Source organism: Castor canadensis, chromosome 9 (assembly GCF_047511655.1).
Source record: "Castor canadensis chromosome 9, mCasCan1.hap1v2, whole genome shotgun sequence".
Taxonomy (NCBI): Eukaryota; Metazoa; Chordata; class Mammalia; order Rodentia; family Castoridae; genus Castor; species Castor canadensis.
The window spans coordinates 155,130,555-155,252,497 of NC_133394.1; the positions used below are offsets into that span (position 1 = coordinate 155,130,555).

Consider the following 121,943-nt stretch of genomic DNA (forward strand, 5'->3'; position numbering starts at 1 on the left):
ATCATGTCTATAAAACTGTCACTGATTACCTGTAGGATTTCTTCTTTTAGATTATTCTTGTGGGCTCCATTGGGTTCTTTGTCATAGTTTATCTTCATTTTGTTGGAGTCAGGATCTGAGTATCTGTTTTCTTCTTTTCCCTCTGGTTCCTGTACTAATATTTTGCTGTGGGGAAACTGGTTTCCCTGTTTTTTTTCTGTCTTCCCATCATTGCCCTTTGTGTTGATATTGTCCCTGTACTGTGTGCAATTAAGTTTTTGCTAGCTTGTAATAATAACAATGGTGATATTTAGAAGGGAAGGGTGAGAGGAGAGGGAAAGCAAAGAAGTTAAAGAAAAAGGGAAAAACAAATAAACAAGCAAGTAAAAAAACCAAAACAAACAAACACACAAAAAAGTTTCAAAGATATAAACAGGGAGAGATAGTGTAATCAACAGTAAGCTAAACAGGCATTAGAGACACAGAGAGAGGATTGAAAAAAAAATCTCCAAGTTCAAATGCAGTAAAGTTTCAGTCTTAATAATTTTGGTGTTAGTCCCTCAGCCTTCAATCCTGGAGATGGTGTCTCAGAAGTAGTTCTGTCATTGTCTCATCAAAGGGGAAAAAAACCAACAAAACAAAACAAAAAACCCCACAAAGTGTCCCAAGTTCAAATGCAATACAGTTTCAGTAAGTTTTTCAGCATGCAGGTGTAGTTCAGTTGTTGTCTCATCAAAGGAAGAGAGGAAAAAAAAAGAGTCTGGAGATGGTTCTGTGAATGGCTATCTGAGGCTGTGGCTCACCTGCCGCTACTGTCAGCCTGCTGTGGCTGGAGGATTTATTTATGCAGATCTCGGGGGTGAGTTTAGCACTCACCTGGCCCTCAGGCTTTGTTTACTTAGAGTTCTCCTGGGTGCGACCGACGGCCACTGCTACAAGCTTTCCCCTTTCCAAGCACACTGGGGGAGGTGACACCGCACTCGCTTTCTCAGGCTGGCATGTTTATTCACAGTTCACATGGGAAGTGGGCCTTCCCCCCTTCCCTTGGAGTTTTCCTCCCACTGCCACTTTTACAAACTTTCCCGCTCCTGGTTGCTGGGCATGTGCCACTGCTCCTGCCTTCTCTGGCCTGGCTTGTTTATTTACAATTTCGTGAGAGATTGTCCCTTCCCCCCTTTGGCACTCAGGGTGTCCGGCCCTCTTTGCTATGTGTCTGTTTTGTTGTTATTGCTTATTATTCAGTTTTTTCTCTTTTTCCCCTGAGTGGGGGTCGGTTGTCCAGGGGACTATGCTGATCTGGCCCAGGGTTTTCTGTGTGAGTACCGCATGCTGCTTAGCTCACCTTGTGGTCTGCATCTTCCCAAGTGGTCTGGGAGCTGCCATCTGGTGGTGGCCCAGGAAACCCTCCTGGTTTCTCCATTTAACGTGGAGTGGGGATGCTATGCGTGGGCTGGAGGTGTGGAGGAGTCAAAGTTTTGCCTCTTCTTGGTGGTTTTTCTTGTAAGGTGTATCTCCAGCATCTCGCCAAGATTTTACTTTAGGAGGCACGCTTTCTGCTTCCTCCCTCTAGTTGCCATCTTGGAATCCTCCTAACAATTTTCTAAATTATAATTATCAAAACACAGAAATGAAAAATAAAAAATATAGGAGATATTATCTCCTCTATTATGAAATGCTGGATCAGAGCAGGCAAAAATTAGCTAAGTATATTGAAATGAGTAATGAAAGACCTTTATCCACTGGGTAATACAAAATCCTGCAGGAAGCAGAATATATATGGTATATGTGAACGCTATTTATAGTCCATATATGTTTTCAAGTGCATAGGGAACCTGAACATTGACCAAGTATTCAACCATAAAGAAAACCTCAGCCAATTTGAAAGAAATTATACAAATTACATTTTTTTACTTCTTTGCAAGTAAATTAGAATCCAACAATAGAAAAAATTTAAGTCATGTTTGAAAAAGTAGGCATATATTATTAAATAACTTGTGACATATGTATAGAATCTATATGGAAAACTATACAACTCTGTTGAAAGAAATCAAAAGACTAGATAAATGTAGGTTTTCTATGTTTATGGACATGAAGGCTCAATATTGCAAGGGTGTTAGTGCTTCCCAGCCTATCTATAGCTTAAAGAAATCCCCAAAAAAGTCCCAGAAGATACTTTGTGGCTATTGACAACCGATTCTAACGGTTATATAGAGTGCAACCCTGAAGAAAAAGAACAAGGTTGAAGAGAGACATTGTCCCAGTGGAGACTTACTGTAAAGCTGCAGTGATTAAGGCAGGGTGGAACTGGGAAGAAAAGACACACAGGTCAGTAGAAAAGAACTGATCCAGAAAAAACAGACCTGCAGAAATTTGGCCAGCTGATCTTTAACAAAGGAGCAAAGGCAATTCACAAACAAAAGATGATCTTTTCAATGAAGGGTGTTGGAACAAATGACACACATGGAAAAAGAAGAATCTAGACACAGACCTTACAACTTTTAAAAAAATTAACTCAGAATGGATCACAGACCTAAGTGTCAAACACAAACCTATAAAACTCCTAAAAGACAACACCAGAGAAAGTCTAGGTGGCCTGGACTTGGGCAATGATACAACACCAGAAGCACAGCCCATGGAAGACTAAAATTTATATGTTGGACTTAATTAAAGCTAAAATTTTCTGTTCTATGATAGACAGGGTTTAAAAAAATGAAAAGACAAGCCACAGACTAGGAGAAAATATTTGCAAGTCACATATCTGGTAAGGGACTGGTATCCAAAATATACAAAGAACTTTTAAGATTGAAATAATAAGAAAGCAAACAAGCCAGGTGCAGATGACTCACACCTGTAATCCTTGCTACTTGGGAGGTACAGATCAGTAAGATCACAATTAAAAACCAGCCTGGGCAAAAATCCCCTATCTCAAAAATACCCAACACAAAAAATGGCTGGCAGAATGGCTCAAGTAGTAAACACATGCCTAGAAAGCATGAGACTCTGAGTTCAAACCCCAGTACTGCAAAAGAAAGAAAGAAAAGAAAAGAACTGAATTGAAAACTGTGTGAACGTTCTGAACAGACACTTCACCAGAGAAGAGGTACAGATGGCAAACGAGGATGTGAAAAGATACTCAAAAACATATCACTAGCGACTTGCAAATTGAACAAAAATAAAGCACTACTACATACCTGGTAGAGTGCATAAAACCGAGAATACTGACAACACTAAATGCTACAACACTAAATGCTGCTGACGATGTGCAGAGACTTTCACTCACTGCCTGTGGGAATGCAAACTGCTAAGCCGCTTTGGAAGACAGGTTGGTGTTTTCTTATAAAACTAGACATATGACCCAGCATTTGTGGTCCCTGCTATATGCCCATATGAGCTAAAGATGTAGAGCCCCACAAAAACCTGCACACAAATGTTCACAGCACACCTATTCATAATTGCCAAAACTTGGAAGCACAAGATGGCCTTCAGTAGGCAGTGGGTAAACGACCTGTGGTACATCCAGGCAGTGGAACAATACTCAGTAGTAGAAAGAAAGGAGCTATCAAGCCATGAAAAGACATGGAGGAAATCCACGTGCATACCGCTAAGTGAAAGAAGCCACTCCTCAAAGGTTACACCCTGTATGATTCCCACTTTATGACATTTTGGAAAAGGGAAAACTGTGGAGACAGTAAGAAGTTCATTGGTTGACAGGTGCTGGGGAGAGGGAGGGATGAATGGGTGGAGCACAGAGGATTTGGGGGGTGTTGACATTACTCTGTGTGATACTGTAATGATGGATATATGTCATTGCACATTTGTCCAAACAGAACTACAACTCAAAGAGCCATTGCAATGTGAACTTTAGTTAATAACAATGTCTCAAAATCAGCTCATCAATTGTAACAAATGTACCACATTAATACAAAATAGGTAATAGGGAAAAGGGTATGTAGGGATTGGGGGAGAGGCTGTATATAGGAACTCTCTGATCAATTTTTCTGTAAACCTAAAATTGTCCTAAAACAGAAGTCTATTAATTTTAAAAAGCAAAATACTAATAAACATAAGAGTGCAAAACTTATATTCTGAAAATATTACTAAAAGAAATAAAAGTAGACCTAAATAAACAAAGACTTCCATGTTTGTGGGTGGGAAGACCTCGTGGTTAAGATATCAGTATCCCCCAAAGTGATCATTCGGCATGATCTGCACCAAGTCCCAGCTGGCTTTTTTGCAGAAATTGACAAGAAAGCAAGATTTGATTCTAAAATTCACATGGCAATTCAAGGGACGTAGAAGAGCCAGGTGATGTTCAAAAAAACAAAATTGGCAGACTCCCACTTCTTGAGTTAAAAATGCACTGCAAAGCTACAGTAATCAACAGTGTGGTAAATGGATAGAAACTGACAACAGAACAGAGCTGAAAGTTCAGAAATAACTCATCACATTCATGATCAACGTATTTTCTAGAAGGGAACCAAGATGATTCAGTGGTGAAAAACACAGGTTTCTCAATAAATGTTGATGTAAAACTGAATATTCATGTGCAAAAGAAGAATTAGACTCCTACCACACACATATACAAGGATATAAAAGCCTAAGGAAGCAAAACTGTTAAAAAAAACTTGTAGAAGAAAATGTGGGCATAAATCTTGGCCTTGAAACAGTTGATGGTTTGTTAGACATGATACCAAAGACACAAATAACAATAGGAAAAATAGGTAAATTGAATATTGTCAAAATTAGAAAATTTTGTGTTTCAAAAACACCATCAGTAAAGGGCAAAGACAATCTATATTTTGGGGGCAAAGTTTTGCAAATCACATGTCTGATAAAGGACTTATACTGAGAATATATAAGACTGCATAAGAATATAAAGAAGCAAACACTTTTGTAACCCAACAATGAATTGGATGAATATCCACTTAAAAATGAACAAATAATCTGAATAGATAATTTTCTAAAGAAAATATACAAATAGTCAATAAGCACACAAAAAGAAGTTCTACACTATTAGTCACTGGGGAAATATAAACCAGAAACACTGGAAGACTCTCTTCAGACCCACTAGGATGGTTACTACTAAGAAGGAAGGCAGAAAAAAGTTTTGGCAAGAATGTAGAAAAATTGGAGCCCTCATACATAGTTGGTGGAAACACAAAATGGTGCAACTCTTTGGAAAACAGTCTGGAGCTCCTCAAAAGATTAGACATAGAGTTAGCATATGACTGTACTACCATGCTCCTAGGATACCATGAGGAACAAAAACAAAAGCTGGGACGTAAGTGATCAGAGTAGCAATACTCATAATAGCCCCAAAGTGGAAACATCCCAAATGCCATTCGACTAATGAATGAACAAATGAAATGTGGCATATCCATAAAGTGAAATATTTAGCAATAAATGGAAGTACTAATACATGCTACAGCATGGAGCCTTGAAAACACTATAGTAAGTGAAAGAATCCAGTCACAGAGGGTCATACATTATATGTTTCTATTTATGTGAAATGTCCAGGTAAATAGGTTTTAAAAAAAGGAAATTCATGGAGACAGAAGGCAGATTAGTAGTTGTGGGGAGCTGAGGGCTGGGGGTGAGGAGGGACTGCCAGTGAGTGCAGGTTTCTTTGGGGTGATGAGATGTTATAGAACTAGTTTCAGTGATGGGTGCACTAAAACCTGTTGACCTGTACACTTTAAATGGGTGAATTATATTTCAATAAAACTGCTACTTAAAAAGAAAATTACAAAGGAAATGACAAAATGTTTAGGACTGATAAAAATGAAAGTGCTGCATGTTTATCTCCATGGGAACAAATAAGTAAAGTTAAGTAAACTCACCCTAAACACACATACAGGTGCACAGTAACTAAATAACCATCTTGCACCATATGCAAAGCAGATATCCATCTCAAATAACACACATTTGAAAAATACGATACCTGATGCCCATCATACACATCAAAAAGTGAGATGTACATTGCATACCATAAACAAACTATTAGTTATCTAATTTACAGCACACCCACCCCTCCACACAAGTGAATACACATCACTCCATACACACAAAAATACCCACTCCCAATATATTACAGAAAATTTTGGTAAATATCCTTACATCACATATGTGCACAAAACCATTTACCATACCATACACAAAAATTAGATATCAATTTCACATCTGATAGAGAAAATAAATTAGACACCTGTCTCACACCTCATACAACTAATTTAGATTCCTGGGTCACACCTCACACACAAATAGACACTTATGTTCCATTTAGCACATGGCTAACAGATACCACGCTATTCCCACACACAGAGTAAAAAACCCAGCTCAAATGAGATCCTGTTGGGAGCCATTCTCCATGAGGTCAACACCTCATGTTTCTGTGTGATCCAGCTCCTTAGAGCAGGACAGTTTCAGGCAGGCTAGCGATGTTCATCTAGGAGGCACAGTGAGCTGAGAGGCAGCCCTCTCAGAGACCCCAAGGCCAAAAAGAAAGATGTCCTTCTCTGGCCTGGAGAAGAGTAACATACAGTTCAGAGCAGACATCAGGCTTCTCTCTGGAAGGGAGATAAGGTCACCAGCAGCCCTAGGATGAAAAGACTTTCCTGACTTCAGAGCCGTCCTGAAACCTACCCCACGGTATGCGTAGAGACCTTCTACATCACCCCATAGAGACAGCTGAGGAGCCGGTACAAGATGGACTGCTTCTGCCCTGGGAGCAAATGCTTTGTTTCTTCTACCCAGGCTGTCATGTCCCCTGGTAAGCACACAAGCACACATGTGAAACTATGGCAGAGTAGCTGAACTTGTGAGCCCAGGCCTTTCAGGTTTCTGACTTCACATGTAGTCATTTTACATACACACACACACACACACACACACACACACACACACACTCTCATAAACACACAGGCATTACTGTATCTCCAAGTTCACAAAAATTAGAGTCTGCTAATCTCATCACAGACACAGGCACAACATGGGTGAACATCAGACCTCACACAAAAACATTAGATATGGGGGTTGGGTGTTGCTCAGACATAGAGCACCTGCCTAGCATGCACAAGGCCCTGGGTTCAATCTCCAGCACACACAATACAGAAATAGAAAATTGCCCATCTCACACTACACACACACACACACACACACACACACACACACACACACACACACACTCAGGGACAGACAGGGCCATGGAGTCCTAGAAGGGGGCAGTAAGCTGGACTACAGACACTTGTTGCCTCCACTTTGATGTTTATGTAAGCCCTGGGGTGGACAGGGAGGGCAGGAGACAGACACTTGAGGGCCCTCTCTATAGGACCAACTAGAGCCCAGACAACAGGGACCAGAGCCCTCCCTTGTTAAGTAAATAAACAGGCTCACATTCCAGCAAAGGTTTGTGAACTGCTTTGTGCTAGATCCTTTTTGCATCCATGAGGATGAAGTCAGATGGTCATTTTTGAGGCAGCCCAAGAGTCTAGGTCCTGATGTCCTGGTAAGCCATCCTGCTTGGGGGTTGATCTCCTGAGTGGGCTTCCAGCAGCTAGGCCCTGGAAGGACAGATGAGTCATCAGGCAGATACTGGAAGGAGGTGTGCTATTGGAACCAGATTGGTCTGCGAGACTCCACACAGCTGTGCAGGAGGTGTGGGCACCCACAGAGGAAATGCCTGGAGAGGCTCTTCTCCCCATCACCTTTGTTTTTCTAGGGCACGTGCTGGCTAGTTCTTATACCAGGCATGTGGGTTGGATTCAGGATGGATACACCAGCTTCTGCCCTCACATCCCTGACTTTCTGTGGGAAGAACAGATTAAAAACCAAGCAAATAAACAGGATGGGCCCCTGACAATCCTGTGGAAGGAACTACCCAGCATCATCACAGAAAAGGGGACCTCAACTTTCACTCCTGTCAAAAGCAGCTCTCAATAACTTGATTTTGAACTGTGTACTGTTTCAGGAAGACATAGTATCTTAAGAAGCTTTGCTTAATGTTAGTTTGGAATGCTGGTAGAAGTGTGTGTTTGGTTTCAAAGGAAGATAAATCACAGATTTAGCCATAACTGGCTGTTGGATATCAAACGAGCCCCTGAAGGTGATTTCCAAGAAAACAGCAGGTCACCTCATGTGATCACCAAGGACGTCTCCAAGATGTGGCTGTCTCAGAGGTGTGTATGCATCTGGCTGAGGAGGACACATCTGTGCATGATGCCATACCTGGTTTCCAGCAGTAACAGCTTGTGTCGAAGACACTGGCTGAGATTTAAACAAAACTGCTACATTGAACAGGAGAGTGGAAAAGTCATTGTTTCCAATAAACCAATGGATGTTAGTTATGGGATTCTCAGAATTAAACTCCTTGCTTTGTGGTAGTTGTGGACTCACTAGTCATTGTAGGAAATAACACAGAGAGGTCCTTTGTATCCTTTGCTAGTGTCCCCAGGAGCAGCATTCCACAGAACAGTGTGGAGCACCATAGCACTGAATGGTGTGGTGCCATTCATCCATCCCACTTGGCTTCTCCAGGTATCCCATATATCCCATGTGTAGGCTGGCATGTCCACTGCCATGGCCAAGGTGCAAGATACCTCCAACACTATGAAGACTCTTCTGTTGCCCCTTCATAACCCACTTCCCACCCCCCTCTGGAAACCTTTAATTTGTTTTCTAGCTCTAAAACATTTTCTTTCTAAAAAGTCCACATAAATGCTATGTTAGTCCATTTTAGATTACTATGATGAAATGCCTGTGGCTAGGTAACTTTATAAGAAAAGGGGTTTATTTGGCTTGGCACCGATATCAGCTCAATTCTGGTGAGGGCCTCCTGACAGATGGCATTATGGTGGTGGGAGTGTATGCTACAGCGAGAGGTCATGCAAACAGGAAGCCAGGGTGAGGGAAAGGGACAGTCTTGCTCTTTTTAAAAACAGTCCTCTCTTCAGAACTAACTAAGGGGTCCCACAAGAATTAGAGAACTACATTTATCTCTTCCAATGGCAGTGCCCCAAATGACCTAAGTAATTCTAGGCCCCACCTCCAAAAGGTCCCTGTACCTCAATATTGCCACACTGTCCATGAACTCTGGGGAATACTCAAGCCTATCCAACTGGGACTGCCTTTTTTCTTCACTTGGCATAGTGACTTGGAGAGTAATCTGGGCTTGTTTGTGTATGACCTGCTCCTTCCTACTGAGTAATATTCCATGGTGCAGTTGTACTGCAGTTGGCTTAACCATTCACTGATGAAAGGACATCTGGGGTATTTCCAGTTGGGGTTTTGTGTGTCTCGGGCCGGGGTGGGGGGAGGTGGTACTGGGTTTGAACTCAGGCCCCATGCTTTCTAGGCAGCTGCTCTACCACTTCAGACACAACACCAGTCCTTTTCGATTGCCTTGGATAATGTTCCTCCTACTTGTGGCCTCTTGCTCACATAGCTGGCATGACAGGCATATACCATCATGTCTGGTTTATTGTTTGAGGTTGGGGTCTCACTAACCTTTTTCTGGGTTGGTTTTGAACCTCCATCTTCCCAATCTCCACCTCCTGAGTAGCCAGAATTACAAGTGTAAGCCATCATGCCCAATCTGTTTCCAGTTTTTGACGATCATACATAAAGCTGCTACAAGTTTTTATGTGAATATGTTTTTATTTCTCAAGGAAAAATGCCCAAAACTGCAGGCACTGTATTATATGATAACTACATGCCTAGTTTTACAAGAAACTGCCAACTTGTTTTTCATAACCTCAACTGTACTTGCTGATATCACTGTTTTTATTTTGGCCATTCTGAAAACTGTATGGTGACATCTCATTGTGGTTTTAATTTGCGTTTTCCTACTAGTTGATGAAGTTAATTCTTCATTCCTATTTGCCATCTGTTTATCCTCTTCTCTGAATTGCCTTCCCATGTCATGTCCATTTCCTAATTGGATTTTTTTTTATGGTAGTACTGGTATTTAAACTCAGGGCCTCACTCTGCTAGCCAGGCGCAGCCCTCTAATTGTATTTTTTTAGACTGTTGAGTTATGCATCCAAGATAGCAGTCCAGTTCATGAACATGGTATATCTCGCCATTTATTTAGGTTTCTTGATTTCTTTCATTTGTATTCATTTTTGCATACAACTGCTACACATTTTTTGCTAAGGTTATATCTCAGTATTTAATTTTCTTTGAAGTGATTGTAAATATAGTGTGTCTTTTATTTGAACTGTTACATGTTCCTTGTTGGTATAGTTTATAGAAATGCAGTTGGTTGTTTTTGTGACCTGCAACCTTGTTGAACTTACCTACTCAGCCCAAGAGCCCTGAGAAGGTGGAAGGAGGAAGGTTGGAAGGGGGAGCTCAACAAGGATGTGACCATGTAGGATGGGTTGGAAGGGTGTGGGGGTGGGAGGGATGTTCAAGTTTGAAACCCAAAGGAAGCACCAGGCATGGAGGAAAGCTGTGAGGGGCCAGTTCCTGGGGGAAAAGGCTGTGAATGGTGAGGTAGAAGCAAGCAAAGGGTGGGGAGGAAGAGAACAAAGGAGATGGAAGGCACAGAAGGGAGGAGGGAGGACAGACAAGGTGAAGCAGAACACCTTAGGGCCCTATCAGTGGTCTCATAGAGTGCAATTTCCCTTTTCAGGGAACCTCTTGAATGACATTCATTTTCTCTGTTATTGGACAGAACCTCACCCCAGAATGTGTGACTCTATCTGACATGCACACACACGCCGAGAACACACCAAAGGCTAGAACTATACAATGAGCTTGCTCAGGTGTGGACGATAGGTGGGATCATCCAAGGTTGACAACAGAGTTAAAGAGTATTGTTGAGCCAGACCACAGGGGTATGTTTGAGGGACAAGAGGCCTGTTTGTTGGGGGAAATGTGGCTCTTACCTCTGACCAGATCAGACTCCATCCCACCCTATACTGGCCTGGGCCGGGCTTTGGATTCCCTGGGCTCCTCCAGAGCTAGCTAGATGCAAGCCCCAGGGTCAATGTGACTCCCAACTTCCTGGCTTCTCCCTCCTACACAAACAAAAACCGGTCCACCTGCTCTCCAGCTGTTCCTCAGATGCAAACAGCAATAGCAGCCCCCAGTTGGGGGTGGGAGGCTGCTTACCCTCTGCACAGGGCAAACAGGCTCCCCAGCCAGCCATGTCTCTGCACCCCAGCTCCTGCCTCCCCTAGAGGCAAGTCTAATGACTCCTTGCAATCTGACCCCGCCTGCTCTTCCAGGTTGGCCTGTGGTTTCTTCCTACCTCAGGAATTTGCCATACCTTTCAGGAAATGCAGACTTTACTAGGGTGGAGTGACTTCAGGCCCTCTTTCTTGCACCCGCCCCCGGGGGCGTGTCCACGGTGGGGGCTATAAAAAACAAGGTGCGACAAAAGTGGCCCCGGGAGTGGACTTTATCCCTTCGTGGCGGGGACTTCCACCCCGGCCTCTGACAAGGGAGGCTTCAACTCCAGCCGTTGGCCCCTCCCACCCGACGCGTCGCTTCACCCCCAGTCCTCGGGGCGGGAGCTGACCCCAGTCGCCGCCTGGCCCTGCTCCGTGGGTGTTTGGCCCAAGCGTGCTGAGTGCTGAAGTCTGCGAGGGACTGGCAGCCCGTGGGCGATGGGGGACGCGCCGGGGACGACGGAGGATGGGCCGCGGGGTCCCCGCGTCTACGCGCGCCGCTGGGTCTTCCTGCTGGTGGTCAGCCTGCTGAGCTGCTCCAACGCCATGGTACGGCGGGCGGCCGTGGGGCGCGGGGCCAGTCCACGTGGAGCGATCCCGCTCCACTTCCCGCAGCGCCAGCGCCGCTGGTGTCCCGTGCCCAGTCCTCGTCCCCTGTGCCTTCTCCTGGACGGGGCTGGACGCCAGGAGGAGAGGGAAAATGTCTGTTCTGGCTTCAGGACACAGGTCAGCCCGGGAGAGGAGCCTTTCTCCAAGGGGCTTCAGCAACAAAGCCAGGCCACCCCTTGTACCTTAGCCAGATCCAGGCACCTGAGCACACCTGAGTGGAGGGAGGGCTTGAAGCCACCTTTTACCATCCGACTCTCCGAGTGACTGTGCAGCCAGTCAGTGGAGATACTGCCTGCTGCCCTTGTACTGAAAACGCCTACAGGCTGAGTCCCAGGGCCCAGACAGATTCCGGTGGGTCTTCTGAGGACTCACACAGGGATCTCCTTTGGCCTGGAGCTGTTCCATGGATCTGGGAAGTTCCTGGGACACTCTGGTGATGTCTTATTGTCATAATGGAGCAATTTACCCTGACACCAGGGATTGTGATCCCTGGCACTGGGCTCCATATTTAATATGTCTAGGTGGGTTCCCTGGAGAACCCACTCAACTCATCTGCAGTTGTAGCCCTGGCTCCTGGGTTCTGAGAGGGCAGCATGAGGGTAGGCACAGTGAAGTTTGGGATGAGGCTGGGAGACAGCTCTGTGTTCTGTCAGGTAGTCCATGGAGCGGCCACCACACACCCAGACAGACAAGAAGGGGTGAGCTGGGGCAAGGCTGGGCACTGGCTGAAGGTGTTCATGTTCAGTGGGTGAGCTGGACAAATCGTCCTCCCCACATCCATTGTCTTGCACATGCTAGACACATTTGTGCTCTGTCTGGCCATGGGAGGGGCCAGGGCTGAGCTTCAAGGCTGGAGAGGGATGTGCTCTGTAAACAGATGTCTTGTCTCCTTCCTGTTGAGTGAGGGCAGGCCAGAGGCAGCTGCACGCACTTACATGAGACACTTTTTGAGCCTGAGGGCTTTGTCCCTTGAAAGAAAAGGAACAAAAAGTAGTCATTGCCAGGCTTGCTGTCACGTGAGGTTTTGTGGTCAAGAAGCCTGGATTTTGCTGCTCAGTCACCAAGGGTGTGACCTGGAGCTCTGTCATCATCAGAGTTTGGTTAATCAGGAAGTTTGAATTTTGACACACCCTTGCTGTTGGTCCATCACCACCACCCTCCTCCCTCCTGTGCTAACCCTTAGTGACTCTTCCTCTCCTCTTGGCTCTCCTTATCTCTTCCAGAAAGCCAGTGTGTGCTGTGTTGTTTGCTGAGTGTGGGGCAGGGGTAGGGGCTGGGTCCCAGCATTTGATAATGCTTAAGGCTGGAGAATATTGCCTGCCCAGGGATGTCCTCAGCTGCCCAAACCTGGGTCTCCTGTAGGGTGGGGACACCACACAATTCAGGTGTTTCCACTGAGACTCAATCCACCAAGTTTACAGACAAACAGAGGTGCCATTGACCCCCTCCCCAACTCCCCAGGCTCTGAGCTCTGCTGTACCTTCAACTCTGTCCTCATCCCAGCTCAGCCCCTCCTTGGCTCTCTGCTTATGCTGCTTACTGCACCACTCATGCTTTGGCTCCTACGCCTCTTGTCCTTGTCCACTTCTCGCTTGAGGTTTCCACCACACACTAAAACTCACAGTGTTTCCCTATCTGGCTGTCTCAGCTCATTACTTCTCCGTGGGATTGGGGACCAGGGCTATCATCTTCTTTTACCCTGATATCTCTTCTTCCACCTTCCATGCTCCAGTGCTACATCCAGGTGACTCCACCCTCTGAGGTTCTGGCCTCAAAGTCGCTCCCTGTCCACAGACAAACTGCCTACCTCCCCCCTTTCTGTCCACCTTTCATACAGCACCTCCTAGATGGTGGGTGCTCCCCTGCTGATAGCCTTTAGCCACCTTGGCAGGAAAGGTCAATCCCGGTGGGGCTTGTAGGCAGGCTTACAAGCTCTGGCCAGATTGTTTGCCTCTGTGTGTGCCCCTCAGGCTGGTCCACTGTTGGGCAGGCTGTGCAGGCACCTGCTGCCCAGGTGCCCTCCTGAGAGATGACAGGGTGAGGTCATCTCTAGCAGGAGGATCCAGAGTTCATGTTAGGCTGTGTCCCCAAGGACACAATACTCCTACTCCTTCCTTGGGCTGGCCATGAGGGGGGACACAGGGAAATGTCTGTGGCCCCTGGACTGACTCCCATGTGTCCCACAGCTGTGGCTGAGCTTTGCACCTGTGGCAGACACCATCGCCCAACACTTCTTCCTGTCCATGGACCAGATCAACTGGCTGTCGCTGATCTACCTTGTGGTGTCCATTCCATTCGGCATTGTAGCCATCTGGGTTCTGGACTCTGTGGGACTCCGAGGGGCTGTGAGTCAAACCCCACACCATGCCTGTTCTAGGGCGGGTGGGTCCCTGCTTTTGGGTGTGGCTGCCTCTCAGACCAGAGTCCATCAGCTCTACCAGCTGACACTCCCAAGCAGAGCTGCCAGGGCAGTGGGGTGGCTGGAAGTTGGTTGTCCATGTGGGCTGAGGATGGGCATCTGTCCCTGCAGACCATCCTGGGTGCATGGCTGAACTTCGCTGGGAGTATGCTGCGCTTCCTGCCCTGTGTGGTTGTCAGGGTTCCTGACCCATTTGCCTTCTTCATGAGCGGCCAGAGCCTCTGTGCTCTGGCTCAGACCCTGGTAGTCTTCTCTCCAGCCAAGCTGGCTGCCTTGTGGTTTCCAGAGCACCAGCGAGCCACAGCCAACATGATCGGCACCATGTGTGAGTTTTGGGATGAGGCCTCAGCTGCCTGGGCTTAGCCCTTGGCCCCTGGCTGGGTGTGCAGGTCCTCTATCCCTGCACTCTGGCTGAGGCCAAAGCACTGAACCAAGGAAAGCTAAAGGTGAAGCCTGCCACAGATGAGCTTAACAAGGCCCTTCTTTGTCTGCCTGTCCACCTAGCAAACCCTTTGGGAATCCTTGTGACCAATGTGCTCTCACCTGCCCTGGTCAAGAAGGCAGAGGACATCCCAATGATGGTGAGGGGCTTGTAAGGTGCATGTGTGCTGTGTGTGCTTGTGTATGTATGTGGTGTCTGTTGTATGTATGTATGGGGTGTGTACCTGTGTGTCGTGGGATATGTGGTATATCTGTGTACCCACATCTGTCAGTATGATACTACTGGTATGTCAGCATAACTTGTTTCTTACATTGGTGTGAAGTTGGCCATTAGGGGCTGAGTCTGAACTCTGGGAGATCAGGCTTCCCTTATCAAGGCAGAGTTGTCCTTGAGTGGTATTCTGAAAGCTGGGCTCCACATAAAGCCCACTGGAGCAGGTGATGGTGGAGAGGGCAGCCTACCACAGGACATGGGATCAATGACTCTGGAGACTAAAGGTGAGTGATGGCCAGCAAGAGGGCAAGAGGACCTGGGCCCAGAGCAAGCCTAGGCATGTGGGGTACATGCATCTGCATAGCATCTTTGTGACACACATCCTCTCCCTAGCTTGGTATCTACATTGCACCTGCAGCTCTTGCCTGCCTGCTAGCCACCACCTGCCTCTGGGAGAGTGTGCCTCCTACCCCACCCTCTGCAGGAGCCATCAGCTCCACCTCGGAGAATTTCCTGCATGGGCTCAAGCTGGTGGGTACTACAGACCAAGGGACGGGAAGGCCATGGTCAGAAGCCTGCTGGCACTCCTGGGCTGAGAGGTGCCTTCCCTTCCAGCTGGTACGGAACAAGGCCTACGTCATCCTGGCCGTGTGCTTTGGGGGCGGCATTGGGATCTTCTCCAGCTTTTCGGCTCTCTTGGAGCAGATCCTCTGTGCCAATGGCTACTCCAATGTGAGCACCCAGCCCTGCATGGAGGGAGAGGGGTTCTGCCTCTGCAGGGGTCACCCACTGCCCTCCAAGCACTCAGCGTCCATCTCTGATGGGGATGAGATTGACATCCTCCTGGTCAAAGTGGCAGTCATAGCTGTCACGCATCCCTGAGTCATGCCCTCTGCTCTTTGGTTTTGTGCTGGGGGTGGGTTTGGGGATATGTTTCTACCTCTGCCCAGGGTTCCTGGACACTGATGTCCAGTGAAGTATCTGTGGTGACAGGACCTTCTCTGTAGTGGATGCACAGTGTAGGAAACCCACCTGTCAGGCAGCCAACAGTGTTGTCCAGCCTGGGCCTCTGGTTCCACCCTGGTTATAGTTTAGGTTCTGAGAAGCCCTGTAAGCTCCCTCCCTGGTGAAAGTGCCAAGTTTCTCCTCTCCCTCCTTCTCATCTCCCTCTCTGCTCTTCCTCTAGGAGTTTTCTGGTCTCTGTGGGGCTCTCTTCATCATGTTTGGGATCCTGGGTGCACTGGCTCTTGGCCTGTATGTGGATCGAACTAAACACTTCACCGAGGCCACCAAGATAGGCCTCTGCCTGACCTCCCTGGCATGTGTGTCCTTTGCCCTGGTGAGAATCCCCTGGAGCTGAGGCCGCCCTGCAAGGGGCAGAGGATGCCCTGGGCAGGCAGATGTGGTGAAGGCTAGATGGGACAGAAGTGGCATGGCCAGAGCAGGTGCCTTGACTCTGGTCTGTCCTCTGCCTGCCGGGTGGCCCTGGGTGGGCTGGGGCTTCCTTGCCCACACCCCAACCCAGTTCAGGAGCTTGTTGGGGTGGTGGCTCGACTGACTGCTCCCCACAAATCCCTCCCTCTGCCATCTTCCTTCTCCCAGGTGTCCCGGCTACAAGGACAGACCCTTGCGCTGGCTGCTATCTGCTCCCTTCTTGGGCTCTTTGGCTTCTCAGTGGCACCGGTGGCCATGGAGCTGGCCATTGAGTGCTCATTTCCTGTTGGTGAGGGTGCAGCAGCAGGCCTGGTCTTTGTCCTGGGGTGAGTATCCTTTCATCCTGACTCCTTCCCCTGAGGCCCAGAGGCCCTCCCCTTGCCCTGCCCAAGCTGTTCTACAAAGCAAGTAATCTGCCTGCTTTGGCCAAGGCTGTGCATGTATTGAGCACCTGCTGTGTGCAGGCCTGGGCCAGCTTCTCAGGCACATGTGAATTTGGGATTGAAGGTAGCACACTGGTCAGCATAGATGCTGGCCCTTTCCTAAGTGGCATTCAGCTTTGCTGGGTGGGCAGTGCAGCTGTCCAGGCTGAGGGCCTTGTGTATCCATATTCAGGCAGGCCGAGGGTGTACTCATTATGGTGCTGCTGACGGCATTGGCCGTGCGACAGACAGAACCGTCCTTTTCCACCTGCCGGCAGGGTGAGGATCCATTGGACTGGACAGGTGAGTGTCTACACCCAGGTCTTTGGCGGCTGAGAGTGGAGGACAAGAGGCTAGGAGACCTGGGCTGGAGGGATGGCTCTGGAATCTCTCCTCCACAACCCTAACTCTTTTTGCCCTTCACTGTCCTTGGGGGGTGAGTGTGGGTCCCAGAGGTGCTGTGGAGTGGGGTCAAAGACATTTAGCTGGTGGGTGTGGCTCAAATACCCCGACAGAAACTCAGCCTCAGTACCCCCTTATGAGCTATTTCAAAACCCGGGGAAAGAGAAAAACAGGGATAGAGACAGAGAGACAAGAGACAGGGTCAGAGAGAGAAAGTTAGAGATGGGAGTGAGCAGAGACCAGGGTGGTGTTGCACACTCATGTCACCATTCCTCATGCTGATGACTTCAAGAGCATGGCTCTTGGAACCTGTGTCTGTGAACAGTGAACACTCTCAGGCTGCCAGGGGCTGCGCACAGGGCTGTTTCCAGGCTGCTCATGTGGCCTGTGGGTCAACTAGGTTAGGACGGCCTAGGGCTTTGCCCATAGCCACCCAGGCTGGGCTGTGTCTGGGGCTGTAGCTGGTAGGGCTGCTGTGAGACATGGATGTACTTGTGTCCCTAGTGTCCCTGCTGCTGCTGGCTGGCTTGTGCACCTTCTTCACCTGTGTACTGGTGCTCTTTTTCCACACTCCGTACCGGCGCCTGCAGGCTGAATCTGAAGGGCCCCCTCTATCCAAGACATGCACTGGGGAGCTGAATACCACAAGCCCCACTCCAGTCACCCCTGGAGTCTCCCAGCTTGGCACCCCCAGCTGAGACCCTGCAGGAAGCTCCTGGCCCTCCCCCAACTCTCAGAACTAGTAGACTATAACAGCAGACATGTCCTGAAGGGGAGGTGAGACTGGCAGCTTGGATCACCCTGGCTGGGCCAACCATGCTGTCAGCCCCGACAGGGACTCAGGTTCCTTGGCACATCCAGAGCATGGCAAGATACCCCTTTGGCCACCAAGGCCAGACCGTGTGGCTGGAGCAAGAGAAGCTGCTGCTATGTGGACAATGACCAGGAAAGATGGACCTTGGCCAGACCAGACCCAGGGTGGCCACTGCAGGGAGGGCCCATGCAGGGGCAGCTTGATGAGCAGGGGCAACCTGAAATGAGGAGGAGGGGCTGAAGGGGAAACTGCACAGGCTGGAAGTCCTGAGGGCCACAGCATGGCCAGTATGAGGTGGACAGGTGTGGGAGGACCTTGCCAGGAACCTGTCCTAGAGTTTCTCCACTCTGCTCACTATGGAGTGACCAGACCTAGAGCCTGGTTCGAGGGCAATGCTGAAGGCAGCGGGCCAGGATGGGCTGCAGGGGAGCAGAAGGGCCCGAGGCGGATGCATGAATTCCCCCAGCGGACACTTGGAGGCAGGTTTGTGGGTTCATGTTTATTGAACTGGCCGTAGCCCAAGGGGCAGGAGGCTCACTCCTTTTCTTCTCCATGGGTTAGCACATAGCTCAGTACATGTTGCCCGCTCGTCGTCGATGGAGGTGATCTCCAGCGTCTGGTTCACCTAAAAGCAAGTGGATTGGTCGGGTATTTGGGAGTGAAGTTAGGCGGGAGGGGGAAGTGAAAAGGTCCCTGGGTCTCCAAGGCCGTCTTGTCTCTGCGCAGGGGAGGGAGCGGGGCCGCAGAGCTGGGGCATCCACAGAGGGGCAGGGCCGGGGAGGGATGAGGGCGAGGGGCTGGTGCGGCTTTGCGGTGTGCACAGACTTGCTGAGCTCTAGGGCTGACCCTGTCCCTAATCTGCCCCTGAATTATGAGCTGGTCATCAGTGCGCTGGTGTTCAGCTCATGCCTTTGGGAACCAAGGAGGAGGGCCATGTAGAATATGCGGGAGAGGAGTAGGGGTTCCAGGAGGCGGGGCGGGGGTGGGGAGGGAACAGGGAGGTTGTGGGACTGGTGGAAGGGGCACGTGTTTCGCAGGTCAGGAGAGACTTCTCTGGCTTGAGTGGCCTCCAAACCTGACTTGCCTACTGAGTCAGTTCAACCTCCTTCAGGAGATTCATCCCAAGGGCCACTGTGTCAGACCCTAGGCCTGTTCTGTGACCCCTCCCCCAAGTATGGGGTTTGAACTCAGAGCCTCATGCTTGAACCACTCTGCCAGCCCCCAGGGGCCTGTTCTGAGTGTCCTCTCAGCCTGCCCCCACTTCCCTCAGCTGCCCTTCTGCCATGCTTGGGCCTGCAGAGATTTGGAAAGAGAGGCTGTGGCTGGGCTGCACTAACCTCACATGTTGTCATCTTGTCAGCCTGAGACATCATCATCAGGTGTTTGATGCTGAGAAGGGGAACCGGCTGAATTAGGGTGCCTTAGGAGGGGTGGTGAGTTCACAACTGCAGCTTGTCGGGTGGGAGGCTTGAGGGAGGGGCCTGCTCTGTCTGCACTCCTCTTTGGTGGTCATCAGAGACCGTCCTGACTTTGGTTACTCCTGGGGTCTTGTCTGGGGGTATCTGATGGGGCAGACGGAAGTGTCTGGGACACCATAATATTCTCTTTCTCCAGTGCCCTGCGCAAGATAACTTTCTATAAAAGGGACTAAAGACAGAGCAATGGTTCTAGAGACAATGACTGCCTAGGTCATGAGTGCCCCAAATGGGTACTAGACTCTGGTCTGGAGGTCATCCAAGGCCCTAGAGTGAAGCCCTGGAAGCGGGCTTGGGGTCCAGGAGCTGCAGACCCTCAACAGGGCAGACTCTTCCCAAACCTGCACTCCCTACTCCCTGTGGATGCTGCCTTTGCCTTTGAACATCTTAAAGGCATTAAGGATGGTCTGTCCACAAAGAGGCCTTTAGTGTCCTGTCCTGCTCCAGGGCTTCAAGCACTCTGCCTGGAAGGCCTTCCTGCTCCTGAGATCCAGGGAGGCCCTGTCAATTCCCACCTTGGCGTAACTACTCTTAGGGTCTCAAGGGGGCAGGCCAGCACTGCAATTGAGAGCTAGGGCTCCATGAACGAAGGACAGAGGCCTCCAACAGCTTGGCTGTTGGAGGCTGAGTGTGCCTCTGGGTCACGGATAAGCTTCTTGAGAGATGGGAAAAGTACGGCTTTCTAAGTGTTAGGAACTGACTTCCAGGACTACCACTCCTGCCGAAGGGCCAGGAGCTCACCAGTCTCTCCCCAAACAGGTTCAGGAACATGGTGAAGTTAATGGGCCCTGAGGCCTCCTTAAGCATGACCTCCAGCTTGTCATCCTCCACATTAATTTTGCCTGTTGTAGACATGAGAGTAGAGGGGAAAAGGTTGCTGGGGCAGGAAAGTCACCCTCAGCCCCTCTGTCCTTGTTGACACTGACAAGTGACCCTACTGAGCTGCCCACCTGTCATTCTCCAGGGTGACCAAGAACAGTGCTCAGCACATGGAGACAAAGAGGGGAGATGGGGAGGGGAACCTCAGCCCAAGTGTGTGGGGTATGGGCTGGGGTGATCAACTGCCCTCAAACCCTGAACTAGGGACATCAGCTACTATGGAGGACAGGAGGGGGCACAGAGCTGGGACATCTTGAGGACTTGTTTTCTGTCCTCATGTATAAGAGGGCTTAGAGGGAGGACTAGTTGTCCTGGAAACCCCCTGCCACCCACCCAAGGAGAAACCAGGTTGCCTTTCCTAGCTACCAAGGCAGGACTGGAAGCCCTCTGCCTTTCTGCCTCAGGCTGCACCAGGCTAAGAACAGCATCCCATGGTAGGTATGGAGGCAGGGCTGGCTGTGGCATCTATTAGGGGATTGGCACCTCCCTGAAGCCTCTACCCAAGTCCATTCCAGGTTGCCCTGTCCACCTTCTATACCACCTGCTGCTCTGAACATGCCAAGAAGCCATTCCCACTCCCTGAGGAGGCCACAGATGTCCCCCAACCCCCTCTAGTGAACAGAACATTGGGTTAGCCTTTAGGGCTGGTGCTCTTCCTTCACTAGAGCAGCACCAGAGGTGTCCAGGGCCATGCTCCCCTTCCACCTGCACCTACCCAGGAGGCATAGGTGTCCTTCAGGTCCTCCTTGTCAATGAAGCCATCTTGGTTCTGATCCATGAGTGTGAATGCCTCGGAATCAAGGCCAGGCCTGTTGCACTGCTGGCAGCCTGGCTCTGCTCGTCTTAGCCGCTCACACCTGGCTCCTCAGCCCCATGAAGGGGATAGGCAGGCTATCCCCTGTACCAGGTCCTCCTGCACCAGATGGAGCTCTCTGAGGAAGAGCAAAGTCTCATCTCTTTGAACACTTGGATCTGGGTCTGCTTGAAGTTGGAGAAGACATTGGAGGATGCCCTTTGGACACACAGGACACCACTTTCCTTTTTCTTTGTCTTCCTGCTGGCCTGAGGTGGGAGAACCATGGCTGAGCATCTCTGGGCAACTGAGGGAATCCTCAGGGGCACCCCATGATTTTGAAGACTTAACTGAGAGGATGGGTGACAAGAGGAGGCTGGAGAGGCCTGGGGAGCCTGCTGTCCAATGCCTAGGTGTTGGGAGGGAGGACAGGGACTCCTGGAAGCTCTGGCAGAGCACAGGGTTCACAACAATCTTGTGTTCAGTCTCAGGCAATTCCAGGGTAAATGGACTCCAGGGGTCCATGGTTGTTCTGGGGATCTGGGGTTCCTGAAGGCCAAATGATGTTTCCTTCATCCTGCCCAGACCATGGCAGCTGTAGGGCATGTACTTCTCATACCTATGTGTGTATATTCACGAGCACACACACACATGTACAAACACACCCATGCACATGTGCACACACTGTCACATGGCCCTGCCCAGTGGTCTGCCTGGCTGTCCACTTACCATGCCTGGGTCCTCTCTGCCCAGAGCCAGGTCCCACCTGTATAAAGTGCCTGCCTGGTTCCTCAGGAAAGCTCAGACTTCAGCTGTCATTTCCTACAAGGACAGGCTTAGGGCCACCCCACAGGACTGGACAACTGCAGAGTGAGCTCAAAAAGTCAGGTGGTGACTCAGACACCCACCCCTGGCCTCCCAGCCCTCCCAGGCATGAGGAGGCTTTGTTCTGCTGAGGCTGCTGTATCTCCAGGGCCAAGAACTATGCTGTTGGCCAGAGCTTGGGTGCCTGGGCACTGTTGGAACTAGGGGTCTGAACCTGCCTGGGTTCTGCAGACGGGAACTGTAGATGCCAGAAGAAGGAGCACCTTTTCCAGATCTGTCCAAAGGTACTGTGGGTAGTCCAAGTTTTCACCCAGCATTTCGTGTTAGGGCTCCGATAGCACCTCCTTACCTCCCAGCCTCATTGGCAGTGAAGTCAACAGGACCCATGACGCTGGCCCCCTTGTGACCTTGTGGCTGGACCACAGGGGATAATGTTTCTGGGATGGAAGAGCCTTGGAGATGGTCAGGCCCAGAATATTGTGACTCTGCCTGGCCCCCAGGTTTTCCCCCAACTCCCTGGTCTCATAGGTAGCATGCGGGAGAGATGGGGTGGGCTGCAGGCCACACAGGATGATGGGGGTTGGTAGGTAGGGACCCTGACTGTGCCTGGAGAGCAAGCCCCTAGAGAGTGAGATCTGAGCTGGGTGAGAACAGTGAGAAGTCAGACAAGTAGCCCCAGCCCTCAGTACCACGGTGAATGGACATGGGAGAGTGTGTGGTTTTGAGAGCTGGGTGGCCCCTATGTCTGGCACATCTTATCTCTGATTCATGGCATGTCTGCCAGTGTCCACTGTGAGAGGTCCTGCCCCCCCACCGGGTTTCAGGTGGTCACAGAACCTTCCTCCCAGGTACTGCTGACTGAGACCCCAACAGCCAATGGAGTCTTCAAGCAGGATCCTGGGGAAACATCACTGGCTTGGGAGGGTCTGGAGGAGATGGCCAGGAGGGAGCACATGGTCAGGTGTGGGGACGGGAGGTGGAGAGAGGGCCAGGAGTGGGTTTGGGTATGACAATGCAAGTGTGGGCTGCAGGAGTGAACTCTGAATGTGAGAAGGGCCACAGAGCCCCCAGGGAGGGTCCCGGCCAAGCCTGAGCTCAGTACTAAAGATAGCAGCACAGCCAGGAGAATAGGGATTCTGTACACCACTGACCCTAACAGGAGCAGGGGTTTCCCACTGTTGTCTTGAGCCAGGTGGGTCCCTCTGCCCCATGAAGGATCTTGAGCCAAGGCAGGCACCAGGAGTCTTCCTTGAGGTGTCACGTGTTTATGTGTGCACATTGTGCCTTCACATGTGTGTCCTTGCTCCCCACAACAGAGATCAGGATGATCGAGGTTTGAAGCCAGCCCGGGCAAAGAGTTTGCAAGACCTTATCTCGAAAATAACTAATACAAAAAGGGCTGGTGGAGTGACTCAAGGTGTAGACTGAGTTCAAGCCCTGGTACTGAAAAAAAAAAAAAGTGTAAAATCCAGCAAAGGGAAAACTACTTGGTCACCTGAGGTCACCTGATCAGCTGCAGGAATGTGAGGGGCTGAGTATGCAGATGGCCTTGTGGGTGAACGGTCTGTTTTGTGCCTTCTGGGGTCAGTGTCTCTTTGTAGTTTCCCTAGGGGATAAAAGGGTTAGGATAGGATGGGATCTGCCTCTGATCCACAGGACCAGGCAGCCTGGGTATCATGGTCCCTAAACCAGGGACATCCCAGTTTCTCAGTCCAGGAGGCCCAGGGCCTGGACTTCAGAGCAAGTCGGAGAGGCAAGGCAAGTTCAGCGAGATCTCTGGAGGGCAAAAGCACCTTTCCTAGGTGTCCAGGTCAGCTCAGCACCTAACGTCTCCTCCACACCCCAAGAACACTGAGCATGAGCCCTGGAGTTTTCATTGCTGTATTTTATTCACTTTAGATTGAGTTATATTCTCTTTGGAAATGTGGATTCCATGAACAGTAAGGAAAATGGGCTTCCCCCACTCCTGTAGAGGATTAACCTTCCTGGGACCCAGTCCCTGTTCTGGAGAACCTCCTGTCCAGCAGTGCAGGCCTGAGGCATTGTAACAGTACTTAAAAGCTGCTTTTGCTGAAAAACACTAACTCCTGACTACTTTCCATCAGAAAATTCTCCTAATATCACCCAATCTCAGGAGGAAGTAGCCTTTTCTGCAGAAGTGGAAGGCAAAAACTGATAATGGGGAAAACGTAATAAGCATACAACTAAATATGCTTATTGTCACAATTTTAGTAACTAAACCACTTTATAGCTAGCCTCAATTGCCCAAATGTTCAAGTCTAACCTTCTTTTTCTCCTTTCTGTTACTCTCCTTCCCCTCTCTCTTTTTTTTTTTTTTGGTGAGTCTGGTGTTTGAACTCATGGCTTTGCGCTTGCAAAGCAGGTGCTTTACAGCTTGAGTCACTTCTCCCGTTTATTTTACTCTGGATATTTTGGAGATGGGGTCTTGAGAACTATTTGCCCAGGCTGACCTCATCCAATGATTCTCCCTATCTCAGCCTCCTAAGTAGCTAGGATTATAGGCATGAGCCACCTGCACCTGGCTCCCCTCTCAATACTTTATGTCAGGGAATACAAGATTAATATTTTTAATCACCTACTGAGCCATCACCTGCTGGGCCAATGGCAATTTCCCATGAGGAAATATTTTGTTAGCAAGACTCAACCTTAGAATGTTGGCCTTAACAGGAGGGAGATGGATGTTGACATTAAAGGGAGATATCCTTAGGATGGGTCTACAGTCTTTGGGATGTTACATATCTTAATTTGCTGGCAAATTAATAAACCTTAATTTCATTTTCTCCAAAACCCTGCTTTTATTGACACTGAGCTCAGGTAACCGAAGTTTCAGTAACAGCAAACTTCTGGGCATTGGAGCAAAGTGATCTGATGAGTGGTAGACTACCCTGCTGTGCCTGACTTTCATAGGGGCTGTGTTGCTGGCATTAGGCATAGCCAGGAGAGTGCTCATCTACTGTTGGTTGTCTCTCTGGGTAGTGCCTGACCAGGTTATAGGAAACAGGCAGCCATTCTAAGGGGCAGAGACCTACTGGCAGTCTGGGATGTTACAAGGTCTGGATCAAGGGGGCCTTTGGACTCCAGATGGTGAGGTTCTGAGGGCCTGGGCTGGGAGACCCAGGGGGCAGCCCTGCTTGGGATGGCCTTCCAAGGAAGGCCCCAGCCCCTCCAGGTAATTGGTAGCAGTTAGCCATGAGTGATGGGGATATGCAAAGGGAACCAGAAATGGAGGAAGAGATCACAAGGTATCTGAGAGAAAACACTGTAATTAAAAACTGTTCAGCTCACTGGTGTCTAGTCTCTGTTAAGATCAAAATAGTGGGCTGGAGGTATGGCTCAAGTGGTAGCCTGTCTGGCAAGAGCCTGGACTTGGAGTTCAAACCCCTGTGGGGGATACCTAGGTCTATAAACCATACCACATGGGTCAAATGGACCCAGTAATCATTTGTCTACTGTTGGGAGCCATGAGCTGCAATCTGACACAAATGGGGAAGTTTGAACATCTACCTCCCACTTTGAGATCTCAGCTTTAGGTGAGGAAATAGTTGTGACCTCACGATGTGGATCAAGAGAATCCCTAATTAAATTCCATGAGGAAAAAGCATCTACTGGGACACAGGTAGGTCCTTCACTAGTATAATGGTCTTTTAATCTTTGACCAACCTTTTCCCAAGTTTTTAAATGGATGGTTTCCTTATCAGGAAACGACGGACACACCTTTTGGACATGAGACAAAAGTTCAAGCTGACTTTTAGACACTTTACATCCTCCACCACGCAACATTGAACACAAAATTTCTGTAAAGAGAGCCTGCTCTTTACTTTCTTGCTGCCCTATTTCTCTCAATGTTGCTCGGTAACCTGAAACTGAAGCTAAAACATATGCACCAGCCATCTGTGCCTTCCTTACCTTAAGCCTCTGTCTGGGTCCCTGTTTGGGGTGCCACTTGCCGGGATCGCAGAGGTTCTTGACCCGAAAGGGCTCAGGAAAGGAATGAACAGACGAAACATAAATGGAGAGGACCAGAAGGCTGATGACCAAACTGGCAAATGTTTTATTTTTGCATTAGGCTTATAAGCAGGACAAAGCAGGAAGTTATACAAGCAAGGAGAATTTCTGTGCCTGGGAAACAATGCTCTCTACCTGAAAAACAATGTCTTCCCTCCAAAACTCCCTGATTTCATTAAGGAAACTCGGATTCTCCTAGTTTCACATATACAAAACCCGGGCCAAGGACATACCGCCCTGTTCCTCACCTTTCATAAACAAGTACCTTAATGTTAATGTTTTTCTCCAGACAAAGGGAGCCTCTCCATGTTTCCTCAAAACCCCAGTGAGAGACGTGGTGCACCTGCAGTCTCCGACCTTGTCAGATTGTGGCTCATGGCTCCCGACAGTCTACCCTAGTCTTGACCTCACCCCTGCAGGCTGGACCTTGGATAGCAATTTCTTATGGGCAATCTCAACAAGTACTCAAACCCTAGTTAGTGTTGTTCTCACCCTAGAGACTGCCCACTTTCCGTCTACCGAAAGCTTATTCCTTTCCTAATAAACTTGTTATCACTTTCACCACGTTTTCCATCTTGCCCGAGTGCTCTCTGCCGATGCAAAAACCGGGACGGGTGTCGACATCTCGGCATCACGGGGAGGTAAGTGATGAGGGCTGCGGGCGAGGGAGCCTTGCCGCGCCGCCAGGTGTAGCGGGTGCGCCAGGGGCGGGCAGTCCCAGGAAGGGCCCAGAAGGTCGCTGCCCTGCGGCTACCTCCACGGGCTCAGGAGCGCTCAGTACAGTCCGCAACCCCGGCCCCGTCCACCGGCCGCGCCCTCCCGGCTGGAAGGTGGGTCGCTTTGCCCCAGCCCTCCCCGGGAAGGAATTCCGCCGCCGCCTTCCATGCCCAGCCAGCTCAGGATGCCACTGAGCAGACGCAGTAGACCTTGTGCGCGCGCACGCCCCGATACGTCACCACCGAGCGGGGGCGCGCGGCCCCGTTCCCGTTCGCCAACGCATGCGCACGCCCCACTGTGCGAGTGCCTCTCGGGCCTTCCGGAACCCGCGGTTGTGCTTCCGGTGCGAAGGTCAGGGACAAGATGGTGCCCCCGGTGCAAGTCTCTCCGCTTATCAAGGTGAACCTGGCTTCGCGGCCGCCGCGCGATGCTCGAGACCCCCGCGTGTCCCGCCCCACGCCCTCGACTCCGCGACCCCCGCCTGTGTAGGCCGCGCCCCTGTGTCCCCACGATCCCTCGCCCCGCGCCCCTCGGTCACACGATCTCTCGCCCCGCGCCCCTCGGTCCCACGATCCCTCGCCCCTCGGTCCCACGATCCCTCGCCCCTCGGTCCCACGATCCCCGCCTCGCGCCCCTCTGTCCCCACGATCCCTCGCCCCGCGCCCCTCTGTCCCCACGATCCCTCGCCCCACGCCCCTCGGTCCCACGATCCCTCGCCCCGCGCCCCTCGGTGCCCACGATCCCCGCCCCGCGCCCCTGGGCGCTTCGCGACTCCGCCCCGCGCCCGTCGCCCCCACACCCCGGTAGCCCCGCTCTGACGCCCTGTCCTGCAGCTCGGCCGCTACTCCGCCCTGGTCCTCGGCATGGCCTACGGAGCCAAGCGCTACAGTGAGTGTGGGGGCCTGGGGCGCGGGGCTGGCCGTGGGGGTTCAGGGCGAAAGCCAGGGTGCTGGGCAGGTCCAGTCTGCAGCGAGGGCGAACATCGGGCCTTGGCCCGCAGTGAGGTGAAGGGAGCTGAGGTGAGACCTGGCTCCTTGAGCGGAAGGAAGAAGTTAATCGACTGCCCCCAGGTTACCTCAAACCTCGGGCAGAGGAGGAGAGGAGGATAGCAGCAGAGGAGAAGAAGAGGCAGGATGAGCTGAAGCGGATTGAGAAGGAGCTGGCCGAAGGTATGGAGTCTAATCTCCAGCAGTCCTCCACCCAGGTTTCTCGCAAGGCCTACTGCTGCCCAGTGGAGGGAAGGGCCGGCGCTCCCCACGGTCGGTCCTCCGGGAGCCTTCTTGGGAGGGGGTTGGGACTTGGCAGTTTGCTCTGGGTGGGGGCCCACCCCACCACCCCACCACCCCACCACCCTCAAGAGAAGCACCGCGGAGCAGGCTTCTCGCTGACCCTGGGCAGGTTCAAGTCACGGCACCTGGAGGGAGAGCCAGGGTCGGGTTTTAGCGACGCACAGTCAGGTTCCCTTGGAATTACTTCTGGATTGTTTAAAAACTGAAACTTGAAGTCCTCATAGGTGGCCTGAGAGTGTATAATGTGTCGAATTGTCTCTTCTGACCTTTCAGCTCGAGAAGACAGCATCTTAAAGTGAGAAGCGCCAGCAAGCGTGTTTCCCAGCCCCATTGGATGAGTAAAGCTTTGTTGTGTGATTCTCTGCCTTCCTCTCCTTATTGCCTTAGTTGTGCCTGCCTGGGCTCCTGCTCACGAGTTGCATTCTGTTCTCCTCAGGGTGGGGGCTGAAGGGGGTTTCAGAGGAACTAAAGAGTTGTCACCTGACACCTACCCAAAGCACAGCGCACAGACATGGCAGAAAGTACCCAAAAGTGCAGTGTCTTTTCCATCTGGGGCATGTTGGTCTGCCCCCTCCACCCCCACCCCCCCAAGGTGCCAAAATAAAGTGATCCCCCTCTTGGGTGCAGTTTGCTCTGCTCTGGCCTCTCCTGCTTCTGTCAGCAGCCCAGGCCCCTGCACAGGCAGAGGAGGAAAGGTGGGGAGATTGGTGCCCTTACCATTGGGACACTGGATCCTCTACCCCAGTTAGCCCTACCCTAGATGGAGGTGCTGGGTTGGCCTTGAGATTGAAGCCTAGGGAGATGACTCATGCAGGAGTTTGTGACATCCCAGCTGGACTTCTGGGTTCCTACTTGCTGAGAGCTGGCCTGGTGATTTTTTTGGTGGTACTGTGGTTTGAACTCAGGGCCTCACACATGCTAGGTAGGTGCTGTGCCACTTGAACCACTCTGTTAGCATGGCCTAGTGGTTTGGAGTGGACTGTGGGTGTTGCTGTTTCCCAGCTCCAAGTCTTGAGCAAATTTTCTAGGCTTGGAGATCCATTTTTTTAAAATTTGTTTGTAAAGTGAGTTCATTTGCAAATGTAAAGAGATACAGCATACAGTCATTTCAAAGCCCTGTTTGGTTTCTGAGGGTGAAGGAGGGGCCCTGGACAGTTCCCAGTAGCCTCCTGGTGTTCCCAGCACATGGTTCTCTGGTGGTTGCCTGGAGCCCTTGGCTCCTTCACAGTCTCTTGTCACCAGTGGTCACAGAGGTAAGATGAAAATTAAACTGGTTCCCCCTTATAGAGAGATCGATGTGCAGAATGTGTCAACCCCTTTCCTCCTGCCACCCAGGAGTGACTCCGTCCAGTTGAGTATAGGGAGCAAATGCTGTAGGCTGACCATGAGTTAATCCTTGTTTTCTCGCAAGTCCCATCCCGGTGTTTTATTACAGGTTACCCCACTCCCACTCCTGCCCCCACCCCCAGGCCACTCTCATTTGATCACTATTCATGGCCTGGCCTCCACGGCAGAATTTTCTGAGGATGTCAGATATGACTCATCCTCCACAATGATTCCACCATGTAAAAAGTGGGCAAGTTGATTTTTCTTTATTTTATTCTGCCCTCCTGGGCACGTTTCTACAAAAGCAGATGAGATGCATGGATGCTATTTACCTATCTACACATATATCATATGCAGTTCTGAATGTCCCACTGTGGTTTCAGACAGTTCACAGACCCTTGTCAAAGATCTCCCTGTGGGAACTGTAATTCAAAATGGATGAGTGGTGGCTGCACTGTTTCAGTTATTCACAGTTGGCTTTAGCTTATAAAAAATGTTCAATCATTTTCTCTGCTTCCTAACTTCTTATACCAAGCTGCCAGAGGTAGAGTCCACATCCAGTGTGTAGTGGCAGGAGGTACTGGTAGTCCCAGGACAGGACTCACAGGATACAGCAGGTTGAGGACTTGGGTGCTGGGCCACCATTGCAAATCTCCATGCCTCCTGCAAGAGATATACAGTGAGTAAGGACCTTTTCTGCCTTCCATGCTGCATGTCCTTTACTAGAGCCTTGCAGGAGAAAGGGCTGAGCTGGATCTGTGGCCAGCCCAAGCCAATTACCTGCTGAGCCTTGCTTAGTGCTTTAGCTCTGCTGACACCATGCCCTGATTACTCTCAGTCCTGGCCTGCTGTGACCCTGAAGCTGCCTCATTCATGTTGGTCTCCCACCTAATTGTACAGGAGACCAGGAATAACAAGAAAATCCCAGGGTTAGGCTAGCCAAACACCAGCAAAGTCAAAGCCATTAGACTTCTGATTTGGGGTGCATGAACTTGTTCAGCTAAGTCTTATCCCATGACCCAGGGTACAAGAAATGAATGCTCTGGACACTGCAAGACTTACTCTTGTTGAGCTCACTGTTTTCTGTTTCTGTGTCTTGTTTTGTTTTGTTTTAGGTTTACTGTTGATGGTGGCATCCCGGATACAAGAGTAGATTCCCCTCACATAAGGAACTGATTTTGATTTTGATTTTGATTTTTTTTTTTTAGATAGGGTTCTTCTGTGTAGACCAAGCTGGCCTCAAATTTATGATCCTCCTGCCTTCCCCTCTTAAAGGCTGGAATTACCATTGTAGGCCACCACCCACACCCGACTAGGGCACCTCACTTGATGGCAGGACAAAAGGGCTGTTTGGAGTTTAGGGAACTGACCTCCCCTTTACAGAACATGAGTGTTTCTGGCTGGGAGTGAGAGGAGACTCTTTCAGTCTGGGTCTGCTAGCTGCATGGCTTGACCAGCTGTGTCTGTGGAAGGGGTACTCCTATCTGAGGCAGTGTCAGTTATAAGGCTGTCTGAAGTGTGCTCTGCCCGTCCCAAGGAGGTTCTCTGCCACCTGACAGCTCTGACATGGGGGACTGACTAAGTGCCAGCCCCAGGCTATGGTGAGGGGCCCAGACCTTTCTTGGCTGCCACTCTCTCTTCCTTCTCCTTCTCTTCCTCCAGAGCCTTGACTTTGGCCTCATACTGGTCAGCCAGTGCTTTCCACTCCTTCCTGTTGTTCTGCAGTCTGTCAAACATTGGCAGAATCTCTTCATGGAAACGGGAAAACTCCTGGAGGGAACTACCAGAAGTCACTGTCCTGTCCTGCTGTTACTGGCAAGCTTTGATGATGACCTTCCCACCCAGGGCCCTTGCTGGTCCTAGCCTTCTCTCCCACTTGACTATGATACAGGGGAGAGCCACTGAGGTGTTCCTTTCCCAGCAAAGTCCTAAAGGGGGGACAGGCTTGGGACTTGGGCAAGGGTGAGCTTCAGGGTGTGAATGCTCATGACATAGTCTTAGCAGGGAGAAGGTCCCAGGAATAGAGAAGAAAATGTTGACTGCAGCACAAGGTGACCCTGCCAGAGGAGGAGGGGATACATGTGCACACATCGCAGGTGTACAAACTGCATGTGTGCAACCACATGCACACATCACATACACACATCCAGATCACAATGCACACACTACATGTGCATATGCATGTCACACAGTGTGGATGGGCTAGGAAGGCAGCAGATGCCCACCAAGGGGCTATGGCCTGTGGCCACTTAAAGGAGAGTCCTTGGTCCTGCTTGCCCAGCTGGTCAGGGCTGACTTCACTTGGAATTGGACAACATCTTCCTTACAGTGTGGGGTTTGTTACACCAAGTGCAACAGAATGGTGTGAAGCTGAGGTATCACACGAGCATCATGCAAGGGCTCTGTAGTCAAATGGTAGAGCTCAGAGGCTTGGCAGGGCATTGGGTCCCTGACCAGCTTCAGGAATGTGGTTTTTCTTAAGTTCTGCAGGTTGTACCAGGCAGGGGACACCAGCAGGGACAGGCAGATGCAGGCCCATCCTTGAGGGTTCAAAGACACCCAGAAAAGGGTTCTGCAACAGGCTGCAGTCATTGCCCTGAAAACAGTGTACTAGCTTGGGTTGGAGGGGTCCATTAAGGCAGGAATGTTTGAGGTGAGACTGTGAGGTGAGTTGGGATGCTTCAGAGGGGCAGAAGCAGGTTTGGGGACAGGCTTTGTGCACTGGGATTGGTGCTGGGTGTGATAGTTTCCCCTGTCTGCCTTATCAGATATGGGTGAAGCCCACACAGCATCCCTTCTGTGAGGGCACTTCTGGGTTTAGTTCCTGCCCCTGCTTGCTCCTGGCCACTCTGCCCTAGCCAACAGAGAGTGCCTCTGACTGCGCACCTTGTACACGAACGTGCACACGAAGTCAATGAAGCCGACTTGCAGCTTGGGGAGCTCAGCTGCCTTGTTCCGGTCCATCATGGGCTTGTAAGGAAAACAGAGGCAGCTGAGACAGGTGCCATAACTTCAGGTTCGTCAGGCCCTCACCCAGCCCCCAGCTCTATTCCTTTGATGAAGGCAGAGGCAAAGATGGAGCCTATCTGGGGGAACCACACCTAGCCCACAGGTGCTGGTCCTGGAAGCAGAGTCAAGAGGTCCTACCCCTTGTCGGCTGTCAAGAAGCCCTGTCCACATTCTGAGCCCAGACCCCCTGCCCTAGACTCCAGTTTGTGAATCCCCAGCAGTCTCCAGCTCCATGAGGCGCTGTCCCTGGTGCTGATCCCAGGCTACAGCAGTTGGTCTGTCACTCAGCTGACCAGTACCCAGATGTGTTCTATTGGGCTATTTTTGGTGTTGCCAGACTGGGCACCTTGAGTGACCCTCCTGTCTCAGTCACCCTTCTCCTGGGGCTTTACATGACAAGAATGAAGCACACAGGACTGAGATGAGGTCCTAGAGGGACCAGCTCTGCTGCCTGTCCTCCCCATGAGACATTGCTAGTTGGCTAAGACCCTCTTTTCTGCAAAACCTGTACCTGTTCCAGACAGCTGTTCACATTGGCCAGAGCTGACTTTCAAGACAAAACTTTCTAACTTTTCCCTACAGATTTGGAGCAGCCCTATGTATACTTTTCCTCAGTTTCTATCCTGGTGTCATCGGGATAGCAGCTGGTCCTGACTCCACACTATCTTGGCATCTACCTTGCCATGGACTTCTACCTGTAGCTTTCCCTGCACTCTCCCCTAGGGCTGTCTTGCCTGGATGGCTTATCCCACTCCAGTTTCCATGACTTCCACCTCCATGTGTCTGTCGTTGCCCACATCCTGCATCTTCTACAAGATGCAGAGCCACCCACACTCACTCTATAGGACCTTACAAAGCCACGTTAAGACTAAAGGACTCCAGAGCCCTGGGGTCCTCAGCACCACAGTAGGGGTTGATCTCCTGTCAGGGCAGGGGTTTCTGGAAGCAACACTCACAATAGGCTGTTGATCCAACACTGTCCTCTCCAAATCACCTTGTTCCCAGAACTCAGCAGCCACCAGAAGAGCAACCTGGGGACACACAAAGATCATGGTGGGTCTCTGTGCTCAGAAGTAGCAAGCCTCTTCTCAAGGGTCTACCCAGTTCCAGGCCCACTCAGATTCTGCTGGGCCAGCTTGCCCACATGGCACTCCCATGGCTGTGCTCTGATAGACCCAGTCTCCCATGGCTTGCAATGGTTGCAAACCAATGACCGTCCCCCTGCACAGCTCCCAGGTGCAGACTCAGGGAGCTCTGGGAAGGGACATTCTGGGTTCAGATGGCTGCCTGACCTTGCTCTGGACTTCCCAGGGTTTGGTGATGGCAGACAGGTCACATGCAGTCATCATCATGGCCCTGCAGGCAGAGCAGAGTCACACATTTTTACTGGGCACCATCTGAGTGCAGGATGAACACATTTTCCCAATGGCCCCATAAGACAGGCCCAGGAAAGGTGCTGGTCCTCAATCACCATCTTGCAGTTGAAGAAAGGGAGCTGACTGCTAAGGCCATAAACCAGGCTGCCTGTCTGACCCTGAATCCTGTGCTGCCTCCCCTGAAACTCGGGACAGATAGGGATGGAGGCATTGATAAGCCATTGAGAGAGTAATCTTTCTGTAGTCTCCTATCCATGGTGTCAGAGAGGTCTGCAGGGTTAAGTGGCTGACAGTGGACCCGCCTCCCATGCCTGCAGCTCACATGACAATCTCCTTTCGTGTTGTCTCCAAGGACAGGTACTCTACCCAGCTCTTCTTGTCCTCATAGTTCTTGGACTCATCCACAATCTTCTGGAACATTGCCCTCTTCCTGGACCCCAAGAAGAAGAAGGATCAGGTGGTAGACTGGTCATCCCTGCCCAGGTCTGCCAAGACCCCGCCCCACTCCCTGCCTCTGCGCATCACACACTTGAAGTAAAGGGCCAGGTCAGTGGCAATGATGGCAATGTCCATGAGGTGGATCACATGCTCGTGCTGGCGCCGGTTCAGGTTCTGGTAGATGTTCAGGCTCTGCAGGGGATGTCAGTCGGTCTGAGCCTTGGGCTCAGGTGGTCTAGACTTTTCTGTCCCTCTCACTCCAGCCTGGTCCTCATGGGATTCTGGATCAGTCTGTCTCATGCTTGTTTCTCTGAGTGAGGCTAGCTCTCCCTGCCCTCCCTTGGTATCACCCATTGCTATGGGTTTCCATTGCAAGTTGTTGGCTCTGGACCTCTCTGTCCTCAGAGAGTCCTGGGTCAACTGCCCTCACCTACCCTCATGGCCTGTTGAGGTCTCAACTCCCACTTGCTGGTCCTGGCTGCTGCCTCTATGGACACCACCCCTCCACACATGGGGTCATTGCCAGACATGGGCCTGTTCTGTGGCTTTTAAACTCCACTGCCAAAGACTTGACCCTTGGGACCTGAGGTCTGCCTGTCTCCTCCTGCCTGCCCACCCCAGTGCCAGAGGATGTAGCACTGAGTGAGGCACGAACCTCCTCTGCCAGCAGGAACTTCCCGAACTCCAGATGGTGCCGCTCCAAAATCGAGGAGCCATGCAGCTTGGCTAGAGGATTCTGGGATCTGTTGCAGATTTTATTGAATAAAGGTCAGAAGGGCAGCAGGGTGAGAGTCTTTCCTGGTACTGTGCCCTTAAGATGGCCCCTTAGGCCATGTTACCTATGGCTGACCATGTGCTCAGCACAAGCCTGGTCCCCACCCTCACCAGAGGCCCACTTTATCTGGACTAACCCCCAGACTACATGACTTATGGCTGACCAGCATAAACCTTGTTCCCCCAGGCACCTACTTCATTTGGTACAAGTTGTTAGTGCCACGGTGGTCAATGTCATGGCATAGGCCGGCTGTGACCATGGCAAAGGCTTCTAGGTCCGTGTAGTAGCTCTTCAGCTTTCCTGTCTGTGGAGACAGGTACATGTCTGGGTCCTGTTAGTGGCCCCACTCTTTGGCTCTGGGGCTGGCCTAACCCTGCTGCTCTGCCCAGTCCACCCACTTCCAGGACTGGGAAAGCACTCAAGATACTGTGGGCCTTTTCACCACCTCTACCCTGCCATGCTTGTCTCCTGACCTGGTTTCATAGGGGCCTCGGGCCAGAGGGAGGTGTCCTGGGTACTCTACTGTCCCTGCCCCACCCAATCCATGTACCATGAGCAGTGTGAACATGGTCTGGGCCACGTTGAAGCCATGGCGCCAGTTGTGGTAGGTGATTCTCCGGTAGGCTTTGCTGACAGAGAACAGGAACCGTACCAGGACCTGGGGGAGCAGAGGACATGCAGGCTCTGGGTGTCATAAGCAAGGCCACCCAAGCCTTACTCAGTAGCTCATAGCAGAGCATAAACCGTGCCTATCATCACACATCCATCTCTTAGGTCCCCATCCTCCCCTGTCCACTTGTTCCCATGGGCCCCTGACTGGTCTTCTGAGTGGGGAAGGATATTGGCAAGGCAAAACTAAGACTAGCTCCAGACATTGTGAATTCTGAGCTTCCAGTCTATGACCCAGTCCCATACGGAAAAGAGGACCCCTGAAATGTGGAATATTTTAAGAAAAAATATCAGTTTTAGGTATGGATGTTTGCATGACCAGATATGAGATCTGTGGGCAGGAGGGTGGGAGGTCTTTTGCAGGCAGTTATTTTTGGGCAAGTCTGCTCATTCTTGTGACATTTAGGGTCTGAAAATTATTTGAAATTTTTTTCTATTAATTTTTTAAATATATTTTTCTTTCATTTTCCCTTAGCATTCAGTAAAATTTCAGAAATGTCAGCCTGCCACTCCTGCTCCCTGAAGAGCATGAGAAAAGATAATTGATGCTTCACTTGGGCTGTGGGGAAGAAGATGTGGAGGTGGAAGCAGGAAAGAGTGAGACAACCATTCCTTCCTCATGGTGATCCCTGAGAGGTCCTCTTGTGGCCAAACCTACAGGATGCTATGTGCTTTCTCAGGTGACGGACTGCTTCAGTTCCCCCTGTACCCTATGCCAATCCTTATTATTGATCAGTGATGTACTAAAATGAAAAAATTGTTTGGAACTCTTATTAATCAAACTTTCCATTTAGCCATTCATTTACCATCCATTCATCTACCCACCCATCACTTATCCACTCATTTATGCATTAGGCATCTATTTATTATCTGTCAATCCATCCATCCATTCATATATACATCTGCTTATATACTTATCCATCCATCCATCCATTATCATCCAGCTTCTCTTCACATTCACCCATACATCCACACATGTATTCATCCTTCCATCTACCCACCTATCATATATCCATCCTTGCATCCATCCATCCATCCATCCATCCACCCATCCATCCATCCACACATGTAGCTATTCATCTATCCACCCATCCAGTCACCCATCCATCTATGTATCTATTCACCCATCCATCCAAACATTCTTGCATATATTTTACCAGTTCTGTGATGAATATGTTTCCCCACCACTTCCTGTGAGACTTGAACCCCCACACCACATGACCCTCATCTCTTGGGGGATCTGGGACCCTAATCACTTCCTGGGGTCCTGGGACCTCTGATCACATCTCCCTACCTCCTGGGGAATCTGGAACTTGCGGACTACACCGAGTTCATAGTACATCTGGATGCCACACTTGACCAGCTCCAGCTCAGTGCACTCCAGATCAGAGAAGTGGAATTCATAGATGTCAAACTTGGTGGGCCCTGGAAGCTCTTCCTTCTGTGGGAGGATTTGTGGGCAGAGAGAGGCAGGCCCATTGCATCCCCATTGGTTTCTCCAACTTTCTCCTCTCTGAACCCTCTGTCCAGGCAGACAATCCAGTCTACTGGTGATGTCTGGCCCCCAGTCACTGCAACCTGCTGATGCTCATATTACCCTGGTCCAGTCTGTTCTACTCTCTCTTTCTACCCTGTGACCCGACAGTGAGGAGCTTTCCCAGCTGGGTGACAGGGTGAAATTGTGGGGGAAGAACACAAAAAAAATGCACACGAAAAGATACACAGGTATACACATGAGTAGACAAGTGACTACACAGGCACTTATCTGCAGACTCATTCCACACAGACACTCACACAACCACAGAGTGACATAGAACTCTTCAAGTATATTCAAATGCTCAAAGGCTGCTTAGTAAGATGAACAGTCTGGCAAATCTGCTAAATCACACAAGTGAAAGAGAGATGGAGGTGCCACATGACTGCCAATCTGATCCTGGGATATTCTGTGGGAGATACCAGAATTGCCTGGATTTCATCCTTGTCACATCTCACGTGGTACAGAACCATGTTCTGGAGATGTCCTTGCCAGTTCTCCAGCTTGTTCATCATGTCATAGGTGTCTGTGTTCAGCACTGACCAGCACTGACCAGCCAGTGAACATGTACACATACGTATGCACGCACATGCACAGATGCATCCACACTGGGGGCTGCAGGCACTTGGTCACTCCTGTAGGGAGTCAGCACAGATGGACACTTGGTCCAAGTTTTAACTGCAGAGGCTAAAACATGGATTGTTCTGGAAAGCACAAAGGAGACAAGCAGGCAGACAGAGACACTCAACAGGGCAGACATAAGTTAACTCCAGCAGGAAAAACCCTTGGGGTGAGGATAATGGAGGCAGGTCTGTTGAGGTACACCTGCAATCATGCACCCATGCAGGCAGCACCAAATCAGATGACAATGTGTGCAGGGCACCCATACCTCAGGGAGGACTCTACCCACACACATGGGTGTCCACTGGTGTCCACTGGGAAATGGGAGTCAGGTTCTTTTTTTTTTTCAGAACTGGAGTTTGAACTCAAGGCCTCACATTTGCTGGGCAAGTGCTCTATCACTTGAGCCACTCCCCCAACTCATCGGGAGGCAGATTCTCACCAAGATTTCCCTTAGTTCATCCTCCTCACAGTCTTCAGGCTCCTTTCCCAGGCGTTCCCTTGTAGGCTGACAGAGAAAAACAGGTTAGTTACAGGGCGGAGTGATGACGTTCCCTTCACCCCATGAGTGTGACAGAGTGACAGCATCTCCTTCACCCCTTTGACAGTCAACTTCACCCCATGAGTGTGATGGAATTGCAATGTAAACTTTGCCCTATGAGCTTGTTGGCAAAGAGCTCCTGAGCCTTGAGGGGCAGCAGTCTTTTTGGGCCCAGGCAACTGGGATTCTAGGCAGAAGTGGCCAGTGCCGTGGCCCCTCACTCTCTTGCCTCTCTACACTGTCCTTAGTGATGCATACGGATCACAGATAGAGCCTTGTGATAGGACAGGTTCTGGTCACACCCTGCTCACAACTGAGGCTGAGGCACAGGGAGAGGTTTCAGGACTGGATTTGGCTAATGGGTCCTGGGGATGTGTCCTGGCCCCTGGGCTCCATGCCTCTCCTGGACAGCGGGGCCTGTGGCATGCTGGGCACAGTACCAGAATTGCCTGGATTTCATCCTTGTCACATCTCACGTGGTACAGAACCATGTCCTGGGCGATGTCCTTGCGATTCTCCAGCTTGTTCATCTTGTCATAGGTGTCTGTGTTCAGCACTGACCAGCCCAGAAACTGTGTCAGGGACTGGAAGGCAGGCAGCAGTGTCACTCCATCGTCATACACCCCAAGAAACACCTACTGTGTGTCATGCCTGTGGCTCAGTAAACAGGTTCCTAGCTGCTTGCAGCACTGTGTTTCTGAATAGGACCTCCAGGTATGGAAACTTAGGAGCTGGCCTTGTTCCCAGCTCCTAGTACTGGGCAGGGGCGGGACGCATGTGGGGAGGGACCCCACTCACTAGAGACCTACACCATTGTGCTAGGCCACCTCTGAAGCCACACCTGGCAGAGGATGTTTACCTCCATGAGAACTTCGTCATGGTCATCAAAGGGCTTCCCATCTTTCCTGTTGTAGAAGGTCGCCACCCCCACAATCTCCTCCTTCTTGTTGACGATGGGCATGGACAGTACGTTCTTAATGACCCACCCGGAGTCATCCACGGGGCCTTCCTGCAGGGAGTGCAGGCAAAGCTGAGGACTGTTCTGGGTCTAGCCCTGGCCAGGGCTTGATTCCCAGATAGGGTGGACCTCATTTGTTCTGCTCTCAAACTGTGCCGATGGATTTTCATCCTGTCTCTTCCTGTGAATTTATGTCAGTAGTGTTTGTGTCATTATCCCCCACTAGACCAGGCTTCATGGCATGCGAGGGCTGCAGTCCCCCAGACAACCCTCTCAGAAGGTCCCACACTGCTCTGCTGTTAATTACAGCTCTTAATAGTTGCCACAATTTCATTTTGCACTGGTTCCTGAACATTATGCAGGTGGTTCTGTCTCCCATTCCATGGATAATGAACTATAGACACTGGGCCAGTTCTCTCAGGAGACCCTAGAGACAAAGCATGTTCCAATCAGTCCATGTTACTTCCCTGGGGAAAGAGACCCTTGCAGGTGTCTCAGACTCCAGATAACGATATAACAGAGGGGAACCCTGGGAATCTCACCATGGCTGGAGTCCAGCCTGGTCCAGCCCAGTCCAGAGACCAGATAGGATCAACTGAGTTCAGCTGAGCCCAGATAAGACCAGCATACCTAAAGAGCTGGGAGCATAAATATAAGCTTCTAGCGTGGTGTCTCAGACACTGAGACCAAAGTTGTTTCTAACGCAGCACAAAACTATTTTAGTACCTCATTTCTGAACCAAAATATCTCTTTCCTAAGTAAAGCACAAAGTTCCTATCAATGAGTAGACAGATACCTGAAACTGGAACATTTCATCAGCAGAGGCGTTCATGATGTTACAAATCTGGAAAAGGATCAGAAACAGTTTCACTCTGAGCAGCGGGATGCACAAACACTGGCCAGCCCAGTCTTGCCTGCAAGAGATAAGCCTCTAACCGGGCAAGGCAGCAGCAGTAGCTGGCAGGAGGGGCAGATGAGAGGGAGATGGGTAAGCGGGCATTATAGCATCAGCCAGCACAGGCCCGGGCTCAGGGGAAGTACTCACAAAGCCACTTTCTGCCACATAGGTTGGAAGGCCACTGGCCAGGGCCCAGTGATCAGCCGGGGGTGTGCTGGGGAGAAGAGAGCAGAAAGTCAGAGAGACAGACTGTGTTGTTAGACATGGCAGTGGGTGGGTGTTCACTTTAGCCTTTCTCTGAGCTCAGGTGGAGGTGATGGGGTGGGGCTGGGAAGCTGGTAAGGACAGAAGGAAGCTGGGTTGAGGCTACTTTTACTCCATCATCCTGGGGCTCCTTGCTCTGCAGGGATCACTCCCCTACTGCAGGCTCCTTGGCTTCAGCAGGCCTCTGGGAACTCAGTGTTAGCTATCTATTCTGTAATCCTGGCTCCATTTACCTTCAGGTCTGGCACCTGGACCCTAGTGCCTATTTGGGGCCTAAAGAGGGTCTTGACAAACTTATGGAATCACAGGGTCACAGGCTAAACAGTCACAGCATTGGAGAAAATCCGAGTTCTTCCCCAAACCCTTTAGGCCAGAACCCTGCCTTGAGCTCTGGGCAAGACTTCCTCCTGGGTGCAGTGCTGGCTTCTCCTTCTGGGGGCTCCACCTGCCAGGGCTAGTCTGGCCATGTCAAGAAACCCAAGGGCCATCAAGCTCAGCCGCTGCTGGCAGGTTCACCCGGACATCTACTAGGGATGTCCACATACCTCGAGCTGGTCACCTCCTTCCTCATCTCCCCATGTCCCTCCTCACTGTCCCTTAAAATAGCAAAAGGGGCACAGGCCATGCAAGCCCTGCTGGGCCCATCCTGAGAAGTCCCAGAGTTTACTGTTCCAGGGTGTGTGCCCAACCCTGGTGTGAGCTGCTCCTAAAACCCTGGCACTTACGGAATAACCTTGATGTCTTCCTTGCCATGGAGGATGTAGTCGATGACTTTGTAGAAGACAATTTCCTGAGAAACAAAGCACATCAGTGTGGGGGCTCTCTGGGCAGATCCTGGATGGGGCCTCATCCTGAGGGGGGAAGAGAGCCAGTGGCCACCCCAAATACAAACACATGTACAGGGTACACACAACCATACACACACCAAGAGACACCCACCCAACACCCACACAATTATACATACATCAACAGATCCTCCTGCACAGGTGTGTTGTACACACACAGGTTCACCCTTGTGCATGATCATTACCTGCACACAATCAGACAGGTGCCCATATTCATGGACACACATTGCACCACAGATTTAGATCCATATTTCTGTGTCCCACTCAGCCCTGCACCAAAGGAGCACATGCATGTGCACATACGGGCCCACGTTGGGAGATGTCATGGTGATTTAAAGAAGGAGAAGTTCTGGGGAAGCCACCCTCCCTGGGGCAGGGCAGGATGGAGAGAGGAGACAGTAGACAGGCACTTTGGGAAACCAGACTGCAGGCTGGGCCCCACCTGCCATCTAGACTCACCCGGCCATCAGGCGTACGTGGACCTGAGTACGGCTGTGCTTCCCCCATCAGCACAGGCCATACATCAAAAAATTCCTGGCCAGAAGAGAGAAGTGAGAGTCAGCACATGAGCTGGGCTAGGCTGGGCAGGTGGTCTTGAGAGCCTGAAGCCTCACCTTCTCCTTGGTCATGTCCAGGAGGCCCACTGAGTACCGGTCACAGTTCAGATAGGCCCGCACGGTGTAGAAGGCCTTGTGGAACTGCCTCTCAATATCTGTCAGCTCCTCAAACACCTTGTTGGCTGACCAGAGTAGGACCTGGAGGGGGTGGCACATCTGTTGGTCTGTGGCCTCACCGGTCTGGCCATAGCAGCAATAGGATTCACACAGACCTGGTGTATGCAAGTACACAGGCATCTGACCATATCTGGAAGACACTGAAGAGTGATGCATGACCTAAGGTTTCCTGTGAGGGTAAGACTATCTGTATCCTAACCCAGAGGGACCTGAAAATCCACTGAATGGTGAGGGCTCCAGGCTTCGGCTACATCCCCAATACTGCCTGGCCTTGTGTTCAGTGAATGAATGAGAGTGAAAAGTGAAATCACTTGCTGCATGTTGGAGGTATCACAATACCTGACTTTAGGTATTGAGCCATCGAAACAAAAATGAGCATGGTGCTGGCACAAAAATAGGCACGTAGACCAATGGAATAGAGGGTCCAGAAATAAGCCCACACAGCTACAGCCAGCTGATTTTTAATAAAGGTGCTAAAAATATGTTGGAGAAAAGACAGCCTATTTAACAAATTGTGTTGGGAAAACCAGATATCCAATAGACCCTTACTCTCATCCTGTACAAAAATTAATTCAAAAATGGATCAAAGATCTAAATATAAGACCTAGAGTTTAAAACTACTAGAGAAAAACCTAAGGAAAACACTTGAACATCCAGGTAACATCTTTCTGAATAAGGACTCCAATAGCTCAGAAAATAAGAGCAAGAATTGACAAACAGGATTGTATCAAATGAAAAATCTTTACAGCAAGGGAAACTATTACCAGAATCAAGAGATAGGGTATAGAATGGGAGAAAACCTTTGCCAGCTATTCACTGAACAGAGTTAACATCCAGTATATAAAGAGCTCAAAAAATTAAACACCAAAAGAATAAATAATCCAACTAATAAGTAGGCAAAGGAATTGAACAGTTTTCAAAAGAAGAAACACAAATGGCCAAAAAATACATGAGGAAACCTTAGCCATAAGGATAACACAAGTCAAAATGATGTTGAGAGCCCATCTCAGCCAGTCAAAATGGCTGTTGCCAAGAAAGCAATGCATGTTAGCGAGGCTGGAGGGAAAATGGAACCCTTATACACTTGGTGGGAATTTAAGTTACTTCAGCCACAAGAGAAATCAGTGTGGAGGTTTCTCAAAAACTAAAAATCAACTATCATATTATCCTGCTGTAGCACTCCTGGATATACATTTGAAGGAATATAAGTCAACATACAATAGAAATACCTGCACACCTATGCTTATATCAGCATGATTCACAATAGCCAAGGTATGGAATCAGCCTAGGTGCTCATCAACTAATGAATGGATAAAGAAATATATATCCAAAGAGATATGAAATTATATACATATAATTTCATATATCTTTGAATGTATATCACATTGGAGTACTATTCAGACGTAAAGAAGAATTAAATGATGTCATTTGCAGAAAAATGGATGGAACTAGAGATCATCATGGTAAATGAAATAAGCCGTAGTGAGAAAAACAAAAAGACAAAAATCTCATGTTCTCTCTCATATGTGGAATGTAGACTAAAAAGAACAAAAGGAAAAGAATGACATGAGTGTAAAGTGGGAGAGGCTGTTTGAGGTGGGAGTCAGCAGGCGAGGAGGCGAAAGGAGAATGAATAGGATTGAAGTACTTTGTATATATGCATGAAAATAGAATAAGGAAACTTGTTAAAATTGTTTTAAGAAGGGGAGGGAGATAAGAAAGAGTAGAGGGGTGAACTTGATCAAAGTACATGCTCTCTGTGTATGTGTGGAAACATCACAAGAGCTCTTTGTACAATTTATATACACTAATATACACTAATGAAAGGGAGAGAGAGAAAGAGAGAGAAAGAGGGGGGAGAGAGAAAGAGAGAGAGAGATCACTTGCTATGAAAAGCAAAGCTCTGGCCAGCTGTTCCTTCAACTGGCTGCCCTACAGTTAGCCCAGGGAAAGCTGGGCCTTGTGAATACAAATTCACTGTCTTCTGGACATCAGGTTCTGTTGTGTCTCAGCAAAATGAATCTGAAGGTGGCAGCTTGGTAACATGCTCCTTGAGGACCTGGGCCAGACGTGCCTGAACCTTGTCCCCACATGGCCCAGCCAGGCTCAAACCAGTTTAGTCTCTCTTCCCACAGACTCACTGTGGTTCTCAAGGTGCATTGGGCACCTTGCCAGCCCTCACATTGGGCCTTGCCTGGAGCTGAGTGCCTCCCCCATGGTGTCTCCTTCGTGCCAGCCCCTTTCGGGCTCAGACTTCCTCCAAGCCCTCTCAGTAGGAGGTGGCCCTACTCAACTCTCAAATCCCCCCTGGCTACCCAGCTCCTGTCAAGTGTGGTACCTGGGCCCTTGGCTCCCTCTTTCCACCCACCTGCTATTGACCAGAAGATGATGGGGGATGAACCCTGACACTCTTCACCTTCACATTGTCATCCCTCCCTGGGCACCTTTACCCCATAAGCACCCACTCCTGTGATCTAGGATCCAGCTGCATCTGAGGCACCTCTGTCTCCCTCCCTCATTGGTGCTTCATTGGTCAACCCTGCCCCGTGCTCCATAGCCGTCACTTCTGCCCACCATGGCATTGTTCTCATCACTCAAGAGGTGAGAGGAACATGATCTTTTGTCCTCAGGATGCTGAGAGAGTCAAGATCTCAGAAGAGCACCTGGCCAGGGCCTGGTGTGTGTGTGTGTGTGTGTGTGTGTGTGAGAGAGAGAGACAGAGAGAGAGAGAGAGACAGAGAGAGACAGAGAGGAAGCATATGTGTAAGCAAGCATGTGAGTGCAAGTGGGAACCTGAATAGGTATTAGCATGAGTGTGAGCAAGTGAGTCTGTGACCAAGTGAGTGCACGTGTGAGCTGCCCATGACTCTGTCCCACAGATACTGTCTGAGCTTCTACCACATGAAGCCACTTCCAGATTCATGCTAGCATCCAGGGGTGTTGGCCATGGCCGCTGAACTACAGAGAGAGACTGGGCTGCACATCTGACTTTGGATTCAGTTGAGCATTGGTCCTCAAACCCATTTCCCAGGGAGAGAGACAGAGTGAGCAGGTCATACTGCAAGGTGTAAGGTGAGACTCCCTTTCTCCTGTTCTATCCAAAGGCTTCCTGTCACCCTCCCTCCTTGCCCCAGTTCCTCCAGTGACCAGGCCCATACAGCTGGAAAAGCAGGGTCTGTTGTGTCCCCGAGGAAGCAGAGGCTCAAGAGGAGCAGCAACAGGCCCAAAGTAGTCTGATCTAGGCCTGGTCTCCTCCCTTTTGTCCGTGTTTTCATTTTCAGCTTTCCAAATGGCATCTGGCTCACACACAGTAATTCCAGGAAGCACGACATCTTCAGCGCGCAGCTGATGGGTTTTACTGTGCTAGCATTTGCCTGTGTAACTGCCATAGGTCAGGATTAGGCTTCTGGGGTCCTTCTGAAACCGATGACAGGAATCCACCTCTCCCTGGAGCCTGAGGGAGATGCCCTTGTGACACCCCTTTCTGGTATGTAAGCAGGCTGTTTGGTTCACTTTGTGACACCATCTATACTGCCCCTGGTGCTGCAGCAGCAGCTCTGATAGACATCTGTTGAGTGGTCTTTTTTTTGCCTACTTTTGATTTTCATCATTAGAAGAGCAGCTGAACTGGTAACATGAAACAAAGAAAAGCTGGAGGAGATGGGGGTTAAAGTAGTGGTGGGGCATCTGGAACCATCCCTGAAAGCAGCAGCAGAGCCTACAATCAGCCGCTATGACAGTGGGAGCCATCAGCAGGAGAGGCCTTCACTGATTGTGGCCCAGAGGTGGCAATGGTGGTAATACTCAAATTGGCAAACTTTCCACTCAGCTAGCCAACCAGAACCTCCCATGGTGATGGGAACATTGGCAGACAATTGGGAGCCATGCCAACAGAGAAAGCAGCAAAAGTGAGACTGAAACTGACATTGTCTGATTGGGGTAAGTAGCAGTGGGAACAGACCAGGCAGCTGAGTGGTAGGTAGGTCAGAGAGAAACTTCCAGCATTTGGGGCCAAACCTACAGTTTCCTTTTTCTTCTGTTGGCTCTGGTCAAAGTGGTCAAGGTGCTTTTCAGGAAGGGCCCTAAATAAGTCTCATAGCTGTTTGGGCTGGGATATGTGGGAAGGGGTGAGCTGAGAACGGCTTTAATGCTCAGTAACCTGCTTTTCTACAGCACAGGAAAGAGAAGAGCAAAGCACACTTGAGCTGAACCACAAGCCCCTTTGAGACAGTTCTTGCTCATCATCAATGCATGTTCTTTTCAGAAAGAGCCATGAGGCAGGGCTGGTGCTTCCTGCAAGTCAGTGTTCCTAGAGATTCTGGCTAGAGCCAGAGCCTCAGAAGTAGCTTTCCCCAGGCCAGGCAAAAACCAAGTCAGGATGCAGATAACAGTGTTACAACTGCCACTAAGGCCTGCTGTGCATCCAGCAGGTGAGGAACTGGCAACACCCAGCAGTCTGCATCTCCCAAGTTATCACAACTCACCTCCTGGCTGGTTTAGGACTAAGAGACCCACACAGCAGAATAGACAAATGCCAGATTTGGTACTTAAGTCATCTGGGAGAAGGACCAGGGTGGTCCTATACAGAAAGGGGTTGGGAGGTGCTGCAGGGGAGCCCCAAGGCCACCATCAATAAGACCTAAGTTTTAAAAGTGTGACTCTGTCTGCTGAGTTGGGGGTGGACTGACAGGGATATGGAGACATTGGGGAGGTGGTTGGGGAGAGCACCCCTTGAAAGGGACAAAAGGGGGTGGCAGGGAGGGAGGTGAGTGTGGTCATTTCAAGTAAAGAATGAGCCCTGCTTTTCCTGAGGTATGACTTCTTGGAGGTTCAGGGCCCTGGCAAGACCCACGGATGGGGATGTATGAGGTGGGGGTGAGCCCAGAAATGTCCCGAGGTCTGCCCCGTTGTGGCATTTTGTATGTGTGCTGTGGACTTGATTTTGCCTGAGCTTTTATGTTAGGAGTCTGATAGTTGTTTCCACTCCTGAGAGAAAGGTGTGTGTGGTGGGGGGACAGTTGAGGGTGAAGACAATCAGAACATCATCCTTGTGGGAGGTGGGCTGACCCACCCAGGGCAGAAGCCTGACCAAGGGGTCACCTGGACTTCAGACTGGTGTCCTATTTGGGTGGGGCAGGGGTGGCTTAGACATGCAATATCTTTACTCTGGCATTTCTGGGCCCAGATAATGAGTTCCTATCAGGATGCCTCTGTCATATTACCCCAAAGAAAGTGAGACATGGGAAATAGGAACTCAGAAATAAACACTGTATATTTGAATGTATAGCATGTACAATGAACAGCTTGATTAAAACCACACAGGTGCATGTTCTGTGCTTTATGCCTCACACTTCCTTACCAAGCTGCCACACAATAGAAAAGCAGCATTCTCTCCTCTTTCCTAGTCTGCTGATAAGCGCCCTGGAGCAAAGGAAGCTTATCCCTGAGAACAGTAAGTTGAGAAAACTTCCTGGGACAGTCCCCTTCTTTGACTTAGGCACTGCCCATTAAAATTACAGAAAGCAGACATCTATGTTTCAAGGACTCCAGTATAGAAAAACTGACAAAGATGTGATATCTCTGGCCCAATTGACAGTGTCAAACAGTGATGGCAAGATGATGGCGTGTCACCAGTCATCAGGTGCTCCCGATAAAAGGAAGTACTGATCTCAAGAAAGAGTGAACAGAGGCTCTGCCCCACTTTCTCATCATTAGTACCCCTGGGACCGAACCAGCCTGGTGCATCTCCTCACCTGCGCTTTGCTTTCAAAGTGTGTCTTTGCTTTGCTTGCTAAATAAGCCCCTGCTCCTCATTTGCTTTGTTTTGTGTCTTGGCCTAAAATTCTTTTCTTAGATCAGAGACAAAAATCTGTAGAACTCACAAGTGGAGATCCCCTCCCCTTTTGGGGACCTCCTCAGACACCCTGCCCACACTGGGAATGGTTGTTCTGCACAAGGAACCTTGGAAGAGCCTGTGGGGCCCTGGACCCTGGTAAGTTCTCCACAGTTACCTTACAGGGCATAGGCTTAGGAATGCTTGCGATCACCTGTGGAGTTATCAGGATGCAGACTGAGAATTGCAACTCAAACTCATCAGACCCAAATTGAAGTCACAGGGGTCCCTGTCTGAGAGGTCAGCCCACCTCCCTCTGTGGGCCGAGTCATGGTGTGATTGATTATCTCACCCCGCACCAAGCCCAGAGTTGCTAGTGATGGGAGCAGATGATGGTGTGGTAGGTTGCTGGAGGCTGAGATGGCAACAAGAGGCCTGAGACCAGTCTTGAGGGCCCACACTTTTGCAGGTTTTACTTTCAGAAACACTGCAAGTTGTACAGGTGAAGATTTGAGAGAAACACTTTTTGTTCTAGCAGGTGGTGGAGGAAAGGAACCACACCTTGCCAGTCAGCCTGTAGAAGAGCAGTTGGCTGGCTCAGCCCCTTGAGCTTTCCTGCCTAATGCAAGGGAAAAAATAAAAAGCCTAGAAACACTTGGGAGAGTGGCAACCAGGGAACACACCATGGACAGTTTCAGTCTCAAGGTTGCCGTGTGTATCTCACCTCCACATCTCCAGGCTCCATTTTAATAAATGATTATAGTAAAGCAGTGGCAAGGCTCAGGCTCTGAGAAAAAGTCCTCAGGGAACTCCAGAGTCAGTGGGGGAAGTTCTGGGGTGAACTCACAGCTAGAGAACCTGCCTTGCATGCATGAGGCCCTGGGTTCTACCCCACCTCCAAAAAAGTCCTCAAAAAGCAAAAACAGAAAAACAGGCAGCAGAAGTGCTTTGGACTGAACTGGCTCCTCTCCCACCCCAATCCCTATTGTGCCCTGACCCTACACGATGGTCTGTGGGTGTGGGGCCTCTGGGAGGTGACTAGGGTGAGATAACGCCATTAGGCCCCACGGTGTTGGTCCTTGAAAAGAAGGGAAGAGAAAGCAAGCTCTTGCTCTCTCTGCTGTGTGAGGACACAGCTAGAAAGCAGGTATCTATGAACCAAGAATTGTTGTCCCTAGACTCTGGGGCAGCACTTTGACACTGGACTTCCAGCTCCAGACTGTGAGCAGAAGTGCCTGTTATTGGTGTTTTGCTATGGTAGTCCTGCACAGAAAGACAGGAGGAGAACCAAACAACCAAGCAAACGAAGACCCCGAGGCCTCTAGCATCATCAGCTGAGGCAAACATTAAATACAGACCAGCTCCTCACCACAGCAACACAAAATCTCACAGCAAAGACTGGTTTGCCCCAGTTTCTGCTTTCGCAAAAATTACAAAGCAAGCTAAGAAGTAAGAAAAATACCATCATCTGGAAAGAACAAAGCATTAAGATGGACACAGAGTTTGGACTTACCAGAGTAGGAATTTTAGATAACTATGATTAATATGCTAGAGACTTTAATGGAAAAACAGGGAACAATGCCAAAGCAGAGAGGAAGTGTAAGCAGAGACGGAAACTCTGATGAGCATCAGACAAGAAATAAGGGAAATCACGTCTTTAGCCCAGGCTGCCCTTCAGCTCGCCATCCTCCTGCCCCAGCCTCCCGAGTGCTAAGATTACAGGCTTGTACAACCACACACTTATTTTTCTCTTAACTACTAATCTGACAGGTAATGTTTGTTGAGTAATAATGGTGACAGCATATTGGGGGATTACAGTACATGGATAAGAAGCAGCAATTGTTAGGGATGGAGTGAGTCATTGGGAATATCTTGTTACAAGATACCTGGAGCAATGTAGCTTATTGAAAGGGATCTTAGAGTTGTTAAATGTATATTGCAAATTCCAGGGCAACCCTAAAAAGTTGAAAAGCAGGTATAATTGCTAAGCTAAGAGAATAGAGATGGCAGTAAAAAGAGAAGGGATAAAAATGTAAGTACAGCAAATAGAAACATTCAGAGCCTGGTAGAGACTAATCCAGCTTGGTTCCCAGGTGGCTTAAAGGTGGGCTTTTATTGCAAGTAAATTAGGCCATGTGGCACTGCCCATGGAAGAGATTAATGCTGGTCTCCTAGAGTGAGTTAGTTCCCATGAAGGTGGGCTGTCACAAAAGAGCAAGACTGACCCCACCTTGTTATACGGTTTCCTGTCTCACTGCGTGATCACTCACACACACTCCTACCATTGAGATGCCATCTGCGGTGAGGCCCTCCCAAGAGCTGAGCCATAAGAACTAAGAAAAAGCTGACCTCATGCCCTTGATTCTCCATAGCCGGGCACTGAATAAACCTCTTTTCTTTGTAAAGTATCTAGCCACAAGTATTTTGTTACAGCATACAGCAGGTCAGTCAGAAGCACAGGTGAAACGTCTGGGGCTTGTGGGTGGCATCAGAAGTGGGGCAGTCTTGTGGGGCTGAGCCCTCAATCTGTGAAACTTGACTGTCTCCAAGGAGGCAATGTCAGAGCTGAGTTGAGGTGAATCAGAGGACATCCTGTTGGTATCCACTGCAGAAGTGATGGCTTGCTTGGTGTGTGGTTGAAATCCTCCACAGATCTGGGGTCACCAAGCTTTGTGGGTTGTGAGTACAGGAGAAACTGAGATTGCTTTTCCTCTATGTTCCAGAATAGGGAGCATTCTGTTTGAAATGTTCTCTGAGGCCATCACTACCCTAACTGCAAAGCCAGATAAAGACATAAGAAGGAAGAAAACCTACAGACTAGTGTATCACACGAATATAGACAAAAAAGTTTTTAATAAAACACTGGCAAAACCAATATAACAATGTGATTTTACTCCATGAATATACCATGGCTCGTTACATTGCATACTCCCATTATCAAATAATTACATTCTATTACCAAGGTCATAGAAGCCCGGTTCAGCATTTAAAGATCAATTAATGTAAGTGGGGCATGGTGGCAAGTACCTGTAGTCCCAGCTATTCAGAAGGCTGATGTGGGAGGATCTCATGTGCCTGGGAGTTCGAGACCAGCCTGGACAACATAGTGAGACCACAGCTCAAAAAACAAATAAACAAAAAACCCTCACAAAAAAATCAACCAAAGTTATCCACCACACAGGCTAAAGGAAAAACCAATAACATTATCTTCTCAATTGATGCATTAAAATGTTTGATAAAATGCAACACTCATTCAGAAAAAAACCTCTTAGCCATAAGGGACATTCCTCACCTGAATAAAAACAACTTCTACAAACCCTTATAGCTCAGGGCCTTGGGCTTGCTCCACAGCTGCTCACAGTTGAGCCATGTCTCCATCTCTAAAAAGAGGTTATTTAAAAGGTAGGTGATTTTTCAGATAGGGTGTTGCTTTTTGCCTAGGGCTGGACTTGGACTACAATCTCTTACCTAAGGACTCTCAGAGAGCTGGGATGGTGGGTGCATGCTACCACTTCTGGTTTGTCTTGCTAAGATGGGGTCTAGCTAGCTTTTTGATTAGGCTGGCCTCAAGCCAAGATCCTCCTGATCTCCACTTCCCAAGTAGCTGGGATTACAGATGTGAGCCACTTTGCCCAGATGACATCCTTCTGAACGATGAGAAACTGGAGGCTGTCCCCTAATGTTGGGAAAGAGGAAAGGATGTCTCCCTCTCATCACTACTATTCAACATTGTACTTGAAATCCTAGCTAAGACAAGAAAAAGAAATACAATGTATATAGCTTTGGAAGGAAGAAATAAAACTGTCTTTGTTTGTAGACAACAACACTAGAGAATCAAGAAGAAAAACCCAACAGGTGACTGTAACAGGTTGCAGGATATAAGTTTAACATACTACAGTTATAACTGCAAGAACAATTGGAATATGAAGTTAAGAGCAGTACCACTCACATTACCAACAAACAACGAGATACTTAGGTATGAATCTAATGAGATGCTACAGGATCTATTTGCAAAACTTCAAAACTCTATGAAAGAAATCAAAGATCTAAATTAATGGAGAGATTCTTCCCAACATGATCTATAGATTTTTTTTTGCAGTACTGGGATTTGAACTCGGCCTCAACCCTTGTAGATAGGCACTCTACTGGTTGAGCCACTCCACCAGCCCTGTTTTGTGTTGGGTATTTTCGAGACAGTCCAGGTTGGCTTCAAACCAACAATCCTTTTGATCTCTGCCTCCTGAGCAGTTAGGAAAACCAGGCATGAGCCCCTGGCCCCTGGCTGTAGATTCTTAAGTTTATATAAAAAGGCAAAAAAACCAAAAACCAAAAACCAAAACCTCCTGAAAATAACCAGCACAATATTGCAGGAGAAAACACTGGAAGACTGACATTTCCAAACTCAAGACTTCAGGTGACCCGCATGATGTGTCACCGTGAGAGAACAGACAGACCCACGGAGCAGAATGGGATAGACACATACAATGTAGTCAGCCTGAGTTTTGACAAAAAAGCAAAGGCAATTGCACAGAGGAACTGTGTTCTTCCACACATGACTGAACATGAGCTGGACATCCACATGAAAAATCATGAATCTAGATCCAGACTTAACAACTTCCACAAGAGCAACTAGCCCTGAGTGCAGAACTCAAAACCATAAAGCTAGACAATGACATAGGGGAAAACCTAGCTAACAGGTTTTGTGATAGGTTTTTAGGTACAACACAAAATACAGTCCATAAAGGAAAAATATAAGTTGAACTTTATTAAAATATAAAATTTCTGTTTTGCCAAATAATTCTGTTAGGAGAATGAAAAGACGAGTGCACTCTGGGAGAGTACACTTGCAAAACACACATTTGATAAAGGACTTGTGTCCAAAATATAAAAAAACTTAAAACTAAATAAGAAAGTAAACAGTCCTTAAAGAAAGGGAAGAAGGTCTGAACAGACACCTCAGTAAAGAATAAGGTGTGCAGGTGGAGCTGGTGGGGTGTCTTACACCTGTAGTCCTAGCTACTGGGGAGGAGGAGATCAGAAGGATTGAGTTTCAAGGTCAGCCTGGGCATGGTGGCATACACCTGTCATCCTAGCTAGGTGGGAAGGGTAAATAGAAGGATTGTGGTCCAGGCCGGAGTGGGCATAAAAGCAAGGCCTATTCAAAAAATAACTAAGGCAAAAAGGGCTGGAGGCATGGCTCAAGTAGCAGAGTGCCTGCCTAGCAAGTACAAGGCTCTGAGTTCATACCTTCAGTACTGTTCCCCAACCCCAAATGTGCAGGTGACAATGAGCATGTGAGAAGAAGACCAGCATTGTTTACCACCAGGAAATTGCAAATGAAAACAAAAATGAGGTGCTGTTACACACTGGTTACAGTGACCATACACCAAATACTGGGAGGACACGGAGCAACAGCAACACTCACTTCTAGTGGAAATGAAACATCACTATGACTCTCCAGCATTTTCTCACAAAGCCAAGGATGGGCACACGAGGTCATCCAGCCACTGGACTCCTGGTATTTACCCAATTGGGTTCAAATCTTGTGAGCACACAAAAATCTGCATGTGAACAACTGCCTAAGCTAGAGGTGACTGAATTGTCCTTCAGCAGGTGACCAAATAAAAAACAAACTTTGGCAGATTCAGACAATGGGATATTATTCAGCAATAAAAAGAAGCAAGTAACCAAACCAAAAACCCACAGCAGAAACTCAGATGCACATTGCTAAGCGAAAAGGCTGCATGATTCCAGCGACATGGGGTGTACAGGACAGAGTTGCAGAGGAAATGTTCAGGGTCTCCAGGGTTTTGTGGAAGTGGAGAGAGACTGACAGGCAGAGCAAAGGTGATTGTTAGGGCATAAAGTTTTTATTGTTATTGTTTGTTTTTGGAGACAAGGACTTACTATATAGCCCAGGCCTTAAATTCACAATACTCCTGCCTCAGCCTTCTAACAGCTGGAGTTACAGATGTGCATCACCACTCCCAACTCCATAAAGTTATTCTTTATGATACTATAACGGTGGATTTATATTATTATGCATAACACTACAGTATGAAGAGGGAAGTTTAATGTGTGTAAAAAATCATTTAGCAGATTGGAGTGTCCAAGAAAGAATGCAGACTATCAAGAGATTCTGACTCCATTACAAACTATGAAAGTCCCCTCCCTGTGGGGGCAGGAAAAGGTGCTGAGATGTGTGCTTTGGGAAATGGGTGGCATCTGTCTATAGGGCTGAAAGCAAAAGAAACTGCATAATCACCCTTCTAGTTGATGAAGGTGTTTCCCCTGGGAGCCAGGCTAATAGTTCTGACACTGATAGCAAGTGGGCGGTGGATGGCAGGAGCTAGGGCGTCTCTCTGTTTGGGGGAATTTACATGCCAGGAAGAGGAGGTGGCAAGCATGATCTGTGTGGCAATGGACTAAGGTCAGAGTCAGCAGTCAGACTCATGTCTAAGTCAGGGAACACATGCTGCGTGTAGGAATACTTATAGACATGTGTGCACACCACCTAGCAACACATCGTCTCCCTGTCAGCTGAGAGGGTCACCAAGCACCGACTCCCCAGCAGCAAAGAGCACACCTAGCACTCAGATCTTGGCTTCTAATAAAGTGGCCAGGGCTTCTTGGAGAGATGACTGATTCTAGGACTGGGGCAGAAAACATACTAGATGTGCCTGGGAAATCTTGTAGTGCCAGAAGGTAAGAACACGAGAAACCATGCAAAACCCACAGTGATAGGGCGTGCCAAAGAGGCTCAGGAACCTGCTGTGAGGCTGAAGCTGGAACAATCTGAGAAAGGGAGTAAACAAAATAGTATTGAATTGTAAACTAGAGCATAAAACAAATGTCCTTGAGTCCAGATAAACAAATAAATGATTGAGTAAATTAATGAGTGTAAGGAGATAAACCTCCCATGTAAATAACTCTGAACAAATTTTGTAGCTGCTTCACCATGAAGGTAGGAGTGTGGCTTCCACTCCTTAAGTGTGGCACGCACAGCGGGTCCTTCACAGAGCACAGGATGGATGGACATCCCAGTGGAGAAAGCCGACAGACACTTCAGTGGGGCAGGTGAGGGTTCCAGATGAGCCCTGAGGCTCCTGACCTCATGACTTTCTTCCAATCTAGTCACATGAGAAAGACATCAGAAAACTTCCCACAGAAGGGCAGCATGAAATATCCAATCACTGTTCCTCTAAGTGAAAAACAAGGCAAGTCTGAGAAACTCTCAGCCAAGAGGGACCTAAAGAGATATGATGACTGAATGTGAGGTATTTGGGATGGGGTCCTGGAACAGAAAAACGACAAAGACAATAAAGAATGCACCTTAGTGGGCAGCAGTGTACCAATGTTGGTTCATTAATCATGGTGACCTCACGGTACTAATGAAGGTTATTAATACAGGGAGACTGCCTGCAGGATGAGGGCTGTGCAAATGCCACTGTGAGGAAAAAAGCCTACAAAAAGTGGAACATGGAAAATTTGTGTCAAATGTCCAGAATAGGCAAATCTACAGACAGGAAATTGTAGTATTGTCTAGGGCTAGGTGGGCGTGGCTTGTGTTTGGAGTGTGTCAGGTGACATGGTCACATGTGTGTTTGGGTGGTGTGGATGGTGAGTGGCATGTTTATGTATGTGTGATGTGTGTGCTTCTGTGGAGCATGTGTGGTGTGTTGTGAGTTGCCAGTGGGCTGCTCCTGGGGTATGTATATCTGTTGTGTGTTGTGTTGTGTGTGTGTTGAGTGTGGTGTGGGTCAGGTGGAAGAGGGGAGGTCCCTGATGCTCCTGGCTCCACCCTCACTTCTGACAGTGTGGTGAAGGTTGGTGATGGTGAATGACCACCCACTTCCCTGACCACTCCACCCTGGCTACCGTCCCCCTCCCTGACTGTTCCCCAGGACTCCACCTGGGTGAGGCTGCATCTTCTCTCTCCAAGGGTCTGGATTGGCCTGGGCCTCCAGCCTCTTTCCCTCTGGGCCTTGTCACCCTCACAGTTGGCCTCTGAGCCCTGTATGGCCACTGCTTTAGTTCTACCTGCTTTGCTCTTTCCTCCCATAAGAGTCATGCCCATGTCCTCCCCTGACCTTGGCCCTGGTGACAGGAAGAAGCCCATCTTCTGCCTTTCAAGATGCTCTTTCAGAGAGCACAGAAGCCTCTGGTCATTTTAACTTGTTTATAGCAGGTGGCCAAGGCTCCACTGTACTCATAGCCAGAACAAGAAGTGGGGAAGGGGCAAAGTGGCCTGTCACTTTCCATGTCCCCAAGACCACCTTGAATATGAGTTTGCTAATCCCAGGCCCAGAGCCTCCCTCGCACCACCCACTGAGCATTTTTTGAAGTCTCCCATGGGCTGGGATACAGGTGGGAGGACCACCTTCCCTGGAGGCCCTCTCTGAGTTCCTGTCCTGAACTCATGGCATGTCACTTATTTTCCTGTTTCCAGGGCACATCAACCTGTGTTTCTCACACTCACAGCATAGCAACTTGTTTTTCTTGCTCCCAGGGCATACTGACCCTGTCGGACCCCCGAGTCTCCATCACCAGCATCTCAGCCATGGCTGCACCCACAGGGTTAGGCTTAGCATTAGCTCCTCCGGCACGAGGACCCACTTAGTTTTTTTTTTTTTTAACAATTTATGTCAGATCCTTCCAGGAACTGTCTGTGGTTCTGTACGCAGTGGACTCACCAGGTTGGGGAGTTGGGGTAAATAGAAGGTCCAGGCCCACAGAATTCCTCCCTGCTGCTGCCCCACAACAGTTCAGCACAACCTCAGTGGGTAGTGCCCCTCTCCCTGGAGCATCCCTCACCTGCCCAGGTAAGCACAGCGGCCCTGCCACCACCCAGCCTTGCACAGGCAGAGGCATGCGTTGGGATACCTGGACCTGCTTGGCTGGAGTCATGCCCTACTCTGACAGAGCACAGTATCTTGGTCATTCCTGAGGACAGGCTAGTTTGGGAGGGCCAGAAGCCTAGGGACAGGAGGATCAGCTTAGGAGCACAGGTACCTGGCCTCGGCGTGTCTCACAGTTGTGGAGGTAGCTCAGGTGATAGATCTTCAGGTTTAATGTGGCAAAATTCAGGTATTTTGTAAAAACCTGAAAGAGCAAAAGTCAGAAATTCCAGTTTTCAGTTCTAGATGTACATTTGCAAAAGAGACTTGCCTTCTGAGGTTGCCATAGGGTGTGCCATATGGGGAAGCTTGCTTGTCACCCATGGGTGTGGCCCCCCCAAGCTCAGGCCTGTCAGATAAACATAGAAGGATGTGCAAAAGGCACATGGTTCACACATGTGGACTCACAGAAGGCACATGACTCTCTCTCTCTCTCTTACACACTCTCTCTCTTACACACACACACACACACACGGATGCACAGACGGCACACAGGTCTCACACAGAAGGATGTGCAGAAGAGACACAGCTCTCACAGACATGGATGAACAGAGGGAGACAGTGACACACAGATGAGCACAGGAGGAGACATGCACACAGACATGCAGGGAACTATGTGAAGATGTGGATGTCCAGACATCTACCGGATACTCACATCTTCATCTTCACTTGTGAAGCATGGGCCATCGAGCTTATTCACTGCCATGATCACAGCCATGACATCTTTGCCATTCATGATGGGCATGGCCAGGATGTTCCTTGTCACGTAGTCGGTCAGCTCATCAGTGAATGAACAGAAATGGGGACACTGCAGCAAGAGGAAAGAGGTCATCACTGGAGCCCCGCATGCCCTGGACCCTGGTATGGGACCAAACACTAGGAGGCCATTGCTCAGATCTGCACTGTGAGGCTGTCCCCTCTGACCTTGGGACAGGGTCCCTGAATGAAGAGTGCTTAACATGCCTTGGGGCTCCATCTGACTCACTTCATCTCTGAGCCAATGACCCTTAATCTCTGACTCTTATAGAGATCCCCTGCCCTGCCCCAGCTCCTCCCTGTTCTGCCTCCACTGGGTCCCCCAGGGCCTGCCTGCTTTCAGGTGGAGTCTGCTTCTGGATGCCTGAGTCTGCCCTGGCCACCCATCCTAGTCCAGATGCCTGTCTCCTTCCACCTCCAGCTCCTCCAGCCCCTCTAGGTCTGCCCCACATGCTCTTCCCCAAAAGACAATTATTGGTTGGATGGAGAATGAGCCCCATTCTGATCAGTGGCTTGTTTGTGGGACCTTCTCATCAGAACGACTCAGCTGGCAAGCTTGGCTTGAGGTTCTCCTGTGTCCCAGAGGTCTTTTCCCCTGGCTGTTTTTCATCATGACTCTCTTTGCCTCATGGTGAGAGCTTTGTCAACCTCTAGCAACAGGGAAGGCTTCACTCCCACTCCCCTCAGATGTACAATGACTCTTGTCCCTGGTCTTAGGTTCTACCTCCACAAGAAGCAGGTCAGCCAAGCTTCTCAGCCCAGTGTACTAGGCCCTGGCGGCCTTTGAAGGGTGATATTTGACCCTGCCTCACCCCCTGCTTTCTAGTTCTGACTAGAAAAAAAGGTGTCCTGGCACAGTGATCAAGGTGGAAGACTCTAGAGTCAGCCTCATTGGGGTCTGTACTTCCCCCAAAAGGAAGGGACAGCTCTGTGTCCCTACAGTCCCTTGTCAACACTGTCTGCCTCTTTGGTATTGCATGAGTGGATGAGGAAACCCAATGTTCTGCATGTTCACTGCCACACTGTTGGCTGCAACAGGGACTCTTCCTTGTTTCTTGAGATGGGGGTCTCGCTAACTTTTTGACTAGGGCTAGCCTAGGAGTGTGATCTTCCTACCTCAGACACCTGAATAGCTGGGATTAAAAGCATGAACCACTATGCTTTGAACAGTCCCAAGCTGACTACATGAGCCTATCCCAATACTCACATCAACTCCAACTCCTAGGTCTTTGCCAGGGGAGTGGTATTCAAGCACAACACCAAAGTTCTATGGTGTTTCTGGACAGAGCAAAACATGACCTTATACTATGAACACAGATCTACATACATGACCCTCAAAAATGCACACAGATCCTGACATGTGACCCCCAGAGAATGCACACAGATCCTGACATGTGACTCTCAGACCTTGACATGTGACCCTCAGAAATGCACAGAGATCCTCACATGGGACTCCCAGAGGATGAACACAAATCCTTACACATAATGGGTATGCATGGTTCACAGGCCATCGCCATTGAACTTCTAGTATTGCTTCTTATATGATTTTGTCTCTACTGTCTTGTTTACTAATTGGAGACCTCACTTTGTCAGCTCTCAGTGCCCCACACACTTTCTAAGCTTCCTTTTGGAGAGAAAACTGATAGAACAGCCTGGGGCCTCCCTGCCTGCCTCCCTTGGTCTCCCCCTCCATGAAGACTCACTCTATTCATTCCTTTCCCTCCTTCACAGTTCCTCCCCATGCTGGGACTTAATTGTGCTCAGGCCCCTGGCTTTAAAATGCCCTTGGAGCTTCTTTGTCTGCATGGTCTCTCCTCCCTGGCACCTGCCTTCCTGGATAGATCCCAGGTCTCCCTGGCAGATATCTTGGCTCTATCCCAGCTTTCCTGGCTGAGGTTGATGCAGCCACTGTCCTTTCTTTTCCTGAAGGCCTGTGTCTAGCCCAGCCCAGTCCCACTGTGCCTATGACTGCCACATTCTCAGGCCACTGTTCTGAGACATGTGAAAGGACACATGTGCACAGTGAGTGACATGGGGACTCACTCTGCCCATCGAGACTTCTCTAAAGCCCTGCCTCTCTGATGCCCCAGCCCAGACCCACACTATCTTGCTGCCTCCTGCCAGTCTGCATCCTCCCTTTGCCTCAGTCATCCTTGAGTCCCCTAGAGCCCACACCTCAACAGCCCTGCTCCCTTCAGTGAGCTGATAGTTGCTTACATGGGGAAGGTGCTGTCCCTCGAAGTGACTGCTGCACCCCTCCAAGCTATTTCTTTGTGTTAGACTTGGCCTTTTCCCATGTTAAACCATCCAGGGCCTCCTGGCCCCTCTTCTGAGTGACCTGCAGTGAGCTTTGCATCGCAATATAATGCTCAATTCTCTACCCCGGGGCCATCCTGTCCACTCTTTGACCATGTGATGTATGAAGAAGCATGATCTCTAACTGTGTGTGCTCAGCAATGTGCTGGCAGCCCTCCATGCAATGATGCCTCCCAATAGGAACATGAGCGAGTGTCCCCAGCAGAGCCTCCTTGCCTCCCATGTTCAGGAGACACAGCTCTGGAGTCACCCGGAGGGCTCCTGACTTGCTGTAAGTGACAACCCTATCTTCACTCTGGTTTTGTGGTGCTGGGGATGGAGCCCAAAATGCATGTGTGCTAGACAAGTGTTCCTCACCGAACCACCCCGATCCCTCTCTTCACTCATTCACCTCCTGGCTGGGCTTGTTGCCTTTGCATTTACTTGCCAGGGGTGAACTTATGTTTAGTTACACTTCAACCCCACCACCACCTCCAGGAGAGAACAAACCCTGGCCTAGGTCCTTGGCCACAGGTAGGCCCCTCGTGTGAAGTTGTTTGGGGAAGGGGTCAGAGGCTATTGAATCAGGCCTGGGGATGCTTCCTGTAACATTTGGGGGCTTGCTGAGAAGGATGAGGGGTGAGGCTGTGTGCACAGAACCCAGGGCTTCCAGTTCTTTGTGTGGGGGTGGGACACACAGACCCCAAAAGAGTCATCCTGCCCTGATGCTATGCTCTAGCTCAGCCTCGTCACTCCATGAGCCTTCTAGAGCTTTCACCCTATTGCTCTGGCAGTTGCTCTCCCCAGGCCTGAGAAGGGTGGCGGTGGGTGGTAGCTTCCTCCTGGTCACAGAGGGCACCAGGTGCACCTCCTTGGCACTCACTCACTCATTCATGTGCTCATTGGTTTGCTGTAGAAGTTACTGGTGTCAGGATGAAACCAATCCCCTGTCCAACCTGGCAAAGCTAGAGTCAGGAGGTAAGGATTCAGCTTCTTACTGTAATGTCAAATTAAAATAAAATTTTAAATTGTAAAATGAAAACTAATAAAATCAACTTCTGTTTATTTGTATCATACATATGATACAAATCATAAGCATGTGTGTATTATGAATCTGAGATTTTTCTACCATGGATTTATAAAAGCTTGGCTTTAATTGGCTTAGAGATAAATAGGTGTTCATAAGTTAAATACACCTGAGCTTGCTAAAAATATATGGTAGCTAATCCAAATGCTTTTTCATTCACACAAGCCTTTGGTAAATGAGCTGATTCTGAATTTGTTGGTAAAATAGAAATGAGGGAGTCCTCAGAGTTGTCAGCACACATTTTTGTCTGGGTTTGCTTGTTAGCATCAGGTTTGACACAAAGGCATTGGGCTACAAATACAGTGGAAGGACAGAATAATTTTTTTGAGTAGCTCTTTGATAAGTAAAACTAGTATAATGTTGGCTTACTTAAAGCTAATGTATCTTCAGAGTATCTTCAGCATTAACTATGATACAGACACACAGTTTATCTCTGTTGGATAGTTAAGCTCTCAGAAGTGTAAGTTTGATGCCGGAGGATAGAGTACAGTGCCTGTCTTTTGCTCTTGAGTATGGCAGCACAGCACCTCGACATACAAATGACATAAGATGGTGACTATGCTAGCTGATTCCCAGTCTTCATAAGAAATCTAGACAGAGTAGCTAGAAATTCTTGAATTATTAAATGTAAATAAGTGTGTGTAAATGAATTTTTCATGTAATCTTAAGTTTTTTAGTTATTAAACTAATACACACTCATAAATGTCTGAGTCACTTCCTAGTAATGTGGAATTCTGAAACATCGGTTGCCCAACATGGAAACATGTTTCTAGAAATTATAAAAACATGCTTCTTAAATTGTGGGTACATGGTGGACAGTTCAAAATGGCTAACATCCTAGGCTTTTGTTCATTAGAAATTAAAGTTACCAAGAGTGAAAAATCCTCATTGCATATAATTTTATATGCAAAGGATATAGGAGGGATAGAGCTTTATATATGAGAAAAATTTTGTGACAAAACTAAAGGCTAAAGCAGGTCACAGGTTTGTGAAGGGCCAATCTTATGGAGGAAGTTTGTATGTGATCAAGTCAGCTGTAGTTAAAAATTTTGACAGGTTTCTCTAAAACGCATTGAAACTCTGACACCAAAGCAGTGTCTAGCCCTCTGTGCTAAAAACAGTTTTTCTTGGATCAGTAAGAATTTGCAAGAGGATTTGATTTTTAACTCTGAGTTGTACGTCTCTAGCTTCCAGCCATCTTTTACCAGCAGTGTTCTCTCTCTCAGTCTCTGTTTAACTTCCTACTAAAATGGAGGCTTGCTCTCAACTTTTTGGCCAGCCCTTGAGAGGTTTTTGTTTAGTTCTGCTGCTGTGGCCAGCGGCTAAAAACAGTTGTCTTAGGCTGGGCACGGTATTGTAGGCCTGTTATCCTAGTTATTGAAGAGGCAGAGCTTGGGAGGATCACAGTTTGAGGCCAGCCCAGGCAAAAAGTCTGCAAGACTCCATGTAAACCAATAAAAGGTGGGCATGGTGGCATGCCTGTCATCTCAGCTACACAGAAAGCAGAAGAATTGCAGTCCAGGCCAGCCTGGGGCTTAAACCAAGACCCTATTTAAAAAATAACTAAAACAAAACAGGCTGGGGTGTGGCTCAAGTAGTAGAGCCCTTGCCTAGAAAACACAAGGTCCTGAGCTCAAACCTCAGTACTGACAAACAAACAAAAAAGCAAAAACCATTGTTGTCTTAAAGGCCCAGGATGATGGGACATCATCTTGGCTTTCCTAGATGTATTTGAATTCCCTGATGGAGGCACTGGTTGTCTTGCTTTACGTTCTTCATGGCATGAGGGACTTTTCCAGCATCTAACAATTCCAGCACCTCTCTACCAGCTTGATGCTTGGCTGTCTAAATGGCTTCCCCTTCCAGATGCAACCGCTTTGCGTGACCTTTTTTTACCTTTTTGTAAAAGGAAGCAAAGATCTTGTGTTTTGTGAAGATAATTTATGTTTTGTGCCTAATTAGATTTTTTTTCATTATGTGGGAAAACTGAGACTTAAAAGAATTTTTCAGGTGGGAGCTGGTGACTCTGCCTGTAATCCCAGCTTCTCAGGAGGCAGAGATCAGGAGGATTGAGGTTTGAAGCCAGACCCTATCTCAAAAAACCCTTCACAAAAAAGGGCTTGTGGAGTGGCTGAAGGTGTAAGCCCTAAGTTCAAACCCCAGGACTGCAAACAACAACAAAGAGTTTTTTTTCTTTTTTCGCTTTTTGTATATATTTTCTTTTGAAGTCTTTTATTGTCACTGTTAAATGAATGACTAATACTTCATGATGATCTGTGACTCCATTTTGAACAAATATTTGGATAAATGTCTTAAAACCTTTGATATCTTTGGCAAGATCCCTCAGAATCATATTTCTAAATCAAGTTTCTTTCTTTCTTTTTTTTGCAGTCCTGGGATTTGAATTTAGGACTTCATGTTTGCAAGGCATGCCCCTATTGCTTGACTCATGCCTCCAGCCCTAAATCAAGTCTGTTTGACCTAAAACTCATCTTGAGGTTTTCCAACTCTGTCCCTGGAGAACCTTAAAGGACATTCCTCTGATCTTATAGAAAGGAAGAAGTAACTAGGTTTAGCTGGTATGTTGGGTGTGTGAGCATTTTCATATAATAAAGTGGTGTTAAATCTTCCAGTTACAGATATGTTAAAGGTAATATGAAATTTGTGGAGCTTTGATGGTCCTGGTGTGGTGCTGTTCATCATGACTCTTATCCTAGGATGCTGTGTGTAATGAATAGTTGAATTCTTTGTCAATTGCTGGATTCTTGTTAGAAGTCTAACCATGGCTCTTCTGTCTTTTATCACTTGGTTCTGATTTCTCTCTAAAAACATTTATGGTAAGGTTTGTGAGAAGGACTCTAAAGTACTCTTGAATACAGGGTTCTGGTAACCCTGAGATCAGTGGGCTACCTAGAAATTCCTAGAGCTCTAATGAAAAAACTAATCAGGGTCTGTGAAACTATTGAATGAAGATCAAACAAACCCGAATGAGGTGGAATGAACTGATAATATCTATGAGACTTTATATCTTTTATTTGAGACATTTTTGATTCTTAACTTAAATTCCTTTGTTATCTAGATTTAGGAAAATGTTTTAAGCTGTCTATGTTTATAGCAATTTGGAAAAATGTAATTTTGTATATAATGGTGGAAACATTTTCTTATTTTTTTCTCCCTACTTGAGCCCTCCAACATTCAAAACACAATCTGTGGTTATTCCTGTTCCTTATGGATGTACGCTATTTGCACAGGTCCAGTAAGAATTTCCTCTCATAAGAACATGAGATTGGAAACGCTGCCTTCAGTGGGATGTCATGCTTTAAAATGTACACAGGATGACTGCCTTCAAGGGGCCCCACCCACAGTAAATGAGTAAGACTACCACGTCTTGGCAAACCCCAAAGCCCCAGGGGATCAGGTCCTGCAGGCAAAGTCTAGTTTCTACCTTAGTTTGGCTTTCTAGCCGCAGGGTTCCTAAGTCTGAGATTACAAGATCACTTTTCTTGGTGATTTGACAATAAAGTGAAGTCTGATAAAACTAAATTCATTTTACAAAATTTTAAAATAATTATCAGAGCTGGGCACAATGGCATGCTTGTAATCCCAGCATTCAGGAGGCTGAGACAGGAGGAGCAGAAGTTTGAGGCCAGCTTGGGTTACACAGCAAGTTATAGACCAGACTGGTGAATATAGGGAGACCCTGTCTCAACACCACTCCTTCCCTCAATTCAGTATGACTATAGAAAAATAACATCTCTAAAGAAAAACTAAATATACCTGTGAACAGATTGTAACTGCTTACTGTTTTCTGTTTTTTATTATCCACCTGTAACTAGTCCTAAATTCTAGTTTTCTCATATCTGGTGACAATTATCCAACTAAGGTCAGAAACTGCTCTATCCAAATGCCCTATAATCTGGAGCTGGACACTTGATATAAATTTCAAGGGACAGGCCTTGTGCTTGATCTGGGGGCCACATAGAAAGTCCTCAAACTGTCCAATGCCATAGCCAAAGACACTGGAACTACAACCCAGGACAAGAAATTGATATCAGAACAAGACTCTGCATCCTAATGAGTCTCTGATAGATGTTCTTATTATAGATGGTATGAAATTTATAGATGTTTGATAGTCCTCATATGGTACTGCCCATCATGACTGTTATTCTAGGTTGAAATTATCATTGTTATCCTTGCTACAGTCCTTCCCAGGAATCTGACTGCAAATGCCTTTAGAGAAGAATCAGAACCCAGGTGACGAAAGACAGAAGAGTGGTTAGACTTCTAACAAGAATGCATATGTTATTGGTGTAAATGTTTTAAAGATTATATGAAATTTGAGAGACTCTGGTCCCTTTAGTTTTTCCTTATTGGTGTCTACCTTTCTCACTTGGCAGGTGGTGATGTCTTTAAGATTATACAATCAATAGCTACTTCAGCTAAGTTGACTGAACTGACCTAAGAAATACATGAGTTAACACAGTGGATAACCCTTGGCAACATTCCCAGTACAACTTTTTGCTCAACAGCTATACAAGTGGTCCTTTTAAATAATATTTTCTTAATTCAACCCAGACATGGGATTTTAAGTGATAAACTTATTCTAGAGTATTTATTGGTAAATGAGGAAATATTTGTACTATTGCCAATACTACATGTTGTGCCTGCATCAGTCGTCTGGGGAATTGAGACCCAGACACACAAAATGAGAAAAGGCTCAACACTGCAAGAAGTTCTACCAGCTCCTCTGGTGGCCATTTGACTTGTTCAGTTGGTTACCTTCAACCCCGGTTCATGGCCCAAAGACATTATAAAAACTGATCATATTATTGTTAACACTACTTTGTATTCTTTCCTTTTAAGACTGTCTGTCAAATCTCTGCAGAAGTAAAACTCCTAACGAAATAAGGTTGGCCCTGTGTGCTTTGAGATAATAGCCAGCACCTGACAAGATGAAGATCAGAGATAAACTTCAGGCAGACCACTCCTGAGACCTTCTTCTGGTTGCCTTATTGGTTGAATGTGATTAAAAGGGTCCTGACACAAACATACGGCAGTTAGTCTCTTTCCCCCCAATGTAAGATCTGACCAACCGACCAGGACAGGTCCATTCCAGCACCAAGGGACACTTAACACCTGATTGCAATGGGATTTAGGAGAATGGTCTAGGTCAAAAGGGGGAAATGTGAAAGTTGGAGATCCAAGGATGATATCATTCTTGTCAAACCCAGATAGAATTGGACCCAGGAAGTAAAGAAGAGAGAGAGCTCATGTCTGCTCTTTGAGATAAATACTTTCTCAATGATTTTCCAAAGGGATTCCTTCTGTCTTGCATATATCCCATCCTTTGCTACTGGCACTGTATGCACAGAGTTCGGTAACAAAGTTTAGCTTTACCCTTCTCTGAGATTGCCACAATTCAGATAAGATGCTCTGAACAGACACCTTCCAAGCATGGGCACCAATGAGCTGATTCTAGCTCCTGCTTTGGGTCCTCAAGACCAAGGAACTTGGAAGTGGTCTATGTGAATGTCTGCTTTTTTGTCTTTAAAATATTCCCTTTGTTTCAACCTCCTTGAATGCACTCATAGTTTGTAATCACACATATATTCCCAAATAATAATTATTATTCTTTGGAGACTCTCCTCAATTGCTATTTAGGTTGACATCATTCTTACAGTCCAGACTTTCTCTCTGCTGAGAGGCTTGTCCAGGAGATGGCTAGGCAGGAGAGCTGATGATTGCTGTCCACAAATGCTCACACTGTGCAAGGTAGGTATGGAGGATCAGGGGGCTTAGACACTCTCTGCCTCAGTCTCTCTCTTGAATACAGGGATGTGAACCCAGAAGCTCACCACTTTGCCATGTTCAGGGTGTCATGAGGCTCCTGATAGAAATCTGGGTTTTGCTGATTTTGACTCTGATCTCTTTTCTTCTGAGGTCAGTAAGACCTAGTACAGCCTGCAGTTTTCACAGCCATCTAAAGAGAAGACACAGTTCCCCTGCCCATGGAAGAGGTGCCCATGGGGAGGCCAATTCTGAGGCAGGCATCACTAAGACCACAGAAGAGCCTGGGAAGGACTTTTTAAGACCTGGACAGTCCCGGGGATAAGATCAAGGACAGCCCTTCAGTCTGTGCTGACCTTCAGAGTGAGAAGACTCAATTAACACAGGTGTGGATAGGTGTGGCAGGAGGAGAGGACCTGACCTAGGCTCAGGGATGAAGCACCACCTTGTAAATTGTGTGAAGAGGTAGAGAGGAAAGGAAGAAAGGAAAGAAGGAGGAGGAAAGGAATGATGGCCAAAGTTCTTGTTTTTCTGGTAACTCATATTCCTGATATTCCATTTGACCCATGGGTGACCCATTTCTGAAAAAGGAAGTGAAGACCAAGCTAATCCTGCAGATTACTCTATTCAGGTCGCTGGACAGCTATCTGTTTATAGCAGATAAGTATAAGAGGATTGCATTTGTCCTCCTGCTCAGCCTTCCCACTTGGCATAGAATGAGGGCAATGGCTGCTTTTGGGGAGGCTGCCCAGGTGGGGAGACCCTCTGAGATTCCTTCACCAGGCTTGTGAGGGACCACCCGGCAGGAGCTAAAGCTGCCTGAGTCCCTTGAGGAGGCAAGAAGAGGGAGAAGAGACAGGAGGGGAGCAGACAGGGAGAAAGGGGGATGTACATTGACTCTTCTTTCTCAGAGTCCCCCAATTCCTGGCACCCACATCTGGGTTCCTCTCAGAGCCTGCAACCACTGTACCACCCACACTTAGCAAGCACTTCACCCGCCAGTCCATCCCTACATCAGGGCTGCTCTGTTCTGGTTACATCTGAACTCAGACACAGAAACCTTGGTGAGCCTGAGTCTGTCGTCTGGCCTGATAAAACTTCAGTGTGAGAAATGTTTCTGAGACAATTGGGCTGCTGTGTGAAAGCTCCATGTGGGGTTGTAGGGGCTCTGCAGAGCTTCCCTGAAGTTCCTTTCTACTGAAAGTCCAAGAAGGCTTGATGCTGGGAGAAACAAGCAGAAGGCTGGTCACTGTGACCTGGGAGCTGGTGGGGTGGGGAGGTGGGACTCCAAAAACTCCTCTGTAAGGACTGACTTTTGGCCCTGGACGGGAAGCCCCTGCCTGACCCTCAGAGGTCCAGCACAGGACCCTCCTGGCTCATGCACACCTACCTCTGCCACATCCTGCACGTTGGCCATCTTTTTGGTCTGAGCCACATGGCCCACAACACCGATGTCCAGTGGGAAGACAATCTCAGAGTCGGGGGGCACCAGGCAGTCCTCCAGGAGGCTGTCTGGCTGCACACTGAAGAGCCGTGTGGCGAGCTCGGCCACACCATTGCGTTGGCGGTACATGAAGAGGCTGCAGCGGTCAGCATGCAGGATGGTGCCCAGGCGCCGCAGAACCTTGAAGACCACACGCTCCATGCTGATGCTTTCCTGCATGTCCTGCACCAGATCGAACAGCACCACGCTCTCCTCCACCTGGCACAGCTCGCGTAGGCTGCCACAATCCACCAGCCGCCCATCCTCACAGGCCCTGGCCACATTCTCAGGGCTCAGCTTCTTTCCAAAGTACTGGAGGGCAAAGTTGGGGTTCCCATCCAGGAAGTTTTGCACTTGCTCCTCACTGAGGCTCATGGTGTCTCTGCTGCTGTGCCCTGGGCTGCTGCCACTCCAGGGTGCACATGGGCTCTGCAAACACCATTGTCAGCAAAGTCTTTCTTAGTGACGATTAGGAAGACCAGAGGAGACTGCTGACTCACGCTGCAGAGGGGGTTTGCCCGCCCTCCCTCAGGCACCCAGACATCCCACTTCCTTTGAGAGTATCAGACCCCTTGGAACTGGGGTGGAGGCACAGCTGGGGGCTCTTGCTTATTAGAGGGGTCGTGGGCAGGTGAGAGAAAGTGTGTGCCTTCTGGTGGAACAGGGTTTGCGTCCTAATCTCCCAAGGGAGGTAATCCCATAAACACCATAACCCTTTCTGGCTGGGGATCTACCCAAGAATTTGGGTTGGTCCTCCTGGTACCCAGACCTGGGCTCAGGTATGCCGGGGAGGGCAGGAGGCACTGGCCTTGCCTTTGGGAGATGGAACCCACTCTGGAGGCAGGAAGAACAAGGCCAGGCCTACGCCTGGAGGAAAGCGTTAGCTCAGAAGTGAAGGGACCAGAGTGGGAGATTCTAGACAAACCATCTCCAACCCCCTTACTTAGAAGTTGTCTCTCTTCTTGGCCTTTACTTGCTGTATGGAGCACCGGGTTTGGAGTGATGTCACTCTGCAGCCAGATGGCTGTCGGTGACAGGAGTGCCTGTACTGAGCAGCTTCCTGGTGAAAGCCCAAGACTTTCCTCTTCGATGTCACCAGCCAACAGGCCCAGAGGCCCACCTGCTCTCCTCAGGGTCTCTGTTCAGATCCTGGACCAGCTCCTCCTGGGCCTCAGAGTTCAGGTGATATGTACCAAGGGGGGCTGTATTGAGTGCTGGCTGAGCCAGGTGGTTGATGGCATTTTTTACTTTTTTGAATACAGAAACACTAATTCTTACTTTTAGGCACATATGGGGTGTGTGTGTGTGTGTGTGTGTGTGTGTGTGTGTGTGTGTCTAGATTCTTGCCCTGTATTGACCCACGCTGTTCTGTGTGCACCCTGGTATTGTAGACTAGGAAACGTGACATGTCATGTCTGCATCTCTGCCTGGATGGCAGAGGGCATCTCCACTGTGGCCCTTGGCCGTTTCCCTGGAAACCATGCACATTATTAGCTTCTGCATGAGTCATGATGTTGGGTCAGAACTGGAGGACTCAATGCTGGTGCTGCCTCTTCTGCTATAGGCGGGCCATTTGCACTCAGCACAAAGGAGACTATGGAAGTCTTCCATGCATTGCTCAGGTGTACATGCATGGGTGTGCATACCTACTTCTGTGTACATATATGTGTGCACTCATGCAAGTGCTCATGAACGTCAGGAAGAGTGGGAGTAGGAACTACGTGCAATGTGAGCTAGGCCAGAGCACCTGGCCTATCTTGAGATGAAAACAGACATTTTAGTTAGAATTTCTGGGCTCTGTCCTAGGCAATACCAGGATCCACAAACCAAGGGTCTCAAGTGAGGGAAACTACCTGAGTTTGCTTGCACCTTTCTTTTTTGCCTCTTGTATGTGTCACTATACTTTGCACCAGGGTGCAGGGCTTTTGTGTGGTCCTGACTTACTGCATTACCTAATAACAATGGCTGTACATACACACGTGTGCTGCATGCGCTTAGTGTTTTCTCAGCGTAAGACCCCACTCCCGGGAAGCTTCTTGTGGGCTTTGTGCTGCTTCTGTGGCTGCCTGGGCTGGGGAGGCTGATCTGACTGCACAGCTGCCCTCCACAATGGGCCCAGCGGCTGAGCACTGCAGTGCCCTGATCTGGCAAGTACTCACCTCTGCTTAGTCACCCACCAGTTTCCTTTCAGTAATCTGCTCAGAGCGCTCCCCCTTTTCCTAAAAATAGTGAGTTCTGACTGGGGTCTTGGGGGAGTGGGGATGTGGGATGGGAACAGGTGTTATGGGTAAGCTGTGCTGTAGTGCTGGGGTTTGGGGCTAGGGCTGCAAGCCACCTGCTTCTCATTCAGTCCTGGAATGGCTTGCAGAGAGCCCGCAATGTTGTCTTTGGAGCTTTCAGCACAAGAGCCCAAACTGTGAGTGGATGTGAGGGAAAGGCCCCTGAGGCTGTCCTCTGCTGCAGGACCCAGGGGCCAAATCCTCAGTTTGCTCTCCCCAGAGGTCAGTCTATCATCCCCTCCAACTCCTCCCTGGGGTTCCTCATGACTGAAGCCTGGACCACTCTCTGCTCAGCTTGGCTTTACTCTCCTGTTTCCCTGCCCTGTACTCCCTTTCCCATGTCACAGGGAAGCTCTCCTTAGGCCAGTTTCCCCGCTGCTGTGTAGGCAGTCAGCTTACCTGCCTAAGGAATGGGCTTGGCTCCTGAGGCACTGAGCGCAGAGCAGGGACGTGGCAGAAACCATGGGTGGGGGTGGAGGTCACAGTGTGCCCTCAGTTCAGATGTCCCCCCATATTTCATCCTAACATGAGTGTACCCACTAGATTCCTCCTGTAGCAACTGCTACAGGAGCCCACAGGCATGAAGGTCCAGGGGTGCCAGGGAGTCAACACTCACTGAAGTAGCTCAGGCCCATGGAGGGGCTCAAAGGTAACTGCATAATGACACCATTGATTCTGTTCCTTCTCTGTTTCACTTCCCTACACAGCTACTGGTGATGCATGGAATCCCTAATTGAGTTGTAATCAACAAAGTCAGAAAGATATACCTATAAGGCACAACTTTGGAACACATCAGTAAGGCACACCTGTGAAGTATACCTGTGAGATATACCCATGAGGCACACCTGTGAGATACACCTTCAAGGCACATATGTGATGTATACCTGTGAGGCACACCTGTAAGTCACACTTGTGAGACACATCTGTGGGAAACACTGTGATGTACACCTGTAAGTTACACCTGTTAGATATAAGACAAATGTGTGAGATACACCTATGAGGCACACCTGTGAGGCACACTTGTGACACATGCCTGTGAGGCACACCTGTGAGGCATGTCTATGAAACATACCTGAGAGGGATGCCTGTGAAGTAAACCAGTGAGTCTCCTGTGAGGAACACCTGTGAGACACCTGTGAGACACACCTGAGAGGCACAGCTGTGAAATATACCCATGAGGCATAGCTGTGAGCTAAACCAGTAAGACACACCTGTGAGGCACATTTGTGAAGTATATCTGTGAAATGCACCTTGTGAGACTCATCTGAAATGCACTGCTGCTCCAGGGGCTGTTGACTCATCAGGTGATTTCTGCATAGATGCAGCTGGAGGGTGTTTGACGAGAAATGAGATTGTCCCTTTAGTAGGTTCCTACTAATGTTGCCTCATCATAATGTTAGCTGCACATCCTGGGAGTCACTTGGAATAAGAGCGTGTCATAAGCTACTATGGGAAGAGAATCTGGCTTCTTGTATCAAACTACGGAGAGGATGCAATTATATGAAGAGCACTGTGTCCTGGAATTAAAATGAACCAGTCAAGAGGAATGGAGAGAGGTAGAACTGGGGAGAAATTAGAACTCATGATCAGAATCCCATTGCATTTGTGTGAAGAGGAACAGATAGGTCCATTAGGGAATCTCATAGAATGAGCTCCTGGGGAGGACACAGAGGCCATGGACAGGGAGAATGGGGGCAACATAGATGCTCAGACCATCTGTAAGTGCAAAGTGGCAGACCCTCAAGCTGGGTTCTGTCCTGGCCTACTACTAACTGTCTGACCTCAGGCTAGTCTCTGCTTTTTTGGGGTTTGTTTCTTCCTGGATAACAAGGAACTTTTAGCGCTGGTTTTTGGGTAAGGAATGGAGATGGAAAGCATGCAGGAGGTGTAACACATCCCAGTGAGGACAGGTCGCTGTCAGAGAGACACAGAGGATGGCCATCCACCTGATGGAGGGACGGGAAGGGTCTGCAGGAGGGTGCTCCCTGTAGCCAGAGTTCTTGCCAAAGGTAATGTTGGGCCAAAAGGGGAAAGTGGACCCTGTACTTGCTGTTTGGGGAGTGTGGTCCTGAAGCCGGGACTTCTTCACTGTGGGACGTCTCTTCTTTGAAAAACAGTCAGGCCCCTCCAGAGAGACATCCAAATGAATAGTCACCTTGGTCCTGCCTCCCCTTCCACAGTGAGGGCACCTGCAGACTGGTCACATACCTTTGCTGGGGACACAGAAGGCCAGCCTTGTGTGGTGCTAGCCAGCCCTGCAACTGTAGGGCTCCAGGCAGGGAGGTGGCACCAGAAAAACCCCTCTGCTGTGCCTCTAATCACTCTTTGGCCCAGGTCTGGACTCGGCCAGGAAATGTTGCCTGGTCCACGATGCCCCTTGTGTGTGAGGGGGAATTCAGGGAAAGAGGCAGAATGTAGGTTCCCTGCCAGTTGGGGTTCCTTACCCATCCAAGCAATATTTGTATTGCCCCTAAGGACAGCTCAGGGATTCATGGCTAGGATCCCTGCAGGCGGCAGTATGAGCCTGTACCAGCATCCAGGACCCTGCTTGTGTACACCGTTCCTGCTTTTTCTTAAAGGGTTACAGGGTTTCAAGACATTCCCCCAATGGGAATCCTTCATCAATTTGTTTCATCTTAGGCTCTGGGGCCACAATGTTGAAACTCCTGACTTCCCATCCTTAAGACTTGAACTCTGTTCTCATGGGGCCCATAGTCTAAGGGGGCAACAGATGTGTATTACAGAATCCTATGGACATGTGTGAATCCCACTAGGAGATGCCTGTTGGGCAGCCATGAGGATTTAGTCTATTCTGAACAGTGGGAACCCTGCAAGGCCTCAGGTGTGCAGAGGCAGGACATGGGTAACACCCTTCAGAAGAGATACCCCTTGCACATGCAGCCTATGCAGGTGAGACCCAGTAGGGAGGAGGAGAGGAAGAGCCTGCCTGCAGCAGGCTGAGTTTTGTACTGGAGAGGTAACATTTTGACAAGCAGGACTATTGCTAACACTACAGGGTCATAGGTCATCAGAAGTTTATCTGGCTTTGTGGCCACCTGCATGTTGTCCCAGTTTTTCATACAGTCACCTGCTTGGTCTCAGTCTTGGTTCTGGTCTATACTCAGTGGTGGGCTCTCCCTGACAGGAGACAGATGCATCTTTTGTCTAGATGTCTCTGGGTTATTCTCTACCCTTCTGCTTATTGCAGAAGCAGAAGTTTTCCAACCATCTATATACTGTTATTTTCTTTTCTAATTGGCATTGTGGGGGGGGGGTCTCTGTAAATACCTCAGCTGCACTGAGCCCTGTGCAGCTCCTCAGGCACAGTGTTGGAGTTTTATCCTGGGAAATGGGGACAGAAAGTCTAAGACTGCTGCTGAGAAAGCATGGGCACGGGAAGCGGCAAGTGGGGATTCTGTGTTCAGTATGAGCATTTCAATGTTGATTTCTTTTCAAACTTTCAGGATTTAATACTTATTAAAATAAAGATAAAATTTTAAAGTGGACGCAAAAAACTCAAGCCAGGCACTGGTGGCTCATGCCTGCAATTCTAGCCACTTGGGAGACTGAGATCAAGAGGATCGTGGTTTGAGGCCAGCCCTGGAAAATAGTTTGGGGGGATCCCCATCTCCAAGATAACCAGAGCAAAATGGACTGGAGGCATGGCTCAAATGGTAGAGTGCTTGCTTTGCAAGCATGAAGCCCTCAAACCCCAGTCCCACAAAAAAGTCAAATGCAGGGGTCACTGGTCATGGGACACATACTAGTGGCTTTAAGGTGGAGGCAAGGAATGGGGCACAAGGGAGGAAGCTGGTTGGGGAGGAAGAGGGACACTGAGGGCACAAGGAGGAAGCTGGTTGGGGAGGAAGAGGGACACTGAGGGCACAATGGGGACCCAAGAATGCAGTTGGGACACTGAGAGCACAGCGTGGACCCTGAGAACACAGTAGGGATTGTGAGTGTGCAGTGGGGACCCTTATAGCTCAGTTGGGACTCTGAGAGTACTGTGGGGACCTGCAGGTCTGGTGGGCCTGGGAAGGGCCTAGGCTTGCACCTGTGGCATGGGGGCCCATCCAGCACAGCAGAAAGCTGGGGAGCAAAGAAAGTCAGGGTGAAGCCTGCAGAGATGAGGGGACAGACCAGGAATCAAGATATCCCCAGGAACTAGGAGATCCCAGAATCATGAATTGTGTAGAAGATCCAGAATACCATCAAGTGCATCTTGGAAGGGCAGAGCCTGGGTCTGAGGACATGCCTGGGTGCCTCTTGCCCAGCTCATGGAGGTTCTGACACCACCTGTTCTCCTCTGTTCCATTCACCCGTGATGCCAGGTCCCTGAACATGGAGCAAAGCAACAGAGGATCTTGGTTTCAATTTGGTGATACAGACTTTGCAATCATAACTTACAATTAGAGGCTTTGGGTGCAATGCTCTTTTTTTTTTAAAGAAAATTTGTGTCTATTTAAACTTGTAGGCAACAATAGCTCCACTTAAAACATCAAAAGGCTATTAAGAAGCTCAGCGTTTGAGAGGACACAGTTCCAACAGCTGTGATGCAGGTGGCTTTCTGCATCCCTTTGTAGCATGCAGCCCACAAGTAAGCACAAGTGCAATTTGTGTCATAGGCAGAGTCTGCATGTAGGGCCTTCCCAGGCACGCCCAGCTGCCCCTTAGGGTTAAGGTTGCCTCTTCTCTTATTTTTTCAAAAAAATTTGTTACTGTAGTAAAATACACACAATATAACATTTACCATTTTAACTATCTCATGCATACAATTCAAAGGCATTAAACACATTTGCTTTATTACAGAAGCCTTACCATCATCCATCTCCAGAACTTTCTCATCTTTCCAGACTGCAACTGCCCCCATCAGACACTAACTTCCCATGTCCTTCCAAGCCCCTGGCACCCACCATTCTTCTCCCTGTCCCTATGGCTTTGACAAATCTAGACCCCTAATATAAGGGGTGTCATGTCATATTTATCCTTTGGTGCCTGCTTATTTCACTAGGCATAATGCTCTCAAGATCTATCCCTGTTGCAGTGTGTCAAAATTTCATTCCTTTTTAAGGCTGAACAACATTGAGATATGGATGGACCACTTTTTGCTTACCTGGCCATCCCTCCATGGAAGCTTGGGTTGCTCTACACTGCAGCTATTGTGGCTAGTGCTGCATGGTTTTGGACAGACAGATGTGTCCTTGAGACCTGTAGGAACAGTTCGATGATAAAGAATTGCATTGCTTTTCTGAAGCTGTAAGAGATGATCCTCCCCATTTTTGTTTTGACAAGATTTATCTTACCATAAATTAGGAGAGCAGGCAGGTTTTAAGGCTACTGCTGGGATCCCATTAGTTAACACCAACAGGGAAAAAAAGACCAAGATGGGAAGCCCAAAGTAGACAAAACAAAGAAAGAAAGCAGAAAAACATTTCATAGATGGAATATGGGATGTGCATGTTTATTGTCATGGGTCCTGGAGGGGCCACTGAGGAGAGAGTGCAGGGCAGAAAAGCCCCTAGGCAAACCCCTGGCGTTGGTGGTGACAGTATTACCTTTGTGACAGTGAGAGCAGGTGGGGGATCCAGGAGCCAGACACCTCTGAGGGTTGGAACAGACACTGAGGTTGGCTTGAAGGAGGACACCACAGCACATCGGCGTGCCGTGTTGGATGACACAGTTGGAGAGGGATATGGACCCAGTAAGAGCCTTGAGATGGCCACTAGGATGGCCAGAGCTTCAGGGAAGGAGAGGAGATGGAGGGTGTGGAGGTGCTGGGGGATGAGGCTGATGGCTTATTTAGTCAGCAGCTGAAACCTCGGCTCACTCACTGGTAGATAAAGCTGATGATGACGGAAGGTCATGTGACAGTTCTAATGCTTCTCCAGCCATTCCCTTCAGCTTTCTTAGCTGCTCTGTGGTAAGGCGCACAGGTCTTTGCCAATAGCCATCATCAGCTTCTATCAGGTGCCCAAGTGGGGATGGGCAGCTGGCTGACCCTGGGCAGCCATCAGTCCATGGTGGTCATCTCCTTGCTATGGACAAGCAGATGAAACCCTGATTTGTTTAGATGTGGATGCCTCTTTTGGGTCCCTGGATGGTCCCTCCTCTTCTGAGGTGGGGCACAGCACACAGACTGTGGATGCTGGGGACATGGGTGCTTGAAGCCCTAGGGCTGTTACCACCACCCTGTTACCTGAGGGGACCAAGTCAGTGCTGGGAGGCTACTGTCCTGGCTGCTCTAAGCAGGACCCATCTGTGGTGTGAGCACACACCCCACGACAGGTCCCATCACCAAGGCTGCTCTGCATGTGTGATGGTGAGGTTCACATCTTACCTGGTGATATGTGGCTGGTGTATGACTCTGGATGGGAAAACCTTGTTCAGGGCCAGAATGGATCTGTGAGGGCCTGAAAGTGGATGGCTGCCTGTAGTTTATTCAGCAGGAAGGCCTACCTGGAGCCTGGGGAGCAGAACTGGCCTCAAGGTGTAGCAGCTGGGCTTTAGCTACTCAGAATCCACTCCTTGAGCTGGTGGAGGGTCATCAGCTCTGTAACCTGAGCTATTTGAACAAAGTCAAGTTCTGTTAAGCACCCAATAGTGCCTGCTGGTGCAGGGTTTGAATGAAACATTTTGGGGAGGTGGTTGGAGTTGTTTCCTCCAGGTCCTTGTCCCCAATACACCATTCCTCAGATGGCCAGGATGTGGGCATGTCCCAAGCTCAGGGTATCACCATCAGATTGGGGAGTTCAGATAGGACTCACTGCAGAGAAGGGAGACTGAAGAGACCAAGTGAGGAAACACTTTAAAAGGGTCAGGGTCCTTACTCAGGGGTTGTATGATTGCTGAGAACTGAAAATGAAATTCTCAAGGGATGATCACAAAAAAATGATCAGGAAGAACATTCTAAAAGCTGGGATATTCTGGTTCAGAGACTCAGCTCCTATAAGGAATAATGCAGCCTAGAGCAAGGTGGCCGCAGGACTCAGGGCTGGATAAAATGCTGCTACCCAGCTGTGGGTCTAAACGGGCTGACACTCCATCCAGTAAGGAGTAGGTTCCACCCCTATGACTGGCTCCAGGCTACTTGCTGGTGGCTTTGGCTAAAGGAATGCAGGAGGAGACCAGAAAGCCTTTTCTAAATAGCCATGTCCTTATTCCTCCTCCATGAAAACATCTTGACCCCAAAGAGGCTGTTCCCACAGCTAGGGTCCCAGAATGGAAAGGACATACTATAGCCATCATGCAACCATGAAATGTGGGGCTAATCAAAGGGATAATTTTGGTTGTTATAAGTCACACTTATCTGAGGTTTTACTAACTCAGCATAATGAAAACTATTAACTTCTTTTTTAACCTCCAATCCTGTCCTCAGTTCCTGAGACAGCATAATCTTGGTCCATGCAATAGCACTGTCATATCTAATTTTATCCATCCATCCATCCCCTCATCCACACTTCAATCATCCATCATCCATCTACCTATCAACTCTCCATTTTGCTGTGGTTGTGTATCTTTTTCTTGCACACGTTCTTTTGAAGTGTGCAGTGGTCTGTATGCATGTTTTTGTTCACAGGTTTGGCTGCAGTTCTATCACTAGCTGTGTAATCCTGGGAAAACTACTCAACTTTTATATGCTACAATTTTTACAGCTGTATTGAAGTATTAGTGACAACCTCCTCCAAACCTGTGCATCTTTAATTTTGTCCCCTGTGCTCAGCTCTTTCTCCTGAATTCAGGATGTCTTTTAACAAGCTGGGGAGCTTCTTTCTAAACCATGGCCTGGGATTCTCTCCAGGCTGTGGCTAGAGATAATGGAGGGCTCTCCTAACTCTCCGACATCACTGTCCTGCCTTGCTTCACATCCAGCACCTGAAAACCATGGCTTACTGTATCCTGGACAGCTTTTCAGTTGTTCCAAGGGGAGGGTGGCCCTAGTCCTGTGGCTCCATTGCAGCTAAGGTGGGAGCTTGCTCTGCATTGCATTAGCAATCCCTCCCTGTGTCCTTCCAACTTCCTGCCCCAGACAAAGCTTCACAGTGTAGCAGACACCATTATCATCACAATTACAAACGAAGATGGACCTAGGAACTGTGAGGACCCTACTTGAGTCACACAGACAGATGTAAATTTCACCCTAGACTGCACAGTGGGAGGCCACAGAGTGTGGTAAGTGGAGCCAGGCCCATTTCTGAAGGAAACCAAAGCAGGGAAGGGCCTCTGTGCTTTGTGGCCACTGAGTATGGGCAGCTGTAGTGCCGGTGCCTGCAGGGGTAGAGATGGCCCTGTGGTGAAGACAAGGGGTGACAGCGCTCTTTTGGGAGATGGGTCCTGCTGGCTCTGAACCTGCTGTGGTGGCATGGACTGCAGGAAGCATTCTTGCCCATGTATGGGACTCCTCACCCCAGCAGAGGCCATGGCCTGGCTTGCACTGTCAGAACCAGAAAATGGAGGAGAAATGGGAGAATTTCCATTATGTATTTGGGCTGGACTCTATACCTGGCGAAGGCCATGGACCAGAGGTTACCAACTAATCTGGTCATACTTGTGTCTGGGATGTGGGTTGCTACTCTAGGGGTCTGAGAGTCCAGCTGGGGACCTGTGGGCAGCACAGCTCCCTCCAGGGAGGAGCCTGGCCCAGTAGGCAGAGAGAGAGAGGGGTCTGTGCATATTTGAGGGTGACTGGAGACTTTATCCTGAGTCTTTATCCCTTGTTTGTCAGCCTCTAGGCCTGAGTAGGGCTGAAGGATGACCATATCTGTGTTTGCATAGCTCTGGAAGCTGGAGACCATTCTGGTGCAGTTGGATAGAGGACCTGACTGGTCTGAGTGAATGCCTTCAAGAGGCAGCCTTGAAATTTTCCCTGATGAGCAGGACCCACATCCAGCTGTGGGTTCTATTTGACAGCCTGTTGGATGCTCCTGCTGATGCAGCTACCTCCCAGTCCTGGGCATCCTAGGGTCACTGGAGCCCAGGGATGGTGACAGGTGACTTCCTCTTATCTGTCCCCCAAGGTTGGGTGGGAGAGGGTCTTTAGTCTACTGTCCCTCTGATGATCAAAAGCAGGAAAGGGTGTGGAGAGTTCCTGAGCAGATGGCTTCTTGGACAATCTCTTGGCAGAGAGGAACCTCAGACTAAGGTCAACTGGTGAATGTCCCTGATGGCCTCCCATAGCAGAAAAAAGAAGGGGCCATGCTGAGCTGGTACATGGTTCAAGTAGTAGGGTGCTGGCCTAGCAAGTGCAAGACCCTTAGTTCAAACCCCAATATTACAAAAAAGAAAAATAATAATAAGGGGTCATGCACTGCCAGGTCCACCCTATGGAGCTCCCTGAACCCCTTCAGCTTGTTGGCAGCTGGAATTTAGGAGAAGCAACACCTTCTAGAACCCTTGGTGATCCCAAGCAAGAATTCTGGAATCATCACTTCCTGCTAAGGTCACCATCCCCCTCAGTGTCTTGGAGAACAAGCTCCTGCTGCCCAGTGACCTGCACCTCTAGCCCTGCTTCTGGGCCTGGGCTGTGTAGAAAAGTGAGGCTAAACAGACTGGGCAGAGGTGAGGGACACTGGGTATAAAGGAACAGGCCAGGGACAGAGTTCACAGTGAGGACTCTGGCAACCTCAGCCCCCTAGACTCCAGGAACTTCCTATCTTTTGTTTTTTGTGGTGATACTGGGGTTTGAATTCAGGGCCTCATGCTTGCTAGGCAGGTGTTCTACCACTTGAGCTACTCCGTCAGTCCCCTATTGTCCTTTATCCACACGTTGTAGTGTAGGAGATCACATAATTTCCTGATGGAGACATCCTAATGGTCTTCCATGCTTTCAGAACAAAATCCAGGACGCTAGAGGCACCTAGACTCTTACCCCTTGCTCCTGCATCCTCTCTGAGAACACTCTACCACAAACCATGGTGGCAATAATTCATAGTTTAAATTCTGTAAATTTAAATTATATAGATTAATTAATCCCACAAGTATTCATTGAGCACCTACTATGTGTCAGGTACTATTCTTGGTGTGGGGAGCAATCAGTGAATGAAGTGGTCTTTGGGAGCTGAGAAGGATAAGCACAACAAACATGGAGATCATATAACACAGCGGTAACTGCCTTATGGGAAAAACAACTGAGAAAGGAGAAGGCTGGGGCAATTTAACTGAGGATATCCTCCTGGCAGGTGCTACGAATCTGGCAAGGGAGGATCTGCCTGGACAGGGATTCTGAGGAAAAGTAAGTGGATTACAGTCAAATTACTACAACTTACAGTTGCTTTTGCTGAATTTTACTCTGAATGAAACCACAAGTATTTTGAGCAGAGGCTGAAGTGACTAGCTTGTGTTTTGAAGGGTGACTGGCTCTTTTGGGAATGGAGGCAACCATAGGCATCCAGTGAGGACACAGGCACCATGGAGGGGAGTTGCTGCTGGACCCAGCATTTCCCAGGAAGATCCATCAGTTTGTTGTTCGGTGCATGATGTAAACAGCAAGGATGGCTCTGCATTTCTGGCCAGAGCAGCTGTAGGATGGGCTTCCTTTTATTGAGTCAGGTGCTGGAGTTGGTCTGGTCTGTGTTGAAGAAGACCTGTGAATCTCGACGTTCAGAGCTGGGGCGCTGGTGAGCATCCAGGGTAGATGCAGACAGGTGGCTGGGATCTAACCTGGTGCTCCAGGGAAAGGTCTGTACTGGAATATGCATCTAGGGAAGATTGGAAAACAGGTGTTCCTTACAGCCTTGTGACTGGATGCGTGCCCAGGGCAGCAAGTGTAGACAGAGGAGTGGGCGTTGAGGCTGAGCCCTGTGGCACCTGCTAACTGTGCACCAGTCCCATGTTTGATGTGTTGGACTTCTGTCTGTAGCTGGGCATTTCTCTCCCAAGAAACTGTCTCCAGGGAGGCAGGGGCCAAGCCTTTACTAACTGCACCAACACCCGGAGTGACCTGGCTACTGAACACTAAGGACGGTGCCTCTTGGTTAAATGAGCAGTGGTGTGACTGATGGGCATGGTGTTGTGTGCTCTGTCTGCTTTCACCTGTAAAAAATGTGATAAATTACTTTGCTTTTTGGTATTTGGGGGATGAAATAAATATGAAAAATAATTTCATTGCCTTACTAAAAATTCATCTATTACTTGAGTTAATATAAAAAGTCCATTGACATTTTTATAGAAGTTTAGAAATAACATTTTAACCTAAAATACTTATCTGCTATTCATTTTATAGCTTCAGTGCAACTTGCTATTTCCTGAAAAAACAATACACTGTTTTTATAACTGTCACTGACAACAGTGTCACAAAATTAGGCCATGAATAAATGTCTGATTGCATCTGACTCAGCAGATGATTTGCTCCCATCACTGATGGAGGGCGTAGCTCTGACTTGAATGTCTGGTGTTATTTTCATGCATGTGGATGAGCTCAGAGAAAAGTGCAGACATGTCACAATGTAGCTTGACTGATGATGTGTTATGCCATGCTCTCACTGCCCCAGCTGATGGCTCCCTAACACTGGAAGAATGCTTGCTGAAGTTCTGGTTCTATTTAAATGTGATGGTTATAGCTGTACTCCACTTTAGTCTTCATTATTCATATACACATTCACTTTTTAAAAATTAAATCTAGACAACCATCAAAATAAGCCAGGCCTGATTTGAAGCATTTGCCAATTTCTGTGGTATAAACTCTCCTACGATGGCCAGTCTCAAGCTACCACATGGAGTCACTGAGCATGGGCTTGGAAGATGGAGCAGAACAGGCCATAGTTTTTGCTCAGCTAGATGCAACGGGAGCAATCCAAGGAAACAGACAACAGTAAAAGCGTAGTAAAATGGCTAGAAAGCAATGGCTTTGAAACTTAGCATCCATGTTTCTAATAGAACTTATTTAATTGTAGGTTTATATCATTTAATTTTCAGTAATATCTGTAATTAATAATCAGTTTGCAAAATTCCTAAAATTTAAGCGTGAGCCCCAGGAGCTAGTCCCAGCTGGGTCTCGCACACCCCTGCTTAGCTCAGAGCTCAAACCTATTCAAGTGACTTGGAAACTGAGTCCATGAAATCACAGCTACAGCCTATGCCTGAGTTTCATTCCTGGGAAGCCAAGTGTGGGGACCCAGCTCTCCTGCCTGGGCTCCTGACCCACAGAAAGCAGAGGGAATTGTTTTAAGTCACTAGGTTGGTGATAATTTGTTACACGAAAGGAAAATGAGTGAGTGAATTGAATCCCTTAGTTTGAACTTGAACTCATGAAAGAAAATTCTGCTTTTTACTTTCACTCCCCCATGATGTTTTCAGGTAGGATCTGAAGCACTGGACCATGCTAGAAGTGATGCCAAAATCTGAAGATGGGAGCTGGAGTCAGAACTAAAGAACGCCACATTAGCTGGCGGGAGACCTGCAGATCTGGTGAGGGGCCCAATAGGAGCTGGAAGGATAGAATCATGGGGTGGGGTATTGTGTCCATGAAGCTGAGAGCTGGGCTTGGTGGGAGAGAAGGAAAAACAATTTCTCAGGAGATGCTGTGCAAATAGAATCCATGTCTCCCTTGAAATCCTGGGCAAATCCCACACTGTTCACAAATGCTCTTGAGAAACTAGGCCTTGTTTGAGGCCTTGTTTCTTTGTTTCTTTTGGGTCAGGGGAAGGTCATGATATGAATTCAAGGGCAGGTGACACCAAGGTTGCAGAGAGAGAGTGTAGGATGTTTATTAGTGAGAACGGTGTTTACTCTCCTCACACCTGTTCAGTAAATGTTACAGAACATTAGCTGAATAAGGCATTAAATGCTCAGTCTGGCCTGTCCCCAGCACCAAACATGTGTGTGACACGAGACTGGCACATGCTTTGGGGGGAGTCAGGCCAATGCCTTCGCTATAATCTGGATGACAGACAGAGCTTGCCACTTGTTCTCACTTTGTCCTCAGGAGTTTCGGCCCTGTCTCAGTGTCAGGAAGACTGAAAACTATTGTGCCACCCTACAAGGCCATGAGAGGCATGCATCTGGGTATAGGGCTGTTAGGTGCCAATCCTCAGCACCTCTGGGCACGGCCAGCTGGGCATGAGGAGCTTCACCAAGACTTCAGCCTCTGAAGACCAGACACAGACCCCTGCGGGATGATGCTTCCTGGCCTTCTCTCTTCTGAGACAGTCTCCTGAGTGTGTCAGACCTACTAAGGTGACCTGGAGACTAGAAATACAGTCTCAGGAAGGCAGCACAGGCCCTGTAAGAGTCAACTGTGCAGAGCATGACTTCTGGGAGCTCAGGGCCTCTATCCCACAACACGAAATAATGAGTTCCAGTTTAGGAAAGTGGAAAGCTGAGTCCCAAATCCCACACTAGGATGTCAGGTACCACCACAATGCAGGAATTTCATCAAATATAGACACGCTGTCCAGCAGACAGTTAAGACATATGATTGTTTCTGTCACAGTCTCCAAGGCCCTTGCCCAGATGGGTGTTTGTTTGGTGGCCATGGGGCAGAGTCTGGTGCCATGGACAGCATGTGCTCCAAAACTCCTAGGCCCTGTTATATTTCAAAGCTGGGGTCTACCCTGGAAAGAGTAGGGTTGTCTTGCCAGGCTCACATGTTGTGAGGGACTGGTGGAGTTTTTGAGGGGTCAGACTGAAGGTGGAAGGAAATCTACTTGGGCTACCAGAGGAAGAGCTACAGGGCCAGATGAAGACTTGAAGTCCTGGGAATGTCCACACATGGTCTGAGAAGTACAAAATGACACTGAAAAATAGCCTGTCAGTTTCTCCAAAGTTAAGTATAAATGTACAATACAGTCCAGTAATCCCACTAAGGACATACCCAGGAGAGTGACAACATGCTCATGAAAATTTGCACTGAAATGTCACTACCAAGTACCTTTAAACTGTAGCTGAGTCACCTCAACGAAACAAGCCCAAGTGTCCATCACTTTGTAAACAGAGAAACACTTTTTAGTAGACTTCTACTCAGCAATAAGAACAAATGATCCAGAATGGGGGAGGCCTGAGGAGGGGCACTTTTGGGGAAGTTGGCACAGACTTGAATCATGAGATGGTAATGACTAACACCAGTGTGTACAGCTGTCCAAACTCACTGAATTACACACTTGAAATCAGTGATCCTCATTGCACATAAACTGCATCTCAAGACAAAAGGGCACAAAAAGCACAGACAGGTATTATTCATGGCTCGGCAATTTTAGCATGCCCAAGTGTTTCAGGATACACAAATGAGAAAGTTCACAACATACTCCTTTTTTTTTTTTTGGCAGTACTGGGGTTTGAACTCAGGGCTTCTCACTTGCTGGGCAGGCACTCTATTACCTGAGGCACTCTGCCAGCTGGACAACTTATTCCTAATTTTCCCAAACTAGAAATGATCAAATGTTCACTGCAGTGAAACAGATAAGCCACAGCATTTCATGAAGTGGACTTGTAGCCAGAAATGAGTGAGCTACAGAAACCCTAAAGGAGCTACAGCTGCAGACAATGACATGGACATACCTAAGACATAATGTAGAATGAGTAAGCAGACATGTGAGAATCATGTTCTGTGATTCTGTTATATAAAGCTCAAGAAATAGGCAAAGCCAAACTATAATGGTTAGGAAAGCCTCTTTCATAAAGATCTAAGCATATACAGGAAGGTGATTTTACCTTCCTGGAGGGAGGGAGGCAGTGATGGGCTATAGGCTGCATCCTTCAGACCCTGTGGTCTCACCTTGGGTACAGGTAGACAGAAGCTCATTTATAAGTCTTGAAGATATCACATGTATATTTCATGGTGTTTTTTACAAGAAGAAAGCTTTTTAAAATAATAATTAAGTGCCCTGTTGGGTGTCTGAGAACTCACAACTGTGCTTTTCACGAGAGTTGTTTGAATAACTCATAGCTGGGGAGACTTGCAGATGGGCACACACTGCCCATCAGTAAGTGATGGGTCAGCAGTAGCTATTCCTGGAAAAAAGGCATGAGAATTAATAATGAAAGAAAAAATTGACTATTTAGTCAGTGGTATGGTTTGAATGGTTGTTCCTCAGAATTCACGGGCAGGTTTAAAGGTGTATGGAGGTGAGGCCTTTGGGCATTAGGTGAGGCATTAGTGGACTAGTGGGTTGCCATGGGAGTAGCTTTGTCATAAAAGGCACTCTCTATGGCTTGGTTGCTGTGATGCCCTGTGCCATGTTCTGATGTAGGCCATCAATAGGAGCAGAGAGTAGATGCCAGCTCCATACTGTTGGACTTACCAGCATCCAGAGTTGTGAGCTAAATAAGCCTCTCTTCTTTATAAATTTCCCAGTCTGTGGTATGCAATTATAGCAACAGAAAGTGGACTAAGACACCCAGTTAAAAAAATAAAGGATAAAAATACTAAAAAGCTAGTGATGAGTTAGAAAAAGAACACAGAATCAAATTAATTGAAAAGTCTTGAAGTTTGAATTTGAAATGCTAGTAAATATGTAAGTATTAAAGTAACACTTAAAGGTAATAGGAAAAATATTCTTTTAATTAATATGATTACTATTGTAATCACACACTTTTTTTTTTGGTGGGGCTGGGGTTTGAGGTTTGAATTCAGGGCTTGACACTTGCAAAGCAGGTACTCTATCACTTGAGCTACACCTCCAGTACATTTTGCTCTGGTTATTTTGGAGATGGAGGTCTCGTGAACTATTTGCCTTGAATGGAGATCCTCTGGATCTCAGCCTCCCAAGCATCTAGGACTACAGGCATGAACCACTGGTGCTCTGCATGCATGATTCTTTTTAAAACATCATCTCTAAGCTTGGAGTTCCTTGTCTTTATAATGTGGCTGTGACAGCTACCCCAGGAGGTGGCAGGACTCTTTGGGTTTGTGTGAATTTGCTCCATACGTGATAGGCTACGTGATTTTCCAAAAACCTATAGTGAATTCATTGCTTACAGTGTGGCACCTCTTTCTGGAGTTGCTCCCGCCTTGGCCCCGAGCTCCACATGGCACTGGACTGGACAGCAGTTGCTCTGGGTCCCTTTGTGGCCTGCTGAGGGAGATGAGTAGGTGCTGCAGGTGGAGAGAAGAGATGAGGCCTCATGGATGAGCCAGGCAGCATGGTCAGCCTTCTTTCCCCAAGGAAAGGATTTTTAATCAGCTTTAAAATTCTGCATGGATTGGTTCCAATGTCCACTCCTGGTTTTTGGTGTTAGAAATCAGTGTGAGTATAGAGGCCATCACTATGAGTGAAGAGCAGTTCAGGGTCCTGTGATCTCCACAGACATCTTAAAACAAAGTTCTAGACATCTGGAACCTCTCCTCTGTGCAGGATATACTTCATCCAGGAAGACTGCTGACCACGAGCTGCAAGCCCACCAGTGACTGTGTGTGGTGGTGGTTGTGTGTGGCTGCAGTATTTTCGATTTACAGAAATGGGGGGCAGGGGTGTCCCTCGAACTCCCTCAGCCTCCAAGCACAGGGCTCTTCTCAACACACATCAGGGTTCCTTCCTGTAGTCTTAGGATGTCCCCATCTTCAAGATAAGTTGATCTGGCTCTGTTCAAAGACCCATCTCCTAGTTGCCTTTGGTGAGCTCTTCTGTGAGTTCTCCTCTCCCCTCCTCTGCTCCTGACTCTGTTCTGCTTCTTCTCTCACTCCCAGCACTGAAGTAGCGCCTCCCTTACATGATCCATAGCAGAAGCAGGCTGACATGTATATTTCACCACACAGACCCGCCCACCCACTCATTCACCCCGCACAGTCAGGTGGCGCTGAGTACTGTTTGGGGCCAGGTTGTGTGTGCGTGCATGTGTGTGCGTGTGTATAGGGGCGGGGGAGGGGGGATGAAAGTGCAGGAAAGCAGTTAGGGGAGCAGGGAGGCAGCGCAGAGCCTAGGTTTGCTGCCCCAGCACCGCCAGTCGCTGATTTATTCATGGAAAGCCCCTCTGAGGATAATGGGGTTTGTTGCAAACAGTGAATAAAAAGGTCCCCTATAGCTCTCAGCACACATTGAAGGACAACAGACATGAATCTAAGATCTGAGAAATGAGAAGGTATGCCAGGTGAGGTCGTGGAGCAGGAACATATCCCGGGAAGGATAGCATGTGCAAAGGCCCGTGGCAGGAGGCACATGAATTTAAGAAATGGGGAGGTGGCCAGATGGGTGGAAGTGCCCTAATGAGGGGGAGAAACAACACAGGACTGAGCTTCTTCTTGCGGACCTCTAACTGTAGGTGTTTCCTTAGCCTCACAGCTCGCTTCTTTCACCTGGAGGGCGCAAGTCATCCCTCAGGGAAGAAAGAGTAGGTCGTCTGTACCTTCCTCCCCAAGTCCAGCCGGCTAGTCACTAAATCCTTGTGTTGGAAGTCAAGAGGCAGCTCCTCCACCAGCGGTGGCTGCAAATCTCGTTTCCCTGGAAACCGCAGTAACCACTGGAAGTCGGTCCTGAGCTCCACTCGCGTGCGTGGGCGCCACGAAACCTTACGCGCGCGGGCTGCCGCGGCCTCAACAACCGCACACCAAGCTTTCCGAAGCAGGGCCGTTGTACTGCTTTCTGGCACGTCATCCTGCTCACGGCGCAGGACCAGTCGGTTGCTGTTCCAAAATCTGCGCACCTTGCTAAAAATACAAGCTCGCTCTCCTCGTAGCTAAGAGACCGAAGTAAACCCACGCAAACGTCCAGGGAGCGAAGGAAGGCCTTCACACGCATTTCCACGGCCAGGTGGTTTCCGCGAGGTGTAGGCGAGGGCCCCGCGCGCTCCCTCGGGCACGTGGGCGCCGCTTCCCCCGAATAGCCTCCACTCCTGCGTGCCGGGAGCCCTGTGCCCTTGGGGGCAGGCGGTGCGCGGCGGATGCGGTAGCCGGAACCTGAGGGGCGGGCGCGCAGGCGCGTTTTCAAGCAACCTCTGCCCCTCTTCCCCAACCGGGGCGGTGGGCTCAGCCGCTGCATCCAGCGGTTACCACGCTGCGCAGGCGGCCTAAGTCACCCACGCCAGAGACCGCGCGCCTGGGTGGGGCTGCTCCGCGGGGGCCTCAGGATGGTCGGGGTCTGGCTTTGGGCGACATTCCCACCTGCCGCCGTCGCGCCGTCCTCTTGCGCACCCGAGTGTGCATGGTCCCAAGAAGGCTACTTGCCTTCCTACCCCTTGGTGCAGGCCGAATTAATTCACCTGTGCCTGTATCCACGGAAATTTCCTGCCTGATCAGGAGTCTGAACTCAACACCAACTCGGACTCACCGGAGGCTCTGCCTAAAGCTTCTTCCCAGTCCGGCTCTGTGGCTGGTCGTCCCAAAGACACCTCCAGCCCGCCCCCCATACCGCTGCACACCGCAACACAACGCTACCATACCATACACATTTGCACACACCCTCTGCACACACACACACACACACACACACATAGCACATCCCAATACAACACATACCACATTTCCCCACAATACACACCTCACAACATACATCACGGATGGCTCCTTATGCATATACTGCACACACGCCACACCCCCATGCACTCACTCCGTAACATCCCTCTCTGCACATACAACACACCAGCACACCACACACACCGCACACAGAATACCCACCATCCCCGCCCCCGCAGCTCATACAGACACCCGTCACACACATACTGGACGCAATACATACACCACACAACCTACATACACACACCCCACACACGCCTCTCATACGCACACTATACACACCCCACACGCACGCCAGCACTTCCCAGAGATCCAGACTTTTTTCCCATCCTCCCAGCACCCCGCTATCCCCACTTTTCCTCTACAAGAGTCACTTCTTCCCGTTGTCTCTCTCCCATGCTCTCCCCCATATTCGTGTCCTCACTCCCCTCATTCTGCCACCCCCAGCTAACTTCTTCAGGTTTCCCGAAGCTGGGAGGCGGGTGGGCGTGGAGACCGGCCTGGCCAGGTTGATAGGACAGTGAAGCGCAGACGTAGGGCACCCAGAGGTGGGAGGTGCTGGGGGTGGGGCCCAGGGGGCCTGGGAGAGAAAGGCCGGGGTGGGGTGGCATTCCTACGGCAGGAGGCGCAGGCGAGGGGCGCTGACAGGGGGTGGACGGGCTGGTGGCGGCACAGCGAGGGGCGCTTCTCGTTGGGTAGGGCGGAAGGACGTCCTGGGGGCCGCGGGGGCGGGTGGGGGCCGCGCAGGGCGGCGCCAGGGCGAGGCGCGCGGGGCCGCGGGCGGGTGTGGGAGTCGCGCGTCCGGGGAGCGGCGCCGCGGGCTGGGGAGGGGGCGCGCGCGCCCTGCGGTCCTCGGCGCCGCTTCGGTTCCCGGTGCGGGGTCGCGGCGGCGGCGGGAGGCGGAGGATGCGGGCTCTGGCGGTGGCAGCGCGGGCCCGGGAGGACGCGGGAGGATGAGGAGGAGGCCGGCGGTCCGGCCGCGCGGCGCCGGGAGGAGGCGCAGGCGGCGGGGGCGGCGGCGGGCGGTGGCGGGCGCGCGGGGTGCGGGCCGGCTCGGGCGCGGAGGATGAAGTGGAGCGTCCGCGGGGCCTGCGCCGCGTTTTCCTCTTGCCTGCTGCTCGCCTGCGCTCTCAGCGCCGCCGCCGTCGGCCTCAAGTGCTTCTCACTGGGCTCGGAGCTGCGCGGGGAGCCGTTCCGGCTGGGGGCGGCCGCCGGCGCCTTCTACTCGGGGCTGCTGCTGGCCGCCGGCCTTTCGCTGCTCGGCGCCGCCCTGCTGTGCTGCGGACCCCGGGAAGCGCCCCTCGCCGGGCCCGGGCCAGGGCCGGGCCCTGGGCTCGGAGCTCCTGCGGCTCCCGCAGGCGCTCCCGAGGCCGCGCCGGGCGAGGCGGGGGCGGCGGTTGGGCCCCCAGGGCCGGTGAACAGCCAGAACCTGCTGCTGCTGGGGGTTCTGGTCTTCATGCTCGGGGTCCTCAGCGCCTTTGCGGGCGCGGTGATCGACGGCGACACCGTGTCCCTGGTGGAACGCAAGTACTCCCACTACTGCCTGCCGCCGCGCGCACCGGCCGCTGCTGCCGGCCCAGCCCCCGGCTCCACGGCCCCAGGTCCGGGCCTGACTCCCGGCGCGCCGCGCGCCCGCAGCGTCCTGGACAGCGCCACGTCTGCCAAGTGCCGCCAGCTGAAGGACTACCAGCGCGGCCTGGTGCTCTCCACGGTCTTCAACTCGCTCGAGTGCCTGCTTGGCCTGCTCAGCCTTCTGCTGGTCAAGAACTACAAGTCGTCGCAGGCTAGGCGCGGCCGGCGCGGCCGGCGGAAGGCAGGTCGGGCCCTGGCGCGGCCCCGCGGCGGCCCCGGGCTCCGCGCGCAACCGCTGGCCTCCCGGGCGCGGAGGGGCCGGCGGGGTCGGCGGGGCCGGCGGCTGCAGCAGCGGCCAAGCGAGGCCTCCATCCTGTCCCCGGAGGAGTCCGACTTCTCCGCCCCGGGGGACTGCGCGGGCTTCGCGGCGCACCACGCCGTGTCTTACATCAACGTGGGCGTCTTCCACGCGTTTGACGAGGCGGGCGTGGAGGTGTGCTGCGGCGGGCACCCGTCGGTGGAGCTGCCGGGGTACGCGCCCTCAGACCCGGACCTCAATGCCTCCTACCCGTACTGCTGCCGGCCGCCCTGTGAGGCGGCGCGCCCCTGGGAGCCAAGCCGGGCCTGCTGAGCCCGGGCCCACCCCCGCAGGACCCCCGGCGGGCCCCAGCCTTGGCATCCCTGGCCTGGCTCTTTGAGGGCTCGGTGACCACAGGGTGGTCTTCCGGTATTCTCATTTCTGTGTCGGGAGGTTTCTCTTCTCTGTGTCGTTAGTATCTGGAATCCATTTAAAGTTTACAATAAATGTGTGGGGTGGGCTCACCGACCGCATTAGTCTTTGGCAAGTCCGGTCCCTGGCACTGCGCTCTGAGGTCCGCGGTCAAGGCGGCAAGAACAGAGTCCAGCGACGGTGATTTCACGAGGAGGACCTCCACAGAGAGGACAGAGACAAAGCAGCCAAGACCGTAGGAACGGAAGTGAAAAACCACCCAACAGCAACACTTTGTACACGGATGTGCCTGCTTCTGTTGACACTTTCTTACTGTAAAGCTCAGCATAAACAGTGAAAATGTTTGGTAAATTTATTGCAATTTGACATCGGTGAGTTCCTTTATTAAATTAATTGCTATGTTATCGCAGAATGTTCATCCACTGGGAGTTAGAGGATGGGGGAAATGGCTGAACTGGGTCGGATTAATGTTGAGTTTGAACGCTGTGTTCTGCTAGCTGGTAGACTAAGTCCAACCTGTCTCTGAGCTAACTTGCTGTGTGTGCAGACTTTGATACCAGACCTCTGCATTTCTGTTTTTGGAAACTGGCTGTGTGGTTTCTACTGCAAAGCAGTAGAATTTATTTTTGGTTATTACATATGAACAATCGAATCCTATTTTGGAAAATCACAGTCATAGTTTTTCTGCAAAGATAATTTTCCTGTTAACTTATTGACCTGGTAATTTTGAATATTATAGCATTTCATTTAAAATATACCCCTTAAATAGCCTTAATGAATGTGAAAGATATACTTTTAAATGACTAGGATGTGTGTGTGTTTACACACACTATGAAGTGAGTTCCATATGATTGCAGTTTTCATCCTTCTGGAGGGCTGGCCGGGAGCCAGACAGACTCCAAGTCTTGGAAAAGGTGATCTGACTTCCGTATGCCTGGAATGGTAGTACCAGGCAAGTAACCACTGAGTGACCAGCTGGGAGCACAGTCCTTCCCTAGCTGGAAAGTTGTGTGCCTCCCTGTAGGTGCAAGCAGAGAGCAGCAGTGCTCTGCTCGTGTGAGCACCAACACACATCACTTTAGGTGAAAAGCCATGGAAATTCTGGGTAGTGTCTTCAGTGCACAGGAAGTCACTTCTGTGAAAAAGTCACCAGTTTAAGGGGTGTGGTTCCCAGGTGCCAGCTCTGGGATGGGACCTCTCCTCAGCCCCCAGGTGCCCTTCCCAAAGCTCTCCCACCAACCCCCAAGCTGGTACATGGTGGTACTACCCTGCTGCAGCAGAGGCAGTGAGAGGAAGAGGCCCCAGTCCATTTTCATGAAGAAAGATGAGATTTATTACCAGTCTTTGGGCTAATCCATGGTGGTGCAAACCTGTCCCATTGATTCTCAGACAATTCCTGTGAAACTCAGGGACTGTGATCAAAAGGCAACAAGCCCAGTCCTGACTGCTGTGTTGCAGTCACCTGAGGAAAAGCAGTGGCTCAAGTCCAGTTTACTGGATTCTCACCCAGAGGCACTGCCCATATCAGGTCTTTTCTGTCCTGGGGTAGTGTGAGAAAGGTGGGTTAGCCTGACTCACTCGTCCTACTGTTGGTCCACTCAGCCCAGCCCTCCTGTCCCAGGACAGTAGCCTGTTGGCCATCAGGCTAATGAGCAATGTTACAAGTGACAGCTCAAAGTGTCTTGAAATACTTTGCCCCACCTACCTAAACTCAACCAATGTGACATTGCCAGGTATTTCCAATTGGGAGCAGAAACCTCACATGTGGATGCATAGGCCAGCCTCCTGGGGCTGCTTAGAAGAGGCAGCCAGGTCCACCTGCCTGGTGGGTGAGCAAGGGTGGCTCCCTGTAGAAGGCAGCAGAGCAGCTGCCTGGGCAGAGTGAGCCCATGGGTAGTGTGTGTGCACCAAGTCAGCTGCCTTTGGACCCTTTTGTTTTCTGAGGTGCTTAGTCTTGCACACTTTACACAGCTCAAAAATGAGTCTTTCAAATGTGTAATCAAAGTCAGTGACCTGACTGAAATTCCAGGCATTTCTTGGGAGGGATAGAAGCTTCACAGAATATAGTGGGGTGGCCAGGGCAGGCAGAGCTTGTGTCATCTGTGCATAATGTCTGGTTGGGGCCAGGATGGAATCTAGGGTGTGTGGGGCAGGGGCACTAGTCCTTTGTGAACTAACCTCTTCTACATGACCAGAAGCTGGGTGGGTAGTTTCAAGATTTGGTGTTCCCAACTCCATGAATATTTTTATCTTCATGATTAGAGGTCATGAAATGTGGGATTCCAAAATTTTATTTTTAAAGCTTATTACAGAAAAAATAGAATCCCACTATCCTTAAACCCAAATTGTGACAAAGATCAGTCCCCAGGGAAATGGTTGAGGATCATTAGGTCACCAGCTTTTCCACCTAATCAGATGGAACTCCACTCACAGCTTTTATTCATGTTCATTCTACTCTGAAGCTTTAGGTCAGCTGTTCAGAACACACTGCAGCACTTTATTTTATCTGGCTAAGTACTGAATTTGCAAGGAATTATTTTAGCATGAAGGTGTGACTTGTTCAGCAGGGAGATTCACTTCATGTGGTGAGGTGCTTTGTTTTAAGGGAGTAATTTAATAAGCATAGCACTTGATGCTGTGTATGGAATTGGGCAGTGGAATTGCCTAACAAGCTATGTTTTCTTAGGATCAGTGCTCCCTCTGATATCTGGGTTTTCATCCCTTTCTTTAGTCAGAGGGGTTCTCTGCTCTGAGTAACATGAAACATAACCATATAACTGAGCCTTTGATTAAAAATTCAATTAAACAATCATTTAATTTTAAAATCAGTCAGATGGTAGTTTGTTGTGAAGTTCAAAGTGCTAATGACTGAAGGTATTCTTTTATTTTAGTACTGGGGTTTTCACTTGCTAGGCAGGTGCTCTACTGCTTGAGCCACACTCCTAGCCCTTTTTTTTTTGCTTTAGGTTATTTTTCAGATAAAGTCTCACATTTTTTTTCCTTTGGGGTTGGCCTCAGACCATTGTCCTTTTACCTGTGCCTCCTGAGTAACCAGGATTATAGACAAGGGCCACCAAGCCTCAAATGCATGCACACATGTGCGTGTATGTACGTGAGTTCACCCAAACGTGCACACATCAGAAAATGTACAGATGTCTGCACACTTGCATGCTAACATGTACACATACACGTAAGTATGTATGCACACATGTTCTGTGGTGTCTGAGGGCCAGGCCAAGTAGCCCTGCCTAGGACATCCAGGATCCAAGTGGAACTGTTTCAGGGTTTGTGGCGTGTCCATGGGCCCAGGCTACACTGGCCTTCTCTTGCCACTTCTGCTACAGCACTGTATGGTGGGGTGAGCATGCAGGCAGCCTACCCTTGAAGGCACCTGTTTGTGTTGAGCTGCTCACCACATCTAAGTGGAAGCAGGTGGGTAAGGCAACCCCTCAACTGTGTCTGCATAGCTCAGTGGGGCCATGGCAGCTCATGCCATGGTATGTTGGGATCTAGGCAAATGGCAGGCCCCAGGCTGCATCCCCAGGCTCCATGCAGGTCCCTGTTGCTCAGCATTGGCACTGACTTGCTCGGAACTCTCGCCTATGAAGAAGTCTCCCCTACCCCAGCCCAAAGTCATCACCCCAAGCCTTTCTTCTCACTAAGATATGAGAGAAATGTAATAAATAGCAGAGACTAAGAAAAATTAGTTCTGACGTATAAAAATTAATAGTTTATAAACCTGCATATCTACCTTCAGACAGATGCAGCAGCCTGATGTCAACAGGTAATTTCCCAATGACCCAATGTCATGGCTTAGTTTGCTGCCTTTTATCATAAATGGGAAAAAAAACCCTCAAACAAATTAGGAAAAGAAAATGATTTAATTTAGGAAAATAGAGCGCAACTATTATTACGCCCTCAAATTTTAATTCTCCTGAGGTGGCAGAAGAAGCCTGGTAGTCCACACACATTCATAGCAGTTTTCTTAAAAGTCTCCTTTTTTTTTTTTTTTTTGGTGGTACTAAGGTTTGAACTCGGGACCTTGTGCTTGCTAGACAAGCACTTTACCACTAGAGCCACACCCTATTCCTATTCCCCATTTCCTTTAGTTTGTTTCTCAAGAAGGGTCTTAGGCCCAGCCTGGAATCTCCATCCTCCTACCTCTGCCTTCTGAGTAGCTGGGATCACAGGCGTGTGCCACGATGTCCAGCCCCATTGCTTTTCCCTTTGATGTGGTTTCCAAATCACCTGTTAATCTCTTATTTCATGTCCACTCTTGATGAAACATTTTTCTGAAACAAGAATCAGGTCTTGTTGCCTTATTCAGAAATGTTCCAGAAGGAAAGGAATATCACACGGGCCCCAGGCTAACCCTTCAGCTTCCCTGTGGGTGGCCTAGGAATGGGGAAGAGCTGATGAGGGCTTTGGCTAGCATCCCTGGCAACATCAGGCCTGGGGTAGCGTAAGGAAGGCCCTGAGAAGAGAGGGCTCCTGACCAGGATGGACCTCTGGGCAGAGCAGGACGCAAAGCATTATGGGGGCTGAGGGATAGGGCCAACAGGTGGACTGGGATGATGGGGGATGCTGAAGGCCAGGCTGGGAGCAGATGGCATTTTAAGATGGCAGATTTGTCTTTCTCTGTGAGGAACATGGGTTGTGGAGGAAGGGAGACTACCTAGGTAAGAGCAGGCATGCAGGGCTATGGGATCGATGCAAAAATAATTAGCGGTAGCAGGCAGACCACTGCTCTGGGTACTTCTGCCATATACATTGTCCATCCTCTCGAGGCCCTGCTTCTGTTAATTCTTTGTAACTCTTTATTTACAGACAAGCAGATAGAGCAGCTGAGGAACTGACCACAGTGTGTGGGGTGGGGTCCTCTGACCCTCAGCCTGACCACTCCTCAGGGAAGTAGACACAGGTTGCTACTGTGTCTCCACGTGTAATGAGCAGGACCAACCTGACTTGGCCTTGCTAGTCCTCCTGTCCCTATTCACCTTAGCCAGCTCCCAGAGCCTGCACTAAGCCAGCCATGTGCAGCCTCTGAGACCCCCAGGCTGTTCCCTCATCTCAGCAGCCTTTCCTTCTCTTTGTCTGGGAAACATCTACATTTTACTCAAACTAGGGTCAAAAAATTCCTCCTGAGAAGCCTTCTGGTCCCCTGTGTCCTCATGTTCTCCTGTGCGCCAGCCCATAGTGGGCATAGCAGTTACTTCCTGAAAGGAAGAGCTGGCTAAGCAGCCAGCCTAGCCTTGAGCTGCTGAGGCAGGCGGGGGTCTCCTTTATTCTGTATGGATGGAACTTCCCACACATATGCTAGGATGCCCTTCGTAAGAGATAGGTTGCAGGATGTTCACAATAGGACGAACATGTCAGGATCCACATAATAAGATGCGGGTAGAGGGATGCATGAACTAACATGCAGGTGGTGGGAAGCAGGCAGGGATGTATGCAGTACATGCTGGTGGTGGGATGCACATGGTAGAATATGCAGGAGATCCCCTCTTACCCTAGTTTTGTTTACCCATGGTCAACTGCAGTCTAAAAATATTAAATGTAAAATTCCAGAAAGATACAATGTCTAAGTTTTAAATTATGCTCATTTCTGAGTAGCATGATGCAACCTTGCACCATCCCACTCTTTCCTGCCTGGGACATGAATCATCCGTTTGTCCAGTGTATCCACTCTACCCAACCATTAGTCACTTAGTGGCCACCTCAGTTATCAGATGGACTGTGGCAGTGTTACCGTGCTTGTGTTCCAGCAACTACACATTTTACTTACACACATTCCCAAAGCACAAGAGTAGTGATGCTGGCAATTCAGATAGGCCAAAAGAAGCTGTAAAGTGCTTCCTTTAAGTGGAAGATGAAAGTTTTTGACATTAGAAAAGAAATAAATATCATATTCTAAGACCTTCAGTAAGATCAAATGTATTTGTGAAATTGTGAAGAGGGGAAAAGAAATTTGTGCTAGTTTTACTATTGTATCTTTTTTCTTTTTGTTAGTACTGGGGTTTGAACTCAGGGCCTCATGCTAGGCAGGTGCTCTACCACTTGAGCCACTCTGCCAGCCCTTTTTTGAGTTATGTATTTTTTGAGATAGGGTCTCGTGAACTATTTGCCCCAACTGTCCTCAAACCATGATCCTCCTGATTTCTGCCTCTGGAATAGTTAGTATTATAGGTGTGAGTGACCGGCATCTAGCTTGCTGTTGTACCTTAAACTGCAAAAGTTATGCTCACAGTATATGATAACTGCTTAATTTACATGGAAGAGGCATTAAATTTGTGGATGTAAGACATGAACATAAAACATGTTCTGAGTGATGGCAAGGTATTTTGTGCCAGAAAACATTGAGCCTGTACAAAAAGTTCAGCAAGGGATCCTGTGAAATGAGTGACATCCTGAAAGTAAGATGGCTAGGTTTGGACTGGACATTAGCTACTGTTAATCTCTTACTGTGCCTAATTTATAAATTAAACTTTATATTAGGTATGCATATATGTGTGAAAAAATGACATAGTATATATAGAGTTCAGTATTCTTGGAACATATCCCCTGCTGATTATGGGGGACTTCATGTAGAACGCAGGTGGTGGGATGCACAGTAAGATGCAGTCTTTGGCAAAGGGATGGGTGGGGCCAGTGGACCAGCCCTGACAAGTCAAGGGCTTTCTGAAGCTCTCCAGTGGTTCGTGGACATGGAGACTTTAGTTGCTAGCAGAATCCACTCCTGTTCATTCACGGAGGGCCCTTATGAGACACCTACTGTGTGCAACTCAGCATTGGTATGTGTAGATCAAGGAACACATGATCAGAAGAGGAAATGGACTTCTGCTGCCACCACGGTAGAAGTGGGAAAGTGCCTCGGCAGGAAGCATTCCTTCCCTCCAGCAGTGGGGTAGGCTAGTTCCTGGGACCTCAGGTACAGGCGGGAAGGAAACAATCAACAGAGGGCAACAAAGCCAAGTGCACATGAGGCCACAGGCATGTACAGACCTGAAAGGACATGCAGATAAATAGTCTTAAGAAAATTAAACATAAAAAGTAATTGCAGAAGGAAAACTCTTTCTAAAAATTACTTACATTTGCCTTATTTGCAAAAATTTTCAGATAGCCACAAAGAACTGAATCGTTTTGCAGCTCAGGCAGCCAACCCACATGGCTTTCCAGGGACTCCCAGTGCATCTGGGCGACTCACTCAACTGGACAAAAGCCTTGGGCCACCTCGCCTCTTATCCCTGACCCAACCTGCTCATTTAACGAGCTTTTTGCTCCTCCTGCCCCCACCCAGCTAGAGGTCATCTTCTCAGGTTGCTGTCCTCGAATTCTCATATCCCCTAATTCCCTTTACTTTAGGACTTCCTACATCTGTATCCCTAAAACTCTCCCCATTCCCCCAGGGAACAGGAACGACCCTGGAGGAGGGTCTGCGGGGGCCTGCCCATGACAGCCCCTCCTGCTTTTAAAAACGTAACTCAGGTTATTTTTTCCTTAAATGCGTGACTTCGCGCTCTCCCACACTGAAGCTCAGCTGCCACTGTGCAGCCGCCCACTCGCTGCTGCTGTATGGAGCTGAGCTCTCCGCACTCCTGCAGGTCCCCTCCCTCCTCCCTGCCGTCCCTTTCTGTTCTTCCAGGCTTGGTTGGGGAAGGAAGACTGCATCCCAGCCTATCTGGGATCAAGTGGTCAAGCCCTTTGGTGCTCTTCACCTGATGAAGGGGATGGTACTGTTTTCGAAAATCCTGCAGAAGCTCTTGTTATGTGGGCATCGGACCAACTCATCAAGGCTAATGGTTCTGTGTGCCAGGTTCTCATCCTGAAATCAGCCACCTCATAGGTGGAAGATGAGGCTTACAGGACTTCTGTGTTCAGCACAGAGTTGACTGAGCCCTCTAGAGGCAAACACAAGGTGGTCATTCTCTTGGGATTTGAGACAAGGCAGGATCCAGGTCTGTTCATGGGTGGCACAAGTGGAAGTTTTACAGCCCAGGAGGCATGTGGGCAGTGGGACAAACTTGACCTCCCTCCAGACTTACATCCATTGCCAGCTCACCACCCCTTCAGAGTGCCTCAAAGTCCCAAATGCAGCCTATCTTTCCTCCTCAGATAATTGGCTCCATCAAACTGCTCATCCAGCCCCAGAATCCTGTCCTGGGAGCTCTGCGCACACCTGCCACCAAACTCTTCCACTCAGCATTCTGCTAATTGATCTCATTCAGTCTCCATCAGCAGCTGTCAGCCAGACGAGGTCCTGCCAGATGCCTGGAATACCCGTTGGTACCCTACTCTGCAGCTGCCTCCCCCTGATTCAAGCCTGGGTGCCACTCTTTGGGAGAGCTGCAGGATAAAGAGATTTCACAGTCTTTGTTTCAAACTAGGTCTGGGAATTTGATCATGCAGAGCACGCCTCAGTGTGGACCAGCCACATTTCAAACTCTCCCAGCCCTGTGCGGCCAATGGCTGCTAGCCAGTCAGCCTGGAACAACCTCTTCCAACATACTTTGTACTTTGAGTTAGGACAAATGTTGAACACAGTATACCTCACAATATATCAATACAGCTACCATTTGTTTTGTACTTTCATTAAAATTAAAATACAGAAATTTGAAGACTTAAGTTTAAAACTCTTCCCCAAATTTGGTTCATTTCTCTATTATTTTTAAAGACATAGACTTACAGGTATGACCAGAGTTTTCCCCTCATCCTTTCCCCAGAAGATGGGGTGAATGATCCTGAGGCACGTTTTTGGGCTGTGCACAATTGTGTGTGGCCATACACAATATATTGTATTCTTTTGCACATTTTAAAACTTTACACAAATAAAGTCATACCGTATTTAATATTTATGAGTATGCTTTTTACTGTACTAAACATTGTGTTTTTGAGATTCTTCCAGGGTGACGCAAGTTAGTCTGGTGCACTTGTTCTGACATGTTTTATTCCATTGTATAGATACATCACAGTTCATCTCCTATTCTCCTGTGGAGGTGTTCATATTTCCTTTTTCGCTATTATAATCAGTGCTGCAATGAAAATCCTTTTACCTGCTGCTATGGTTTGGATATTGTTTGAGAGTGTCCCCTCCACTTTGTCCCCCAGGGTTCATATGTTGGAAACTTGGTCCCCAGGGTGGCAGCATTAAAAGGTGGTGGAACCTTTAAAGGTGGGCTTTATTGCAAGCCAATTAGGTCATTGTGGCACTGCCCATGGAAGAGATAAATACTGATCTCTTAGAGTGAGTTAGTTCCCATGAAGGTGGGCTGTCACAAAAAGAGCAAGACTGGCCCCTCCCTGTAATGTGGCTTCCTGCCTCACCATGTGCTCACTCTCACACACACCTACCATTGAGATGCCACCTGTGGTGATGCCCTCTTAAGAGCTGAGCAGTAAGAGCTAAGGAAAAGCTAACATCATGCCCTTGAACCTCCATAGCTGGGCACTGAATAAACCACTTTTCTTTGTAAAGTACCTAGCCTTAAGTATTTTGGTACAGCATACACCTAGTCAGGAAGAAGCACAGGTGAAACAGCCTGGGGCTTACGAGTGGCAGATGAGGAAGATAGAAGACAACACACTTTTGTTCATTGTGGATACCAAGGCCAACAAACCCCAGCTCAAACAGGCTGTGAAGAAGCTCTATGACATTGATGTGGCTAAGGTCAATATCGTGATGAGGCCTGATGGAGAGAAGAAGGCATGTGTTCAACTGCTGATTGTGATGCTTTGGATGTTGGCAACAAAATTGGAATCATCCAAACTGAGTCCAGCTGGTGAATTCTAAATATACATTTTCTCACCATAAAAAAAGAAGTGGGGCAGTCTTGTGGGGCTGAGCCCTCAACCTGTGGGACTCGACTATCTCTAAGGAGGCAATGTCAGAGCTGAGTTGAAGTGAATCAGAGGACACCCTGTGGGTATCCACTGCAGAAGTGATGACTTGCTTGATGTGTGGGTGAAATTCTCCATAGATCTGGGGTCACTAAGCTTTGTGTGTTGTGAGTACAGGAGAAACTGAGTTTGCTTTTCCTCTACATCCCAGAATAGGGAGCTTTCTGTTTGAAATGTTCTCTAAGGACATCACTACCCTAATTACAAAGCCAGATACAGACATAAGAAGGAAGAAAAACTGTAGACCAGTGTATCTCACTGGCTGAAACCACCAAAGAAACACAAAACTTCATCAATAATTGACAACCCCCCCCAAATGGAAATTTATGAACCACTTAAAAAGGAATTCAAAATAATGATCTTAAGATAACTCAGTGAGATACAAGTGAATCCAATAGACAATAGCTATGGTTTGGATGTAGTTTGAGTATTCCTCAAAGGTTCCTGTGCTAAGCTTGGTCCTTGGTATGGTAATGTTGAGGTGGTGGAATGTTTAAGAGGTGGTGCTAGTCCAGGTTTTCACTGGGGGCTCTCTACCATTTGAAGGGATTAATGCTCATCTTGCAGAGTGAATTCTGTCAAGAATGGGTTGTTACTAAAAAAAATGAGCCTGGCTGCCCCCCTCCTGCCTCAGTATGGGTTTTCTTCGTGTACACACTGTTACCATGTACCATGTTTTGTAATGTGGTCATAAGGCCCTCACCAGAGCCAAGTAGATGTTGGCACCATGAAACTATGAGCTAATAAACCTCCATTCTGTACAAAATCTCAGACTTAGGTATTTTGTTACAGCAATAGAAAAAACTAAGACACCTGCTGTCTTGCTCATAGGCAAGTCTTCCTCTGGGCCCCCAGACCTGTGCGGGGGTCAAGGCATGTGTTTTGGCTCCACGAGGTGCTGCAGGATTGTTGTGCACAGTGATGCTTCCAAAATACAACATGGATACGGTACACAGACTAGGTACACCCAATAGCACAGGGTCTTCCCTGCCTCTCAGCAGTCGGTACCATTGTTCTCAGTAATTTTGTCACTCTGCTGGTTGCTGTGAAGTAGTTTCGTGCTCTCACCTGCATTTCTACAATTGCCACTGAAGCGTCTTTACCAAGCGGTTGGTGTCTTTTGCGTCCTTTGCTTTTAAAATAATTGGTTGTCTTTTTACTCTATGATTAGTTTTAGGGGTTTATTACACATGCTGTAGGTATCACTTACCTTAGTCCTTTTTCTGTTGCTACAACAGAATACATGACACTAGGTACTTACAAGCAATACTTTCATTAATTCATTTGGAAGCTGGAAAGTCCAAGATCAAAGCACCAGTATCTGGCAAGGGACTTTGTGCTACATCATCTCACAGTGGAAGAGGGGAGGGCAAGAGAAGAGAGGACTGATCCCACTCCTGTGATAATTAACCACGTCCACAATAAGTAACACATCTCATGATAATTACCTCACCCTTGCAATAACTAACCCACTGCCACAATAACTAACTTACCCTTGTGATAATTTATCCATGATAATTAACTCACACCCTCAGTAACTAACCTGCCTCTATAACTCACCCACTTCTGTAACAACTAATTCAACCCCATGATAACTAACCCACCTCCAAAATAACTAACCTATCCTACAGTAACAAACCCACTCTCACAATAACTAACCCACCCGTGATAACGAGCATACTCTCAAAATAACTAACTTTCCCCTTTGATAAGTAGCCCACTTCCACAGTAACTAACTCACACCATGATAACTAGCCCACTCCCACAATAACTAACCCATCCCTGTGACAACTAATCTACTCCTACAATAACTAGTCTGCCCCTACAATAATGAGTCCACTCCCACAATAAGTAACTGGCCTCTGTGATAACAGCACTAATTCCTCTGAGAGCAGGGCCCTCACGATCCTCATGCCTTCAACACGGGTGGGACACTGTGCGCTTTCAGACCCAGCCCACTCTTAGGGTTTGCAGACACCTCATCTCAGAGTTGGGAATGTCTTTGATTTGGTAAAAAGTCAGTCACCTCTATTAGTCTTTTCCTTTAAAACTTGGGCTTCAAACAATGTATGCACATGTGACTAAATGAATAAACAAAGTTTTTCCATTAAAACTTAAAAAAAAAGACTTGGGCTTTCTGTTTCTTTTTTAGGAAATCCTCCCATCTTGAATTTTTCTTCCCCGTAGAACTTAGTTTTACTTTTATATTTAGATCTTTAGCCCATCTAGGGATTTATTTTTATTTATAATGTGTATAAATCTCATCCTTCATTATTATGTGGGTGTATCTGTCTCTGCAGATATCAATATATACATGTCTTTTGTGACTTTGCCCTTCATGTTTGGCCTGTTATTTCAGCACTTTTTTAATCTATTATTTCTGTTTGTAGGGTCATTTCTCACATTCGTGCCATTTCTCTCCACAGTCCTCATGTTTTACTAATGAAGTCTAATATTGTTCTTCCAAATGTTCTCAGGTGCTCTTGGCACCTTGGTGAGACTGCCCTGTGCCTCGCAATACCCTGCAGCGACAGCCTGGAACTGCAGCCTTGGAGTACAGTGGGTAGAACATCTTGTGGACAATTTGAGTCCTCCATCTTTCCAGAGCTCTCTCTGCACTTAGGTCTTCACTCATGTGTTCAATAAAGTCTAATAATGGACTTGGTGCAGGAGTGTAGTAAAGTCTATGAAAAGGCCTTGCATGACTTGGTCAGATTTTCCCGAAGATACACACTTTAGTTGTAAATGTTGTCTTAAAAACTACAGTTTGTATTTGCTTGGTGTGGTTTTAAAGACTATTACCACCCTGGTATACTGATTCTGTAACCATCAACATTGCTAAAGTTTCTTCTCTTTTCTAATGACTTGTCTATTTCCATGTCACCCTTGAGTCGTGACAGTTATTTCCTGCCTTCCATACCCTTCATGTGTTTTCTAGTCTCACTGTTCTTGCTAGGATCTCCACCCATTTGGGCAGAGGGTGAGGGGACACAGGACCAGGGTTTCTGGGTTTAGTCATAAGGATAAGTTTGCTGGGGATCTTGGTAGATACTACTTAACAAATTAAGGAAGTTTCCTTCTAGTTTTAGCTCATTGAGGTTTTGGGTTTGTTTTTAATAAGAAACTGGTATTGAGACCAACCAATGTTTCTTTTTTTTTTTTTTTAAATTTGTGTTTTTTCCTCTGGATTAATCTGTTAATGTAGCAAATTATTAATTTATATTTCAACTTGAAATCAAACCACTATTGCATATAGTTTAAAAGTCCATTTGTCTCATGGTTACCACTCCTAGTCCTCATTTTCACCTCAGAAGCAACATGTGCCCTGGGAACTTGTCTCCACATTTACTGCACTTAGACACATTTGCTGATGTGTTACTGTTGAACCTCATGGTTTCCTTCCTTTACACACCTAGTCCAACACACAACCTCCTCATCCCTACAGCTGTGGATTTATACTACTTTTGTATTTGGTATCTACTTTATTATGGCTGTAGACATCATCCATGGGTGGGCTCTACTGTCTTTACTGACCATATTTTCTTTCTTGTACAACTCCCATTTTCCTCAAAATTAACAACTGATTTTCTCTATGGACCTGTCAAGAAGTCATCCCAAGTTTTTGATAGAAATAAAAACATCCTTTAATTGCAATCAGAAGTGCCAGGTAATGAGGGTTTTTCCCTTATTGACACCCACCTTGTTCCTCTGGATGCAGTCTCCATGGCCTCTGCAGTCAGCGCTGTGCCTCCCTTTGCTTCCTTTGGATCCCTATGTAGAGCTACCCTTGTCTGCCCTCATGGCTGGCTGCAGTGGGTCCTCCACCTTGAGGCCACTTTCCTGTACTTGCCAAAGGACCTGCCTCCCACCGGGCCTGGCCTCCCTCTAGGCCTAACTGCCTGAACCCACTCATTTCTTCCTGCTGTCCTCAGGTGAGGATACTTCTGTGAGGTGATGGTTCTCTGCCAATATTCTCTGTTCTTTATCGGCATTTATATGGGGACAAATTATCCCTTTCAGAACCGAGAGGACTTGCTGTTTGAACCTGCAGTGCTCAGTAGTGCCGCAGTGAGTTATGATGTCCTTTGATCCCATTCCTGAGTGTGAGCTTTGCTTTTTCTTGATGTTTGCAGTGTGTGTTTAATTCACTTAACTTTAAGGGCAAATGATGGAGACTTTCAGTCTGGAAACTGTAGGCTTCAGCTCTGGGAAGACTTTCTTTTCTTGAACGATTGATTCTCTTGTTTTCTCTGTTCTGCACCGTCAGACTCCTGTCATTGGGAGATCAGACTTCTGGGTCTCAACTCTTAATTTTTTTCTCTTATTTTTTTGTACTTATTATTTTTTTTCCTGCTTGCATGTCCCCAAAAGCCCTTGTATTAAAGGCTTGGTTCCCTGGGTGACCCCACTGGGAGGTGGTGGGACCTTTGTGGGTGGGGCATACTGGAAGGTCCCTAGGGAATTGGGGAGCATGTACTTGAAGGGGATTGTGGGGCCTCTGGCCCCTTCTCTTTTGTTTCCTGGACATGAGGATGGTGGTCTTGCTCCACAACGTGCTCCTGCTGTGATGTGCTGCCTTGCCACAGGCAAAGCAATGGGGCCAGTCAACCATGGACTGAAACCTGTAAAACTGAGACAAAGCAACCTTTTCTCATTATAAGCTGATTATCTCAGTGATGGAAAACTGACTAGCACTGTAGTCGTAGAGCTGACGCACATTTGCATGTTCCAATCCTTAATTTTTAAAATTCCTGCATTTAACCCTCAATATTGCCAAAATATTCTGTATTTACATTTTAAGTAACAACAGCTTCTTTCTTGATATCTAAACAGTCCTTTTATAAAAATAAAGTGCTTCATTCTTCTCATGTCTCTGAGAATATTTATTACAGCTTTCTTCTCTTCATTTTATCAGTTTCTTCCAAATTCCTTTCATTTTTCTCCATCTCTTCTTGGATTCTAGTTTGTAACTGGGAGTTAAGGCCTAAGAGATGTGGAGCTTGCAAGGCTGGCTTATTCAGGCTTTACTGTAGGTGCTAGGCAAGAGCCATTTACTTTTTGGGGTAGAGTAACTTCAGATGGCTCCCACTTAAAATGTTTGGACTTCATGATTTTTCAGCTTTATAATTATGTGAAAGTGATACATCTTCACTAGAAACCATATTTTGAATTTGATCTTTTCTCAGGCTAGGGAAATGTGATATGATTCTTCTTCTCCATGCTAGGCATTGGCAGTGAGCTGCAGACCCCAGCCAGTCCTGTGATCATGGGGGGAAAGAACCAGCACTCTACAGTGTGCTGTCTTAAACTGTGGAGTTTAGCAGACTAGGTGTATTAAAGCCTCATTAATACATTAATTGGGATGTTTTCCCTATCATAAATTGAGGTATATCTGTATATAATTTACCATCCAAATAGGGACATTGTTAAGAATGAAAGGGGTTCTCCAGTAATGACTCCAGGACACAGCATAAGCTGTGCTGTCACAACCAAACAGGACAGAGGCTTCGCCTGGGAACAGTAGTCCCACCTTTCTGTCTGAACTCAGGCCTCTTGGCTCCATGTTTGGAACAGCATTCAGTTTTTTAATTCTCACCATCAATTCTGTTGGTGTCCTTGCATCCATACTGTCCCAGTTCAGTCTCTCCAAAGCATGAGGCTTTCTCTTCTGTGGGAGAAGAGACATCTGTGCCAGAAGGTAGGTGGGCTTTGGGCAATTGCTCCTTTCATGGCCTTCCAGTCCACCCTTGGTATCCCTAACTTGTAGGCTCCTGTTCGTCCTCTGGAAGATTCCTGGGGAAATGACTAACTCTGGGTGCTTCTTGTCTCCAGAATCCAGACAACTAATTAGGAGCTGGGTGGAGGGCATAGGGTCTTCTCACAGAGGCTAAATGACCTCACCTCCAGTCACAGGGTGGGCTGTGTTGATGATTTGGTGGAGACTGGAGACATATAGAAGGATAAGCCTTAGCCTTGGTGAGTCTACACCACATCAGGCCCCAAGAGGGACGGAGGAGACAACCCACACTGTCTGAAGCTTATGTTGGTAGGACTCACATGGACTTTCTGGACACTAGTCCCCACTTGAAGCACACACAAAACCCCAGCTGAAGATGATGCCTGGAAAGACAGAAATTCCCTGTTTGTAACATAAACTACTCTCCAGTCTCAGCATATACAACCAAGGGAAGGGCAAATCTTGCTCATAGGGGAATGAGTTACCACAGTGGGGCTATAGAATGTGGCTGATAGGAGCCACCAGGAATGGGGAGAACATGCCTGATATTGAGGGTGCTTAACCAGGTCTATATACCTATAGATGTTTATAGGTATATAGGGTGTATGCACACGTGTGTGCAGATGGGATGGAGATTGTGTGTGTGTGTGTGTGAGGGCATGCGCAGGTATGCATATATGCATGCAAAAATATGAGCCAGGAGAAGGGAGAGATTGGAGAATATTCCATGACTCAACATTTCTCAGCCCCAGCAACAGCTCCTGGAGCCACTTCTGGGGTAACCCAGAACAGCTGTGACAGGATGCAAAGTAAGTGACCTGAAAGTGTATGAAGAAATGAAAGTAAAGGTAAATATATTGGCAATGATAAAAGCTAGCACTGAAAGGCTCACGAAGTGTACATGTGAGAATGGATCTATTATATGTGACTCAGGAACACATCCACTGACTGTGCACTCAAGGGTTGGAGTGAACTTCCTTCACAAATACAATAAGGGATGCATTAATGTGTGTGTGTGTGTGTGTGTGTGTGTGTGTGTGTGTGTGAGGCTGCATTAATAATTCTGAGAAGACCTAGGGTTGCTATCATCTGTGGGCAAGAGTGGTGATAGGAGATGCTGTTCTGGATGGGCTGCACAGTCACTGGGAATAATAGGGTTGCAGAATTCTGGACCAGCAGAAGCTTGAGGGTTCACATTTCCATAAAGAGTGGCAAGAATTAAATGACCTGTGGGAATCTAGGCTGTGAGTTGTTCCCAGGAGCAAGATAGATATGAGCCAATACAGGTGTGTCATTGATGGGTAAAATCAGAGAACAGGCATGTGGATGAGCCAGTGGACACCAGCAGCAAGCATGCAAATATTTGCATTGCATAACAATGCATACTTGTGTAGGGAAAACTCTGGGGTTTGGGGAGGAATTTGATTTCTAGGGTTAGTAGATTCAAATGTCTAGTTTTCAACAACAATGACAACAAAATCACAAGGCATACAAAGAAATAGGAATAGTATGGTACAATTAAAGGAAAAAATTAATCAATAAAAACTGTCTCTGAAAAACACTGATGACACATCCATTAGATAGACTTTAAAACAACCATCTTAAAGTTGCTCAGAGAACTAAAGAAAGATGTGGAGAAAGTCAAGAAAATGATATATAAACAAAATGGAAATATTAACAGAGAGATAGAAAACCTAAAAAGAAATGACAAAAATTCTTGAGCTGCAAAGTACAATAACTGAAATTAAAAAGTCAGTAGAGGAATTCAAAAGCAGATTTGAGCAGAAAAAAGAAAGAATTAGTGAACTTAAAGGCAGGACAATGGAAATTAGCAAGTTTGAGAAACAGAAAGAAAAAACATGGAATTAAGTGAATAAAGACTAAATGACAAGTGGAATAACGTCAAGTAAACCAACACACATTGTTGGGAGTTTCATAGAGGAGAGAAAAAATGTTTGAGAAATAATGGCTGAAAATTTCTTCAAATTAGTGAGCACATGAATATAAACTCTAAAAAGCTCAGTGTCTCACTCTGAGATACATTACAAATGTTCAAAAGACCAAGACAAAAACAAAGAGGGAATCAATATGAACGTAGCCAGAGAACTGACTCATCACATGCAAAGGTTCCTCAAGGAGATTATCAGCAGATTTCTCATCAAAAACAAGGGAGGCCCAAAAACAGGGGGCCTATATGTTTCCAACATCATTTCATGATAAAAGCTCTAAGAAAACTAGGAATAGAAGGAAAGTTCCTCAACATTATAAAAGCTATATATGACAAACCTACAGCCAGCATTATACTTAACGGAGAAAAATTAAAACCGTTCCCTCTAAAATCAGGAACCAGACAAGGATGCCCACTATCTCCACTCCTATTCAACATAGTACTGGAATTCCTAGCCAGAGCAATTAGGCAAGAAGAAGGAATAAAAGGAATACAAATAGGTAAAGAAACTGTCAAAATATCCCTATTTGCAGACGACATGATCCTATACCTTAAAGACCCAAAAAACTCTACTCAGAAGCTTCTAGACATCATCAATAGCTATAGCAAAGTAGCAGGATATAAAATCAACATAGAAAAATCATTAGCATTTCTATACACTAACAATGAGCAAACGGAAAAAGAATGTATGAAAACAATTCCATTTACAATAGCCTCAAAAAAAATCAAATACCTAGGTGTAAACCTAACCAAAGATGTGAAAGACCTCTACAAGGAAAACTATACACTTCTGAAGAAAGAGATTGAGGAAGACTATAGAAAGTGGAGAGATCTCCCATGCTCATGGATTGGTAGAATCAACATAGTAAAAATGTCGATACTCCCCAAAGTAATCTACATGTTTAATGCAATTCCCATCAAAATTCCAATGACATTCATTAAAGAGATTGAAAAATCTACTGTGAAATTTATATGGAAACACAAGAGGCCACGAATAGCCAAGGCAATACTCAGTCAAAAGAACAATGCAGGAGGTATCACAATACCTGACTTCAAACTATATTACAAAGCAATAACAATAAAAACAGCATGGTACTGGCACAAAAACAGACATGAAGACCAGTGGAACAGAATAGAGGATCCAGATATGAAGCCACACAACTATGAGCAACTTATCTTTGACAAAGGAGCTAAAAATATACGATGGAGAAATAGCAGCCTCTTCAACAAAAACTGCTGGGAAAACTGGTTAGCAGTCTGCAAAAAACTGAAACTAGATCCATGTATATCACCCTATACCAAGATTAACTCAAAATGGATCAAGGATCTTAATATCAGACCCCAAACTCTTAAGTTGATACAAGAAAGAGTAGGAAATACTCTGGAGTTAGTAGGTATAGGTAAGAACTTTCTCAATGAAACCCCAGCAGCACAGCAACTAAGAGATAGCATAGATAAATGGGACCTCATAAAACTAAAAAGCTTCTGTTCATCAAAAGAAATGGTCTCTAAACTGAAGAGAACACCCACAGAGTGGGAGAAAATATTTGCCAACTATACATCAGACAAAGGACTGATAACCAGAATATACAGGGAACTTAAAAAACTAAATTCTCCCAAAACTAATGAACCAATAAAGAAATGGGCATGTGAACTAAACAGAACTTTCTCAAAAGAAGAAATTCAAATGGCCAGAAAACACATGAAAAAATGCTCACCATCTCTAGCAATAAAGGAAATGCAAATTAAAACCACGCTAAGATTCCACCTCACCCCTGTTAGAATAGCCATCATCAGCAACACCACCAACAACAGGTGTTGGCGAGGATGCGGGGAAAAAGGAACCCTTTTACACTGTTGGTGGGAATGTAGACTAGTACAACCACTCTGGAAAAAAATTTGGAGGCTACTTAAAAAGATGGACATCGATCTACCATTTGATCCAGCAATACCACTCTTGGGGATATACCCAAAAGACTGTTACTCCAGAGGCACCTGCACATCCATGTTTATTGCGGCACTATTCACAATAGCCAAGTTATGGAAACAGCCAAGATGTCCCAGCACTGACGAATGGATTAAGAAAATGTGGTATCTATACACAATGGAATTTTATGCAGCCATGAAGAAGAACGAAATGTTATCATTCGCTGGTAAATGGATGGAATTGGAGAACATCATTCTGAGTGAGGTTAGCCTGGCTCAAAAGACCAAAAATCGTATGTTCTCCCTCATATGTGGACATTAGATCAAGGGCAAACACAACAAGGGGATTGGACTATGAGCACATGATAAAAGCGAGAGCACACAAGGGAGGGGTGAGGATAGGTAAGACACCTAAAAAACTAGCTAGCATTTGTTGCCCTTAATGCAGAGAAACTAAAGCAGATACCTTAAAGCAACTGAGGCCAATAGGAAAAGGGGACCAGGAACTTGAGAAAAGGTTAGATCAAAAAGAATTAACCTAGAAGGTAACACCCACACACAGGAAATCAATGTGAGTCAATGCCCTGTATAGCTATCCTTATCTCAACCAGCAAAACCCCTTGTTCCTTCCTATTATTGCTTATACTCTCTCTACAACAAAATTAGAGATAAGGGCAAAATAGTTTCTGCTGGGTATTGAGGCGGGGAGCGGGAGGGGGTGGAGTGGGTAGTAAGGGAGGGGGTGGGGGCAGGGGGGAGAAATGAACCAAGCCTTGTATGCACATATGAATAATAAAAGAAAAATGAAAAAAAAAAAAAGGGGGGCCTATATGTTTGACCTGTTAAAAGAAAAGAAACTTGTCAGCCAGAATCCTACATCTGACCAAACTGTCATCAAAGGTCAGGCAGGAATTAAGACATTCCCAGATAAACAAAAGCTGAGAAAGTCGGTTACACTGCACCCTCCAAAAAATGTTCAAGGGAGTCCTGAAGAATGGAACAAAGGATGTTGAACAGTAACTTGAAGCTGTTTGAGGAAAAAGAGATTTCAATAAAGATAAATACATGGGCAATTATAAAAAGCTAGTGTTATTGTATTAGCAGTTTGTAACTCCACCTTTGTTTTCCACATGACTTGAGATGAATCAATTTAAAAAAAGATTAATATGCAAGCTGGTTTTGCAATGTTGGTTTGTAATTCCACATTTTGTCTGATAAATAGTTTATGAGACTAATTCATTTAAAAGAGTTATTTATAGTTTTTGGATATAATTTGTGAAATCAGCAAGTGATAGAAGTGGAAATGCAGCTATAAAGAAGCAGAGTTCTGTATTATTGAAGCTAAACTGATACAAGTACAACTTAAAGTGTTATAGCTACAGAATGCTACAGTAGTCAGCCTTCTGTCAACTACAACAAAATACCTGAGACAATAAAGTTATAATGTGAAAAGGTTTATTGTGGCTCATAGTTTTGCTGGTTCCAGGCTCAGCTGGCCTCATTGTTTTGGTCCTATAGCAATGTAGCACATCATGGCAGGAGGATGTGGTAAACAAAAATGCTCACCTCCTGGCTAGGAAGCCAAAGAAAGAAAGAGAAGGGTCCAGAGTCCCACTATCCCCTTCAAGGGCACGCCCCCAAAGACCTGAAGACCTCGCATTAGGCCTATCTCTTGAATGTTCTGCCATATAGTGCCACCTTAAGACCAAACCTTTAATACATGGGCCTTTTAGGGCACTCAGGATCCAAACTATGATATATGTTAAAGGCAATCCCTACAGTAATCACAAAGAAAATTTCTACAGTATGTACACAAAAGGAAATGAGAAAGAAAATATTTAATTGCAAAGTATTAACTAAATACACAAAAGAGAGTAATGTTGGAAATGAGAGCAAACAAGCTTTTTGGCATGTAGAAAACAAGTAGGAGAATGGATCAGTCCCTCCCCATTAGCAAGTACTTTAAATGTAAACAACTCTAATTCTCCAGTCAAAAGACTGACAGGATGGATAAAAAACATGTAACCCTTGGACTGGCAGAGTGGCTCAAGTGGTTAGACTGCCTGCCTAAAACCTTCATGTAACCCGACTATATACCACTGCAAGAAACACACTTTAGATTCAAAGAACAAACAGATTGAAAAGATATTTTATAAAAACAGTCACTATCACATTGTGTGATATTAGACAAAACACACTTTATATCTAAAATGTTACAGGAAATAAGGATATATACATTAATAAAATGTTTAATACAACAAGACTTTGTAAACATTTATATGCCTATTAACAGATCATCAAATATATTAAAACTGAATCAAAGGGAGAAATAGATGTTCTACACTAATAGTTGATTGTTTTAATACCCTATTCTCTAATTTTAGTATATGTGCTGCTGAAGCAAGAATTCCCATTCTCAACAGTGGATGGAACCCCCAGAGTGAAGATTAGTAAGGAAGAGAGATTACAACACAACAGACCAACTTGTTCAACACACATGTGCAGAACACTACCAATAGCACCATACATGTTGTTCTTAAGGGCGGGCACGTGGGCTAGCCTCACACACAGACTATGCAAGGCCACAGATTAAGTCTCAATAGATTTAAAAAGACAGATGTCATATAAAATGTCTTCTTTGATCACAACTGGATGAAGCTAAAAATAACAGAAATTATGGAAACTAAACAACACACTCTTATACAGCCAATGGATCAAAGAAGAAATCATAAGGGAAATTATAAAAATACTTAGCAATGAATAAAAATCAAAGGATTCAGCAAAATCAGTGCTGAGCTGGGAATTTATAGCTATGAACATTTATATTAAAAAAAAGAATGATCTAAATCAACAAACTGACTTTACAACTTAAAGAAGTAGAACAACAAAATGCACTGAAAGCAAGTACAAGGAAGGAAATAATAATAAATATCAGAGCAGAGATAAGTGAAATAGAGAATCACAGAAATAGAAAAACAATAAAATCAATGACAGTAACAGTTGATTCTTTGAAAAGATCATAAAATGGACAAATTTTTAGTTACATAGATGAAGGAAAAAAGAGAGACTCAAAATACTAAGTAATTAAAGTAGGGACATTTGTACTGATTTTTCAAAAATAGAAAGGATTATAGGAAAGTACCATAAAATTGTACACCAAAAATTGGATAATCTAAAATAAATGGACAAATTCCTAGAAACACAAAACCTACCAAAACTAAGTAATGAAGAAATAAAAAATATAAATAAATCACTAAGTAGCAAGGAAATGGAAACAATACAAAAAAAAATCTCCTGATAAGAAAATCCTGGAGAACCAAGGAATATATTGCTTCATGGGTAAATGCTACCAAACAGTTAAAAATAATTAATATAAACCCTTCCCAAACTTTTCCAAAAATTTGGAGGGGAAGGAATGCATTTTATAAGGCCAGCATCACCTCAATATGAAGGCCAGCATCACCTCAATATGAAGGCCAGAGAGATGATGCCAGAAAAGAAAACTCCCAGGTGAACACAGATGCAAAATCTCCAATGAAAGACTTTTTGCTTGACAGTCATTGTAAAAATTTAAAAAAAGATTTTTTGCAAACTAAATTCTGTGACAAGTTAAAAGGATTGTACACCATATCCAAGTTGGATTTATTTCTGGAATGCATATGGCTCAAAATATGAAAACTGATCAATGCAATATATAAAACACATTAACAGAATGAAAAAAAGAGTGGTCATTTCAATTGATGCAGAAAAAGCATTTGACAAAATACATCACTCTTTCATGATAAAAAACTTAACAAATTAAGAAGGAAACTACCTCAGCATATAAGAGCTATCTGTAGAAAACCCACTGTGAACTTGTACTGAATGGTGAGAGACTAGAGTCATTCCTCTCAGATCAGCAACAAAGCAAGGATGCATGTGCTCTCTACTTTTATTTGACACAGTACTGGAGATTCTAGACAGAGCAATTAGCAATGAGAACAAATACAAGGCTCTCAAACTGTAAAGAAAGAAATAAAATGGTCTCTGTATAGAGATATGATTTTATATGTAGAAAACCCTAAAGATACACACACACACAATTAGGACTAATGTGAATTCAGCAGAGTAGTAGGAAAAAAGTCAACACATACAAATCAGTAACATTTCTATACATTTGTTGTTCATTGTATCTGAAAAAGGACATTACAAAAGCAATTCCTTTGCAATAGCAGCAAAAGGAATAAAATACTTCAAAATTAACCGACAAGTTGAAAGACTGTAACAGTGAAAACTACAAAACACTACTGGAAGAAATTATGTCTATTAAGACATAAATAGAACCACATCCATCTTCACAGATAGGAAGACTTAATATTGTTAAGACACCCATACTACCCAAAGTGATCTACAGATTCAATGCAATCCCTAACAAAATTCCAATGATTTCTTTTTATTTTTTGCAGAGATAGAAAACCCATCGGAGTATTTGTATGAAATGTTAAGGAACCCTGAAGAACCAAAAAAAATCTTTAAAAAGAACAAAGCTGGAGGACTTACATTTCTTGATTACAAACTTACTACAAAGTACTGTAATCCAAAAGGTGTGATACTGGCATAAAAACAGACACATAAATCAATGGAATAGAATAAAGAGCCCAGAAATAAACCCTTGCATAAACAGTCAAATGATTTTTGTTAAGAGGCTAACACCATTCAACAGGGAAAGGACAGTCTTTTCAACAAATGGTGCTGGAAAACTGGAATAAATTTGGATTCTTACCTAACAGCATAAGCACAAATTGAAAAAACTAACTCAAATTAATTAAAAATCAAAATCTATAACCATAAAACCCTTAGAAGAAAACAAAAGGCAAAAATTTCATGGTATTGCACCTGGATATGATGCCAAAGGCACAGTAACAAAAGAAAAAAATAGACTTCATGAAAATGAAAAAAAATTGTACACAATTATCAACAGAGTGACATGGTGGCATACACCTGTAACCCCAGAACTAGGAAGGCAGAGGCAAGAGGATTGCCAGTTGTAGGCTATCCTGGGCTACATAGTAAGAACCCATTTCAAAACAAAACACATAAAATGGAGTGAAAAGGCAACCTATGGAGTAGGAGAAAATATTTACAAATCATTTCCAGAATGTATAGAGAAAACCTAAAATTCAACAACCACAACAAACCAACCCAGTTCAACAATAGGCAAAGGACTTGAATAGACATTTCTCCAAAAAAAGATATACAAATGGCCAATAGCCACAGAAAGATGCACAACACCAGTAGTCATTAGGGAAATGCGAACCAAAGCCACAATGAGATACTAGCTCACACTCATTAGGATGACTACCATGAAAAACGGAAAAAGTCTAGGAAATAACAAGTGTCAGTGAGAATGTGGAGAAATTGGAACCCTTGTGTACTGTTGGTGGGTGGTAGGGATATGAAATTGCAGCAGCTCTGAAAAACCGAGTTACCACATGACACAGCAAATTCCACTTCTACGTAAATACCCCAAAGAATTGAAAGCCGAGTCTCAAAGAGATATTTGTATACTCATGTTCACAACAGCTAAAACGTTTACATAACTCAAGTGTCCATCAATGGGTGAATGGATAAGCAAAATATGGTGATGTCATTTGGCCTTAAAAAGGAAGGAAATTCTGCAATATGCTAGAACATGGATGAACCTTGAGGAAATTATTCTAAATGAAATATACCAGTCATAAAAATGATACTGTATGATTCCACCTACATGAGGTACCTAGAATATAACAACGTAGAGATAGAAAGTAGACTAGTGGTTGTCCGAGGATGAGGGGAAGGGGAATGGAGGAATTGTTGCTTAATGTGACAGAATTCTAGCTTTACAAGAGGAAAACTTATAGAGATAGATGGTGGTGATGGTTATATAACACTATGAATCTAATGCCATTGAACTGACCACTTTAAAATGCTTATGATGGTAAATTTCATACCACAAGCATTTTAATAGAATAAAAAATAGAGAAAAATTCTGGCAAGTTATTTGGATATTGAGAAACTGACCTTAAAGTTTATATGGTAATACAAAAGACCCATAAAGCTATAAATCAAGGTAGTTTTGTATTAATCAAAGAATAGACAAATAAGTCAAAGGATCAGAATAGAGAGCCCAGAAATAGACTCACAAGTACAGTTGTGTTAACTGTTTTTTTTTTTTTGTTACTGTAATAAATACCTGAGTTGATCAAAAGAGAATGGTTTTGAGACAAAAGTTAAGAGAGAAAGATTTCATTTTTGTTCTGGGTTTTTTTGCTTACAGTTTTGGAGGTTTCAATACATGACTGGTTGGCCCTGTTGCTTTAAGTCTGTGGTAGCACAGCACTTCATGGTGGGAATGTATGGTAGAGCTAGAAAGTATAAAAGCATAAGAGGAAAAGACTGGGGTTTCATGATCCCCTTCAAAAGCACATTCTCAATGATTAGAAGATTTTCAATAACCCTACCTGTAAAAGTTTCCACCACTTGTTCATAGTGACAAATTGGGGAACAATACCTTTGGGAGACATTCCAATTGTAGTGACTGCATTAGTATCAGACAAAAATAGACTTTAGGACAAGAAATATTACTAGAGATAGAGTGGACATTTCCTAATGACAAAAAGTCAGAACATCATGAGGATATTACAAATATCAATATAATAGAGTTTTATAATACCTACAGCAAAAATTAAGAGGGAAACATATAAATCCACAATCATAGTTGGAAACTTTGGCAACCCTCTTTCAATATCTGATGAAATAATTCAGAGAAATCAGTAAGGGTATAGAGGATCTGGTTGAGAACACCTACTTTGGCCTAACTGACAGTTATAGAACATCACACCAAACAACTACTCAATTTAAATATTTCCTCTTGTACAGGGAACATTCATCAATATAGACAAAGTACTTGGCCATAAAAGTAAATCAGGAAATATTTTAAGTTGAATGATAATAAAAATGCAGCATATGGAATTTGTAAATGTAATGAAAAAATATGTATAGCGAATGGTCTACCATGAAATATATTTAGTCTTTGTCTGCAGTTTCTTTCACCTATCTCCTAAAACTCTTGGAATTTCCTTAGTGAAGGATTGTCTCTTGTTTTAAATCCATTTAATTGCACCTTAACTTATGCTGTAGAGGTGGCTTAGGGTGGGTCCCCAAAGAGGCTCGGGATGGACCTAGAGAGAAAGACCGAAGTTTAGAATTGAACTGTCAGCCCTACCCTATGGCCTCTGGGGAGAGGGGCCAGTAATCCAGCTCTGCAAAAAACTCTGAACTTGTGAGGAGCTTCCAGGTTGCTGAACACATGGGATCCTGGGAGGGGACATATCCAGAGAGCATGTTGCAACCACATGGGATTTAGCCCAAGAATTTAAGGTCATTTAAAAAATTTTAAAAATCAAACAAAGTAATCTACCATATTGATAAGAGAAAATTCTGAGATGTCCTAATAAGAAGAGTTGGAGGATGGAGGAGGGTAGAATGGGGACGTTAGTTAGTCAACCAACCAGGGGAAAGAACAAAAGTCAGATTCACATTTCTGAATGTATGTTAAAACATGAACTCAAATACCACTACATCCTGCTCTGAGGCTCAACCAACCCAGAAGCAACAAGTACTTCTCTGTGGACCACTCTCCTATTACAAAGCTTCCTTTGTTACAACAACAGCAGCAGCAATAATAATAAGATGATAATAACAATAAATAACAATATGAAGCTTCCTTTGCTTCATGGAATCCTGCCCTTTGTCTAAATAGAGCAGGGTCATTGTAAACAACTTACACCTGCCTTCCCCTAATTTCCATTATGAAAAAATGCTTTTGGCTATGGTCTGGTGAACATAGTTCCAGCTACTACCTGACCTGGCCCTTTTCCTAGATAGCATCTGTAATGACTTAATACCTGCCCCCCCACCCCACTTTTTGGGCAGTACTGTGATTTAAGCTCAGGGCTTTGCATATCTAGGTAGGCATTCTATCACTTATGCCTTGCCTCCAGCCCTATTAGCTTTGGTTATTTTTGAGACAGGGCCTCACTTTTTGCCCAGCCAACCCTGGATCAAGAATCTCCTACTTTATGCTTCCATCTGTTGCTGGGATGACAGGTGCGCACCACCTTTTTTTCTGTTGAAATGGGATCTTGAAAAGTTTTTTGCTCAGACTGGCCTGGAACTGTCATCCTGTCAATCTTAGCCTTCTGCATAGCTTGTGGTCATAGGTGCATGACACTGTGCCCGGTTATCAATAGAGATCCTTTGTTTTAGGAGTTTTGGTTTAACATTAAAAATAAAGAAGGAATATCATATACTCATATAGCTTAATAGGTGTGGAAAAATCATTTGACAAAATCTGATACTGACTAATGATAAAAATAATAACAACACTTGGCACACTAGGATGGAAAGGATCTTTCTCTGATAAAGGCAAATGTGGAAAAATAGGCCACTCAGTAATGGATACTAAGCACATTTGTCCCAAGAAGGAAAGCAAGGCAAGAATATGTGTTCTCTACACTTCTACTCAACATTGTAATGGAGGGTTATCCAACACAGAAAAATAACTAAGAGGCATAAAGAGGGCAAAGGAAGGAGTGACACTGTTCTTATTCATAGATGACATGACTGCTTATGTGGAAAATCCTAAGGAATCATCACAGCCATTAGTGAAATTACAAATGAGTTTACCAAGGTTCCAGGATACACAATCAATACATACAAAAATCAATTGTGTTCTTATATTCTACAAATAAACTATTGGAAAGTGAAAGTAAAACATGCATTTACAACATACCAAACCAAGAAAAATTCTGGGAATAAATTTAACATAGGAATTGCATGTCTTTGAGCTAGAAACTATGAACATTACTGAAAGTTGTAGAAGGCCTGTGTAACTAGAGGGAGTCCCTGCTCACAGTGTGGAAGACCATATTGGTGAGCATTTGTCTCCTTCCAAGTTTATCTATGGATCTAATGCAATTCCAGTCATAATCCAGCAAATTAAAAAACAGAAATTGATAAGCTGATTATAAAATTTATGTGGAAATTCAAAGGACTTAGAATACTAAAATAATCTTGAAAAAAGAATGAAACTGCAAGATGTGTACCATCTAACTTCAAGATTTAATACAAAGTTTGACCAATCCTAACAGCCTGTTCCTGGTATAAGAAAAAGCCAAGGAGACCCTTGGAACAGACTAGAGTCTGGGATCAGACTCCACACTTATTCCATCAACTTTTTTTTTTTTGACAAAGAAGCCAAAGTAATGTAATGAGGAAGGGAAAGTATCTTTAATAAATAGTGTTGAAATAGGTGGGCATCTACATTAAAGGGGTTGGGGGAAGAAAGGGATAGAAAGAACCTCAATTCCTGCATTATCCACACAACAGAACAATTTGAGATTGATAATAAATGAACACAAAAGCTGAAATTAAAACTTTTAGAAAAAACACAGGACAATATCTTTATGATCTGAGCAAAGATTTCTTAGAAACTATGCAGAAGATTTCACCTAAATAAAAAAAACTTGTCAAAAAGACACCATTAAAAATGAATAAACAAGTCATAGCTGAAAGTAGTCACAAAAAGTCCCTGATAATCTGGATCCTGAATATATTTTAGTAACTCTTGCAATTCAATAAAGGTTAGATAAATGGGCCAATAAAAAATGGTCAATAGAGTGAACAGACACTTCATAGAGAAATAAACCCACAGAAAAGTCTCAATGCCAGTCATTAGGGAAATGCAGACTGAAGCCATGAGATTCCATTAGGTACACTTCAGAATATATAAAACCAGGCACAAAGTGCTGGCTGGGATATAAAGCACCCAGACTCTTACACACTGCTAATGACTGTAAAATGGTACAAACACTGGGAAAATATCTGGGAGCTTTTTAGAATTTAAGAATACTTTTATCTTAAGACCTAGCAACCCTAGGTCCAGGTATTAATCTGAGATATAAAAACATCCACAAAAAGACATGTACGAGAACATTCATTGCAGCTTTATTCCTACAGACCCAAACTGGAAGAAATCACAGGGCCCATCAATGTGAGAATGGATAAACAAGCTGTGGTATGGTCACACAGTGGAACCCTACCCAGCTATTAAGAGATGAGATTTGACACACTGGACATAGAGGAACCCGAAGACATTGTGGTGAGCGGGAAGTCAGAGCAAAGTGGCATACACAGTCTGTAGAAATCTGTGTGACTGAATTTCTGCAATAAGCAAGACTCCTGATTAAAAGTATTTATCTCTGGAAAGGCCACAGTGGAGTTTTCTGGAAGAACATTCCACATCCTGACAGAGTATGTTATATGGATATACCTATTTGTTAGAATTGTATATGGATGCCTTTTGCATTTTGATGTATGTAAATTGTGCCTCAAAAGCAAAAACTGTAAAAGAAATAATAATTGGGTAGTGGTGAGGTCAAGTCAATAGAGAATGAGCAAGGTGAGTAATGGGTATGAAGGGACTCAGTATACTATTTTATTTACTGTGTATATGCTTGAAAATTCAAAGGTACAATTTAAAAAAAAACTATAGTTATATCCTCTAAGACTGTCTCATAGTTATTTTCTTAGTATAATGCCTTTGTTTTTAATATCCAAATCCATAGGCTACATATATCTCTCAACACATTTTGTAGCCTTTCTTTAGAATTTTTATCCCTAAAACTCATTAAATACCATCTTCAACAAAACAACTTGTGGGAAAAAATTGTTGCCTCCCATGTCAATTAGCAGCAGACTTAAGTCTTGATCCTGTGGAAGGAGCAGCAGAGCCATGAGGTGGGCATGGGAAAACAGCTATTCAAGCCACACCCATTATTTGGTGACCAGGATGTGACATTTTAAGCAGTTTGTATTAACACAATATAACCTACTACTTACATGTGGATATTTCACTGTTTACATTTTAGGAAAATGGTGGGAGACTTTGATATGACGTTTAATACATCACTATTTTCCACTTACGTTAGTGGGAAATAGATCAGTAGCTAGAAGTTTAGAATAAGACCATGGATTTTCTGTATGCTAAGTGGGAGATGTCCTATGACTAGAAAAAAAAGAATAATTTTAGAAAGATATAAAAAAACTTATATGTTTTTAAATTAAATATTATACTTTTATACATCAAGAAACATTCTCCTAGAAAATTTTTGAAGTGAAAGGAAAATCACTACCTAGAAGCCAATGAAAAGGAAAAGTAAAAACACAGAAAGACAAAGGGAGAAAATGAGAAGAAAGGAAGAAAAGAGGAAAGAAAGGGAGTGAGGGAAGGAGAAAGAAAAAGAAAAAAAAAGAAATAACGAACCAGGAACAAACAGCAAGTTGCACTTTAGGAGAGAAAACCAGTCTGGCTTTGGGTCACCTGCAGCTACAGGCAGCCTAGAGCTCAGTTTCTCCACATACT

The 121,943-nt window shown here is 47.2% G+C and overlaps 5 protein-coding genes across 6 annotated transcripts; 3 read left to right on the forward strand and 2 right to left on the reverse strand.

The window, feature by feature from the left end:
• The first annotated feature begins 11,337 nt into the window (after positions 1-11,337).
• On the forward strand, positions 11,338-26,471 carry Slc49a3 (solute carrier family 49 member 3). The gene is given in 11 exon segments (XM_020175466.2): positions 11,338-11,699; positions 13,946-14,104; positions 14,290-14,503; positions 14,683-14,759; positions 15,227-15,364; positions 15,449-15,565; positions 16,020-16,172; positions 16,436-16,593; positions 16,883-16,992; positions 17,596-17,752; positions 17,754-26,471. Coding segments are annotated over 11 exon segments (1,485 nt in total). The 5' UTR covers positions 11,338-11,588; the 3' UTR covers positions 17,845-26,471.
• Positions 18,277-21,339, reverse strand: Myl5 (myosin light chain 5). Its single transcript, XM_074041145.1, has 7 exons — positions 21,217-21,339; positions 20,971-21,052; positions 19,930-20,222; positions 19,735-19,787; positions 19,243-19,294; positions 18,444-18,530; positions 18,277-18,324 (listed from the first exon to the last, which is right to left on the reverse strand). Exons 1-7 carry the CDS (start codon positions 21,337-21,339, stop codon positions 18,277-18,279), a joined length of 738 nt encoding a protein of 245 aa, XP_073897246.1.
• A 435-nt stretch (positions 26,472-26,906) lies between the features above and the next one.
• On the forward strand, positions 26,907-28,266 carry Atp5me (ATP synthase membrane subunit e). The gene is made up of 4 exons (XM_020175467.2): positions 26,907-27,019; positions 27,454-27,508; positions 27,691-27,789; positions 28,183-28,266. The coding sequence occupies exons 1-4, from the start codon at positions 26,984-26,986 to the stop codon at positions 28,206-28,208; spliced, it is 216 nt and encodes a 71-aa protein (XP_020031056.1). The 5' UTR covers positions 26,907-26,983; the 3' UTR covers positions 28,209-28,266.
• A 1,494-nt stretch (positions 28,267-29,760) lies between these two features.
• On the reverse strand, positions 29,761-68,410 carry Pde6b (phosphodiesterase 6B). Of its 2 annotated transcripts, none has more exons than XM_074042801.1 (22): positions 67,943-68,410; positions 57,283-57,435; positions 56,743-56,832; positions 41,778-41,918; positions 41,623-41,697; positions 41,044-41,108; positions 40,202-40,268; positions 39,953-40,000; positions 39,058-39,207; positions 38,639-38,782; positions 38,100-38,165; positions 36,797-36,943; positions 35,384-35,491; positions 35,028-35,137; positions 34,714-34,801; positions 34,150-34,250; positions 33,943-34,050; positions 33,537-33,600; positions 33,201-33,275; positions 32,122-32,205; positions 30,852-31,005; positions 29,761-29,895 (listed from the first exon to the last, which is right to left on the reverse strand). In XM_074042801.1, exons 1-22 carry the CDS (start codon positions 68,408-68,410, stop codon positions 29,837-29,839), a joined length of 2,565 nt encoding a protein of 854 aa, XP_073898902.1. In that variant the 3' UTR covers positions 29,761-29,836. The 2 variants fall into 2 exon arrangements, with proteins under 2 accessions (XP_073898902.1, XP_073898901.1); XM_074042800.1 differs by having other exon boundaries at positions 29,761-29,898.
• Positions 68,411-89,510: 21,100 nt separating this feature from the next.
• Tmem271 (transmembrane protein 271) lies at positions 89,511-93,820 on the forward strand. Its single transcript, XM_074042802.1, has one exon. The coding sequence runs from the start codon at positions 89,760-89,762 to the stop codon at positions 90,894-90,896; it is 1,137 nt and encodes a 378-aa protein (XP_073898903.1). The 5' UTR covers positions 89,511-89,759; the 3' UTR covers positions 90,897-93,820.
• Positions 93,821-121,943: the final 28,123 nt, after the last annotated feature.

Excerpts from the sequence above, each read along its gene's own strand:
- Myl5 (XM_074041145.1), bottom strand. The coding sequence starts at position 21,339 with ATGGTTCTCCCACCTCAGGCCAGCAGGAAGACAAAGAAAAAGGAAAGT. Across the intron at positions 21,053-21,216 it reads CCCAGATCCAAGTGTTCAAA|GAGGCATTCACACTCATGGA; the intron begins GAGATGAGACTT and ends GGCCTTGATTCC. Across the intron at positions 19,295-19,734 it reads AAAGGCAGCATCCACAGGGA|CATCAAACACCTGATGATGA; the intron begins GTAGGGAGTGCA and ends TCCCCTTCTCAG.
- Atp5me (XM_020175467.2), top strand. The coding sequence starts at position 26,984 with ATGGTGCCCCCGGTGCAAGTCTCTCCGCTTATCAAG. Across the intron at positions 27,020-27,453 it reads AAGTCTCTCCGCTTATCAAG|CTCGGCCGCTACTCCGCCCT; the intron begins GTGAACCTGGCT and ends CCTGTCCTGCAG. Across the intron at positions 27,509-27,690 it reads CTACGGAGCCAAGCGCTACA|GTTACCTCAAACCTCGGGCA; the intron begins GTGAGTGTGGGG and ends GACTGCCCCCAG.
- Pde6b (XM_074042800.1), bottom strand. The coding sequence starts at position 68,410 with ATGAGCCTCAGTGAGGAGCAAGTGCAAAACTTCCTGGATGGGAACCCC. Across the intron at positions 38,783-39,057 it reads ATGACGAAGTTCTCATGGAG|TCCCTGACACAGTTTCTGGG; the intron begins GTAAACATCCTC and ends CCTGCCTTCCAG. Across the intron at positions 34,251-34,713 it reads AGTTCCTGCTGGCAGAGGAG|AGCCTGAACATCTACCAGAA; the intron begins GTTCGTGCCTCA and ends CATCCCCTGCAG.
- Tmem271 (XM_074042802.1), top strand. The coding sequence starts at position 89,760 with ATGAAGTGGAGCGTCCGCGGGGCCTGCGCCGCGTTTTCCTCTTGCCTG.